Source organism: Amaranthus tricolor, chromosome 17, assembly GCF_026212465.1.
Source record: "Amaranthus tricolor cultivar Red isolate AtriRed21 chromosome 17, ASM2621246v1, whole genome shotgun sequence".
NCBI classification, from domain to species: Eukaryota; Viridiplantae; Streptophyta; class Magnoliopsida; order Caryophyllales; family Amaranthaceae; genus Amaranthus; species Amaranthus tricolor.
In genome coordinates, this window is record NC_080063.1 from 14,184,718 (window position 1) to 14,328,896 (window position 144,179).

General features: G+C 33.0%; 9 protein-coding genes and 1 non-coding gene across 21 annotated transcripts; 7 read left to right on the top strand and 3 right to left on the bottom strand.

The window, feature by feature from the left end:
* Nucleotides 1–9,870: 9,870 nt before the first annotated feature.
* On the bottom strand, nt 9,871–32,529 carry LOC130804878 (uncharacterized). 3 transcript variants are annotated; one of them, XM_057669514.1, is made up of 28 exons: nt 32,282–32,529; nt 31,816–32,052; nt 31,642–31,737; nt 29,901–30,076; nt 28,584–28,857; nt 28,439–28,506; nt 27,188–27,257; nt 26,751–27,098; nt 24,765–24,844; nt 24,488–24,539; nt 24,142–24,295; nt 23,926–24,013; nt 23,034–23,136; nt 22,834–22,924; nt 21,262–21,359; nt 20,823–20,999; nt 20,393–20,632; nt 19,630–19,725; nt 19,459–19,550; nt 19,282–19,345; nt 19,123–19,198; nt 18,639–18,712; nt 16,530–16,772; nt 16,125–16,198; nt 15,025–15,131; nt 13,767–13,882; nt 13,186–13,263; nt 9,871–10,594 (listed from the first exon to the last, which is right to left on the bottom strand). In XM_057669514.1, exons 2-28 carry the CDS (start codon nt 32,005–32,007, stop codon nt 10,388–10,390), a joined length of 3,534 nt encoding a protein of 1,177 aa, XP_057525497.1. In that variant the 5' UTR covers nt 32,008–32,052; nt 32,282–32,529; the 3' UTR covers nt 9,871–10,387. The 3 variants fall into 3 exon arrangements, 2 of the variants coding, with proteins under 2 accessions (XP_057525497.1, XP_057525498.1); XM_057669515.1 differs by lacking the exons at nt 31,642–31,737; nt 31,816–32,052; nt 32,282–32,529 and having other exon boundaries at nt 28,584–28,688; nt 29,901–30,033; XR_009040069.1 differs by lacking the exons at nt 9,871–10,594; nt 13,186–13,263; nt 13,767–13,882; nt 15,025–15,131 and having other exon boundaries at nt 16,181–16,198; nt 16,530–16,638; nt 16,745–16,772.
* An 877-nt stretch (nt 32,530–33,406) lies between these two features.
* Nucleotides 33,407–43,521, bottom strand: LOC130804046 (protein root UVB sensitive 1, chloroplastic). Of its 5 annotated transcripts, none has more exons than XM_057668347.1 (8): nt 43,343–43,514; nt 41,581–42,501; nt 41,180–41,455; nt 39,288–39,344; nt 38,989–39,187; nt 38,636–38,751; nt 35,215–35,391; nt 33,419–34,342 (listed from the first exon to the last, which is right to left on the bottom strand). In XM_057668347.1, exons 2-8 carry the CDS (start codon nt 42,436–42,438, stop codon nt 34,058–34,060), a joined length of 1,968 nt encoding a protein of 655 aa, XP_057524330.1. In that variant the 5' UTR covers nt 42,439–42,501; nt 43,343–43,514; the 3' UTR covers nt 33,419–34,057. The 5 variants fall into 5 exon arrangements, with proteins under 5 accessions (XP_057524332.1, XP_057524331.1, XP_057524330.1 ...); XM_057668346.1 differs by having other exon boundaries at nt 33,420–34,342; nt 41,581–42,492; nt 43,343–43,521; XM_057668345.1 differs by having other exon boundaries at nt 33,420–34,342; nt 41,581–42,581; nt 43,343–43,521.
* Nucleotides 43,522–45,494: 1,973 nt separating this feature from the next.
* LOC130804216 (probable beta-1,3-galactosyltransferase 12) lies at nt 45,495–56,734 on the top strand. The gene is made up of 7 exons (XM_057668581.1): nt 45,495–46,084; nt 47,441–47,593; nt 47,682–47,764; nt 50,584–50,683; nt 50,772–50,885; nt 53,657–53,799; nt 56,210–56,734. The coding sequence occupies exons 1-7, from the start codon at nt 45,672–45,674 to the stop codon at nt 56,305–56,307; spliced, it is 1,104 nt and encodes a 367-aa protein (XP_057524564.1). The 5' UTR covers nt 45,495–45,671; the 3' UTR covers nt 56,308–56,734.
* A 14,019-nt stretch (nt 56,735–70,753) lies between these two features.
* LOC130804004 (glycine dehydrogenase (decarboxylating), mitochondrial) lies at nt 70,754–78,612 on the top strand. The gene is made up of 15 exons (XM_057668286.1): nt 70,754–72,125; nt 73,322–73,567; nt 73,644–73,721; nt 73,824–73,924; nt 74,004–74,199; nt 74,291–74,416; nt 75,364–75,549; nt 75,818–75,931; nt 76,483–76,635; nt 76,758–76,946; nt 77,350–77,427; nt 77,513–77,638; nt 77,744–77,842; nt 78,138–78,255; nt 78,339–78,612. Exons 1-15 carry the CDS (start codon nt 70,914–70,916, stop codon nt 78,428–78,430), a joined length of 3,114 nt encoding a protein of 1,037 aa, XP_057524269.1. The 5' UTR covers nt 70,754–70,913; the 3' UTR covers nt 78,431–78,612.
* A 2,656-nt stretch (nt 78,613–81,268) lies between these two features.
* LOC130803499 (serine/threonine-protein kinase EDR1) lies at nt 81,269–96,804 on the top strand. The gene is made up of 14 exons (XM_057667615.1): nt 81,269–81,900; nt 83,133–83,573; nt 84,602–84,705; nt 84,900–85,633; nt 85,718–85,951; nt 86,262–86,302; nt 88,714–88,782; nt 88,868–88,968; nt 90,776–90,854; nt 90,946–91,044; nt 91,813–91,881; nt 95,811–95,860; nt 95,940–96,116; nt 96,200–96,804. Exons 1-14 carry the CDS (start codon nt 81,412–81,414, stop codon nt 96,279–96,281), a joined length of 2,769 nt encoding a protein of 922 aa, XP_057523598.1. The 5' UTR covers nt 81,269–81,411; the 3' UTR covers nt 96,282–96,804.
* Nucleotides 96,805–101,407: 4,603 nt separating this feature from the next.
* LOC130804093 (uncharacterized protein ycf36) lies at nt 101,408–114,946 on the top strand. Its single transcript, XM_057668421.1, has 4 exons — nt 101,408–102,064; nt 102,146–102,174; nt 114,018–114,074; nt 114,418–114,946. Exons 1-4 carry the CDS (start codon nt 101,557–101,559, stop codon nt 114,640–114,642), a joined length of 819 nt encoding a protein of 272 aa, XP_057524404.1. The 5' UTR covers nt 101,408–101,556; the 3' UTR covers nt 114,643–114,946.
* On the top strand, nt 106,319–106,434 carry LOC130804902 (U5 spliceosomal RNA). The gene has a single exon (XR_009040083.1). It is a non-coding gene; the product is annotated as a U5 spliceosomal RNA (small nuclear RNA).
* A 3,279-nt stretch (nt 114,947–118,225) lies between the features above and the next one.
* Nucleotides 118,226–123,251, top strand: LOC130804012 (protein REVERSION-TO-ETHYLENE SENSITIVITY1). Its single transcript, XM_057668299.1, has 3 exons — nt 118,226–118,454; nt 121,556–121,965; nt 122,537–123,251. The coding sequence occupies exons 2-3, from the start codon at nt 121,669–121,671 to the stop codon at nt 122,957–122,959; spliced, it is 720 nt and encodes a 239-aa protein (XP_057524282.1). The 5' UTR covers nt 118,226–118,454; nt 121,556–121,668; the 3' UTR covers nt 122,960–123,251.
* A 1,036-nt stretch (nt 123,252–124,287) lies between these two features.
* Nucleotides 124,288–127,760, bottom strand: LOC130804011 (uncharacterized). 5 transcript variants are annotated; one of them, XM_057668296.1, is made up of 5 exons: nt 127,403–127,760; nt 125,974–126,070; nt 125,427–125,879; nt 124,772–124,862; nt 124,288–124,665 (listed from the first exon to the last, which is right to left on the bottom strand). In XM_057668296.1, the coding sequence occupies exons 1-5, from the start codon at nt 127,545–127,547 to the stop codon at nt 124,579–124,581; spliced, it is 873 nt and encodes a 290-aa protein (XP_057524279.1). In that variant the 5' UTR covers nt 127,548–127,760; the 3' UTR covers nt 124,288–124,578. The 5 variants fall into 5 exon arrangements, with proteins under 5 accessions (XP_057524279.1, XP_057524276.1, XP_057524278.1 ...); XM_057668293.1 differs by having other exon boundaries at nt 125,427–125,882; nt 125,974–126,073; nt 127,403–127,732; XM_057668295.1 differs by having other exon boundaries at nt 125,427–125,882; nt 127,403–127,730.
* A 5,418-nt stretch (nt 127,761–133,178) lies between these two features.
* Nucleotides 133,179–135,447, top strand: LOC130804391 (uncharacterized). Of its 2 annotated transcripts, none has more exons than XM_057668809.1 (2): nt 133,179–133,529; nt 134,050–135,447. In XM_057668809.1, the coding sequence occupies exons 1-2, from the start codon at nt 133,479–133,481 to the stop codon at nt 134,728–134,730; spliced, it is 732 nt and encodes a 243-aa protein (XP_057524792.1). In that variant the 5' UTR covers nt 133,179–133,478; the 3' UTR covers nt 134,731–135,447. The 2 variants fall into 2 exon arrangements, with proteins under 2 accessions (XP_057524792.1, XP_057524793.1); XM_057668810.1 differs by lacking the exon at nt 133,179–133,529 and adding an exon at nt 133,536–133,755.
* Nucleotides 135,448–144,179: the final 8,732 nt, after the last annotated feature.

The window sequence follows — 144,179 nt, forward strand, 5'->3', positions numbered from 1 at the left end:
GATTAGATAAATAATAAATTAAAGGAAAAATTACCTAAAATAATCGTACTATTTACTGATTTTCTTATAATAATCTTAACTTTTAATTAATCATAAATAATATCAGCTTTAGGGAGTGTTTGTCAAAAGTGCTCTAGAATGACCTTTAACTTGTTGAACATGTTTTTTAGTAAAACAAAATAAAAAAATAAATTAAAATTGTCAAAAACAATTTGGAAAAAAACAGCACTTTCCCACCACCACCAACGTATTCCTCGTCAGCCCAATCCCCCTTCCCCATCACCACTACTACACCTTCACCACTATTACCGGTTCTTCAACATTACGAGTATTATTTGCTTCATTATAATACTTCTCATCAGTATCTACTGCCCACAAAAATTGCTCATGAAACTGTAAAAAAAAAAAAATCCGTGTATTTGGCCTAACTTGGGGTTCTAATACAAACCCATCTCAATCCTGTCTTCATGAAACTTCAAAAAAAAAAAAAAAAAATTGTGCAAGTGTTTGCTGCCATGGAAAAGGTCCATTCTATGCTGCCATTGGAAGCCCTTTAATGATCATGTTACTTTGATTAATCTTTTATGATTTGATAAATGATACTAATCTGTTTTTCAGATATATATTGGGAAAACCAAAGTTCATGTGGGTTAGTTTTGTTGGAACAGGGAGTCATGAAAGAAACATTGAAATTCTTTTTTTGCATGTCATGGATAGGAATGTGATGGCCTGTTAGAAGGTACAGTAAGAGTAGGGTGAGAGACGGATGGAAGACAGTATAGATGGGGTGGCAGTAGTAAAGGGGGAAGGGGAGGGGTTGTTTTTCTTTTAATTTTTATTTTACTTTTGATTTTTAGTATTTTTATTTTTATTTGTATTTTTTTTCTTTATTTTTTTAAAGGTTAACCTATAATAGCAAGTTAATATTTGTGAAACAACATTTTTGATTAAGTGATTCATAATTTGAAATTATTCAAAATTAATTAAAAGTTTGAATTATTATAAAAAAAAAAAATTAAATTATTCGTAGTAATTTTTACTAAATTAAATTGATTTGAATGCACAAGGCAAGTCTTAAAGAAAAAAATAATCCAAAATGAGTGATGGATTGTTTGTAAATAGTCGAAAGCCACAAGGTAGAATAGATAAAGGAGTAATTGTTTTGAGATGAGGGAGTTGGGGGACAAGGTGGGGCATGTAAAATATAAAACTTTGAATAGAAAAAAGAAAAGTGTGTCCCAAATGTATTCTGATAATGGGGTGTACACTGCACATACACCAGGTTTTGGGTGAGCTGTTTCCATATTTTAAACTGTGCAATGGACCCAGATACTCCAATCAGGCTATCACCTCCTTGCTTGAATATGATAGCTAAACCAAACATCATTGTCGGAGACTGACACCAAAATAGTAGTCCTCCCCTACTCGTTTTGCCTTTTTTTTACTTTCCATACATAGATTATAAAGTTAACTTTTAAGTAATTTGCGAAATTATTGTTTTAAAGTTTAATTTTTTTTGAGTTATAATTTAAATGTTTATTTTGCAAATTACAGTAAAGTATCAAAGTTTACAGGTTTATGTCAAAACATAGAATTTTAATTATTTTAGTAGTTGGAATTTTAGGCTAAGTGGTCGAATCTTTGTGTTTTTGGCGTGAAAATGTAAACTTTAATACTTTGATAGCTGTAATTCACAAAAAATAAACATTGAGGCTGTAATTTGCAAAAGTGCTAAACTTTAATGTTGTAATTCGCAAATTATTCTTTTAGATCATTGGTTAATAAAATAGTAGCGTATTTAAAAAAGGAGAAAATATTGAGAATAAAAAATAATAAAGTCATATTCAAAAATAGAACTGAGACAAACTATGAGACAAAAATTATAGTTATGAGACAAAATATGAAACACACTAAAAAGAAAAATATAGCCAAATCGATGTTTTAAATTTTGTAAAATAGAGAGAATATACTTTATCATATTCACTCTAATTGTCTCATTTAGTTTTACATTCTATTAAATGTATTTTTCAATCTTAAAAATCTATATTTATAAATAATTAAAATTTTAAAAATAAAATATTAATAAAATTTAGATTGACATTCATTCTAAAATTTTTATGCTAAGAGTAGTGGGAAGTGGTGATCAACTTGATTTAAGCATCATGATTTAATCGCTATCTTGTGTTTTAGTGAGTTTCCGATTGATATGTTGACAAGAATTAGTCTATAAATAGATAGGGGCTTGCCAAGTGTTTCCAAGAGCTAGACATTTGATTTGATGTTGTAGTAATACCATTTTTACCTTTTAAACAAGTGGAGTTACTCTATACAATGCTTACTAGTTGTGTTAGTGCCTCATTTGGTTTATTAGGGTCGTTTTATAAATTTTAGGCCTCTCTTCCAGTTTTATCTTTAAAAACTTTTAAAATTTAAGAGCAATAAAATTTCTTTATTTGTTATAATATTAATATTTGACTCTCTATTATTTGGTTATTCTTGTGTAAAATAGTATATGATTTGTGGTAATTAAAACAATAAATCAAATAAGTATAAAAATTGATTTTGATGCCTCTCCGATAACGGGGCCCTGTACTGTAGATGCTTTGCAGATGATTTATTATAAAGTTACTCCTATTTATTGTCAACTATTAGTTGTATAGTGTAATAGGAACTAGATAATCCCTAAGTTGCACTAAAACGGACACAGACACTGACACGGACACGACATGGGTACGGGAAAACGCCAACTTAAAAATGGCGGACAGGGGGACACGGGGACACGAAAATGGTAATATAATAAATATATCAAATTAAAGATAATTTTACAATCTTTCATTTGATATATGTAAATAAACACTTTAAAAACATAAAACTCACATAAAATGCAAATAAGTACCAAATAAACAACATGAGTATTTAAAAATAATCATACAAACCAAATCAAAGAAAACCAAATAAATAGGTAAATTTTAATTTGATCATCACACATCATCCATATGACATCCATCATCATCCTCTACTACAAAAGTAGTTTCATCCACAAAAGTTGTGAGCCTTGTGACTAACTAAAATTCACTTGGCTCGTATTTGATCAATATCAATAAATAAATACGATTTTGCATCTGCCTGTAATATTCAATTTCATGAAATATGTAATACAATTAACTTATATTCAGTGATCAACTGATTATTCAACTTCAATGTGATGAGTCCCCATCCCAATCCCAATCCCAATCCCCATCCCCAATAAAAATGGGCATCTTGATTCCCAATCTCATTCTCTTTCAACCACCATTTCTGTCTTCTCTCTTTAAATTAAATTTCCTCATCTCCCTAAGCGAAAAAAATAGAACACAGATTATTTAACCAAAAAATAAGTACCTCCATCAAGGCTTCACTTTCTCGTAAAACAGAATGTAAGCTTCACACTAAGATTAAGAATTTAAGATTAACACTAAGATTAAAGATTAGAACAAGATTAAGAGAGAATTCGAGTGTTCTCATGTTCTGTACTCTGTTTTCAATTTTATTATTTTTTTTATTTTTTTTTAAAAAACATGTCCTTGCGGTGTCCCTTGTCGTGTCCCTTCCGTGTCCGCGTGTCCGGAAAAATATTAAAATATTAAACACTTTATTTGGCGTGTCGGACACGGATTTTCGCGTGTCCGTGTTCGACACGTGTCCGACACGCGACACGTGTGTCAAGTGGCGTGTCCGTGCTTTACTGGATAATCCTCGTGCGATGCACTATTTTTTTCATTTTATTGTTTTTGATTATTTAAAAGAATGAATTGTAAATTATTGATTATTGATTTTCAATAAATTAATAATGACATATAATAGCTAATATTTGATTTACTTTTAATTTTAAAAAACATATATTACAATATTAAATCAACTAAAATAGTTTAAATGATGATAATATTTAAATATATAAAATAATTTAAATAATAACACAAATATAAAATTAAAAATAGCTTGTGTTGTAAGAGACTATCAGATTGTTGAGACGGATTCATGTAATTACCGCAATTATCTTATTGATCATTATAAAATTGTAATTGGCACTTTAAGAATTAAAAAAAAACATTTAAAGTAATTGTATCTATTTAAATAAATAAATAATAAAAGAAATTTAGAGTATAAACTAAATGTAAATGTCAGATGATTGGGAAAATGAAGTTGTTTGCTTTACAAATGCAAATGTTCATTTTCATCTTTGTCTGAGCTTCAATCATTATTCACCATTTTATCTCTCCTCTTATCTCTAGGCACATTAGTTAGACTATTAAAGGGTTGATTGCATTAATCAATTTCAATAGTGCAATTACATATTTTGTTTAAATAAACAAATTTCAATGCATTTAGGCATTGTTGAGAAAATGAACTAATTTCAATGTATTAATTATGATAATATTTATTAGGATAATCAATATTAATCAATGTTAATGAAAAATTCAATTCTATTATATAATAGGATGACATCATCATTCTATATTGGAGAGAAAAATTTACTCCACAAGGTGACACCTCATAAGTTTGGGAGTATGATAATGTCAGCGTTTTTTGTTTTAGTTATAGGTATGGATAGATATAGTCTAATAAAATTATTGTACAAATTAAAGATGGTGATTTTCATTAGGTAAAAGGGTTTGAATATTTTGAGACTCAAATCTCAATTTTGCTACCACATTAGATTTAACTAACTTTTATCCATTTTATTATCACTTATTAACTCCATTTACTTTTACATATTATTTCAAAAGCCCACTTCAATTCTAAAGATATTATTTCAAAAACATTAGTTTTTTTAAGGGTACAAATTAAAGATATGTAGATTAGTAATTGATTTATAAAAAGCTTATAAGAGTCTTAAAATGAGTATTGGACTTCAAAGACTCTATCTAAGACTCTTGTTAATATGATACATATTATTGGTTAGTCTTGTTTCAAGACACTTTCTTAGACTCTATTTGAGACTAGGGATTAACATACACTAAAAATTCGCTTCCAATTTTTTTTAGAGAAAATAATTTGATTTAATTTGAGGAAAAATATTTGACTCTAAAATTGATTATATAGTTTAACTTCAAACTAGAGTAGGATATTAATAAAAATTTGACTTGATTTGACCACGATTTCAACCTCCATTTATAAATACCAACTTTATCCAAATGATTATCTAAGATTGATTTAAACACATTTCAACCGTTGTTTCAGAGCTCAACATTAATGGTAAAATTTGAGTCATGAGAATTTGAGTTGAATCACAGTCGTTGTGTATTACTCCCTCTATTCCAAACCATTTGCTACAAGTACATATTGTGGAAATACCAATGAAAAAAAAGGATGTTTTATGTGTAAGTGTGAGAAATATATGGATGAGATAAAATGTTTAATTAAATATATATGTGGATGATGAAAATTAAAGAAAGATGTGCAGGCCATTGCAAAAAAATCTCTCATCAAGTGGTGCTACTCGATAATGTCTATCTATCAGACTCCCGGCTATAACTCGAGAAAATAATCAAATATGTACTATATCAATTCATGAAGGTACTGCTAATGGGTAAAAGATCATATCAGCGTGTCTTTCATCTTGCAAAATAAGGCATATAATCTTCTCTGGGCAAAATTTCGGAAATGATACCCTTATTTTCATGCTTTTTGGCTACTTTATCACCTATTTTGATTTCATGTTTCTATAAAATATATGTATAAATCATTTCTGAATTATAACTAGAACCCCTTTTTCTGAATATATCTCACATCAATAACTCTTTCCAACCCCTTCAGGCAGTTCTAGGCAAGTTTCCTTTGATTTGGATATATGAACGCTAAGTATACCAAGTTTCCTTTGGAGCATACGAAGAATATTATCAAGTGTAGAAAATAGTATGGAAGTCACCAAATGAAAAATATAGCAAACCCGTAAAACAGAGAAAGTAAATCGAAGTTAAAGTTAAAGTAAAATTAATATGTGTCTTTTAAAATCCGATCGAGTTGGACTAGTGTCATCTGCCTAAATCAAATATACTAGTATCTTTCTAGGATTGCTAATTTACTATCCCTCTCATTTTCATTAAATGTTCTTATTTGCTTTTTTGCACAATTTTAAAAACACATGTTCGAGGATCTATCATAATAATTTTATAAAAAAATTATAAATTATATAATAAAATTCTATACGTCGAAAAGAAGCAAACAAGATCTCATATGAATATATTTGAACTTGTAGGTGTCCATGAAAAATCACATACAAGTTTCACTCCTCTAAAATATAATATTCCTTGTAAGAACATCAAATAGGAATGGAGCGAGTACATCATAAGCTTTTTGTCCTTATATATAACTAATATATGTTCCTGTGAATGCAATATTGCGTTAATTTGTAGATTTAAATAAATTTAATCGGAGAAATTAACAAATATATTCACAATTTTTTAATATATCACGTGATATTTGATCAAAAAAATAACCACGTATTTTAATTTTAAATGGATACTTGCTGCTGATAAATATTACAGTACATTTATATCATTTACAATATTGTATGATCTTCAGATTAGCACTTGCGAGTTGTGCCAGTCTTGTGCTCCATATTTATTTGTCTTGATAAGTAAAATCTAAATGGATGATCCAACAAAAAAAATAAGGCTCAAACACAATTATGGACATAGGTGTAATTTGAAATGTAAGTTATTGATTGTCTCATTATTAGGTGTTACACTTAGTTGCATGCTTTTCTAAACTATAAATGAGTTTAAGATAAATTAATTGAACTAAATTAAATCAAAATGTAATAAAACTATAACAATAACAACAATAATAAATTTATCAAAAGCTTTAATCTAAAAAATTTGGGATTGGTTGCTTGAGCGATATATAATATGTTTAAATGATCGTCCACATGGACTCTTCACCATTTAATTCTGTTTTTCTACTATCTCAATTTGTAAGTCTACATCCATCATATTAATTTTCGCTCCTACCCTCCAAGTCATCTTTGGTCTTCCTCGTTCTCTTCTTACGTCCCCTGAGCTTCAACTTTCTAACTTCCAAACTGGTTCGTTAAACCTCGTCTTTCCACATGCCCAAATCAACTTAGATGATTTTCTTCTATTTTTTCTTCAATATATATATTTGCAACTCTCAAACCTTTCTTATATCTTTGTTTCGAACTACCTCTCAAGGCACACCCCCACTCGTCCATCGAAGCATTTACATTTTTGTTACTTCCATCTTCCTACAATGATCCTTTCTAAAAGTCTAACATTTTAATTCTTATAGTAGTGCTTGTCAATAATAGTTTGATAAAACTTGCCCTTTAACTTTAAGGTACACCTCAATTATTCAAATTCAAGTAGCCGCTCTTTATTTTTTTCCACTCATAATCAATTTTATGGGTCATAATAATTAATTTTATCATCAATTATCCTAGTTCTTATACATTAGCCAATGAAGACAAAGAACAAAGAAACCCTTTTTTTTAATAGATAATATAAAGAAAAATAGGCTATGAATCCTTAAATTGGATAGAGTAGGGTTATACAAGACAAAGGAAGTGTTAGGAGTTTTGATCTTACATAGATATTAGATACGAGGTGGCAAGCTAGTGGATGGTCATAGCACTACCAAATTGACCAAACAAGAGCACAACTGTACACATACTTAGGAGTTAGAACACTAAAATACACAAATTCTCAAAACGAGGCTGGTTCCACGGTGACATTATTTTTCTTGAACTGATTTAATATATATTTTTAATTTTAAATTAATCACTTATAATTTTAATGTAATTAATTATAACCTTAAAGTAATTACTTGTAATTTTAAAGTAATCAATTACAGAAAGAAACTAATTGCATGGGTCCTTCTCATAATAACATGATCTCATACAAGACGCACCGTAAAAAAAATACATCGAAACAAGTACTTTTTTTTAAAATTAAAATTGACATTTTTTTAATTAGGAACCATGCAAAAATTCTCAACTATAGACCATTTCCAAAAGTTTCAAAAATCTTAGTACTGTTAAGGAATCAACTGAATCAAAAACTTAACATGATGGTTGAGACTCCATGATAAGTTATATATTCTAACATGTCTACTCACATGAGAGCCCTTTGGGCTAGAAGTGTGGATGTCACATAGGCCCTCAGCATACCTGGTGCTGAATATTCTACTTTAATTGAGGGGGTTGAGATTCGAATCTATGAACGATTTCTTATCACGTTGGCTTTTAATACCATATTAAGAAATCAACTCAACTAAAAATTTAAGCTGATGATTGAGGCACCAAAATATATTATATTCTAACATTTTCATGTTCTCTCATTTAAGTTACTCCTACCCTTATAAGAAAAAAGAGTCTAACACTACTCTAGTCGTATATCTTCTCATTTTTTTTAGTTTATCTTACGAATTTTGCTTTATTGATATTTTTTTTAATTTTTATTTATACATCTAACTTATTTTTTTATTTTATCCATATGTTTTTTTTCATTTCATTTATATATTTAATATATTTTTATCAATTTTTCTCTTTTTGTAATTTATACAAGATTTGTACTTGTCAGATTACCGGTGAGATAGTGATTTTATGATTTATATATTCTTAAGGCGGAAATGAACTTTTTGACAAGGATAGAGGAGCTGATTAGCCGATGAACATGGCACGGTTTTTGATAAAATGATGAATAGATTAGGTATGTTGGTAGCTATTATTAACACTATGATTAGTTTAGTAGGACAAGCATTAAGCCCCTTTCTTGTCTTTTTATATTTTAAGACACAATTGTGGGGCATCACTCATCCACCATTAACCATGCCTATCAATTTTAACCTTATCTTCTACTATTTTGACTTGGATTAATGACAATTAATCAGTGCAAAATCATCATCTTATATGATAGTTTGCACATGATAAGGGCACAAGTCCAAAACTTTTGGCTAAATTTCTAGAGGATTTAGTGCTCATTTGATCAAATATTATACTTTTTGAGTTGTATTACTTTGGGGAAAGTTACTGTTTTCTTTATGTTACGAAGGTGATAGTCATGTTTGATTACATACTAACTCATTTTTTAAAAAATGACGTGATACATACTTAAATTTTCTAATGTACTTTTTTTGTTTCTTAAATATAGAATAGACATCATTTTTATAAATCAAATGTGAGTATTTCTCCATGCTTTCTCTTTAAAGGAGACACAGATATATTTTTGTTCTTTGTCTGTTATTCTTTTCCCCACGAATCCTAACTTGTGTGGAATACTGAATTTTTGACTATGACTATTTATAAGACCACTAAGGTTAATCATTATTTTGAAAAGATTAACTCTACATATTATTAATATTTTAAAAATCACGCATTGTATGTGTATTTTTCTAGTATTGTTTGATAAAATGAATAATTTTTGTGAATATGGCAAATGTAATAAATAGAAAACATAAGTGCTTTTATCTATATACGTACCAAACAACGCATAATAATAGCAGTTAATTTACCCTTGCCCTCTCTATCTATTTTCTTTTCGTAACATTTCTCTTCGTCGTACCAAACAACCACAAAATGAAAATTACTAAATGTATAATACTCCTTCCTCCTTCCTCCTTCCTCCTTCCTCCTTCCTCCTTTTCGTAAATTGGTGTTTTGTTGTACTCCTTCCTTTCAATTTTTTCTGTTTATCCAAACATATTGTTTGTAACTGTGTTATCTATTTATGTCAAAGACTGTTGAGAATTTATTTATAAAGGAGTGATTGCGCTTCGAGATAACAAGAGCAAAACCCAAGCAAGAGATCAAAATGATGGCAAAAATTGTCATCAAAGAGAGAAAGAAAAGATGGCAAAAGTACATCAAAATTAGCTGCCAACATAATACTTTGTATAATTTGTAGGTAGAGTTGCAACGTACATGTGTATAATTAGAGGAAATAAACACTTAATGGATAAACTATCACTTATATTGCCTTACATATCCTACATTCCTACCCCAGCTATCACCTAAATTTGCCAAAAATTAGAGAAGCATATTCATAATCAAAGAAGGATAAATATACCATAAACAAACAAAACGAGTACTTCTATACCCAGAAAAAACAAACAATGAACTCTAAAAATCCATGCTCTAGGAAGCCGTTCTTGCTAGATAAACATGATTTAAAACTCATTTCCAGATATCTTCGTGCTTGCTCTATTACGGGTACACTCCACATCATCACACGCTTCGGCGATGATTGCATCAAACACATATGGCCTCCACGGCAAGTGCGATGTCCAGCTTTTAGGGCAATCATATTGTATGCAATAACGGACAGACAGAGAACAGGTAGAAGAATGCATTTCTCAAATCGCAGTGCAAGAACTTGATAAGTCGAAAAATTCAACTGCAAATTGCCAGTAATTTTCCAAGTTTTTCGGCTGAAGAAGACTGGTTTTTGCTTTCATACACTTCAATCAGTGAATGTATTGCCTTGTTCACTATCTCTCTTTTTTGAATCCTAAATGAGTCCGCTTCATCATCTTTTTGAGCTCTTACTTCAAGTGATGAGCATAAACCTTTAAGCCAACTTTCAATAAAGGATGCTTTCTGAATGAAACCAATGAACAAGGCAAGCCGATTTCAGTAAATTTGCAATAAAGTTATTAGGAACATAAGCAACATTTTATCTAATTACTTTAGCAGCAAAAGATACTGATGCAAAAACCCAAATGAGACAAAGCTAAGAATATACTCCTTTGGTTCTTTGGTAATCTTCCTATTTGATTTATTGCGAGTGCATTTGATGGAAAAGGCATAAAAACAGTAAACAGCCTCAGCTTGGTTGTCTAGAAGCTGAGTCTTGATTCTTAAACAGTACAAATATTAGCAACTCTCTCCCAATAAAAGGAACCCACACCCCTAATCCGAGTCTAATAAAAACATAAATGAGTCTGCATATTAAGGACACAGAAAATTTCAAACTGGAAAAAAAAAGTCAATTAGCAATGCGCTATTTTTCTATTCAAAAAAATTACAAGGACAAACCTCAGAATAATCATCAATTTACGTAAAACTTTAGGTTTTGTGGCCCATGGGTCACGGTGGAAAATGTTGAAGCGTCAACGTTGAAGCTAATTTCTTCAGGTGTACTTGTATACAATTCCTTCCCACCAATTTCCAAATTTCATAAATGAGCTCCCATTTCATGCACACAAGAACCTAAATGATTCAGATCACTGATCATTTATTGTGAGTGCTTTTGATGGAGTACTGTTATTTTCTGGTATATAATCTTTTTTCATTATTATTTGTTGAATATTGTTATTTTCTTGAATCAATTAATCAATAAGTTGGATTAGTCAAACTATGTTTCTTAAGGCAAATCGCAGCCAATTCAAAAAAAATTATAATCGGACTGCAGCGGAGGTTTCGAGAGTACAAGTACGAGAAAATGATAAAATTCAAGTCCATGTCGGAATTGAAGATGAAAAGTTTCACTTTTATGGAGCAAAGACGGAAAATGTGTACAAATCATTACCAACTAAACTGAAGATGTTGAAACAAGTTCAGAAATTTTTGTTGAACAAGTGGAAGCTGCAATTGTGGTTAAAGAGGTTGTGTATTATGTTAATACTAATTAACCCAGACTTTGTCATATATGTTTGACATGTATGTGCGAATAAGTTGTTCAAGTTTCTCAAATTGTAAGAGCTCATCCACAAGTGATGTGTTTTGATACTCTTTCCGATCCTCCGAAATTGTTTCAAGTGTATACTTATTTTGAAAAGCACAATAGCCACAAGAATAAGAGGTGATAACAAAGTTTCAGCTTGTGTGTGAAGGATCTACTATCTAGCTTCACTCAGCATGTATATTTGGTTCAAGTGTATACTATCTTTTCATTGGGGTTTCCCATTTCAAAATTCGATGCCAAAGTTTTTGCGAGGTGCGTAAAGGAATGCAGTTGGATTGGTTACACAGTCTCTATAATGTATATTTGGTTAATTTAACAACTTTTAAAGGTCGTTGTGCGTATGTGTTCATGGCCAAGTTGACATGCATGCATGGACAAGTGCGTGGATAAACATGGATGTGTGCATGGACAGACGCATGCACAGTAGCCTAAGCTAATTAAGATTTTTATTAGCGTTATACAGTAAACACAATAAGCTTTTCCAATGGGTCTTTCACTTTGTGTTAGCTTAACAAGAATTACTGTTGTCTTTTAGTTCTAGTATGTTTAGGAATTTTTGTTGCAGAGAATTGTATATTATTTCTTATTTATGATTGTATTAGAAGTGTTTAATTATTAGTACAAACAGGATTGTTACAGTTCGAAAAAACAGTGAGTTTATGGAGTTTTTAGTGAGAAATTTTTCATGAATTCAAAATCGAGAGATTCTGATTTTCAAATGATTCAAAGGTAGGAGAATTTCCAATTTCAAACAAACCTTTGAGGATTAGGCTATTGATAACAAACAAAGCTAAGTGGTTTAGTTGGAGAACTAAAGGAGCTTAAAATACACTAATTTTCAACAGCTTGGTGTATCTGAAGACGCTGAATCCATATCCTCCCGTTTGATATGTTGATTCGAACAATACAGCTGCGTAATCTATGGTGGTAACTTGGAATCTGCAGTCCACCATTTCGATCGACCTACTGCCTATGCATACAAAAGATATATATCCTTGCTTCTGTGCAGGATAAGAAGAGAGCGAGGTACAGAAGGACTAACTTTTCTGGAACACCACATAAAAAGTTCACATTTTGTCAACCCTTGAGTTTTGAGCTTTGTTTTACATATGTAACATTCACGTCCGCAATCAAGAATCAGCAATCTTGCTATAAGGTATATCAAGACTAGGGGGCATAAAACAATATTTTAAATGCCCTCAGAAAAGCAGACCCACAGAAGGAACTAAAACAGATACCCAGCTCCTAAAATATATTCAAGTCAATTGAGCATGGGGCTAATTTAAAAGATTGTTCTGCACAGTTGTTGAGAATTGAGATCAATCATGGAGTCAGTGAACAGAATGTGACGGACATCTTATAATAATTAAAATGAAAACACAACTATCAAATGCATGGGTATGACACACAATGAAATTCATGAACATGAGTGCATAGAACGTAAACAAAGCTGTGAAAAAACAATAATCTTCATCATAACACTATAATAAAAGGAATCTCTTACTTTGAGGAGAAATTCTTTCAGAGGTTCATGAGTGCTGCTCGAACAAAGACCAAGTACGTGAAGCATGCTTGCAGTCAGCTGCAGCATCAGGAAAAAATCTTGTTGGAATTAAATAATAAATAAACTATAGCTGTTAGGAACACACACTCTAACAAGAAAAATCCAACATAAAATGAACTATATATCTAAACCTATATACAAAATCCACATATTCTAAAACCACATAAGAATTAACTATTTCTTATTAATATCAAAAGATATTCAACAATAAACATTGTTCCACTTAATACTGTTTGGTAATGGTATTCCTTAAAGTTGACTTGCTAGCTTAAACATCATATATCACTTCAGTATTTGAACATTAAAATTAAAAATTGAAATAGGGCAAATGCAAATAGACTACTAAGTGAACAAACCTAGTTTATTGTCTACCAATATGATCTTCTATTAGAAAATAGATACATCATATTATTGAAACATATTACAAAAAGGTTGAAGAGCCTGATCACCAAATCAATATGCTTTTTACATGATTCAAGTAATGCAAAGTTTGGTTGTAAAAAACACTTGACAATCCTGACCTGGTTCTCCAGAGCAATTCTATACTTAAAACTAGGAGTTGAATGTTGGTCTGTTGTCACATTTTCAAGAATGTGTTGAATTCCTCGAACAACATCTGAGAATGAGCTTCCATAATCTGAAGAAAGCATGAACCATTATACAATAAGATTCAAAAAAATTTAAATTCTGATATCTGGAGAAAAACTAAATACCATCTTAACTTTAATTTTTTTATTGGGATAAACGTGAGAACCATAGGTAGAAGTACATAAAAAGCCATCTTAATTTTAAGTAGTTTTTTCACAGCACTAGATAACAAATTACATTCATACTAGTTCCCTCCACATACCCAAATAATGCCTACTAGGAAATTTAAATATAAGATAATTGATTTGAAAAAATGATTGAAAGAAGTTGAAACAAATACTTGGAGCATGTCCAACGATAAACTCTAATGTTCTATTCAATCTCTCTCATCAAATCTTTCAAAAACCCTTTCTAATTTCCCAACCTCGGAATAACCAAACGACCCAAAAGTACAAGTCTTGAATTGAGCTAGGGCCTAGGGAGCCATTCTGTTGAAAAAACCTCCATTTCCTGTGCTTTTCTGTGCTTTAACATATGTGATCACAAAAAATTGGAGTGTCATTGCATGTGTCACATGGCAGCATACCCAGCGGCAAGCAAAGAGCCTTTTTGGGGGATATCATTCTCTAGTCTCTCAAAAGAAAAGGAAAAAAAATTAAAAAAAGGAAGTATCCAATTATCATGGTGGAAATGGATAGCAAGTTCCTCTCTCCGGGGAGAGTTGGTTGGTAGTGTCCTTGGAAAGCACCATTTCTCGCCCTCTTGAGTACATTCTTGATCTCTCATATTGTTTTGGTTGATGTAGCCGACCCCATTGGGATTAAAGCTCTGGCATTGTTGTTGTATCACACGTACGTCATAATGTACGAGCACGACTCCTTTTCCTCAGCATTTATTCAGTTATCGAACTATATTTTATTCCACATTGTCTACCACTTAAAGTACCAATACATATTACTCGTCATTTAATAACACAAACACAGCATCACTTGATACTTCTTAGATTGAAAAAATTAAAGCATTAAGCCAATAATCAACAAAATTTTGATGTTTGCTTATGAGTTTAAAAAAGCATCTGCTACTAAAACCAGTCCTTAAAACCTACAATTAATAACAGTATAAAGTATAGTAAATATAAATGATGCTTTTAAATTTGAAATTACAATATTTCTAGATAATCTTGACACTCACCTAGCATTGTTGATGGCACAGCCAAAGCAGCGGCAGCTTGTATCCGGATTTTGAAGTTGGAAGAATCACGAAGCAACAGCAGAAGTATACTATAAATTGATGATGCCCTGTAATTACACAAGGTCCAAGAGTATTGTATTCCATAAATAAAGAAAATAAAATATAAACAAAACAGAAAAACAGACTACCCCACATAATTCAAATATCCATCACAGGATGGGAAATATTCACAAGAAGCACGTGTGAAAAACATCATTCTTTACCATCCTTTTGCACTTGACCAAGTCAGCCCAAAAGGCTGTAGAATATTAAAAGAGGAAAACCTAATTCAATATTTCAAAATGACTGACACTCGAGTTATCCAGAGAGCTTGATCAAAGTGGTTAATCGGACTGCAAAATTTTTTTAACTAGATCCAACAGTCAGTACTTTGCAATTACGCATAAAATTAACTTCCAGTAACATATTGAACATGGGAGCAGCACAAGCATTAGATATTGGATCAAACGGCATATAAAAATTCCAATCCTTTTATGAAAGTCATGGAGAGATTAGAGGCAATTACTCAAAAAAAGGAGTTTAAATGAGTTCAATATATGATAAATGGTAAATTTGGAGACAAACTATACCCTGGAAGATACATGTATATATTTTATGTCTTATAGTCATGGGGACTAGTGGTAGCTGAATATGTTGAGAATGTGCATGTACAACTTCCCTATGCTACTTTGTAGGGGAAGTGGGAAACAGATAAAAACCAACAAAGGGTATCGTAAGGCTAGTCAAGTAAAGCGCATTCTGATTAAAATGAAATTGCAGAAATCTTTTCAAGTATGGTGTGATGATACTTTGTCTAGATCTCTTGAATAGTGTAGTCTTTTTAGTCTCAATATGCTATCTGACCTTCCTGGTTTTTGCAGCTTTATACTCATTGGTGTCTGATGTCTGGTATGACTGAAACCCCAATGTGTAACAGAAAGTGGAAAACTGTTAAAATCTCATTTTGAGGGCTACTGGTCCTTTCACAGTAAAAAGATAATAATAATAAAAAAAAAAGAACAGAGCACAAGTGGGGAAAAACAAATGAAAGGAATTCTTACCAATCCATTTGCTGCATTCGCAGTGATTCATTCAGGAATAAGTTGCTTAACGCATGACAAACATTCCACTGGACCTACCAAAAAGGTTCCATAGCAGTCAGGATGATAGAAAGAAAATAACTACTCCCTCTGTCCCTCTCTTTGTGCACCTAGTACGAAATGGGTGAATTTACCGGAAAAAGATTGCGTAGGAGAATGAGACAAAAAACAATTGGAGGTTAGAAATAAGTGGTTAAGATGAAGAGATAGTATAAGTTTGTGGATGAGATTAAAAGGAGAGTGACACCATTGCCAAAAAAGAAAATGGTGCAAATCGGTGGGACAAATTAAAATGGAAAATGGTGCAAAATGAGAGGGACTAAGGGAGTATATAGTAAAAATAGGTAATAACATAGAGACACTTACCTTCACATTTCCTGTTGTAATACATGAAAGAAAAGCTTGCACAATATTCTCCAACAAATGAAAACATCCCGTGGAATTTGAAGAGCAATTAGTATCCTTCTGAGTTAAACTGCACTTCCAAGAAAAGATTCCCATTTTGCTGGTTAACGGGCTTGAGAATGCACATTTTCCTTGTTCAAGGGGATTTACAAAAGGGATCACTCTTGACAGATTACCTAGAGCTCTGACAGCATTTGACTTTATCTGAGGGTTAAAACGGTCCCTTGGTCAGCAGTAGCAGAAACGAGAGAAGTGCACAATGCATTAGTGTATATAAATATCCTAGCAGCACTATGTGCAGCTGAAGGACTGACACAAATTAAAAGAAGATAGCGGGATCCAACACCTAGCAGTATCATAAAGTTGCAGATGTCATGAATGTGACGAATATTTTTCAGAACTGCTATGCAACTTACAGCTAATGCCATGAAAAAGTAGGGTTAGCACTTTCAGATAAAAAGTAGTCATGTGAGCAAACCCTGAACAACATGACAACTTGCCTTGGGATTTTACTAGATAGAAGGTGAGAACATGCTTGCTAAGGATTTACAATCTCACAAATCCTCAAACTGTTCTGGGGCTTGTACATCATAACCTCAGTGATACAAACAGCTTGTAACAAGATACATATATTGAAAAGAAATAGTTAAGATTAAATAAAGGTTGTTTGTGTAGGCATTATAGAAAAGGAAAGAAAAATTGGGCATGGATTCTCTTTATGTAGGTTTGATTGATAAAGTTTGCATTCTCTTTTTTCAATCTGGAGAATGAATACATCCCAAAGTCTTCCACACCAATACCCTAGATGGACACCACAATAATAACAATGTCAAAGCCTTGATCCCAAAAGATATATCAATTTCAATAGTCATTCACATGAATTCTCTTTCTCCATTCATTTCGGTTTTCTAATTTCTACCAACCCAAAATCTAAATCGAAAATTTTCATATCATTTTCCACTCATACCCTCCAAGTCATATTCGGCCATCCTCATTCTTGTTTAAAGTCTCTCAAGTTCCAACTTTCTATTTTCATTATCGGTTCTCCATTACTCTGTCCACGCACAAGCACAAACAATCTTAGACGGTTTTTCTTTATCTTATCCTCAATAGTTGGGACATCTAAACCTAATCTTATGTCTTCGTTTCTAATTCTATCCCTCAAAGTATGTTCACTTATCCATCAAAGAATTCACATTTCCGCTACTCTTATCTTCCTATAATAATCCTTTCAAAAAGCCCAATTGGGTCTAAGCGATATAGTAGCTCTGATAAAACTATTCCTTTCAGCTTTAATGGCATGCCTCGATCACATAATACTCCAAGTGGACACTCTCCATTTTTGCCACCCGCAATTAATCCTATGGGTCTTATTATATCATAGTTGAAAACAAAGTCGCATCATATCAATCGTGTTGTAAAAGTTTTCGAAAAACAAACTGATATTTCCCACAAATGTGTAAATAATAACGTCTTGGGCCATATCAAGGGATGTCTCATGGTTTTAACCGATATTTAAGTTTTGCAATAACCACATCAATCTCATTACCGTATCACCGTTCCATTACCGTTATCGCACCACCACAATTTTGCACTATGAATCCTGTTGAACATGCCTACTACTTTGAAATATGGACCAAGGGAATTTGAAGCATCCACTTGGAGCGATTTCTTAAAACCAAAAACATTTCCAACCCAAAAGAAATTCTTTAACATTAGGATAAGACTCTAGCTGGAGTACTGGACTACTAGCATCAGAACCAACCAACAAAGACAATACCAGAGGCAATTTTACCTCTAAAAAAAAGATTTGAAAGATAGAAAGAAAGAAGGTTGAAGAGAAAAGAGTACTCTGCCTTGCATCTGAAAGCCAATGTTCAAACTTGGCCAATAATGAGAAACAGAAATTATACAACAAAGTTATGCATAAAAAGAAAAAGAAAGAACCCCCTTCTCTTTTTTACTTTTTCTCTAATAATGAAGATCATTGCCATGGCCTCACAGAAATCAAGACATAACGACTATCTGCAGCAAAATACAAATAGAAACTGAAATCGTCTAAATAACTACCTTGTCTCCATCTGTTGTTAGCTTTAACGAACATTCTAACAAAAACATCAACAGCCGGAAATTTGCTTCAGATGCTGCATTGAAAATACACATTATAGTTTGCGATAGAAATTGTTTATACAGAAAGCTTTACACAAATAACAATTAGCTGAAAATTATTCACATGAAATTGTACAAACGTCCAATCTTAACTTCAAACTATAATGTTCCATTACACCAAATCCATTATGTGGCTCCCGTGGAGGGGTGTCAAATCAAGCAACCTTGCCCTTGTTAGTTATAACAAAGCGGTTATTTCCTATTGACCCTTGGTGGTAACAAACATCATCTAGAACTTCACATAAATAAGAATTACATATAATTAAATGAGCATTTTAATATGTTGCATTAAAATCCCACCAAAGAACTATGAATCTTTCACCCCATCAATACATAACACATCAATCTTAGGTCTCCACTTTAAACTGAAAAAATGCTCACCTACCTAAATCAGTACCAGAAAAAGAGTGCCGGAAAGAGTCGCATATATTTGCCACGGCCCAAGATGCAGTGACTCGCACCTGAAGCAGAATATAATATTATAGACTGAATCGCTAGAACAAGAAACTTTTCAATGCAAAAATGACACGAATTGAGATGCTACCGGGACAGGTTGATCACGTGTATTGACCTCAACGGCAACAATAAACTTGTTAATGATATCTGCACTATATTACAGTTTGCACCATTGCAGTCAGAAAATTATTGAACTTGCTTCGTGTACAATTCACTACAGAAAAAAGAAAAAAGGAAAAAAAAAAAAAAGGAATCATCAAATTACCTCCTTAGAATATCTGGAAAACATGCAATAACACCAATGGCTCGGCATGCAGCAGCCCTAACTGAAGGGATTGAATCATTTGCAGCATGTATCTGAAAAGAATTTGGAGTAACAAATAAATAGCATTATACAGCTAATAATGACCGAGATGAGAAACATATATGTACTCACACAGGAAGAAAGAATGAACTGTTGCTGCTGCTTCTTGAGAGAAAAAAAGACCATGCAGGTGATGCCAGCAAAACAAGTGATCGACGCAGCTCTTACCTTCCAAACAGTGAGAATAAATCGTTAAAAGGCTTAGCTGAATTACTTACCATAGCAATCCTCGATTTATATTGTAAATAAACACCTCAAACGAAATTGATTCATAGGGAGAGAGCATGCACATAAGATAGAAAGATGAACAAGTAGAGGAAAAAACAACCCTAAATTTGATCCACCTTGCCAAAGAAAATATATATATACAAAACATAAAGACAACAATATCTATCTAGCACCAGCCCTTTGATTTTCATCCTCAACGGCACCGTTCCACAAGGCTTAAGAGATTAATTTTTACAAAAAAATAAACAGGTTGTTTGTAAAGCCTCCTTCCTTCCTCCTGACTATATGAAGAACAGTTGGGCCTCAACTAATATCAATCGTCAGTTTTATTTCTTTTGCGAAACAATGTATTGAAGTTAAAATTAAAGATCTTCCAAGAGTCCCATTAAGAGAATGAATACGAGAATTATGTGATTGGATTATGCTATAAACTGAGTAAATCAAGCAATTCATAGGTTGAGTGTTTATCAAAGGGAGAGCAATTCCACTTTTTCTGTAAATTTGTTTGGCTGTTGTGTCAAACAATCCATCAAAAACATGACATCATTTTACAAGTTTCTTTCCAGATAAAAATAAACAAGAGATAAGATCAAAGTGATAAACACACCATTCCAGATGCATGGCATATAGATATGGCTATGTGCTTCTCAATGGACTCAGACCACTCTAAGCTTCCCGATTGGTTATCTTCAGAAATTTCAGAAGTCTCCAAAACATATGAAGGAGCAGAAGAGACTTTCTTGTCACGCACAAAGTCTGACACAAAGGGACCCTCGACAACTCTATCACCAAATAGATCCTCAGTTCCTTTAAATCCAGAAACAGCACGAAGACATTCATCTAAAACCTGGATGATAAAGGAGTCTAATTAACAGAAAGAAAACCCCATTATAACTCTAAATCACAATTCACAAATCAATGTCGGTAATTGAACTTCGGATACGGAATTTAGATTAGCAATCTTGGGCGAAACAATCTGTCATATGATGATGCGAATTTCTTCATTCCCTTGAATGAAAAGAGAGAGAACATTGTACCTTGACAGAAGCAGACACAACCTTTTCCATAGTTGATCCAGTGTCAAGTCCATAAACTCCCTTTCGATATGGTATCCCTGAAGTCTCTGGCTTCAAAATTTGATACACAATAGTTGAAATTTGTTTCCAACACGCAGCCATTATGTTAGGATAGTTGTGGCATACAGCTTTGAGAGCCTGGAACAAACTTGGAATAAGTAGAAGGAAATTATCATACTATACAACCACAAATTTGGATGCAGGCGGGCAGCAGATCCATCAAACTGATAATCAGTGTTCAAGTAGGGTAAGTTCTTAATGACCACATTAAATGATTGCATCAAGTGAAATTATAACGGAAAACAGAAAGATTCTCAGTGGTCAAATCTTCTCTTACCAAGTAAAATAAACGTCTTGACAGGTATCCAGATTCCAAAGCATAATAAAAGTCAGTCATTACCTGGAGAGCTTCCAAACATATTGCAGGATTTGTAACTTGCTCAGCGTGCTGAAATAGAGTAACCAAGAAACCCGATCTTTCTTTTCCCAACAATAAACCTGGAAGCAAGCCTCATTTAATCACATTCAAAGATGACATATTAGCAATGTATATCCTTATTAATTAACACAAAAAATAGAACCAACAAGATAAGTTTGAACAAGAAAAAGGATATCTGGTGAATGATACAAGTGTACAACCCTTACCCTTTTAGCTAAATCTCGTTACCTCAGGGAGGCAAGAATGGGATTCTTTTAGCTAGCTCATGAAAAAGAGAGAAACAACAGAGGAAGAGACAGAAAGAAAGGAATTACAAGTGTAAAAGGAATCCCACTAGAGAGCCACATCTTTGAGCAATGCCCAAAAGAATCCCTGAGATATAAACGTTAATAATAAGCCCAGCCAAAGAAGTCAAAATGTAGAAGCTATCAGTAAATATACGATAACCTTGTATTGCATTATATAAAGGACTAACTCATAGCCAACTAATTTGCTTTTGGAATTCACAATTAAACCAAAATAGGCAAAAGAAAAAGGTCAACCAAAACATATCATATTTTGCTTGTCTCAATTTCTAATTTTCAGGGGATTAGTAAATTAAGTGACACAGGACTAATCCATTGAAACAATTCATCAAATATTCACCAAACACTTAGAGGCTAGAAGGCAAGATTCCAGCTTCATTAGAACAAAGGGCTTTGTCTAGCAAGAAACATTAAACAATGTGGGCTCGATTCATTAACTCAACATGTTTTGACATTATCAGATAGTCTATATACAGCACAATAATTGATAGTTAAGAGTTTGTAAATAAACTTGGTGCATGCGAACTAATTTAACTGATGATGATCTAAACAGAAGGGGTCAAGGGAGGAGGCCTGGCCATGGCTAAAGTTCAGGTCGTTCAGGTCTACAGCGGGCCTGCTGTCCAAAAAGCCGTTCAGGCTCCGGTAAGGAAGAGGACTACAGGCATCCCCAAAGTAGAAGCTGCTGCTGGTCTTTTTCTTTTAGTTTATGTTATCAACACCTGTCATTTGATAATGCATGAAGGCCCTAACAAACTTAGGCTTCATGAAATGGTCATCTTCATTGATCTAAGGAAGTGAAGCGTGGAGATTTGATTTGAGATACTTGAGGAGATAGTCCTGACAGGCTGACATGTACTCAAATCTTATTAAACAAATGATGGTTGATGAACATATGCAGACATTCAAGAAGATAAGAAAGAAAATTAGGTTTTATGGACTGTTCAACTTGCAATGTTGCAAACCCACTCATAGGAGATGCAGTCTTTTAATCATTTGGAGATTAGGCAAAAACTGCTCACATTTCTTGTTCTTTTGTTTAAAAGTCAGTCGTTCCTGAGTAAAGCAAACTCAAAACCTGGCTATTCAAGCCGGGAATAATATGGTTTGTTAATTTCTACTTGTTCTTCTATTGCAAAAAAGGCCAAATTAAAATAAAACAAAATAAAGAAAAGGTGTCATAACTAACAAAAGTACCACCAGTTAATTGGAGAAGGTATATGCCAACCTGCTGATATTTCAGCTTCAAACATTTCATTCACATTCGACGATGAAGGTGATGTGGATAAGGCTGCTGTCAGGCAACTGATAGCAACGGCCTGTTATAGAAATCAAATTAGTCTATTCCAATTTCAACCGTTCATTGGATAGAAAATCAAAATATTCCATTTCAAAGTTTAATTGAACAAGAAAAACCAGCAACCTAACCTGCAAACTGGTCTGATCACTTTTGAACGGAATTCCTCCCTCTATCCTCAATCTAAGAGATGAAAGAACTCTGGGTAACAACTCTCCAGGCATCCTCGAATACCTAAGGCAGACTTCAAATGATTAAAAGATCCTCACAAAGGTTTACCTTTACAAAGCTACTAGCTTTTAATAACTCGGCCAGAGGACAAAGGCCTATTTTTCCAGTGTTCATATAATTGAAAAAAATAATAATAATAATAAAATTGAAGTCGAACTCATTGAGTGGTGTGCTAAGGTGAAGGATAGACCTGTAAACACCGCTATACCGTAAAATCACCCATCTCTTGATCCCACAAACTCTTAAAATAAAAAACACAAAGGAAAATCACCTCTTCAACGACAAAATCAATGACTGCAGCAAGAAGAACAAACATTTTTTTGCCCCTAGCACTGAAGTGGATCCCCCTAATAAGAGGGGATCGAAAGTACACAACTTCGCTTTAGAAATTACAAAGAGACTATTTCCAGCAGACCCATGATTGCAAACACCATCTGCTGCAATTGTGATTGCGGTAACAACACTCAAATTCGCAATTTTTGGCTCATATCTAATCTCTTCTCTCTACAGCATGCAAAATGCACCTCACGCACCAATCAGAACGATAAGAAAATTCAAAAGAGCATAAGAATAAAGATAATAAGCACTTCAGGCACCAAAAAAAATTTGATGCTTTTCCTTAACTGACAAGCTCAGGATTCTAGAATGTAGAGAAGCAATGTGGCAAATGATAAACAAAAGAACAAAATAGAAAAAAGAAATTCAAGGAATCATCAAATTTAACAGCAAAAATCAGACTGTATACTATTACACATGAACATAGCACATAATTGCCTAAGAAAGAAAAGTTACGGTGTGGATGATATCAAGAGCATGAGAATCTTGAACAAGGAAGTCAACAATCCAGTATGCCTCTCATGCTGAATCAAGTACAACACACCTGCACCATTGAAAGACATTTTACCCAATTAAAAAGGACGTGGAAAAGGAAGAAAAATCATTCATGACAAAGTATTAATTGTTAGCAAACTAAAGCAGAGTAGCAGACCAAAAATGTCCCTGACATACCAGCATGAAGTTGCATAAGTATCTGACCCAGAGAGCTTGAAAGTGCTGTGAACGATCCACATTTAGTTGATTCCCTGTATTCTGCAACTTGAAGAGCAATAGAGGCCGGCTCCTCCAACATGGCTGCAATTGTTGAAGCAGATGCCAGGCGAACCTGGCAAACACATGAAAACCATAGTTCAATATACAGTGGAAATAGTGTAAGGTTCCAGTAAGCAATATGAGGCATGAGCTGGAAAACTGGTTTAAAGACATCCAAAAACAAGATTCTATAAATGGCTCTTAAGGCCCCTATTGACCAAAAATGATACAAAATACAGTTGATATTAGATTGACAAAGCAATACCTTCAAGAATGGATCATATAACAAGCAAGTCATCAAAGTCACCTCATACTTCCTATAATGAGCAAGCAATCAAAAGTATCAAAGTTACTTCATACTTCATTATCTCTGCTACAAACAAGAGGCAGTCAAGAGGAATAAAAAAGCAAAATTTTCAAGTATATAAAACAATGGAACAGCAAGATGTGCAACTACATATCAAAATATAAATAAACATTGGTAATCATGATAGCAAAGCTGACAAGCGGAAGAAAATTACAAGGATTAATGGTATCTTCACCTTGGTTGAAGTATATCATTAGTTGGTAAAAGCATTGACCACTGAGAAACAAATGCCTTTGGATCAGCTTCACAAAGATCCTATATCCCAAAAGAATAAACGGAGGAAAATCAATCTCTAAAAGTAAAAGCTAATAAATCTTAGGTCAAGAATTAAGATTAAAAAATATACTAGCAAGATACGAATCTTCTCACAAATAGAATTCTAAGTTCCACTGCTCATTGTAAGTTGTTCATTTAATCAAGTTCTGCTCAACAATGTCAAAACTTTCCTTCACCTAATACTATAAAGCTGGGCAAGTTGTATGATTGTTTTCAGAAAATTAGCAGCGCAAAACAGCTTTGATGTGATAAAGCAATTTGAAGAAATGTAATAAACAATTTCACATTAGATCTATTATAAATTGGCCATGATAAAGCAACCACTTCTATTGGTTAAACTAGTTCTTATTTTAACTTGAATCTCAAAGCTATGATTTGATGTGTTGGTTGAAATGCAAGGTACTATGCATCAATTATATGTGAATCAATAACCAAAAATGAATCCTCAAAGATTTGATGTACTCATCTCGTTAATCGACAAAAAAGACATTACTTTTTTTCATTTTTGAAGATGCATACCCATTACTTTGTGCTATCTGCAATTATTTTTTATAATCATCCATAGAAGATCAGATAGTACTACACTTGAATTTTTCTACAACATCAGCAGGATCAAAGGCTACATAGTTTGCCTTTATGCAAACCGATCTAAGATTAGCCTTAGGCACCTCAACTAAGCTACTTGTAAAGATAAAAACAGCAAGCCTATTTCTCAAGGCGTGAAACAGAATTATACTATTCCTGTACAAAGGCTAAAGCTAATCCATATCAGAAGGATGAACTGCCCTTGTTATATATTTAGTGGCATCTTCCTGGTGCTCGCCTCATCTGTGAAAGAATGTAATCTGCTCACTAAGCTTCAAATTCTAAGCATCAACTTAGACAATACTACTACGAAACCATTCTAAGTAACTGATCAAAGCCGAATGTCAATGAATTTAACTTTTAAGGTCCTTATAAGTTTTTAGATTTTATTTTCTAAAAACAGAACTCTAATTTCACTTTAGTTTTCTAAACCTTTAACACTGAAACAAAACCAATTTACTCCTCTATCCCACTCATTTCGTATTATTTGAATGAAAAAGCTCTCATATCATAATCCGAAATGATGCAAATTGACCAAGACTGAGTAGTACAACACTAGCATGTTAATACATTATAATGAGCTTAAATGAGACATACATCAAAAACATAGACATGTCTACAAATTATTTATTGTTCAAAATTGTACAGCGAAAATCAATGTTTATAAGTTGAGGGTTAAATAAAAGGTACATTCTGGCTCAGCAATGAAGCCTGATTTTTCAATTAAAAGGGGTGAGGACTGAAAAGAGAAAAAAGTCCCAGACCAACTGTAGTGATCACATTTCCAATTTCTTTAAATAATAAATTAGTAGCAAAAGCGGGGATGAAGAAAAAATAAGTGACCTAGTTGACAAAGAAATAAATTAGTACCCAGTGGCTCCTTAATAAGTTGAAGAGAGCAAGGTTTAATATAAAATACATTGATGTCAATTCAATGATCTGGATCACCAAAAGGGTCAAAAACTCTAAACCACTACAACACTTCCAGATGACAAAACAGAGTACTTCTCACATCTTTGTTCAAAGATATTGAATTGTCTTATAATTACATATACGCAAAACAGCTATGTTATATTATATAGCCAGAAAAGAGAACTTTCAGTAATGAATACTGGAATACATCAAGTTTTCAGAAAGTGACGTAATTTTGAATAAAGAGCCAAGTCATACGATGACATCCATATAAAATTAAAGTGCCAAGAAACAGATTTTGATTTCAAAATCTGATTTTCCAACAAGGGCATACAAATTGCAATACAAAAAGAATGGTTAAGAAAAATCAAATATCTCAACTTTTCACCTGTATACAATTTATTGCCGATACTCTTGCCTTATTGCTGCGAACATTATCAAAATCTTTCAGTACACCGTCGCTATCACTAAAGTCAGAATCAGATGATGATAATTCATGAGAAGAGTCATGATCTGATAATGTTTGAGAAGTCCTCGTCAATTTCTGCTGCAAAGAATATGTCTTCCTACGCAAATGTGGAGGCCTGTAGGCACCAATATCTTTTTTAAAGGTTTCCTTCGAAGTAATTTTATTGTTTGAAGGGCCTGGATCCTTATCTCCACGACAGGATAGCATGTTTGAATTATTCAGGCCATAAGCTAGAAATATTCTTAACGCTGCAACAAAAGCTGTCAACTGGAAGATCATTTCATGTCAAAACGTAGACCAAGAGTAAGAGAATCAAGAGAAATCATAATCCCTCCAGAAGAAAACCAACAACTCACGTGATCTGAAAGAGAGCCTTTCCGATTTATAAGTACAAGATGAAGGCAATGCAAGACAGAGGAGTAAAACCTGCAAAAAATATAACCCCTCAACCAAATTTAGGACTTCCAAATAACATGCATCATAAGATTATCCTACCCCACTGAATTCTCCAACTTCACTGATGGGAATCCATCCTCAGCTCTTGCCGTTCTCCAAAACATTTCATCCAAAGCCACTTAACAGGGCTCTTGTTAATATTTCACATCATGCAATTGTTTCCTATCCCTATCGTTTTGGAATATCTTTCCTATAATATCAGATCTCAGCTGTATAGAGATAAAGCCACAGGAAAATGAGCCTAGACAGGATAGACACATGAACAAAAGATTCATATGCACCCTACATTCCATTTCCCTTGAGGACATCCCAAAAGAACATGTTTAGAAATAAGACAAACTTGTTCAAGGTAAATGTTAATACAACACCAACACAAAACAGAGACTGGAAAACCACCCAGCTAGCTTAAAATACATCAAACTACACCAGGTTCTTAGACTAAGATCACAATTAAGCAATCTTCCACAAAGATACAATTGCCACAATATTACAAGTAGATTGATATAAGATAGGGCTAATCAGAGAAAATTTTGTTAGCAACAATTTTCCACATTGTTTTGTTTTGGTTGTTTAGTTGACACCACATTATTGCGATTAAGGCTTTGGCATTGTAGATATTGTAAGCATCTATAGCAGCTCTTCACCAACATACTTTAGTATTCACACACCATTATTGGAAAAAATTAACTATAAAAATCAAAACGAAAAGATAAAAATTAGGGGAATTCCAAGTGGTGACCCTGATTTTTTGGCTTTTCCACGTGGTATACAATAAATCCATGTGGTGAACCCGAGCTTCCAACTTTTCCATGTGGTAGAAAAAATGTTAAATTTTTGATTAAATTAAGTACTCATTTCAATTGGATGTTAAATTTTTGATTAAATTAAGTACTCATTTCAATTGGATTACGAAATGTATGGCCGATTATGGTGATCGCAACGTCTATTTTTGTTTTAAAAAAAAGTCATTATGTACGGGAAAAATAGTGTAAAGTCAACAAAAACATTTCCATTTTGTCTAGCATGTGGAAAATTTGGAACCTTTGAAGTCACCACGTGTTCAAAAAAAGTTTGCCTTCCACGTGGAAAATTCAATAATTCAGGGTTACCACGTGGAATGTCCCTAAAAATTATTATGTTAAAGATAGTACCTAGACAGGACACCATCCTCTATAGGAAGCATATTGGTTGCAAGTCCATCCATCACTTTCCTCAAAACCTAAAAAATAGTGTAAGCAATCTAAGTTCTCCACTCAGAAATACATTAAAAGAACTCAAAAATAAAGCACAACCCACCTCAACAACTGACTGCCAAGTGTCTACAGGGAAAGAAGCTCCTAGTCTTGTAAATGATTCGCCAATCATAGAGAAGGCATTTGTTTGAACTTTCCACAAGCCAGCCTGTTGAGGTAATTTCTTCCCATGGTCACCCACACACCTCAAATCATCATTAGAATGACAGTATCTACTCATCTCAGAATGACAGCATACAACAATATGAAGTAGAAATTCCACAAGCCGAATGTTTTCAGATATTGAGGACTTGCGAGCATCCATGCTAATTAAATGCCTAAATGATAGAAATGATAAAGAAAATTTTGAAATAACACATGGGAAATTTCATAGAATGTACGAACGTAGTCTTTTGACTGTGATGATACAACTATACAATAAAATTGCATCTCACAAATAAAAGATCATGATTAAGAATACCAAAATATAAAAAATGTCTTGCCAAGTACGATAGTAAATAATTAGATATAAATTAGAAGAAAAAAAGAAATAAACGATACATTCCTACCATTTTATCTTCAAAACATACAGTCCTACTATCTTTGTTTTATGGCAGATATATTTGTACAATCAAGGTACAAAATTTGAACGACCGAATACAATACCAATATCACTCTTTCTTTTAAAGGAAGCCTATGGCATGCTCAAGCAAAAAAAAGTTTATATACTTCCTCTGGATTTTATTAGTTGCTACAGGAACTGTAGCAACTACTGTTCATCAACTAATCTTATTTGGTATATATTTCTCCATGTATAATGTAAAACATAGTTAAGTGGGATCTTGTTTGATTCGTCTTAATGCATATTTTCATAATATTAACTTTTTATAATTTTTTATCATATGAAATTGTTAAAGATTAAAATTGTGCATTGGATAGCGTGAAAAACAAAAGTATAATAACTATTAAAAACCAGAGGAAGTATGACTGTTGGAATTACTTCATATTTGAGGAAGATCCCACATCACTAAATAGCGCGTTGTAGACTTGCAAATAATATTTGGTGGGTAATCCTCCTAATACCATATGGTTTTAGGAAAGAGTGAACCTCATCAAGTATGTATGCAAGTCAATGCTCATTACCCGTGGGTTTGTGGGCCAAAGCCCACGAGTGTGTCCACACGAGTGGATTTGTGACAAAATTTCATGGCCTAACAATGACATATACAGCCTTATCTCCTAAGGTTACCAACATGATTAGCCATTATTAGTAGATAGAAACAACCAACATGAAGGAGAAAAACACATCAACTCTTATTTTTTCATGACCACTAAAAGCCAATAGATTGCACAACAAAAAACAAACAGGACGAAAAAGAACCTTATAGTCTCTAGACAATCCCTTGCAGCTATCATGCTAGCAGAATTTTCAGAAAAGATTCTTCTTCTAGTGGCATTTTCAATGAAAAAATTTGTTATCTTGGTGAAAGATCCAAGCATCTCCGACCAAGCAGAAAAACTCAATTCAAGGGGCATACGAAGAGTAATTTTCTGAACCTGCAACACATAAAAGTTTCATATAATTTAGGCTAAACTCAATAAGAGAAATTGTTGTAAGAAATATGATAGCCGCATCACTCACGCTACTGTACCACTATTCTATTACATCATTTTTACACTATGCTTAAAACACCTACTTTGGATTTTATAATACCTGGTTTACACATTATAATGCATACTTTATAACTTAAAATGTCTACTTTTTTATATTAAAACAATTACTTTTGTGACTTATAACACCTACTTTTGGGACTTATAATTATAAACCTTTGGGTCTTATACTTTGCATACTATAAACACTTACTGTAAGCATTATAAACACCTACTTTGAATACTATAAACACCTACTTTGAATACTATAAACACCTACTTTGAATACTATAAGACCTACTTCAAATACCATAAACCCCTATTTTAAATACTATAAGCAACTACTTTAAATACTTGGAACTATATTTTTCAATTTTTAAAAGGAAATAATTTAACCTGAAAAGCATTTCTTGTTAGGTCGTGACAAATAATCACCCCGTGAGCCCACTCGTGTGGATACACTCACGGGGCACCCATGGGCTCGGGCCCACAAACCCACGTGTCATGAGTGTTAGACTTGCATATAATACAGGATGAGTTTCACCCTTTCCCAAAACCATATGGTATTAGGAGGATTACACACCAAGCATTATATACAAGTCTACAACCACTATTTTAGTGATGTAGGATCTTCCTCACATGTGAAGTATTTCCAACATTTCTTAGTGCATTATCCTTTTGTGAAGCATAAGTTTCCGTTGATCTATCATTTATTGCATGAAATCATCTCATTCTATGATGTTTATTTCATAACAAACTACACACCTAGTTACAACTTTAAAAAAACAACGATTACACAAACAGAATAGACGGTGCACCATATCTAACAAACCTAGTTACACAAGTATGCCCTAAAACAAACTTCATCACCATGCATAGCGGAACTTTCCAACATTAATATGGATGCAAGTCATCCTATTCAATAAAACTCTATGCTTGTAATGTAAGGCAAAAGCCCTCATTCAGCATGCCGGATTTCAAATATTAGAATTGGATCCTCAAACACGGAAAAAGCTTTTTGGACAAACAACCATCTTTGTGAGATGACATAAACTATATGATTGATTTGTGCTTACAACATAGTTAAAGTAGTTACCCTAGTTGTCTCATCCATTTCACATAATTCAAACTTCCCAAACCCTTTAGTGTCTTTAATTCAAGTTGGCACAGAAGGCTTGTGGATTTTCCCATTACAACTTTGATGGAGCATTTCACCAAAAACAAGCAACATTCTCTACTTATGCTTATGAAGCTTAATCGTTAAAATGTTACATTCTTACAGACAACACTGAAATCCATGTCCCTATTTATCTTGGCAGCAAACCTTTTCCTCAAACGGAGCCCTAATCTACCATATAGACTTTCAAAACTGAGAAAAACTGAACCCATTTTCTAAAATCCTTACTTATCCGAGGTTGATATAAATATTAGTCGTAGAATTTGGCCAAATAAAGAAGTTACAATGACAATACCAGATGACAAATGAGAGATAAAGCATGCTCTGTATCTTCATTCATGCAATGACTTGAGGCCGCCATATTAAGTAAATACATCAAATCAGACGTGACCTGAGACAAAACATTAAGATCAGCATCCCAAGCAATCTGACTCAAGTCGAAAAACCACAATTAGAGAGCAAGTTATACCTCATGAGGTGGAAGGGAATGCGCAGCAGCGACAAAGGAATGAAAGTTCGCCAAAATGAGTTCATCAATCAAAGGAAGAACAGTACTAAAAGTGTTTGTAGCATGACTTTGTGTTTCATCCCTTAAAGTCAAGAATGCGGTCCTCCATGATCTCACCAACACAACCGAATTAGATTCGACTTCTCCCGACATTCTACCAAATTTATTTACGGATCATCCACAAAAGCTGTCAAGTTCCTGACATTTCGCAATCAAAAAACCATCAAAGTGATAAAATTTCTTCATTTAATAATTTATATTTACAATTAACAGTAGCAGTTGCAAATTTCAAAAGCAATTGTTGAATGTGATTGCAACATTTAAGTAATAGGATGATTGAACTTAGTTCCAATTAATTACTGCATAAATCCAGACGAAATAGAGGGCTGTAAACCTAAATTCATCAAAAAAAAATCACAAAATTTACCGTTGATCGTAGAAGATTCGTCTAAGCTATTGTTGATAGATAAATGAAACAGCTTGTACGGTTTGTATCAATGAAATATGGTAAATTTTGGAGGGAAATGGATGTTAGGGTTCTTTTTGGTAAGCAACGTTCACCAGTTTAGCAGGATTCGCTTCCTTGCGTTTTGGTCTCTACTCTAGAGTCTAGTGTACATGTAGCTCCCTTTTTGGCGTTTTTCTTGCTCAGAATGCTTGCCATTAATGAACCAAATTCCAATCCAAACATAATACCATCTACGTAGGCCTTGATGGACTTAAACCGTCTCACGGTTGACCTCAAAATAAAACACAAATTGTCGTGAGAGACGATTTTTTTTAAAAGATCAGTTTTAATTGGGCCAGCTTATTATATATTTTATAAAATATTGTAAGTAGGCATTAATAATGATGTAAGTTGATATTTAAGATATTATAAATAGGCATTAAGAATACAGTAAATAAGCATTAAGGATAGCATAAGTAGGCATAAAGAATACGATAAGTAGTCATTAATCTTTAATAGGTTGGGCTTGAGATATATCTCTCAAAGAGACAGTCTCAAAGAGTCTCTCAAGAGAATAGCTGAAAACAAAAAGCTCATGAGCTAAAAATTTCTATTATTGGATTATTTAACTCAAGTATGAGACATGTCACACGGTGAGACCGTCTCATGCAAGAATTTGATCGGTAGAGTTTTTGACATTAGCATTGATACTATAAAAAAATATTTGAAATTTCAACAGTTATTATTTCAATAACCCGCCGACATTGTGATGAAATTCTTTTTGAAATACAATTTTCCACTTTAAATGTTTTCCAGATTCAAACATGTATAATAAGCAATGTATAACATGCAAATAATATTACATAAATACAAATGTTGAAAAATAACATGATAAATGTTTATTGCTGAAGTTGTGTAGTGCACGGTTTAATGGGCTTGGTTCGTGAATTAGTATGTGTAAAGGTAAGATGGGTTGAAAGATTATGCTCAAGCGAAGGTGTATAGGCAGGCAAAATACGAAGGAAGAGAATAGAATCTCTAGAATGCATCTTGCTTTGGCGAGCAACATTACGCTCAAGCTAGCACTTTTACAAAGAAATTCTATCTTATCTCCTATTTTTGGTATCATAACTTGATCATATTTGTTTAGAGGACAACGATTAGTATAAATACATTCCATTAATTTTCAGATTATTTACCACAAAAATAATTCATAGCAACACATTCAAATTAATAAAGCAATCTCATAGAGATGGACGGAGTATTTGCAATAAACCCAGTGCAGAAGATTAAAATGTGCATCAACCCAAGGACCGAAGGCTATATAAATCATTGAATAATGAACGTTTGCAAATAAATGAAGTTGTAGAATTGATCTAATGGCATGCCTTTTTGGCACTTGGAGTCCCAAACATTAGCTTCTTCTGCTCTTTTTCCAAGGAAAGCAACACCAAATTAGTACAAAGACTAAACTTTGATGTTTAGTCGCCCATTTCTTTCTAAAATAAAAACATCAAATTGAACTACTTATGCATCCGACAATTCAATCATCTTCTTCTCCTACAACAATGCCAAAGCCTTAAATACAAAAGATTGGTGCATCCTCTTCTACTAGAATAATCAAAATCATGTGCCGACATCAGTTACTAGACGCAGCCGAAACAATGTTGTCTGGATAAATATTTGGTATCTGACGATTGCACCATCAATATATCATTTTCACTTTTCGTATATTGTCCAGGAATTGTTGAGATCTTATGTGCTATCAGCTACTAAAACATTGTTGACACGAATCCTGTGAGGCATAGGCCTAGCAATAAGACCATCAATGACCCAACCTGCTATTTCACTATCATGCTTCACATGCTCAAACTCCCTTTGCGTATAATCAAGAGATATCTGTAACTTGCCGCCCAGTTTACAGTCATCAAAAGCCGTTTTCGATTTTATTCCAGCATTTGTCTCCAGCCAATATAGAAAGTTGATCTGGTACAAAGACTGAAGCATGTCTTGTGGTGAAGCACTTTCTTTAAGTATAACCTGCAATAGTAGAGTCCACATCAACGAATCATATGAAGTAAGACGGACTTGAGATAAGATTAAAAAAAAAAACACTCGAGGTATAAACCTTTATCCAATATTTCTTCAGCATTATGATTGAAGCACCAGGAAATGCAATAAGAAAACAAATAAAGTATGCAAGTGGAGTTGCTCAGTTATCATCATATTGACTAACGGTCAGCAACAACCATCAAGAGCAACTCATATTGACCAATATTTTGAATGAGTAGAAAAGATAAGATCCCTTCCTCTATTTTCACCCTCATTCTTTTCAGCTTAATGCCGTTGTCAATCATGAGTCTGACTAATAATAAAGCTTGAATGAGAAAGTACTCTACTTTCAATAGCCCATCATCTTGTCACTGGGAAAAGGCTTATATTCGAACACTTGATTCCTCTCCTCACATCACCATAAGTCAACTGAACCATAAATTTTTTGCTCCATTTCTCCCGATGGATCATTTCTACGCAATCACATTCAGGAAAGCAGAATATGTCTGGTAAGGGAGTATGCAATACTACTAATTGCTAGTTGCTAATGACACAGCACCCATAGAGTATGTAGAGAAAATTGCAGCACTCAATTTTAGAACAGGTCTTCATAGTGTCTACAGGCTATTATATAGAAGGTGCTGTAAGAATGAACAAACCAAAGGCTGAAAGCTCAGAAGCCCTAGATTCAATATAATACATCAGCATAATCCAAATTTGCTGTCAGGAATCCAGGTGTAACAAGAATATAGAGTTTATCTAGTGATCAATAAACAGGCAATACTTGGTTAAGCATGAAGCAATGACTACTACAGCAAATGGAGAACCCAGCTTCAAGTAAAATATGCAGAATTGCTTACACAAAATTTTCCATTGTACTCGGTTAAAATGTAGTTATCATTTCTATAGAGATTGATAAGGGCATCCACATCCTCCCTTCTCTCAATCACATCACTGAGTGCAGATCCTAGCTCCAGCCGCCTCTCAATTTCAGCAGCTGCATTCTTGGCTTTAATAGAAAGATTTGAAGAATCTGGCTGGAAACAGATAGGTGTGTTTGAACAAATTAGTGATAAACATCATGAGGCACAATGTCATGTATATTACACAACATGAAAGCTGATAGAAAGTGTAATTAGCTAGCGAATTATGGTCAATTTTGGACTATTCTTGGGTAAATTTGAGCGAATCACAAACTCAAAAAGCGAATGAGCTAGCGAATTATGTTACACTGGTAGAAAGTGTAGATCGTTAGTTGTTTCAGCAAGTCTAGTATGAGGCTATGAGGCCGTCTCACCGTGAGACGAGCCCATACAATTAGTCTAGTTCTCTAATTGATCATTTAAGATTGTAAGTGATCACTTCAGGCTTATAAGTGAACACTTTAAAACTATAAAATGTGATCACTTTAAGATTGTAAGTAACCACCATTTGAGGTCGTATATAGAGTTGATCCATATGTACTAGTAGAAAACTTGAAAAACTACCTAAGGGTAGCCAAGAAGGGAGTAAAAGCATATTGAAAATCCATAAACAAGTGCAGCACAATATTGAGAAAGCTAAAGAATTGGGCAAAAGGCATGTAAAAAAGTGTGGGCATAATTAAACAATGCGAGTTTGATGTTGTTGATCTTGTTCGGGTGCATTTACATGAGAGATTCACAGGCATACGCGCATAAACTGATGCATATAGCAATGATCCATTTTTCATCTTCCTTTTAAAGGAGGGTGCACAACATTCAAGTGCAAACACTGGGAGTCTCGGACACTCAACTTCAGGGCATGGACAAAGGAAGTGTTATTAAATTGCAACTATGGAGGATATGAGTTATATGGTCCTAGGCAAGATGATTATAATCATCTACAGTAAAATTTATGAGCATGACAGATGGTCGTTCGTTGCTAGAACCGTTGAATGACTTCGCAAGCAGTGCAAGGGCAGAGTCGACACAAATATATAAGACGAATCGTTGCTGGGTCTATCTTCTAGTAACATGATAGACTTCGAAGCAATAAATAGACAGCGAGTCGACGACAAGTCGGTGCACCATGGAGACTAATTAGTCTCAATTCTTTGCAGTAATAAAATGAGACAAAAGCCTTACATGATCAAGCAAATGAGACTCCTAATTTGTCTAGGATTAAAGAATTGGGTAATTTGAGCAGTTTGTACTTTGTAGTTTACAGTAGTTTAAGCAATGTAAACTAGGTATAGTCTAAACTAAAGCTGTAAATACATAGCCAAACTATTGTCACGTATATGGGTTCAAAAAATGGATAAAATGAATATAATTCTGAAATTTTGTTCTAAGTTGTTCTTTTAATGAGTGCAAACCAATTGTAAAAAAACCCAATTAACCTTAGTCGAGTGAAGCATTAAAAGTAACTGTCCAATTGCTAGGTGCTGGAATTGAAGAGACATCGTGAGTTAAAGAAAGAGCCTATTCAAACGACGACTTAAATATGCTTTATGGTTTGAGTCGAGAATCCTAGTGAGTGGAGCAGTTTTAGCCAAGCTATGGTTTGAGTCGGGTAATCATGAGGCAAATTTTCCGCTGATCAAGAATCCTAGTGGATGGTACAGTTTTACCTAAGCAATTGTTCAACCCCCTTGATAATAAAACAGAGTTACGAATACTACGACACTTCATTCAGGACTTCATTAACTTCATAAAAAGCCGAAACTAAGATGTCAAACCCTTGACTCCAAGCAAACTACATTTACATCATATTCATTTCTCCAATATATTCATTATTCCTCGAATAGCTAGTAATATGCAAAAGCAACCAACTTGTCACTTTAAGCTTAGAAGTAAAAGAGAAGGGAACACAACTGTCATGACTCGGGTCAAAAAGTCTAAAAGCTATTATCGACATTTCATATTAATTAGTGTTTGTACTTTGTAATTAGAATAGTTATCTTTTAGTTGTTTTTTGGGGGCTTAGGCTATATATATAGAGCCACCCTTGTAATAATTGAGGAGTTTTGGGAAATAATAAGAATAAGAAAAGTTCTTTTAGGAGTTAGTGGGCAGACTCGAAGTGTCCATACTATCGGTTTCAGTAACGGGTCTTGGCCGATCTATTACAAATGGTATCATAACGGTACGATTTTGGTGACCGGAATATCGCCGGTGACAGGCAAAAGTTTAAAAAATAATCAAGAAGATCATTTTGATGAATTTCTTGAAGGTTTTGGGGCTGAAATCTCTCCTTTAGACATGTTTCAAAGGACTGTCCAAAATGTTTTGATCCAATTGTTCAAACCCACATACACTAATGAAATTTATGAGAAGTTGAAAAAAGGGATTTGTGAGATTTGTGATGAACAATTTGATTCGGAACATGAATGCAGTCACAAAGGATATTCACTCCTCATCCTACATCATATAATAAAGAAAGAAATCAACCAAGGAAAGAGAAAGTGGATTGTAGGGTTCTGCTGCATCAGCAATGATGTCATCCAAAATGTAATTATGTTTTTTATTTTGAGGGTAGATCAAGTTCTTTTAAGCCCAAGTCTCTTTTCAAAGGGGGATATTTTCAGCCCTCAAAAAAATATTTTTACTCCTTTTTCATGCTTTGACCCATTTATTTCCCAAGTTCACTCACCATTTTTTGTGAATCCAAAACTTATTTTTCGGACAGAATAGAATACTTTTTCTCCATCATTTATCTTTCTTATTTTTCTTGTTGACAGTGGAAGACAAAGCTAATTTTTATCCATTTTGACGGCAAGGTGGAACTTCAGGCGGTCGGTAATATCATGACTCGGGTCAAAAGGTCTAAGGGCATTATCGACATTTCATATTAATTAGTCTTTGTACTTTGTAATTAGAATAGTTGTTATCTTAGTTGTCTTTTGGGGGTTTAGGCTATATATAGAGTCACCTTGTAATAATTGATGAGTTTTAGGAAATAATAAGAATAAGAAAAGTTCTTTTAGGAGTTAGTGGGCAGACTCGAAGTCCATACTACCAGTTTCGGTAACGGGTCTTGGCCGATCTATTACAACAACATACGATACTGGCCATGTAGCTTACAACATATCAAAATGAGGCAACAACATTACAATAACATTCCATTGTTCTAATGCCAAAAAAGGTTCCCAATTAGGAGAAGTTTAGGGTTGGATGTACATAATTTATACAAGTAATAACTACAAGGTCATTTTACTTCTCATAGATAAGAAGCAGACATGTTTTAAAGTCATTTCACTTTTGTGCAATATATTTTAGGCTCCAAGAAAACAGAATGGGGAAGAAAAAACATGAAACTCACTTTATATGACGGCCTCAAATTCAAAAAAGGTAACACAGGAAAAAGAGGTTCCTCATTATTGACATCTTTAACCGAAGGCACCTGACCACTCAAAAGATATTCACTAAACACTAAACCTGCAAAAAAAAAAAGTTCCAGAAAATTAACTATTAACAATATTTAAATGAAGTTGTGGACAACCATATACTACATATTGCCCAAATACCACTGAATAAAGTTATGTCCAACTATATTCAATTCAAATTTATTGATAACTGGCCCCTTGTTTTCCTTCTAAACATAAGAATCAGTATGAAATGCAATTTTTAAGACAAAAGAATTGATGAGAAAATGCTAGCAGAGAAAAAAAATACTTGCTCGATAGGGATTCAAAGTCCTCAGTTGAATAGATTGATAAGACTTCAGATTGCAGTACATGTGGACCCAAGTTATTATACCAAAAGAAGCCAAGGCGAGTGGTGTTGAGGAGCCTACTTTATTAGCTAATGCAATCCCAAGCAAGATACCAATAGACTTGCTCACCATTCCTTGAGCTTCACCCTTTGCGATAACCTGGCACAATCCATTTCATGAAGTCATACAATATACTACAGCTCCCCAAAAGATCAAGAAAAGAAAAATCCTTCCACAACTAGATCAAGAATCTATCTACCTCTGCAAAATTCCTCTTTGCAGCAAAGCCCGCATAAAAACAACTTCTAGTGGCAGCCTGCAAAACCACATCATTAAACTTTAGTACATATTGAACCCTAAACTGCTTTAAAAGAATTCTTTAAGAGAGAAACTGAGTTTACTATCAATCCAAACTCATTGCAAAGATCAAAAAATTGAAATACCGTAATGCATGTATCAGCAGGAAATGTTCGGAAAATAATTATAAAAACAGAACACGAGCCAAAATTATAAGTGCATGAATGTTCAGAAATCAAGGCATGAAATATAAAACATATAGAATGAAATCAGAAAGGTAAATTAGTAAGAATTATAACAGGTTATTTATCTGAAGTACCAAGATAGTATGCTGGAGAAAGCAAACAGAAAATCCAAGAGATCGTTTGGTTGCCTCTTAATTCCCTTGTAATTTCTAATTCCTAGAATCACTAAATTGTATAGTTGTTCAGTTGATTTTTCTGGGCAAGTATAGGAAATTAGAAATTCCCTTGAAAGTGAAAATTCCCACAAAGTGTAGGAATTTAATTACAAAGGGTGGTGTTGGTAACTCTATATTTTTGTGTCAACTATTCAACCAAACAAGAAAAACAATTTCCTTGAAATTTGACAAAAGTAACTTCAAAGGAATTACATATTCCCAGTAATATTAAACCAGACAAGTTCTAAGAGATATGTCCTTGTCTCGGAACATATTCAAAAACATATGCAGCCTTTGAGAAGATGAATTTTAAAAAATACCAAAAGAAAAAATGTGAACACAGAATTTTCAAAGATAGGAGTAATATGCAGTAGAGAGAGAGACTTGCAGTAGGGAAAAAGAGAGAGAGAGAGAGAGAGAGAGAGAGAGAGAGAGAGAGAGAGAGTGGTGCCAATTAAAACATACTCCTGCAATCATCATTCAACATCAATGCAAACTCAACTGACCAGTTTTAATACATAAAAATCTCATCCTTTTGTCTTAGTCTTGCCTGCGTATTTTGAGCGGAAAACTTCAAGATGAAAAATGGCAAAGACCCGATGAAAGACTTTGGGACAGGGTAACAACACACAGATGATGAACAAGATTTCATTTTCCAACAGAGATGACATAATCAGTACACTCAATGAAACAGAAAGTCAGGGACAAACATTCATTTGAAAAGCTATGGTCTAAACTAAATAACTACAGTAGTTCCCTTACTACTGGGTCAGATAATTTCTAGTGACATGTGCGTGATGTATAAGAGATTATCAACTTTAAGACAATAGTCAAAGCATTTGAGAGACATCATCAGAGTAATGAGACTTTAGAGCTCATAAATGTCAAATATAGTATTTCAGTTGTGTGCAATGGGATTTTTGGGAGTCGAGCGGCTTGAAACATTCAAGCTCACTAAAACCATAGCGTGATAAGGGTATAAATGCTACAGCATAGTTTTACATTAGCAAGCTTCAACAATGTTTTGAAACTGAAGCCTAGATTCTAAGAACTCATCAATGCATGTTTACTAGAATCCTGAGTTTCACTTTTCTTAGATCTAAAGCATACACTGCAGCCAATAACAGGAACTGAAAAACTTACATTGAAGTTGTTATCATACCATAGAAAAAAATCGAGAATGTCATCAAGATTGCGATAACGATCCCAATGTCACAAACGCGACACGTCCCAAAAACAATGTATTTACATCAAAGCTTATAATAGAACTTTTAGAACTTAACACACTATAAAAAAAAAGGGATAATAATGGGTAATATGTAAGAATAAGACTTGTAATGGCAGTTACTCCATGATTTTAAATCACAGTTTACGTGTGGAGTTTTGTGGTCCGGTAAGTTAAATATCCATTCATTATGTAAAGTAATTGCCTCATTTTTATTCCATGATCATACCTGGATCAATGTAGCAGCAGATCGCCCAGCCCCTGCAGCAGCACCAATGAAGACAAAAAGATGAGGAAAAGCAGGTGTTAGCATCTCCAATCCAAATGCAGTGTTCTCCAAAAGATCAGCAAACAACCTCCATCCTTTGGGATGCACATCAAAATGTCGCCCAAATTTTGATAACGTGATCTTGCTAAGATATCCAATTCCATCCTTAAGAACCCAGTTTATTGCTGCTGCAGTTGGAATTGCCCCCTTTCCCAGCCCAACAGCAAAAAGCAAAGACTACAAGGATGAGCAACCAAAAACTAATTATGAAGAGGACAAATGGAAAGGAACATTAAGTTTAGTTTGAAACCATTAACAAATACATTTTCCATAGATTTAGAAAAAAACATATTCACACCAACCTGTGTGGCAAGTACTCCGCTAATCTGGCTGGCAATACCTTGAACCCCTCTCCACAAAGAATAATCCAAATAATCACTGGTCACACTTTCTGGAAAGCCATCAGGTAGCATCAAACGAAAAACTAAATCTTTACAAACCAACCATAAACGAGGAAGTCGTACCGAGAGATTAGGATTTCCATCATCCATATCCCCCTTAGCTGATGTTGATGAAGGCATTCGAGATGACGATGGAACCACCAAAAATTCATCGTTTGAAGGATTGGGGATAAGCTTTTTTCTTTGACTTCCCTTGATCTCCCATACAACCTCCTCATTTGTAGTCCTCCCAACCAGATCATTTCCACTTATTGCACTAGCGGAATCCAAATGGAAAAGGCGGAAAAAACCCAAAACTGACAGCAAGCATAGCAAAAGCTGTCGAGCAGAAAATGTCCCCTCTCCGAATTTGAGGTAATTTACCCGAGCTTGGTCACCAAAAAAAGAAGTCACGTGATAGGTCCAAAACACTGCAAAGGCAGACAGATACGCACCATGACTTTCCTCATGGCCATTGTCACCATCATCATCATTCTTATCATTGTTATTTCCATTGCCATTGTTATTGTTGTTGCCATTATTCCCATAATTGCCTCTATCCAACAAGAGTTCAGGTTTAAATGAAGGAAAGGCATGTCTCAAATCAAATGCTTTAGTAACAACTGTATGCTGCAACCGATTCACTTTAGCAATGAAAGTAAACTCATGAGCCTCCAAGTGAGCCTTGATGTTTTTATGAGGTAAAACAGTTTTCACTCGAGATGTGGATTGTCTCCGACTATCCAAAAAAAGTGCAGTAGAAGCACAAGTGCAGGCCATGTGTAACTAGTTTAGCTTCTATCAATCGAAATCAATGAATTCAATCCTAGATACCTACACAAGCTTGAGTTGCAGACTCTTTAGTAGAAATCGCAGCCCTCCTAATCAACATTATGACAACATAACACGGCCTGACAAGGAAACTAGGGGGAAAAACTCAAATCACATTTCTTCTCTTGAAAGACTACTCATGTAATTCACTAACTAATACATGGAACACTATAACAAATTGGCATTATAAACCAATAAACAGAGGCAAATCTTAGTCTACGCCTAATGGAGCCCGGCCCACTGAAATTTTTTGGGGCATCATATTTAACCAAATAATGTATGGTTTTCAAATTAAAGTATTGAAAGTTTAAATTTCGGCCCCTCCTAGAATTTTGTTTGGATAATAATTAGAAAAGTTTCAAAAATCAACGAACTTCGGTCCATAAGCAGAAAACGGGTGGGAAGGGTATGCCATGGCCCTCCCTCAAAATTTTAAGACTTCTACATTGTTAAATGTTTGTTAAATTTTAAAGAACAACCACATAATAGTATCTTTTAGGCAGTATATTGGAACAAGTTTTATACTGAATTATACATATTCTGAATTAAATAAATAAAAATCATAACTAAAAGAAAAGTCATTGTTGCAAACTTATATGCAAGCAAACAACTATCCGACATTGATTTGTACAAACAAAAGGAGTACCTAAAATTCAAGACTAGTCATGAAACTTCACAATTTGGCAATACTAGTTCATCAACATAATTGAACATTAAGCAACTTCTGAATACATGAATCTTTAATAAGACAAAATAGGTTTAATTACCGAACACAACAGCAAAAACTCAACGAAATATCCATATCATAAGCAACATTGACAGATTAGATTATAGAAAAACATCAAAATGGCACCTCTAAAGCGGAAGGAAAAACTTGGCGTCGGCGGAGGATGAGGAATAGTGGCGGCGACAGACTGACAATTCGCCGGCGGCTGGTGAGATCTTACAATTTTGTGCTTGGATATGAGATAATCATGGATATAGTGGGTAAACACAAGACAACGGGACTTTTGGGTTCGAGTAGTTTTTGCCTTTTTTGGTGAGTTTATTAGAGGAGGGTTTAGGTTTTGTCAAAAATTAACCAGCTATTTTTGTGAGAGGTTGTTTCTTACGAAGATGACCTTAAAATAAAAAAACTCACATTTTTATTTTATCTTCTCTCACAATAAATTTAAGTATTGATTATTTATAATAAATTCATTTTTTAGGTATAATTGTTGAAAATAAACTTAGTTGTTGTTTATTTTAAATTGTTTGATCATAAAGAAGTTTTAAAAATGATTGTAAATAATAGGTAGATTTATTTTTATTTTATATATCTAAAACACATATTTTTTAAATAAACAATAAATAGATGTATTTTTAACGGATCAAATAAAAATTGATAGTTATTATTATTTTTTATTAGAGATTTACAAATTACACTAATTGATTAGGAATTTTTATCTTTTGGTGTTTTGCCAATTCCCCGACCTTTTTTCTCCTTTATTGATGAATATTTCATGTGGGGCAAGGGTTACACGATATACTCATTTGTCTCTAGAGTTTACACCTCAAGGGATGGCATGGTTTTTAAGAAGTGGCCAAGTCGTCGTGTTGGGGAAAGGTGATGCCGTGATGGTGATTTAGGGCCGAACAAAAATTTGGTTTTAATCATAAATTAAATTGGACAAAATTGAAATTTTAGTATTTGGTCTGATTTACGGTATAAATAGTTTGGTTTATTTTTTTTTCAAATTAAATTATGGTCTGATATTGGTTTTTTTATTTTTCAAACCAGACCGAACCGCAAATCGTATCATGGTCGAAAATCATAAATTTTTATTTAAAAAATTAAGTTGCTACCTAGATATTTCAAGATGTAGTTATTTTTATGTAGTAATATATATTTGAATAATGTTGATGTTATCAACTAATTACAAATTATTATATTTATTGATTGTAAGTGTGAAATATTTGCATAAATACATGTATTAATTTAGATAAAAATATAAAAAATAAAAATCGTAGACCTCAGACCAAATCATTGTAAAACGGTTTGGTCCGGTCTGATGATTTAAACAGTCTGGTCTGATCTGGAAAATTTTCAAACCGGAATTTTTTGTTTGGTTTGATTTTAGTGTTAGACTGGACTAAATCGGACCGTGTTCACCTCTAATGGTGAAGAGGGTGGTGAGAGTTCTCTAATTCACTTTACAAAATTTTTGTTTAATTTTGTTTTATATTATAGAAATAAGAATAAAAATGTAGTAACAAAACTAAAAATTTGTCATTGAATGTGGAGTTTAGAGTTTGAATCATTGGTCTTCTCAAATTCTTCCAATTAATTGTCATCGGTAATTAATACTTTCCTCAAACTCATATTCCATGTCATCAGTGCCATGTCATCGGGGGAGTCTATCCATCCAGTATGCAAAAATTTTCCCATGGAGGAAATGAGGTTAGTAGCGAAAACAAGGAGAGAGACAGATGTAATAAAAATCGTGTGAGTATATCAGGTAGAAATTGAGTAGATCAAATACGATAATTTATAAAGTATAGAGATGTTTAAGACACATTATAAGCCAAACTTTTGACTTAGATCCATTATATGCCCCGTTCTAGATAAGACCCTACGTCTGACAAGTTTGGGTCTATGTCCAATTTTTAATGACTTATTAAGTTTGCATTCGAGTATGAGTAATGGATCTCTTACTTGTCAGTTATTACTCGATTGTGGTGACTAAGTATAAATAGAATCTTAATTATCATAAATAACCGAGCTGTTTCTAGATTAGTTTAATTTCTTAATTCAATTATGTGTTACCATATCCTATTTTGGTCAAATGTTCCACTTATTTTTTTAAAACTATTCACCATTCACTTTTTTCTATAATTTTATTATTGACCTAAAAGTTAAAAATTTAAAGTGATAATATTATTTGATACGAGCAACATAAATTTTATTAATATCAATTTAAATCGAGCTTTTCCCTTCACTTCAATCTTTGTGTTGTCGAAGAAATATAGCAACATTAGAGAGACGGAGCGAGTATTTTTTCTTTTTTCTTAAGTTCCCACTTCCCACTTCCCACTTCCCGCACTCTCATGGCTTGACTGACATTGACACTTCCTAGTTCTTATTTCCGCCATTGCTAGATCTTCGTTTCTCTCAGATCCATCCATCCATTCTCCATCCCAAAATGCCAAGATCATCATCTCCTCTTCTACCATCTTCCGACAATCAACCATACTCCAAATCCGAAAAAATCAAAAAACCCTCCACTTCATCTCCTCACTCTTCCCGCCTTCCTTTACCCTTTGTCGTCTTTTCCATTTTCTCTCTTTTTGTCGGAATTTCCGGCACCATTTTCTCTCTCATCTCTCTTTCCCGCAATCAATCTCCTCCTGTCTTCCGATGTGGTCGTGTCCAGGATTCATTTCGTGGGCATTACTTATCTAAGGTTCAGAATTATAAGATCACAAATGGCGGGAATTCTCTTGATCGACCTAAGTTTTTAGGGTTTGTTGGGATTTTGACTGGGTTTGATTCTGTTGATCGAAGAAATGCTTTGAGAAGTACTTGGTTTCCTTCTGATCCTGAAGGTCTTTTAAGGTTTTAATTTGATTTCTTTTTGTTATTGAATTATAACTATGTGATTATAATTGTTTTTTTTGCTTTGAATTTTCGAATTATAAAAGCAGTAAATTAATCGCATTGGGGTTATTTATACAGAATGGACATATGAACAATGCTTGTAATTATGTATTATGTGCAAGATTAGGGAGTTTATTTATCACTATCATGATTGGTTTTACTTTGTAATTTCAGATGTTTATTGGTTTGAGAATTATTATGTGTTTTTAAAAATAAAAAATTGAAAATTTGGAAAAAAAATTGTTTTTTTTTTTTCTGATGTAGTTGTATAATTGTAGAGATAATTAGTAGATGGGGAATCGTTGTTGGATCTACGATGAGTAGAAATTCAGATCGATGTAACCTAATTTGTTGTATGCATTAGTACTCTGCTACCTAGTTATATTAAATTAGTCCAAAATGGCCTAAAATTTGCATGTACTATATCTACTTCTTAGTTTGCATTCTGTTAGGGGATTATGAATTGAGCAATGCCGGAATCTGGATAGATAATGGAGTGATGCTTCTTATTGGTTGTGTTTTGTCATTACTCATTTTAATGAGCACCGATGGCTTGCGTTATTGTCTTTGAGTCGTTATATATTCTACAGATCAAGTGTGTAACAGGTCACTAAAGTAGGTTTGACGTGCTTTTATTTGAAAGACCCCATCACCCGTCCTTGAATTGCTATTGTCATATTCTGTTAGCGTGTCTATTACTGGGAGTCTGGAATTATTCATGTCAGCCAGTTAATTGTGATCTTCATATTATGTAGTTTGTAAAAGTTCTTCACAACTCACAGCTTTTTAAACATGATCATCATCTGAATTTTTCAGGTGGTTAGGTGTTGGACTGGTAGTAATGTTGTGAATTCAGTTGTGCTAAATGTAGCCTAAATCTGTTGGTAGAATCCAGAAAAAGATGAGGAAAGAAAAGCTTTAAAAATAAGGTTGCAATAAAATATTTTATTTTTTTTAACAAATGTTTATGGAAGACAAAAGGGTAGAACGTAAAATATGCAGGAATTTATTATGCAATTAGAGACATCATCTTGCAAGGGAACATGAAAACTATGATATATAAGTTAAGAAATTTTGTGCAATTAGGAAGAAATGAGTAGACTATGTGTATAATTTGTAGTAAAATTGGAAGTTAAAACTCATAAAGTGCTTTGTGAGCCGTGTTAGAGTTTTTGTCTCCCCAACTGTCATAAGGACAAATATTGGAAAAGCTGATGCAAGTTTTGATTGTTTGAGACGCTGAGATCTGCAGTTCTACATTTATATAGTAAATGAGCATTTGTAATAATCATTTTGATATTTTTCCTTTTCTAGGTTGGAGCAAGCTACTGGTTTGGCCTTTAGGTTTGTGATTGGGCGATCAATAGATGCTAAAAAGATGGCTGAACTCAACCAAGAGGTCGACAAGTATAAAGATTTTATGCGTATAGACGTGGATGAAGAAAATGCTAGTCCTCCATACAAAACGTAGTGATTATATGCTTTGTGTTTTGATTATATTATATATGTCATAGGAGAAACACATTAAATCTTGTCCTTTTCTCTCTCTATGCAGTCTGGCATATTTAATTGCAGCATTTGAACTTTTTGAAGCAGACTATTTTGTTAAAGCTGGTGACGACATATATTTACGTCCAGGTACGCGATATTGTATCTTCACGCTCTAAAGACTCGTTATGAACTTCATCTAAGCACAAACTCGATCAATATATTTGAGGCTCCAATTTTTGTTCCAAATAACTTTAAACTTTTATGAAGGCCAGTCCAATCTGAATATAAAGTCATAAGTTTTTTTATCCTTATAGAATTCAATAACATTAATTACTTGCCTTCATAATTCAAGAACGATAGATAGTGTATTAAGTTCTATAGATATGTGTAGCACCCCTAATTTTTATAGTAATGAAAATGAAGTATTATATTACAACACATAAATATTGTTAAATGACAGTGAAAGATATAAATGGGGTGTTCGCCATACTCGAAGAGTGTAAGGCGCCAAAAACACATCCAACACTAATGTAATCTTAATGGGGTGTTCTTTAGATACATGACCCACTCTACATAGCCCGAGGCAAAACATTTACAAATATTAGTAGGTAGCACATTTTCAAAATCATACCATAAATATTACTCAACTTTCACTCTTTGTAAATCATTGTTTCTGAAGCACAGAATATAATTTAAATTGAGAATGTATCTCAAACTAAAATAAGTAATTAGGTAGCAACAAAACTTTTAACAACAATTAGATTTCATAAAGATGATAATCATGATTCATGATCATCATGATATCGTGCTTCTACAAAAATGCGAGTTCAATCATTAGTTAACTATTCCATCAACATTATTTAGAAAAAACTCATTCCAATGCAAGGTTTATATCTAGCTACAGAAAAAAAGATTAACGTTTGATAAAACAAAATAAAGGAATAATGGTAAAGGTGTAATGTAGTCAAAGCTGAAAAATCTCATTTTAATTATTATTTAAATAAAACACACCTATATAAATAGTTAAAAGCTAGGAAGTCCATTCTATGATTCTAAATTAATCATCACTGATCACAATATAACTATGCATCTATGTGTGTAATTTCACGATTTCTTACCAAATGATAATTATGAATCACAGTACATGATATTTATTACTTAATTAAATAAATTTGATAAACAAACTAGTATATAGATTTTTGCTATAAACCATTACCAATGTAAAATACGAGAGTACTTTGCTATTCAATTAATTTAGTCTTTTAGAATGTTTAACTAAATCAGACACAAACATGAGATATAACCATTTAAAAAGGTAATGAAGATCATTGTTCACGTAATGAAAATGTCAAAAACTTGAAACAATAAGACATTTATGAAGTTTAAATTTACAAAAGTTTAGATATAACTACTCACATTGTATTAGGGACTATAAATAAAAGAAATGAGGTGTAACATTACTAACTTCTAGCTCTAGAACTACTATTGTAATGGGGAAGATAAGTCATAGCTCATAAGTGTGGAGTGTGGTGTTGATGAGTCAATGACTTACTGGTACATTTAACAAGAAATGAGGGAAGTGAATAGGCAGTTCTCATAGCTCATAAGTGTGGTGTTTGATGAGTCAATGACTTACATGGCAATGGTACATTTAACAAGAAATGAGGGAAGTGAATAGGCAGTTCTCATAGCTCATAAGTGTGGTGTTTTGATGAGTCAATGACTTACATGGCAATGGTACATTTAACAAGAAATGAGGGAAGTGAATAGGCAGTTCCATGACCTAAATGTTTGGTGAACATGAAGAGTTACTAAAATGACGAAAGAAGATGAAAGTTGAAGACATCTTCACATTAATGGAGTATTAATATTATCTTCTTAGTTACTGTACTTGATAAACATTTAGCTTTCAACGTAAACAACGAGGCTCAAGTGACTAAAATGACGAGAAGAAAGGTGAATAGACATCTTCATATTGATGGAGTATTAATATTATCTTGTACTTGATAAACATTTAGCTTTCAACGTAAACAACGGGGTTCAAGTGGTTTGATTTTTTCTAAAAACAAACTAATTATAGTGAACAATTATCAGTATTATATATATATTAAATTATTAACTAACAAATAATATGACCTTTGACATTGTCACTTATTACACGTTAATAACTATAGTCGACATGTAATTTAGTCTACGTTTAGTATTACGTATTCAAATAGCTATAAGGCATAATATATTATAACAAAAACAACAATAATAATAAATAAAAAATAGTAACAGCTAGACACTGAGGATTCCATCCATCTGCTGTTGAGTAGTTAGGGTCGTTTGTTTGGTGTTTTATTTTTGTTGGTTGTTTTGGCTTTTGTGAGTTGTTGGCTGGGCCTTCCTTTTTTGTTGTTTGGCTGTGGTGCCTTGTGTTTTGGGCACCTTGCTTGTGGGTCGTTGACCTCGCGGTTTGTAGTTGCTTTTTGGAGAAATAAAATCTCTTTTTTCCAAAAAGTAAAAATAATAATAATAATAATTGACTACAAAATAGCGGGGTATTACATATGAATGTTGGTGCCTTGATATTTTGTAAAAATGTACTGAAGTCTGTGGGGTCTAAGATGTAAAAGTACGAGCAACTTATGATCATTTAGCATACTATAACTCCAACATCTTTGCATAAACACGTTAGGCTATTAGTTCTTAACAATTATTGCTGAAACGTTATTCAAGCATTTGTGAGTATAATATAGTGCTATTATTTTGGACTTTATTTCGATAATCTGCTCTGCATCCCTATTAATATGCTTTATTTTTCTGTATATGAAATTCATTACACTCTGGTTAGTCCAATTTGATCAAAATTTTTAATATTCCTCTTGAAAGTCAATTTTTTGGAATTTTTGTGTCTATCTATTTTTTAGATTTTAATTCTGACATGTGGAGCAAGCTTTGAAACTTTATCTTAATTCTGCCAGACAGGCTTGCTACACTTTTAGCTAAAGAGAGAACTCAATCTATGACATATATTGGCTGCATGAAGAAAGGACCTGTTATAACTGACCCTAAAATGAAGTGGTAAGTGAAATTCAAGTTGCTATTTACATTGAGATCAGGACTGAATAACTCAACTGCTACTTCTGTCTGTAACGCATTTATATTTTAGGTATGAAAGTCAAGGACACCTTATTGGAAATGAATACTTCTTGCATGCTTATGCTCCATTATATGTTCTGTCCGCTGAGGTTGTTGCTTCGTTGGCTGCTTCCAGAAATAACAGGTCTTGCTCCTCTGTTTTTCATTTCTGCATCTCTTTATAATACATAAAAATAGTGGCTAGTTGTTAAAATTGGATATTATTAATTTTTAAGACTTTACTAGTGTCAAGTGGTAAAGCTTACTACGGTTCAGGGATTCTGTGGAAGGCTTTATAGCGGTTAACTTGTTTACTGGTGAAAATTGACACCAATTGTTGGGATCTTAGATATAGTAAGAATACGACAACGCCAAACCCTTAACTCCTACAATATGGGGTTGGCTAATGAACCAAAACAAATCAATATAGGAAATCGTTGTAACAAAGAATTACACTTTATTCAATCCTGTCTAATAATAAGCTATAACCAAAAAAATGAATTCCAATGGTCATCTAGATACATGAAGGACATAATATGGTATTCCCACGGAATACATTTTGAGAGACGTGAAAACCTTGTATTGCTAATAAAAACTCTGAAGAAAATAGAGATATTGACTGATTGATCTATATTTGGGTGTTAGACAGCTAAGAGAAGCATGCCAACAATATGCCTTGATGAAAAAACCCGTAGATGAAGATCCTAGTTTTTGAATGATAAGAGTAGCTTATGAACGCATTAGAAAACTATAATTAACATTTAACAATGGTTAGTCTTGTTTTGTCATGAATTGGAAATTCACTCGCAAAAGAAAAGAGGGCAATATTGGCAATTGAGAAATAAGTCTTTAGAAGCAATATTTAACTTTTATTATTATTACTATGTTATTTCTTGTAAAGGAAGCCAACCCGTTTCATGTATATATAAGAAAGGGGAGGGAAAGAATAGGATTATGCTTTTGGTATTAACAAGAATGTGCGTACACATTAGGGAGTGTTGAGCTCACTCGAATAACTCACCATCTGGGTTCTTTGCTCATTTCACCTAATATAATATTATTACAATCTTCTTGCTTAGTTTTCTTAGTTACATTCTTGTTTTTACATGGCTATTCTTACAGCTCATCCATTGCCATTACCCCAAACCCACATCCAACACCTACAATTACAAATACCCATAAACTACCATCCCACCACCACGATCAACACCTCAGGCATGACAGGATGTATAATCAATATGAGAACTTCGGATCATAGTGCAAAATATCGTTCATATCACTATATTTAAGTTGTATTGTAAAGGTTTTTTGAGCAAAGCGTATGCGAAAATTGCGAAACCATCTGCATCGAGTGCGAAATTCGTTTTGAGACCATTACCTTGACCATATTTTTGCACTATGCTTCAGATTGAGGCAATATTTAGAACGACAGATTAGAGATATCTCTTTAGGTTTCTCAGACTCTTCCGCGGTTAATCGGAAAGTCATAGTGAGTCTATAATTCCATATTGATGATCCTGTGTCAAGACCTGAAGTCTTGTTGTCATGAATTCGTTGTGTATTGTACTTGTGTATCATGTATTGTGGTGTTGTGAGTTTAATGTCGGCAAAGCTCAAATCTGAGTTCCAGAATCTTAATGCTGCTTGTTCGTAATATATTGTATATTGTTGTTTACTAAGGGTTGATCCTGTTAATGCTGAGCAAGTGAGCATGCCCTTGTTTAGGTTAAAAAAAGAGAAACCGCCTTTTTTGTTCTTATGGAGGGTTAATCTTTAAGGGGTTTTCCGTTTAAACTATACCTAAAGCTTGAATCTATGACCTAGTTCTTTTATTTGGATATCAAGTCCATTAATTAATAAGTAATTATGTACTCCTTTTCAATTTCTTCGATTCTTCACTGGTGTTCCCTGTATTATCATCTTTGTTTTAGAGACTTCTGTCCAATTATTTTGTTTTTTAATTTTATGTGTTTATTTAAAAGTCACCACATGTCAATATTTTAGATTGATGGATGATGACATTTTATGTCTGCGTCTTCCTTTAAAGAAGTTGATTGTTTGCTTTGATGATGTCATATCTACTGCTCCATGAGTTTGGTATTGGTATTGTGGGATTTGTTCTGAGAGGTTTATGGTCCATGTCTCATTAAATGGCTTGATATTTGTATATTGTCTCTCAATTATGCTCCAGCCTTTGTTGATTTTGTGGCTTTTATTGGCTTAGCTCAACTTTCCTAGTCCAAATCAATCTTTTATTGTTGTGACAATTGTAAACAGAATGAAAAGTTCGACCATCCCTTCCATTATATATTATTTTGTAAAGCTCTAGAGGAATTTTATGTACTTGTTTGTTGAAGTCACTACGCATCAATATTTTGGATTGATGGATGATGGCAATTTTACTTCTGTATTTTCCTTTGAATAAAATGACTTGCTTTTAGGATGTCATATATATTGCTCCATGAGTTTGGTATTGGTATCGTGGGAGTTGTTTTGAGAGGTTAATGATCCATGTGATGAAATCAGTTAATCTTTTCTTTGTTAATTATGTGCCGGCCTTTGTGTATAGTATACTGTTGTTTTTTATTATCTAAGCTCAACTTTTCTGGTCGAAACCATTTTTTTTAAATCGTGATGAGTATGACTATCAAAATTGTAAACAGAACTTTCTAGTTTCCGCCATTTCTATGAAAACCTCTGGAAAGTTCGTTGGTTGTACTTAACAAATTACTAGAAGTAATAAAAAAATCAAAGAATAAAATCTACTCTTATTCTCCGTACAAGTTTTTCCAGGATACTTCGAATTGTGGAGCTTAGTGTAGTTTTGTATTTGAAATTCACTTTGGCTACTCAATCCTAGTCTTTTGCGATAAGCTCTGGTGTTATCATCATTGAAACAAAGTTTTTCCTGTGCAGTTTGAGAATATTTAGCAATGAGGATGTAACCATCGGCTCGTGGATGCTTGCCATGAATGTTCATCATGAAGATAATCGAGCTATATGTGATTCTCATTGTAAACCAACATCAATTGGAGTGTGGGATATTCCAAAATGTTCTGGTGAGTATAATCCTTCCTCCTTCATTTTGCCTTGTTAAGTCGGATCAAATACGATGTATAAAAATCCTAAAGCTATTTTTAATTGTTTGATTGTCTTTTCGTTTCAAACCATTACTCCATAGCTTGTAAGAACTAGAGCTACTTCCAAAATTTTCGAGTTGCTGTAGTTTTGTGGTTGTATGCTTATCATTTAAAACCTTGATGCATTCTAGAATTATTTAGGATTCTGAATTCTGAAGCAACTGTAGAATTATGACACGAGGAAGCTTAAGTCTGCATTTTGGCCATGAACTCTCTGATAGTATATGAGCAATGACTTGCTGCATCATAGAGAACTATACTTCTTGGATTTGTGTACCCATATCTAGGAGGATAGTCCCACATGGTTATCTATGACAAAATTTCATGATTTTGGCTATGACATATATCGAAGTGCCAGTCATGTCTGAGTGTAGAGAATCCAACACAGGTGATTGAGGTATTATAAAGTGTTCAATGTCTTCTCATTTCATACTTTCTCTTGAAACTTCAGTCTTCTTGTCTCCTCCAGTTTATTGCATGTGAGTGCTCTTGCATCCATTGCTGGTCCCAAGTCCAGATAAAAGAGGGGATTCTGGTGGGAGTATAAAGTTGAGGAAGAATCAATGGTGGAACCTAACAAAGGAACACTAAAGTTTTTTCTGATAGAGTCATTGTGGAAGATTAGAAAGGCGAGCAGGATCAGCTTGGACCAAGATGGAGTATATCATTTGTGCGGCTAAGGACATTCTAAAAGAAGCAAAAAGTGGTATGGTAGTGAAAAGGGACACCATATGGTGAAATGAGGAAGTAAATGTCTCAATAAAAAAAACAATGCTATATAGCTTTAGAAATATGTAGGAGTGAGAAGAACCTTGTGAAATATACGGAAGCCAAAACCAAGACTAAGCAAGTGATACATGAGGCAAAGGTTAAAGTGTATGAAGATGTATACAATTAGTTGGACTCGAGAGAAGGGGAGGAAGTTTTTTATTGTATGTTCAAAAGGAGATGAGTGGTTAGAAATGCTCTTAGCAAGGTGAATTTTGTCAAGGATAAACAAGACATTTTTGTCCAAACATTAACAGATAAAGGATAGACGGAAGGAGTAAATTTTCTGGATACCTAATAAAAGTGAACTGGATCATTGAGAAGTTTACTACTATTGAACAAATGGATTCCAAGTATTTTAAGTTAGTATGCTCTTGGGTAAGTGGGCCCAGGTATATGTTGTCCTCTAGTTATGCTTCTTACAGGTAGGGGACCTTTGAAGTATTTCATGCTTGTTTGTATGAAAGAAAATGAAGGAAAAGGAAGAGGAGGAAAATGGAAGGATATGTTTTCCCATTAGATAGCAAAAGAGGAGAGGAGGGAGATGTAGGGAAAGAAATTGGAGAGAAGAATTGTTTAATATTTTTTGTAAAGTAAATTCTTCCAACAATGTAATGATTTTGAAGGAAAATACTCCACCACTTCTTTCCCCTTGCCTTCCCTCCTTTCCTTCTCCTTCTCTCCCTCCAAAAATGCTATCCAAACATACCATTAGCCATGAAATTTAGTTTGAAAAGTCAATCCGCGAAGCTTGCTTATTTGGGCATAAAAAGCCTCCTTCGTTCAACATTATTTAGTCACTTCTGGATTGTTGTGAATACTTGAGATCTTGTGAATTTGAGGCTCTATTATATAAGCTTCACGATGTGCTCTTCCCATGATACTAATTTTTTTTTCAAGATTGGGTGTATTGTGTACACCATATAGGGCAGAAAATTTACAGAATCAACACTTTTTGACCGAAGTTTGTTATATCGTTAATCTCGAATGAGTGTTTGGCAATGGCATCCATCAATAGGGATAGCTGGTCCGAACCAATCTTTCTGTCCTTTTTAGAGATTTTTATTTGTAGCATTAAGATGATCAAGGAAGTCCACCAATGATTCATACTGTGAGGTAAAACTCTATTCTGCAAAGTCCTACATCATCTAAAAATGGAAATAAGGGTATATAGGTAGCTATTGTAATGGGGACTCGAAGTGCATCTCTTTTCTTCAAATTTACTTTTATAATTTGCAGATACGTTGAAGTAGTTTCTACCGGAAATGATGAGCTCCCTGAACTATTTCATACTACTATTATTTCTGTTTATTTAATTTTGTACAAATCTGTTTGTTACTTCCATGTTGGAATTGTTATTATTCCATTACGAATATGCCTTACAAGACAGGTAAATTGCTGTTTTAGTTTTCATCATAATAACAGAAACCGTAGGATTTTCTGCTGATTATGCAATGTTCGAAAAGCTCATTAACGATGTTGTTGTATGTTCGAAGAGCACTTGCTATATCTATGCCTCTTTTATGATGCCAATGACAGAGTCCCGCGGTTTCTTTTTCAGGTCTATGCAATCCAGCTGCAAGACTAAAAGAGCTTCATGAAATTAGTTTGTGTTCTAAGAGCCCAACACTTCCACCCGAGGAAGATGATGATAGATAAGTGTTTCTTGGAATCACATCTTTGCTTTTAACCTTTTCAGTATAAATACACCCTTACCGTATTACTCGAAATTGCGATAACTGTCTAAGGGCGAGTTACTTTCCAGATAAAAACACCCTTAAAGTCCTCAAGTTCTGTTTATGTACACTAGCCATTCTTTTCCCATATGATCAGTGTATTTAGGGTATAGTCAAATTATCACCAAGATGTAGAATTACCGTTGAATTTATTAGAGGATATTATTCTGGTGTTGTATGTAATATTCAATTGTAGCATGAGCTCTTCCTGAAAACTAAGAGGATAACTTCCAGTTTACTAGAACTAGAAATAGAACTAGAACTATTTCCCCATCATCATCTTTTTGTTTGATATACTGAAACTCAATTCTTGGGTTCAATCCCTTTATGTATCTCCATTTTCATGCCAACACTCACGGTTGTATATTGTACAGAGATTAAGAAATGATGGGACCATTTCAATTATGTAGATTATATTAAAGGAGAGTTAAAATGCTCAAGGAGAATACAAGAATATGATTGGAATATTTTTATAAAAGGAAATTATAATAAAGTAAAAAGGATAGATTAAAACAAAATACAATAATCTCTTACGGATAGAATTAGTATTGTGTACCTCTATAGGCCCTATTCAAGAACTCACAAGTTGAAACAGTAATGAATGGCCAGGATGCTTTGTTATTTGTCCATATTTTTGAGTGATGGAAACCAACTTATATTGATCAAAAGTGTTATTATTATTATTATTATTATTATTATTATTATTATTATTATTATTATTATTATTATTATTGTTATTATTATTATTATTATTATTATTATTATTATTATTATTATTATTTTAAATGATAATTCATTTCATAAAGAAAAACCCTACAAGTTGGTAGGGAGTCGAGTGACAAGCTGAGCACCTATACCCTTTTGAATACAAAAAACTAGCCTATATTAATGGGCTTAGATTTGGTAGCACTGGAGTTACTTGAAGAAAATGACGAAATCCTTGATAGCAAGTCGTCTTCACCTAATTTAATGATGATGATGCTGAAGTTCCAATGCCAAATACTCCTGAACCTGAGGTTGTTCCATCTCCTCCTAACTCTGGGAAGAAGATAGAGCAGTCTAATTAGGGGTCATCTAGTCAATCTGACACTATTCTTGAGAAACCTAGACGAGTTATCAAGAAGCCTGTTAGATTGATTGAAGAGATAGAAGGAAGAAATTGCTTTGTTGAGAATTTGACAGGTTATGTGTAATAACCCAGATTTAGCTTGAAAAAGGATTAGACTACTCATATCAATAAGGTACATCTTTTTTTCTAGGGAGCCCATTTGCTAAGAACTCCACAGTTAAGCGTGCTTGGTGGGGAGCAATCTTAGGATGGGTAACCTCCTGAGAAGTGTTCCCGGGTGCGCACGAGTGAGGCCAAAGTGCGCTGGAAAGACTTGTGTTGGTTTGTGGGGCCAGTCTACAGTCTCCATGAGTAGTCACCAGCGGTCCGAGGGGCCGGGGTGTTACATTATGCATTGAGTGTAGCTGATGATGTAGAGTCATATGAACTTGCCACGTATAAACAAGCAATTAGTTGTAGTAAATCAGCGCAATGGCTTGCTGCAATGGGTGAAGAGATGCAGTCTTTTTACAAGAACAGAGTGTGGGAACTTGTAAAGGTACCAGAGGGGAGAAAGCTTGTAGGGTGCAAGTGGATTTTTAAGAAAAAAAAAGGATCATCTAAATTTGAGAAAGTTCGTTTTAAGGCTAGGCTAGTTGCAAAGGGGTTCAGTCAGGTAGAAGGGGTTGACTTTGTGGAGATATTCTCACCAATGGTTCGACATACTTCTATTCGTGTGCTATTGTCGATTGTAGCACATTTTGACCTTGAGGTGGAGCAGCTGGATGTTAAGACGGCTTTCCTTCATGGCGATTTGGAGGAGGAGATTTTGATGAAGCAGCCCAAGGGATTCGAGATCCCAGGGAAAGAGCACTATGCATGCAGATTGCTAAAGTCGTTGTATAGACTTAAGCAATCCCCTCGGCAGTGGTACAAGAGGTTTGATTCTTTTATGGTTTTGCATGTTTTTGATAGGAACTCGTATGATTGCTGTGTGTATCATAGTAAGTTGGATGACGGTTCCATGATTTATTTGTTGTTATATGTTGATGACATGCTTGTTGCGACAAAGAATAAATCGGATGCTGCTAGACTTAAAGAGTTGCTTAGCTCGGAATTTGACATGAAAGATTTGAGTCCAGCTAAGAAGATTTTGGGTATGGAGATTTATAGGGATCAGGCTAGAGGTAAGCTTTTCTTGACTCAGAAAAGTTACATCGAAAAGATTTTATCTCATTTTGGGATGGAGAAGTCGAAGCCTATAAGTACACCAACATCTATGAGCTGCAAATTGTCTTTGTCTATGTCACCTCAAACTGAGGAAAAGTTGGCGTATATGTCTAGTGTCCCTTATGCCAACGTTGTTGGTTGTTTGATGTATGCTATGGTCTGTACTAGGCCAGATATTGCGCACGCTGTTAGTGTTATGAGTAGGTTCATGGATCGACCTAGGAGAGAGCACTGACAGGGGGTGAAAAGGATTTTTCGTTATTTAAGAGGGACAGCTGATATTGGTCTTGTGTATGGGAATAGTAAGGAGTGTTTGGTAACTGGATATAGTGATTCTGATTATGCAGCTGATATGGAAATCAGGAGGTCGATGGTCGGGTATGTGTTTACTTTGGGTGGTTCTGTGGTTAGTTGGAAGTCTATATTGTAGTCTTCGGTTACGTTGTCTACTACTGAAGCTGAGTACATGGCTTTAACTTCTGCAACTAAGGAGTCTATATGGCTCAAAGGCCTTGTAGGTGAACTGGGTATTGCACAGGATTTTGCTACGGTGTATTGTGATAGTCTAAGTGCCACTTGCTTAGCTAAAGACCAAGTACACCATGATCGGACAAGCACATTGATGTCAGTATCATTTCTTGCGTACTGACAAGAGGGTCAAGGTAAAGAAGATCGGGGCCGCTGACAACCCAGCTGTGCTGATTTCTTTACTAAGTCTGTTCCATTTCGTAAGTTTAAACATTGCTTAGACTTGCTAAATATTGATTACTATGTGATGTAATAGGCCCTTAGGGGTAGTGTTTGGGAGCTTCCGTTGTAGGCATGTTGGCCTTAAGGTGGAGCTTGCCCGGGGCTTGTGATGCAGGTGGAATATTATGAGTTGTTATACTTGGTGACAAGTATGTGATAGGTCTTGATTGGAGACTTGTCGGGATGAGTCTTGGTTGAAGACTTATCGGGATGTACGGCTTATGCATGAGCTTTACATCGGGTTTTGGCTTGAGACATGTTCACTTTGTGTTGATGAGATCATTTGCTGAATACGAGTTTTCGTCAAGGTGGAGATTGTTGTTAATGGTGACTCAAACTAGCAAGCACAATTGAAGAAGATGAGTATGGGTCAAAGGTCCGCGGGGCGCAGAGAAGCTGCTGCCTCAGTCCGCGGGGCGCAGAGTGCGTTCTGTCTCCATTTCGCGGCTCGCGAAATGGCGATTTCTTTTCACAGGAGGTGTCTTTTGGGATGGTTACTTTGTGTTTATTATGTAACAATTTCCTTTTATTGGGCATTAGTATATAAACTCCCATTTTAGGATAATACACAATAATTCACAAATTGAGAGAGATCACAAGAGAGCCATTAATTTGTTAGTGTGATTGAGATTCATCTTGTAAATTCTTTGCGATCATAGTGAAAATATTTGATCTCGGTGCCGATGGACGTAGCTATCACATCGATAGTGAACCACTTTAAATCTCTTGTATTATTTTCTTATTGTTTGCATTGAATTTCTTATTGTTTAATTATTATTCATCGAACTTGCTTCCGCTGTCGCTCGACATATATATATATATATATATATATATATATATATATATATATATATATATATATATATAGTCGCGTTCAGGTGCAAACCACGGGTATATGCGAACTGTGAAAACCAAAAAATGTGTTACCTTTTTACAGAAAAGGTGTTACTTTTGCACAAAAACTGTGTTACTTTTATTTTTAAAAAAATCTGGTACTTTTTACCCAAAAAGTGTAACTGTTAGGAAAAAAAATATAAATGCAAAGTAACACGTTTTTTTGGAAAAGTAACACCTTTTTATATTAAAAGTAACATTTTTTTATAGTTTTCACGGTTCTTATATAAGGATGATTTTCACTTGAACTTCTCCATATATATGGATGGTTCTTATAAATTTATAGTATAAGAAGTTGGAACATGCAAGACACAAATGTGGCAAAGGACAACTTTCTCTTTCATAAATGAATATTCACACCTGCATGATTAATGTGCTGGTGTAATGTGTTGCACCTAATTAGGAGCAGACAATGGAGTTCCAAGCAGTCTTTGCAACAACATCGACAACGTCTATATTTTAAAATATAAAATGGAGTAGTATAATTCAAGTAGTGTAAGAAATTAATTTTGTTTCAATCATTTTTGGGCAAAATTAAACTAGTTATAAATTTATAAGATTGTAAATTTATTTTAGAGTTTCATGATTCATGATGTTTATGTTTTAAGACTTTAAGGGCCATATAAATATGTAATTAAGACAACTCTCCATAGAAAGAATGCTTAAAAAGTTTATAAAGTTTGGACAAAAATAGAGGAGGAGATGAGCTAACCAAGGGTATACCATTGGGATAAGTTTTACCAATAATTTTTCCATTAGATGGTCTTAACCTTATGTTATAATGGGTAACACATTTAGCAAAATAAAAGAAAAAAATGCTTTTTTAATTCTTCCTCATCACACCAATCCTCCTTTCTTTTCAATTGTCTTCTTCGTTTGTCTTCTTTCATATATCGTCTATATATGTGTATTTTTATTTGCTTGATTATACAAGAATGAATTTCCTTTTATAATATCAAAGTTTTATTTTTTGGATGTGGATGGAATAGCTATGATTTGGTACTAACGACATAATGATGATAATGATAATAAAGAGTATGGTGATGAAGATGACGAAATGTCTTCAATTGATGTATTTACTTTTGCCTCCATCTCCATGTATCACTAAGTCCTCTTAGTTTACCTTTTAGTGTCCTTAACCTCTTGCTTTTATCGTTTCCTTTCTTTTAGTTCTTTGTTTTCTTTTGTAGTGGTTCTACTTTTTTATAGGCCTTTAAGTTTTCTTTCACGTGTAATTACGTCTCTTTATCTTCCTCGAGCCGGGGGACTCCTTTGGCCGCGCTCTCCTTTATGGATATGAGTTGCCACCGTGTTTCCCTCCCCAAACCTTGTCCTTAGTTTCTATGAGTAGGATATATTGGATAGGATGATGATGATGACGATGACTTTTGTCTCCATCTCCATGTATCACTACAACTTCCAACTTGTTTTTCATGACATTTGCAACTATGTCATTTAAATTGGATACATTTTAATTATCTAAATGCAGCAGTTATACAAGTATTGGATTATGCAATTTAAGCTTTGAGATTGGCATTTTAAGATTTGGAATTGGCTATTTAAAGCTTAGAGTTGATATTATAAGGTTTGGAGTATGATATTAAACTTAAGTATTGGAGTAGGCAATTTAAGCTATGGAATTGATATTTTGAGGATTATTGACAATCTAAGGCTTGGTTTTGGCATATTAAGTTTGAGAGTAGACACTGTAATTCTTAAATTAGGCATTTTAAGACTTAAAAAGGCATTTAAAACTTTGTTGTAGTAATTTTAACTTAATTCTTTGGAAAATAAAGGTTGAGACTAGGAATTATCATTTTAAGCCTTGAAATTAACATTTTATTCCTTAGAATAAACGTTGAAAACTTTAAAATAGGATGTTAAATTCCAATCTTTATAAAAAAAGGAAGGTTAAGGCTTTAAATGAGGGATGGGTGGGCTTGGGCGAATAGCGGATCGGGTAACGTCCTAAAAGTCTACCCGCAAGCTTAAATATTCAAAATCTCATAATAATGTTCCTTGCATTAGTTGAGTGATGTCTCTAGCCGAATGACTATGTTAATTGGCCATAGCCCATTTTGAATCTCATATCTATTATTTATACAAATTGTTATATGATGTGATTTTACTATAAGACGTGCCTAACATATGAGTTTAATAGTCTAATTAATACATATAATCATATGAGGTATTTGTTTTGAGATTATTTTACCAAAAATATACTTCCTCCGTTCTTTTTTGATCTTCCACTTTGGGTTTTTCACACATATTAAGGAAGATAGAATCTTTGGGTTATAGTGGGAATTGTTTTAATTAAATAGTAGTGTGAAATAATGATTGTATTGGAAGTATGAGGTTGTAGTGGGTATTATTTTAATTAAATAGTAGTGTGAAGTAATGATTGTATTGGAAGTATGAGGTTGTAGTGGGTATTATTTTAATTAAATAGTAGTGTGAAGTAATGATTGTATTGGGAGTATGAGAGAGAAAATAATTATAAATAAAAGAAAAAGGGTACATTAAAAGAAAAGGGGGATTTTAAGGGGTAAAAGTGGGATAAAAACTTTCTAAAAATAGAAAGTATTCTAAAGTGGAAGAACTTTTGAAACTACCCGTTATAGTAATGTGGAAGATTAAAAAAAACGGAGGGAGTATCTCTTACAAGAGTATATTTATATTATTTAAGATGAATCACCACATGTATCAATTTTAACTCCAAAATACATAGAACTCAAACTAAGGTTTACAAATTACTACAACTGCTTAACCATACAAGACGTGCATAAACCATTTGAAATCATCATCAAAAACCCTTGTGAATAATCTTTTTTTTTTTTGATAATAAACATTGATCTAACAAAATTTAATTTAAGGACAATGGTAATATAGAAAAGAGTGTGACACTTAGAAAACTCATTATCTACGCCCTAAAATAATATTTACTATTTTTTTCCTTCCTTAAAGTTATTCCCATAAGAAATGATTACAGGGATTAAGAAAAATAGAATAATTTACTTGATGGATATATTATTTTATTGAATAATAAGTTTAATAGAGAAAAAGTGAGAATCATAAACATAATAAAAATATTAAAATAAAATTAGTGAAAAAATATGGGAACCATAATTATTAAAAAGTTTAAATAAAGTTAGAGGATAATATGTAGGGAGCATAAGCAATATAAAAATGTTAGAATGTAGTTAGTGGAAAGCACATAGAAACCTAAACATTAATAAAATATTAAAAGGAGGATGAACAATGCTAAATAAGTCCAAAATTTATGATATAAATGGAAAGATTTTTTAGGGAAATAACAAATGAAGCGACTTAAAATGTCAAATGTCAAATAGTCTTGCTCACTTTGCAACTTTGTTTTCCACATATTTCTCTTTCAATCTCATTCACAAGTTCATTTTCTTTTTATTTCATACACTTATTTCCTTACTTTGCTTATTATTTTTCTTATTCTTTAATTACAATTTAATATTTACACTAATATGTATGATCAATAAACCAATTCAACAAAAAAACTTAAACTAATAATTAAGGCTTTAATTTACCTTATGTCTCTTACTTTAAATATTATACATAACCTTACCACTTTTACTCTATATAATAATCTTTTTTTATTTTTAAATATTTTACAACTTTAATCTACTGTACTCTAACTTCTTATTTCCAGCATCCCATCAAACAATGTCCATATTGATTGGAGACAATATATGAGGAGGAAAATAGTGATGACACAAATGTGAAATAGAATCTGCCAACACATAATTCCATTAACAATCCTTAAAAAAAATAGTCTAAGTAAATAACAGTGATTTATAATATTGACAAATTACTCTTAGAATGAGCTTTTAGAATTTTAATTCATCTTTTTTCTTTTGTTTAATTTATTAATATTTATTTTTTCTTTTTATTATGATTTACAAATTATAGTAATTAATTGGAAATTTCTGTTAAAAAAAGCATTTCACAAAATATCCAACACTAACTGTACTTTATACACCTCATCTAAAAATTCATCCACATATATTATGAAAATTAGCAAAAAGAAAAATTATTAATAGTAGTTGTAAAAAGCTAAGGTGCTCCTCTCTTTACCACTCAAACAACAATATGATCCACTTATATTCAATCTTTCTTTTCTAGAAGTACAAATGAGCAATGACAAATTAAGTTTCACTATTGCACCTGAAGGTTTTCATTCGGGTAATCAGGTCGGTTTCGGATGGTTGTCATTCGATTCGGTTATATTTCGGATGCGTGTTGCGACGGGTCATACTCGGGTCGGGTCGGCTAATCACGGTTCGGTTGAAGATCAGTTATTCGAGCTATCGGGTTACCATCAGTTCGGTGTCGGTTGAAGTACGTGTCGAGTTTCAATCGGTCTCGGGTTGTCATCGGTTAATAATTGGTTCGGTTTTACCGGATACAGATCGGATTCGGGTATTTTTCAAGTAGAATTCGGCTACAAATTGCGAATTACTAATTACTATTGATCGAGTCAATATCAGATTAAGTTGTTAGTCATTTTTTAATTGATGATAAGGTTCCTTTACTTAAAGCAAAACAGTGAAAATGCAAATCAATTAGCGATCATTATTATATTGTTACTTTTACTTGTTCGACCGGAAATTAAAATTATAAAGTTCTATCAATTTTCATATAGTTGGATTAAAATTAGTTAAATAAATATTGACAATTGATTATTAACTCTAAATATATGAAACCATGTATTTATAAAATTTATTTTATTAAAATATTTATGACTTTATTAGAATAACTAATAAGATGATTGAATATAAGTCAATCATACTTCTATGTAAAAATTGGTTCAGGTTTACAGCAATTCGATCTAAACTTCGTTCGGGTTAAGTCAATTTTAGCCGGATTGAGTTGGGTTTTGAGCATGATTCGGGTCGGTTATTATTAAGTTCGGGTAATTTCGGTTAACAGTTATGTGTCTGTTAGAATAATCGGTTACAACTCGAGTTCAGTTTTTTCATTTTCGGTTGTCAACCGGTTCGGGCATAACTTCGAGTCGGGTAATTTCGGTTCGATAAACCTAAAAAATGAACACATTTTCGGATCGATTTACTTTCAGTTTCGGATCGAATTTTCGGGTCGAGTCACTTTTGAAAAGCTCTAATTGCACCCCATTTTGACTAATTTCCCTTTTCAATTTTTTGGTTTGTTTTCTTTCTTTTACCAATTTTTTACCCAAAAAAAATAATACATTTTTATGACACGTCGGATCTCAAGTACTGGTACTGTCCTTATCGCATTAGTAGGTGAATCCCATGATTTTTTTAATAACGCCGAAGAATCCCAAGCGGGGAAATAGAAAAATTAATTATTTTTGCTGTAAATGATGAGAATTGAACTATTTTATAAGAATGAGAATGGAAGCTTTTAGCCACGAAGTGGTTTTGCAAGATGTCATTCTATCGTGAGATTAGTAGTCCAATTAGTTTAAATATAATTTTTTACTATATATTTGATTAATTTAAAGTTATATTTAATATCTTTATGGTCAAATGGATTTCTTTTAAAATATATAATTAATCATTTAGAGTTTATAATTTGAAGGTTATAATTGACTATTTTAAGATTATAATTTATCACTTTAAGATTATAATTAAATCTTTTATTTTTATTAATTGATCCAATTAAGATTACTTTAAGTTGAAACTGTTCACATTTATGTCAAAATTAATACTATTAAGATCAAAATTGTTTTTTTTTGAGTTTGGATCAGCCTATTGGTATCCGCCTGAGGCGGTCTCTTGTGAGTTTTCCATTATTTACTCCTTGTTCTCTTAGTTAGATTTATGGACAGTTTCATTCAAGGAGTATGACCGCTTAAGGTGTAACCTCCTGCCCCATTAGACAATCGGTGACTATTCATGGAGGTTGTAGACTGATCTCACAAACCAAAACAAGTCTTTATAGCGCATCTGGACACACCTGAGAAAACTTACTAGGAAGTCATCAATCTTAAGATTGTTTCTCACCAGAATATTTAGCCAATGAGCTCCCTCAAAAAAATGTACCTTGTTGATATGGATGGTCTATCAATCCTTTTTAAAACTCAACCAGGGGTATCACATAGGGCATATCAGGAAGCAGGAGCCTCTTACATCAACAAACTCCTTATAATTCATTGATTAAGTGTAGTTCAGTTGGTAACGTGTCTTGTGATAGTGTTGGTTAGAGGTTTGAAATTTACAGATGTTAAGTTTTTTCAAAAATTGTTGAAGAAAGGTCTTAATTTTCTAAAAATCAAATAGTAAATAGGACTCCTATATTAACAAACTTCTTACTCCTTCTGTTTTTTTTGTTCTTTTCGTTACTTTTTGCACAGTTTTAAAAATAAATTTGAGCTTTAATATCTCTAATTATGCATTATAAAAAATATAAATAATATATAATAAAAAAGTATACATTAAGACAAATCTAATGAGATCTCAAATAAATATATTTATTATCATTTATATATGCCTTAAAACTTTTAATCAAATTTCTACTCTAAAATAAAATATTGTAAATAGAGAGTATAATTTTTGGGTTAAGCGCAGTTCATTAATTTCCCCTTTTCAATTTTATGTTTTTTCTTTCTTTTACCAATTATTTACCCAAATTTGGACAAAATTTTATCAAATACAAGATTTTTACGACACGTTGGACGTCAACTACAGTACCGTCCTTATCGCATTAGTAGAACTCCCATGATTTTTTAACAAGGCCAAAGAATTCCTTTCAAGCAAGGAAATACAAAAATTAATTATTTTACATAGACGATCAGAATTAAATTATTTTTACAAGAATGAGAATAAAAGCTTTTAGTCATGAGGTTAACTCATTTTCTTTTTGCAAAAGTTGTTGATGAAATACTCTATGTTTTTAAAATATAAAAAAGTAAATAGGATTCGTATAATATTTATCCACCTCTAATTAGATAGGTCTCAGATTAGATAGGGTCGTCTGGACTAGAGTTGAGACAGAAGAGTTTTTACCTCGGGACTTAACATAATAAAAAGCAAATTTATGTTACGTGAAAATAATAAGTTTTAGTATGATAATATATACATTATTGATATTAATTTTTGTGTATGTATTTGTTAATAAAATTATTGGTTGATCTAAGTCATCAATCTAGCATTGATATAAATATAAGGCGTTTAATGACATTTATAGTATTAATCATATAAAAATTTGATACTTTCTAAAGTTTAAAGCTCGTATATTTGTGTATAATAAAAAGAATAATCTACAATTGTCAAACTTTTACAAGTTCAATCTTGTATTTATATTAAATAAAAATTATTAATTTTGATCTAAAAGTAATTAATTGTGACATTAAAATGATCAACTTCAACTTATAAGTTTATAACTTTAAATGATTTAATTTTTTAAAGTCTTTAATTTCGACATTAAAGTGATCAATTTAAACCTTAAAGTAATTATTTATATATAAAATGATCAATTAAACAATTAGTTATAACTTATAAAAGAAATTAATTCGACGTTGAAGGTATCAATTATGATCGCATATTAGAAAAAACTATAATTAAGCCGCTTGAGCTGTTAGTCTCATAGAAAAATCAATTATTTTCTTAGGTGATAAGAATTGGATCAGTCTTATAAGAATGAGAATAAAAGCTTTTAACCATAAAGTTAAATCATTATCTCTTCTTGTTGTCTTAGTTAGATACATGAGCGATTCTACGCTTATTTAAGGTGTTCGACCGCCTAAGATCTTCAAGAAGCAGAGACCTCATATATTAACAAACTCCTTATAATTCACCAATTAAGTGTAGTTCGTTTGATAATGCATTCTTTTGTAATATTGTTGGTTAAGGGTTTGAAACTTAGCAGTGTTAAATATCTGCAAAATGAAAAGTCTTACTTTTCTTAACATCAAAAAGCACACCTAGAATCTTTGCTCCACCCCTTGTTAGATAAGCCCCTAGTTAGATAGGGTCGTCTGGGGCTGAAGTTGAGATAGAATAGTTTTACTTCGGGCCTCAATATAATAGAAAATGAATTTATGTTACACGGAAAGAACATGTTTTAGTCTATTAATATTAGACCTGGGAAAACGGTCGGTCGGTCGGGTTTTGGGTCGGATCAATTTCGGTCGGGTCATTTTCGGGTCGGGTCAGTTTCGGATCAGGTCAGTTTCAGGTCGGATCACTCTGGGTTTCGGGTAGGTTCGGATTGACCCAACGGGTTACCATAAAACATTAGAATATCCAATCGACTAATTCAACATAAAAAAAAATCATTAAAATGTCTAAAAAAATCATTAGAGAAATTACATGTACGATTTTCAAAAAATAGTTGGTATGTCAGGTTCATTTAAGTGCAAGAAAAATAGGGGAATTAATACTTATTTTGAAAGACTTGTAAGATACGCGCTTTATAAAAGTTATTTTGTTTATTATAATTGTAACGTTAGATAAAAATGACGTTAAAATTATCTTCACAATTTTCATGTTGGAAAGATATACAACTAACTAAGTACTTATTTCGTCTTATAAGATACGCGTTTTATAATTTAGGGTAGCGACATTCGTTTTTTGAAAAGCTCATTCAAACATGCGAAACGTTCGTATAAATTATATTGATTTGCTTACTGAAATGTAGAAGAATTAAAAACTCATTTGACTGATTTAACAAGATACATGTATTCAATTAAGATGATAGAAAAATAATTACGATGGCTAAAAAGATGTTCAATACGTGTTAATTGAGATCTATTGATGAGTTTTAGGGTTCAAGTGATATACTCAATATGTTGAGATACTTTGAAAACTAAAATTTTATTTGAAATGAATTCTAACATTGAAATTACTCTAAAAATTGATATTAAATCGGTCAAAACGGGTCGGTTTCCGGTCGGGTAATTATCGGGTCGGTCATGTTTCGGATTAAGTCGCTTTCGGGTCGGTCGGGTCCCGGGTTCATTTTCGGGTCGGATCAAATTTTCCCAGGTCTAATTAATATATACGTTATTGATAAATTTTGTGTATGTGTTTGTTAATAATTTTTATGGGCCGAATACACTGAATATCATATAAATCATGATATTTGTTAATAAAATTATTTGTTGATCTGAGTCACCCAACTGGCTTGTTATAAATATTAAGCGTTTAATAATATTTATAATATAAATCATATGAAATTTGATACTTTCTAAAATTAAAAAGCTCGTATGTTTGTGTATAACAAAAGGAATAATCAACAATTGTGAAACTTCTACGTGTTCTTAAGATTCTACTCCCTCCGATCTTTTAATTTAGTCCAATTTCCTTATTTGGCAAAACCTTTGAATTAGTCCCAATTCTATTTTTGGCAATCCTTTTTTACTTAAATACCCTTAGTTCACACACGTAATTACGAATTTACCCCCGTAAACCCTTAAATACCCTTACTTAAAAATACCCAACTACCACCTTTTACATGGACCCCACACAATCCTTAATATGCGTGCCCAAGAAAATAGGACTAAATTAAAGGATCGGAGGGAGTATTATTTTAAGACTATATTTTTATTTGTTACCTAGAATCCTAAATTATCAGACACCATATAATTAGAAAAACTCATTAATATTAAAATAATAGAAAGTAAAACAAAAATGTATATTCATATTTTTTAAATGGTTAACATTTCATAGTGGGTCACAGCGCCATCTAAGATTACCTTTTACACACTTAAGATTTTTATCAATTTTATTATGATTTCTAAATTTGATTTTCTTTTCATGTGGGTCTTTTTAGGCTTACAACCTTGCAATAATTATCAATTAAATATAAAACTAAATTTTTTGGCGGCTCATCTTGTACGAGACCATGTCATTGTAAGATTGCCTCGACCATTTTACGGTGAGACGATTTCAAAATAAGAAACCCATTAGCTAAAAGTTTTTATTATTAGGCTAGTGAACCCAACTATGAGATATGTCTCACGACTCACGGTAAGACCGTCTCATACAAGAATTTGTGATAATCACTTTAAATTGTAAATTACAATAATATGCTAAAATAAATATAGGTCAGCCCAATAAAGATGATATCATTAAAAAATAAGTTAGTCTCTTGAGAGACCGTCTCTTGGAGAGACGTATTTCAAGCCCTAGCCATTAAAGATTAATGTCTACTTGCCGTATTCCTAATGCCTATTTACATTATCCTTAATGTTTACTTACTGCATCCTTAATGCTTACTTACTGCATCCTTAATACTTATTTTAATATCTTAAATGTCTACTTATATTATTCTTAATGTCCACTTATAATATTTTAAAAATATATAATAGACCGACCTAATTAGAAATAATCTACGAAAGAGAGGTCTCTTACGTGAATTTGTGTTAAAAAATTTGTATTCTTTTGAAAGTTTTACATATAAATAAACGTAAAGCACCCAAGATACTACTGCCACAATCCCGTAAGACGTAAGTAGCCTTTATAGTTGTATATTCTATTTTATGTCGATGGAATCCATAAATTTCTAATTTTTCATAACAAACAACTGCCCATTTCTCCTTTTGGCCTAAAGATTTCATCTTTTTTTGCAGAAAGATCAAATCTTTAGAAATGGAGCGTGCAAGAAAGGTTGCTCACAAAGCAATATTGAGGAAATTGCACCATCACTACCGCCCAAACACCAACAACAATGGCGGCAATATTATTTCTTCTAGGTATGTCTCATCCATGGCATCATCTTCTTCTAGATTTTCATGGATAAATGAATCAGGGATTGTGGGTTTTGAGAGACTACCCCAAACTCGATCCATTTCTATTGAGGCATTAAAACCAAGTGATACTTTTCCTAGAAGACATAACTCTTTAACTAATGAAGAACAAGTAAAAATGGCACAGTTTTGTGGGTTTGATAATCTCGATTCATTAATCGATGCAACTGTACCTAAATCTATACGGATCAAATCTATGAAGTTTTCAAAATTTGATGAGGGTTTAACTGAATCTCAAATGATGGATCATATGAAGGATTTGGCTTCCAAAAATAAGGTTTTTAAGTCATTTATTGGGATGGGATACTATGATACTTATGTACCCCCTGTGATTTTAAGGAACATAATGGAAAACCCAGCTTGGTATACTCAGTATACTCCATATCAGGCTGAAATTTCTCAGGGTCGTTTAGAATCTTTGTTGAATTATCAAACTATGGTTACTGATCTTACTGGTTTACCCATGTCAAATGCTTCTTTACTTGATGAGGGAACTGCTGCTGCTGAGGCAATGGCTATGTGTAACAATATCTTGAAAGGGAAGAGGAAAACTTTCATTATAGCTAATAATTGTCACCCACAAACCATTGATGTGTGTAAGACTAGGGCTGAGGGATTCAATCTTAAGGTCGTGACATGTGATCTTAAGGATATCGATTACTCGTGTGGTGACATTTGTGGTGTGTTAGTTCAGTATCCTGGTACTGAGGGTGAAGTTTTGGACTATGGGGAGTTTATAAAGAAGGCACATGCTAGTGGGGTTAAGGTGGTTATGGCTACTGATCTTTTGGCATTGACAATGTTGAAGCCACCAGGTGAATTAGGGGCAGATATTGTGGTGGGGTCAGCTCAAAGATTCGGGGTTCCAATGGGTTATGGAGGTCCTCATGCTGCTTTCCTGGCCACATCTCAGGAGTATAAGAGGTTGATGCCAGGAAGAGTTATTGGTGTTAGTGTTGATTCTTCTGGCAAGGCGGCGCTTCGTATGGCTATGCAGACTAGGGAGCAGCATATTAGGAGGGATAAGGCTACTAGCAACATCTGCACTGCTCAGGTATAGAGCTTGTCTTACATGTTTGTGACAGATTATGTTGTCTATTCATGAATTTTGAAGAATTTGATTCATTTGTGCTCTATGCGTCATTGATTTTACTAGCACTATCTATGTGCTTGTGTTATATCATGTCTTGTTCCGCGATTCAGCTGTGTTTATTCGGTGTGTCCTATCATCCTTGCTGAGATTTAGCCTTTTGCTTCCTCTTTATGGATGAGGTTGAAGTTCGTTTCGAGATGGTTTGATTGCACTATGTTTCTACGTTTGTTTTGATCGGGTGTTTTTATTTAAGTGATCTTGACGTTTTTATGACATATTTTGTTGCATATATATGTAAAATAAGAAGCACTCTTAGGGTATAAAGATTCAATCTTTATCCCTACAACACCCAAGAACAATGGTAGGGGTGTTCAATGTAAAGAAACAAGTATCTTGCACGAACTAGGATGAAAAACATAAGAAATACAACAATAAACAAGACAAAAGATTTATGAGGTTCACCCAACGTGGGATACATCCTCGGTGATGGTTAGCTTGATTTTATTAGAGAGAATAACAATGGAAGTCTTCAAGAACTCTTACAGTGGAGATATTACACTTAGAGAAGAAAAGAAGAGAAAGAAGAGGATTTTTTGTTTGGCTTACGGTTAGAATGATTCATATTATGTGTGTAAAGACTTCTATTTATACTAGAAGTGCATTGTTAATGATAGGGAAAAAGCCCATAACAACTCAGCCCCGCAATAGAATACCTGGGAACAAAACAGAGGGTTGTGTTGCTTCTCGCTGGACCTACTCGAGCGAAATAGGGCCTGGTCGAGCAACCCAAACATAAAGCCATTGATCTCTAGGATCCTGCTGCTTTGTGCTATATCTTAGAGCCTTCTTATGCCTATTCAAGCACATACAACGTACACCATACACTCACACGCACATTCATAGTACGATAATCTTTGGTTTCGAATTGAATGGTTCATTAAACATGTGAACTTATTTTTGTGAATTTACTGATGATGATTGCTACCAAGGGTCAATCAGAAACAACCTCTTTGCTATCACTAACAAGGGTAAGGTTGCATACATCCGACCCCTCAAACAACACCTTGTGGGAGCCACTCAATGGCATTGACGTAATGGAATGTTGTTGTAGATTTTGTTTTACTATGGTTAAATGAGTTGTGTGTCCTGTTTTGAAGGCTTTGCTGGCCAACATGGCTGCTATGTATTGTGTCTATCATGGACCTGAAGGTCTTAAAACCATTGCCCAAAGAGTGCATGGTCTTGCTGGCACATTTGCTGCTGGACTGAAGAAGCTGGAGATAGTGGAAGTGCAACAGCTACCATTTTTTGACACTGTGAAAATCAAATGTGCTGATGCTAAAGCTATTGCTGATAAGGCTTACAAACATGAGATGAATTTGCGTGTAGTGGATCCGAACACTGTGAGTTAGTTTGCTTTTAAAAATTGGCGATGTTTGTTTGTTGGGTTGCTTGTATAACAATATACTTGATTTTTAGATCACTGTTTCATTTGACGAAACAACTACTTTGGAAGATGTAGATAAGCTTTTCAAGGTTTTTGCTGGTGGCAAGGCCGTAAGTTTCTCAAATCCTACCATTTTAAATGACAATCATGATTGCACACAATACATACATGTTTGCTGATAGTTTTTCCACACAAATTTTGTTAACTTTCAGGTACCATTTACTGCAACATCCATTGCTTCCGAAGTTGAGAACGCTATCCCTAGTTCACTTGTGAGGGAGAGCTCATATTTGACACACCAAGTTTTCAACTCGTATGATGTTCTTCAGTAAATTCATCAAGAAAAAGTTACTTGTTTATTGTTAAATTCTAAATGCAAATTTCTCTATTAGATACCACACGGAGCATGAGCTGCTGAGATACCTTTATAAATTACAGTCGAGGGATCTTTCCCTCTGCCACAGTATGATTCCACTGGGATCTTGTACAATGAAGTTGAATGCCACAACTGAAATGATGCCAGTTACATGGCCTGAATTCGCAAGCATTCATCCTTTTGCCCCAGAAGAACAGGCACGGGGTTACCAGGTATAAGAAACAAATTGCATTTAATTTCTTCATAATTTTGTCACGCCGACATAGTCTTATGAATCTAACATATACATTCTTGTGGTGTTAGGAAATTTTCCATAATTTAGGTGACTTGTTGTGTACCATTACTGGATTTGACTCTTTCTCTCTACAACCAAATGCGGGTGCTTCTGGGGAGTATGCAGGATTGATGGTTATTCGAGCATACCATAAGGTATGCCTATTTGAATCTATACAATTTGAAATTTCACTAGTATTACAGACAGGGTAATATCTTGGATGCTGGATGCCGATACCATAAAAAATTAAAATTCGATCCGTTGCATGTTCTTAGAAGGTGCTCTTAAAAGGTGCACATTTATACTTGATTGTTAGGCCTTGCAGGACTACCAAATACCAATTATCTCACCTTTAAAATAAGTTAGGGCTTGATGATAATTACAACATTCCATCACCCCAATGTCATTAATTGCTCCCAAGTCCCATGTGGAGTGGGATTTGGGAGGGTCAGATGTATGTAACCTTACCATGTAAATGATAAAACTAACAAAGAAGTTGTTTTTGATTGACTTTTGGTAGCAAACTATATATTTATGATGATTACTAATTGAACTAAATAATTAAATAAATATTTATGAACATATCTTAGGTACTATGTATTTTCTTTAAATAACAGGAAAGAAAAAGGTTTAGTTCTTTGTTTTCCAAAAATCCAGGATCTTAATCTTGACTTTTCCTTTTTCCTTATTATCACCCGTAGCTCACTTAAACTATACTCGTACTTTTCAGAAATCCAATACAGAATTTGAGCTTCTAGACTTCTGAAGTCTGCCTTTTTTGGTTATTGAATCAGAATAATAAAATTGTCAATATGTGTAGGCTTTCCATTGTTTAAGATCTTAAAGGCATCAGTTTTTCTTTCTTTTTTTTGTTATCATTAAAACAATTAATTTTGATTTGCATCATAGAATTCGCTTTGAGTCGGATTTCAAAGGCATCAATATGTTCCCTTTTGACTTAAGCATATAAATTTGATTTATTAGCATATCATGAAAGATAATAATAGTTTCGATCGCTGGTAGCAACCTTACGTTTTGTCAATCATACACACTTTCGTTTTTGCAAGCCTTGAGATTAATATGAAATATGTTCTAAATGCAGTCTCGAGGGGATCATCATCGCAATGTGTGCATTATTCCCGTCTCAGCTCATGGAACAAATCCTGCTAGTGCAGCTATGTGTGGTATGAAGATTGTCTCTGTTGGAACAGATGCTAAGGGAAATATTAACATTGAAGAAGTGAGACAGGCTGCTGAAGCACACAAGGATAACTTGGCTTCACTTATGGTATGATATAATTTGATTTAAAATAACTACCAAATCATGAGAATCATGATATGACGGACCTAGTGGTTGGAAGCTTTTCCTTATACCCTTGTGACAAGGGTTCGACTCTCACCACCTACGGAAAGTATAAATGCCCTCTTTCCACTTGCAGTAGGGGATTCTCCAGCCTTACCCTGCCGATCATTAAAAAATAAAAAAAGAAAACTACCAACCCATTGAAATATTCTAGAATAAGTTATGTGCCAATGCTTGATCATTTTTCTTACAGGTTACATATCCTTCAACTCATGGTGTCTATGAAGAAGGAATTGATGAGATTTGCAAGATAATTCATGACAATGGCGGTCAAGTATACATGGATGGTGCCAACATGAATGCACAGGTTCGTTGATTTGATTTTTCCTTGAGACTAGTTGCTAAGTTGATGATCATTGAGGATTGCATATTTTTATTCCATATATTCCGCTTTTTATTGCATTTATAAATATGGTATCACATCAGCCTTCTTGTTTATGTATTTTTCTTCCCTCGGTATTGTTAAAAGATTTGAATTAGTTTAAGTTGGATGAAGGTATGATCATTGGTAAATTGGATAAGTCCTAAGCTCTACTTCAAGCTCTATGTCAACAAACTACATTGTTAAATTGTACATTATGGACTGAATGTTCCAATGAAAATAGTTTCTCGAGCCGAGGGTCTACCTGATCGCCATGTCATTATCTCATTTAATAAGGGTATGGTTTGCCTTCTTCCAACCCTCCAAAATGCTACTATGAATGAGATATATTGGTGTGATGATGATTCTCTATTGAAAATAATGGTGGTTTCACGTTTGCTTTCTTGGATTTGATTGTGTAGGAGTACATAATTCCTGCTGCCCTTCTGATATAAAATGCAATTACTAATATTACACATATTTACCATGTTCTCTAGGTCGGTCTTACAAGTCCAGGATTCATTGGAGCAGATGTTTGTCATCTTAACCTGCACAAAACATTCTGCATTCCTCATGGTGGAGGTGGTCCTGGTATGGGTCCTATTGGTGTGAAGAAACATTTAGCACCATTTTTGCCATCGCACCCCGTGGTATGCACTTTCGTCTTTCCATTGCATAGTATTAAAATTTGTTCTTATAATGTATAGTTAAAGAAAATAAGCTTATAACCGGACTTGAAGCACAACTTTTGATCTCATTTACTCTGTTAAAGGTGTCAACTGGAGGAATTCCTGCCCCGGAGAAATTACAGCCCTTAGGTACCATTTCTGCAGCACCTTGGGGATCTGCTTTAATTCTACCAATTTCATACACATACATTGCTATGATGGGCTCTAATGGCCTTACTGAGGCATCAAAACAAGCTATCTTGAATGCAAACTACATGGCTAAGCGTTTGGAGGTATGTCGCTTTGGAGCCTTTTGTTCACCTTTGAGTTCTCACGGAAGGATAATCTCCACTTCATTGCACTCAAATCATACAGTGAATCATCAAATTTTACATGAACAGAATGATGTCTTAATGTTTTCATCATCAATGCTGCAATGCTGTAGAATACTCATGTACTGTCTTGCTAATGTTCAGTTCTAAATCTCAATTCGTATTGTAAAATTCATTGATTAGAGTGAATCTAGAATATTATTATAGGGTTGGGCGAACACTCATCTTTACATGTGTGCTGAACCAATTTGGTTGTTCTTTTTAAATCAAATGATCGGGGCCATAGCCTAGGCATGCTCTCCCTAGGTTAGACTATGGTGATCTTGAGTTTTTCTTAAGCCTCTATATACATTGGTCTTTGCAGAACCACTATCCAGTTCTTTTCCGTGGTGTCAATGGAACCTGCGCTCACGAATTTATTGTTGATTTGAGAGGTTTCAAGGTAATTATAATGATGAAACTCCTTCAATGTTTCCGCTATGATTTATTTTCATGTCCGTAAAGCTAACAGTTACTTCCTATTGCAGAACACTGCTGGCATTGAGGCTGAGGATGTTGCCAAGCGTCTTATGGACTATGGATTCCATGGTCCAACAATGTCATGGCCAGTTCCTGGCACACTCATGATCGAACCAACTGAAAGTGAAAGCAAGGTATTTCTTCTTAACTGATTATATTTCATCCTGGTTGTTGCTCTTTCTTTGGAGTTTGAAGTTCACTTACTTGAGAATTGATCTTTGATGTTATCTCTTTAACAGGCAGAGTTAGACAGGTTTTGTGATGCACTAATTTCCATTAGAGAAGAAATTTCCGAGATTGAGAATGGGAAAGCCGATATCAACAACAATGTCCTTAAGGTAAAAATTTAGATACTAACTTTGTACACTTTGTACATGTGTCTCGATTGTGCTTAGTTCAAATGTTTTTCATGATTTTCGGAAAATAAAATTGTTCCTTTCACTCCGAATTCATTGTCATGTTGGTCTTAAATAGATTTTCTTTCGTCATTATTCAATTTAGATAGGCTATATCGAAAGCATCGATTGCAAGATATTGCTAATATGGGCAGTTTTGATTAACACAATCGATTTAAAAGCTATATTTGGTTCATCTTGTCTATGTAAGAGAGTGAAATGGCAGTTGTTTGTGTAGGGAGCACCCCATCCACCTTCACTGCTCATGGCGAACTCATGGAGCAAGCCTTACACCCGGGAATATGCTGCATACCCTGCTTCCTGGCTGCGTGCTGCCAAGTTTTGGCCAACTACAGGTTTGTTTTTTCAGACTTAATATCCTACTTTATGTGCTGTTTTCGAATGCATTTGACTCCAACTTTTTCATGGTTGGTTTCAGGACGTGTCGACAATGTGTATGGTGACCGAAACTTGATCTGCACCCTTCTCCCGGCAAATCACTATGAGGAAGAGAAGGCAGCCACTGCTTAAAACACTCTTCAACCATTTGGCTTAGTTGCCAAGAAATTTGTTTCTTAAAGTCTTCTTGTATATAAAATGCATTTGTGTCATTGGAATTATAATCTCCTATGTTCATCACTTAAGGGATACATGCTCTTCCTCTTCCTCTCTTCCTCAAAGAAATAGAAATGTCATTTATATATTCTTCTTTATACTTCAGCAAGTAGTTTTGTTTATTTTCTCTTTTGCCTTCCTCTCAGGGTTATAAATTCAAAACTTATATAAGGATATGTTTCAATAATATTTTAGGAAGAAAATGTAAGAAATATAGGGAATCGAACGGGATAAAATGAAAGACTAATATGTTTTCCTTTTAAATTCTGTCAATGTTGAAAGAATTTGTTTCATATAAAGTGTAAATAAATTCTCTCTATCAGATTCCTCCCTTTATTTTTCACCCTTTTCCTTTAGTTGTCCATCATCATCATAATATTGAGTGTATTCTTACCATAGAAATTTTAATTAGGATCTAAAAAGGGATGAAAATAGACTAATCATAAACCATTTATGAGGATGTTGCTAAAGAATCCTTATATTTCCCTTCTCCTTCCTTCAGCTGTCCAAATGAAAAAAATATCTACATTTTTTTTTCCCTTTCTTTACATTGACTTTCCTCCATCCAAAAATTAGCATAAATGTTTCTCTAAAGGAAATTGGAGAAGAGGGGAGACCAGTAGATGAAAATGGATGATTTATTTTCAATGCCATGAATTTTACACTTAAGAATCGATCGTAATGTATCTTTTTTTTTTTTCTGAGGATCTTTTTCGAATCGAGAGACTCTTTGTTCGCATCCTTTTTTATGAGTATGAGTTACCGTCTTCCTTCCAATCCATGCCTTGATCATAGTTGCCCATGAGCAAGATACACTGGAACACTGGTACAATGATTATGATGAGGAGGAATTAATCTTGATGTAGTTTTGTGTAAAACATTATCATAGTGATCAACTTAAGAGCATCTAATTAAGGTAAATTAATTAATAAAGTGTTAAATAAATACAATAATATCAAAATCTTAATCTCAACAATACAAACTCAGCTACATGCAAAATAAATCAACATGAGAGATATTTGCTAATAAAGATTAAATTATATTTGACTTTGTATAATAGAAGTACTAATCTGCGACTAAGACAATCAATTTTGATAATTATTCACACGGAATCTCTTTCTTAGACCGAAAAAAGGATAATCGAGTCGATTTCGACCGTGTAATTTTTTAATAGTTATTTTCTAATTTAATAGGGTTTATATTTTTTATTTTTTTTCTCTTATCATAAAAGGTTTTTTTTTTTTTAAAAAAAAAAAGCGCGTATATTGATTTTATTTCAAAAAACTATTGCATATACAACCTCTATCTCTCTAATGAGGAAATATTAACTAAAAATGATAAAATTGACTAGAAACCTAAAGGAGATGTCAATTAAAAAAATGTTGACGTAGAACTCTAAATTGACTTATTTTTCTATTTTTTTTCGAATGAGCCACTATAAATAAGAGTACTATTTTTGGATTTTCGTTCTTTTTAGGTTTAAGTTCGATTTCATGTTTCATTGAATTATACTTATATATATTTTCAAGTTTTGGAGTTATTATGTATGTTCTTCCATTTCTAAGCTCTTTAAAACCCTAAGCTTCCATGTTTTGGACTAGTATATTTAAAAAACACAAACATAAACAACATCCATAAAAAACAAATCAAATACACTAAAGCAATAATACTTAAACAAATCCTAAACTTATTTGAGGTACCCTAAATCCCTACTTGAGGTACCTTAAACAACTACTTAACGTAGCTGTAACCCCTACTTTATGTAGAATAAACCTTTGCTTGAAGTAACCTTAAACCCTACTTGAGGTACCTTAAACACCTACTTAATATAAACCTTAACCCCTACTTGATGTTTATTAAAGAGATTTCCTAAAAATTAACTTGGTATACTCTAGACCTCAATTTAGCATATTGTAAACCCTACTGAACATGTTGTAAAATCATCCATGACACTCTTAACCACTGCTTAAGGTACATTAAACCACTATTTGAGGTAATCTTAACCCCTACTTGATGTAGTCTAAACCCCTACTTGACACTCTCTAAACCCTTAATTTGGTTATATTATATCCCTATTTGATGTTCCCTATACATCAACTTGGTATATTCTCAACCCCAACTTATCATGGTGTAAGAACATATTGGACATGCTATGAAACCCTTCTAGACATACTCATAATCCTTATCTCATATACTCTAAATAACAACTTGATATACTCTAAAATTCTACTTGATATACAATACAAAAATATTCAACACAAATTAAATAAAAAACAAAACCCTAAATATGCGAAATTCAACAAAAGAATGACCAAATAAGCCTTAAAAAATTTTTAAATAAAGAAAAATAAATTAATGAAACAAAGAGAATGCATATTGCCTATAGAAATTACCAAAATCAAAGAGAAATTACTATGTATTCGAAAATTTTTGAAGATGAGAGAAAAATAAAAAATAAAGGATTTTGCAACGAAAATGAATGAGAAAATTATAAAAAATTGAGTAAAGGTGCAATTTGTTAATTTTTTCTTTTTATTGGTTTTAAAAATTCTAATAATTGTTATTTGGGTGATCATAATTAAAAGATAAATTCTGTATTAAGACCGTGAACCAATTATGCATCAAAGAAAGGATGAAAGAGTCAAAGACCAATGAAGGGCTTCAGCTATAACGTGAGAAAGTGATGAAGAAACATTATCTAATTTAAAATTAACTACTCCCTATTATAATTCTTTTTTACATTTTACTGATCCTACTCAGAAAATCAAAAAATAAAAAAAGAACATCAACTCAAAAGTGGAACAGCAAAAACCTTTCGATTTCTCAATTCTCCAAATTTCTTCCCTTTCTCTCTCTTAAATCGCCATTGATGTAAAGCTTTAGCAACTAACAACACCATGTCGAAGATGAAACATCTATTGCGGAAACTTCACATCGGCAACGACCATCACAATCGCCATCATACTGCTCGTCGAATACCTAATAATCGAACGCAGTCTACGGAGAGTTCTTCTTCAGCGACGACTCCGCCTTCTTCGTCAAATTCCTCATCGCCGCCTTCAGTTTCGTCGTCTACTGATCGAACTTCAATTGCTAGAGAATCGCAATCGCAGCCGCCGGCAACAACGATGACGACAACGGAAAGTGTTGGTGCCAATGTGATTAGTAGAAATAATAATAATAATAATGATCCCTCCGATTTCAATTTGATTGAAGAAGATTTTCAGCTTCAATTAGCAATGGCAATCAGTGCTTCGGATCCTGAAACTCGAAATGACGATGAATCCGATCATCAGATCATGGCCGCTAAACAATTGAGTCTTGCTTGTTCTCCTTCCGTGCCCGATAATGAAAAACTTAGTGAATTTTTGTCGCTTAAATATTGGGTGAGTGTTTCTTTTTTTGATTTTAGGGTTCTTGAAGTAGAGATACATGATAAATTGATTGATTGATTTTGGAATGAATTACCCTGGAATGATGATGACTTTTTCGTTATTAAGGTTTAAATTGCATGAATCATTGGTATGTTTTTTGTTTTATGTATAGGAGTATCTACATAATAATTATGTCTGGCTTAAAAACGGATTCAAATCTTTGCTTTACATGAGCTTCTTTTGCAATGTTAATGGTAGGCTTAAATCGTAGTTAATTAACAAGAGATATTGCCTTACAAATCCATAACAAAACATGCAAAAAGTGAAAACATCAATGTTCGCATTTTGTCTCTAGCAGTTTAGGAGTACTTATTCTTATTATTTATCGGTAAAAAGAAAAATTTCATGAAAGAAGCATACCTCGGATTACAAACCTAAAGGCGAAGGAAGTTAATTATCTCTAATGCCCTAAAGGCTAAGAAAATCTATCTTTCAACACCAACAAGAGGCAAAAAACAACTAAAATGGTGCGCAACACCATAGAAAACAAACACCCTATAGAAGGGCTAATGGAGTACTATTTAGTTTTTTTGTCATCAATTTACAAATTCAAAAGATGATTTTTTCGACTATATACATGCATAGGGTTAGATTCATAAAAATGATGTTTGTGGCTTTATAATGGGTGAAGTCTTTAACTTTATGATTATCATAGGTGTATCTCTTTCTATATCAATGTTAGGTTTTGTTAAGTGGAAATATTGAGGTTAATTACAAATATTGATATGCAAATTCATTAGTAGGGCATGAGAACAGTGAAATAGTTAAAAATGTTGGTAATTTATCTTTGTAGTTTAGTGTATATATATATATATATGAGAGGGATCCAATGAGAAGGGTAAGAAGGACTCTACACCCTTGATTTCACTAAAATAAAAAAACCTATGGTCACGATTGAGCCGAAAACACATAATTATAAAAATAACTATGTTACAAAGAGAAGTAACTATGACATAAATTTTTAAAATATTCTAAAATAACATAGTATTATTTTTTGTATATACAGTAACAAAACAAAATCAAATAAAAATCCTTCTCATCCTTCTTATTTGATCCTACATCTATATATATATATATGTAGATATATATATATGTGTGAGTGTGTGTGTGTGTGGGGGGGGGGGGGGGGGTTATGAGTTATTTTCATGGCATTTTTGTTGGTGCTCACCTTTTGCTATTTGTAGAACTACAATGTCATTCAATATGATGAGAAGGTAGTGGATGGATTTTATGATGTTTATGCAATTGCTTCGCACCCAACTGCACAAGGGGAAATGCCGTTGCTTGTAGATCTTCAAGCTATTTCCATTTTCAGCAATGTGGAGTATGAAGTTGTCTTAGTGAATAGGTCAATTGATACTCAATTACAGCAGCTTGAAAACAAAGTGTATGCTATATCAGTGGAATGTAAAGTTCTGGGACTTGAGATGTATTTGAATAATTTAATTCAAAGATTAGCTGATCTTGTTGTCGATAGACTGGGTGGTCCTGTTGCTAATGCTGAAGAAATAACAACTAGGTGGCGAGTGAGAAGTAATCAGTTGAAGGCTTCTTACAACACCATTGTTCTTCCTCTTGGTTGTCTCAATGTTGGGCTTTCTCGCCATCGTGCATTGCTATTTAAGGTTTGTGCTCTTCATAATTTTTTATGATTTTCTTATGATATTCTGATATCTTGTTGCAGAATTGTTTTCCAATTTTGTTTTTAAAAACAGCTGAGATATATGATGCCAATATTGATGGTGTAATTGCTTTGCAGTTCATGATTCGCAAATCGCTTTTTTTTTTTCCTATTTTTTTGTCAAATTCTTTGTAGATGATTAAATGGTCCTTTTTTGAAGATGTATCTGCGCATGCAGTAGATTCTAGATACCCAGTGGTGCTGGTACTGTATTATTTCTGGTTTGTAGATGTTGATGTGAATGTGAGTCTTTTTTAAGTTTTATGTGACTTATGACTTCTATACTCGACTAACGTTTTCATGTATAATCTAAGAGCATAAAGTAAGAAATTGTTTATTTAGCTTTCATCCTTAATTGTTTCATGATTATATGTATGTTTTAATTCCTATGTGAAACTTCTATCGTATTGTGACTGGGATTGAGAGGTGAATATTTGGATAAAGAAATGTTTTTAGTTATGGGAATTTACATATCCAGGGATCGTGGTTATGTTTATAATAGCCTATGAGCCTACTATGTATCAAAAGCTTCATCATTGCTTGTATGATGTGGTTTGGGTTGATTTAAACAGCCGGTTTTTAAAAATAATTTTTGATTCATAGGATGACATTTCTATTAAAAAAATGTATGCTTTTTTCCTCACTTGTTTTGCTTGGCATTTTGGAGAATGGTGTCAGTATGGTAGTATTTCCAGTGCTGGCTAAAGATTTCAGATTAGCTTTTGAGGATGATAAGTCTTAGGTTTTTCCTTTGGTGTTATGAGAGGGTGGGCAGCAATGTCTTTATTAACCTTTCCTGTTCATTTAAATTGTTTTCATGGTTTTATCTGGATTTTTGTGATCGTAATGAACTCATTTTTAAGTGTTTCTCTCGCATTCTTTTGTATCTTTTTGTATCAGGCTGTGATCTAGTGATTAATTTATTTAGACTTGTATAAAATATTCTGAAAAGTTTTCTAACTTTTGTGCCAGGTACTTGCTGATAGGATTAATCTTCCATGTATGCTTGTGAAAGGGAGTCTGTACACCGGGACTGATGAGGGAGCTGTGAACTTGATTAAATTTGATGATGGAAGGTAAGGGCTGTTGGTTGTCATTAGAGTTTTCATATGGTAGGATTAGTTTTGATTCACTTGCAGGCTTGAAGTATCGTTTTACATCCCCTTGACACCAGAAGATTAGTCCTATTTTCTTCTGTATGCAATCATTTTTGCTTGGGAAGGAGTGCCACCACTTCTTTTGTATTTTATAATGTTTGTTTATTTTGCAGTGAGTACATAATCGATTTGATGGGTGCTCCCGGGACACTAATTCCTTCTGAGGTGCCTAGTAGTCTTCTTCTGGACACTGCACTGGAAGCAAGAGGCTTGTCCAATTGTACTGCTGTCAACAACTTAAGTTTGGCTTTTGACAATGTGATTGGGTTTGATGGAAATATACGTGATATTGTTGTGGTTCCTGAAGCTTTTGGCTCCAATTTGGAAGGATCAGCCTTGGATGCAGAAGCAAAACAAGTAAATGAGATTAATGTTAAATCAGATTTGTGTGACATATCCGATTATGCCTTTGTAAAGCCTGTGAGATCAGAATATAGTTTGTCTGAGTTCTCTTCAAGTTCTGTTGAAGAAGCTTCCCTTGCACAAGAAAAGAAAGTCCAGGATGTTTCAAAATATGTAATAAGTGCTGCAAAAGATCCTGAATTTGCACAGAAACTACATGCAGTTTTGTTAGAAAGTGGAGCTTCGCCTCCTGCTGATTTATTTGTGGATATGAGTCCTAGCATTTTACGTGAAAAGAGACTGATTGAAGTAGTCCAACCAACAAGACAAGAAACTCTCTGCTATGGAGATTCTTACAACTGTGATATGCCTGATCATAGCGCAGACTATGTGACAAGGCAGTGTTTGCAACTGGGTCCAAATCTTCCTTGTTTTCCTCGACCTAATGCTGAGAGTGTTCTTGCTGTTACTGAATCTGACAAAATGACCACTAATGGTGGTGCAGGTGTTCTTTTGTTTTCCGAATTTTCGTTGTAAACAATAAATCTCATATGAGGGTATTGCTCATGAATGTTTTTTTTTTCTGCAGGTCACGAGGGAAAAGTTTCTCGAGATTCCGGAGGAAAGATTTCAAACCGAACTGAATCAGGTGAAGAATCCGGTGTTCAGTTAGAGATTACTAAAGGAATGCACTATCCTAATGATGGCCTCAATGAGTACCTTAGCCCTGTTTCTAGTGAGGGAATCTGCCCTGTGCTTGGTGAGTTTGCAGAATGGGAGATACCATGGGAGGATCTCCAGATTGGAGAAAGAATCGGTATAGGTCAGTTATTCTATTCTTTTTCGTACATTCAGAAGTTATTACTGCCAATATATTGTTGAATGGTTGGGCATTATTTTTTGGAACATGGTTCTTTCATGTTTGTAAACTGAATGCTAGTGGTTTACGGAAACATGCTATTGTTTTCAGGGTTTGTGAAGTACTCTTTTTTTTTTTTAAGTCAAGCTGACTGTTACCATTCTTTTACATCTTATTTTTCTGCCAATAGAATAATGTATGATATTATAGTTATATTTATATGTGATATATGTCTTATAGTAATATGAGGCTCGTGTGATATTATTTTTCTCAGGTTCCTATGGTGAAGTTTACCGTGCTGATTGGAACGGCACCGTAAGTTCTTTCTTTTCACATACGAGAATAGTTAGTAACAATATCCTGCTTAAAATTGCACAACTTCTTTGGACTTTTCTATTGGCCTACTTCTTGAAATCTATGCCTTGTTGCTGTGATATGATGTTTATATTTTTTTTCATGTCAGAGGGCTTGTAAACTGTAGTTAATTGGAGGCATCTGACTACTGTTCTAAGCCTGTGATTCTTGAATGCTGACTTATTATCATTAAAATTTTATGGAAGGAAGCAAAGCAAGTATCAAGCTAGTAAGAACAGAGGGCTCAATGAACTTTTTCTCAAAAGCATTATGGAAACTTAAATGTGAAATGGACACATAAGTACATCATAAATTCTTGGGTTGGTTGTTTGTCCACTATGTTATGTTGCGAGACTCTAATTTGAAGCATTCTTGAATGTGTTTGCTAACTAACTAATTATGTGTTTCCTGAAGCGTCAATCTTATTTATTGGAGGATATCTTGTGTTCATAACTCCAAGACGCGTGATATATACTGATTAACTAGCATTTCTCTCTCCCATTTTACTTACTCTATCATCAATTCACGTTGTTACTTTAACCTAGCCAAAAATCTTGTGGCGACCAATTTGTTTGTATCTTGTCCATACCACCCTCTCGTGCTTTTTCTCATACTCTTCTCTGGGTCATGCAGTTAACGTTCTGTTCTTGGTTCTAAATGCTCAACTTTTACTCTATCTTTTCATTTTGCACCACTTGGGGCTTGTTTACTTTTTAAGAATGCAAAGAAAATAGAAGAAAGAAAAGAAAAGGGAGGAGAGAGTAAATGCGGAAATTTGTGGAACAAGGAAATGAGGAAAATTGATGTGGACGTTTTAATATTGAACGTGGGGCAAAATGAGATGGACAGAGGGAGTAATTTCTTGCCGTTTTAATCTCCCTTTGATACATTACAGCCTATCTTTTTTCATTCTATGTGCCATGCATTCTTTATTTTTGTAGAACTAGGAGTTGTGCTCAATTTTTGGGCTTGTTGACCAGTTGGTGTTCTGTTTGTGGCAAACCCAAATTAGGAAGGTCAGAGATGCTTGTCATCCTAACAAACAAAAGTGAGATATACCAGAAAGGGCTTATGGGTTTTTTTGAGTGGGTGGTGGTGTTTTCTTTGTATGTTACATAAATAAGGGTTCAAATCTGTACCAATAAAAAATGATATTTAAAAATTAAACAGTTGATGAACGTTTTGCTTTCTGATTGCTGTTTCTTGTTACCTTACTATTTCTGGACAGTGCCATCGCCTCTTCCCGTTTTACTATTTTTGTTCCGTGGTCATTTTTATTTCTACTGTTCTTTAATCTAACACCTTGGTAATAAGTACTGAACTTGGTGATCTTGTCCCAAAAAAAGAGGTTGGTGGAATACAATAAGCACATGGTTGTCATCTATTGTCATTTCATTTTTTATGAATGATTTCATAGCAAGCAAGTTTGTTTTGATAAGTTAGTTCACCTTTTTAATTTGACCAGGAAAGTTAACCTCAATTTCTAACTCTCCATTGTCTTGCGGTATACTTGGGTAAAGGGTTTAGTCAAGTCATCAGCTGTCTTTCTCTGGAAATGATGTGAATACCTTTTTGACAGGTTGTTTGAGATTCTGACAACTGAATGGGTTCTTGCTACTCTGTCTGAATTCTTGCGCCTTCAATAAATTCTTTCCATTCTGTGTCCTTTTAGGTTATGAGGTCACAACAATTCCCTGTGTAATCATTTTTTGCATTAACATAGTCAACAGGAATCCTGTGAGGGGCCATGTGGAATTTTGATGACAAGCTATTGCCTATGTTACTTGGACTTGGGTACTAATGCCGGATACTAGTACGTGTCCAAGTGTCGGATACGTCTAAGTATTCAATTTTATGCCTAAAATGAAGTGTCTAAGTGCCATACCAATGTCCGAGTATCAAGGATCGAACACGGGTACATGAAGCCAAATGAAAGCGTCCAAGTAACATAGGTTATTGCATTGGTTTCACTTTCAATTATTGCTTATTTTTAGTTCTCATTTATTTGTCCGATTTATAAATATGTAGAGGGTCTTGCCGAAATTAAAATAGTGAGTGGACAGAGGGAGTGATATGTTATGGGATTTGATGTCTCCTCTTCACATCTGAATTCTTCCCACACAATTTCCCTAATGTGAGCGACATTGATCATATAAGAATTCAATTTCGGGTAGAAGAAAAACATTATTCTTGCCTACTTTCTGCTATATTTGTGTGCTTTAGTTACACCCAATGGCTGCTGGTTTATGTGTCCTCGTTGATTTTTATTTACAACCCTTTCTTGTTTGTGCTCATATAATGATTTGCATGATTGTGGTGTTTGGTGGCCTTGTCATGTTTATGAATTTAGCTAATACGTGTACCGTATGCAGGAGGTTGCTGTAAAAAAGTTCTTGGTACAAGATTTGACTGGTGATGTACTTGTTCAGTTTAAATGTGAAGTAAGCATTAATTGCTGTTAGTCTTGTTAACCTTATAATCATTTGGATTTGTGTACTCATTTTGTTTGTACTGGCTGTTCTGTAGGCTGAAATGATGATAAGGTTAAGACATCCCAATGTTGTTCTCTTTATGGGTGCTGTTACTCGCCCTCCAAATCTCTCCATCCTTACAGAGTTCCTTCCCCGGTTAGAACACTTATCCTCGAAAGATTTATGATAGATGTCACATCCGGTCCATGTATCCAGATGCAGTTTATGGATCTATGGTCGGTCAAAGGATCCATTGATCCAATTCATAGATCCACGGATCTCTTTCATGGATCTATGGATCCGGTCAAAGGATCCATGGATTCGGTCAAAGGATTCATGTATCCAGTTCATGAATCTATGGTTTCGTTTCATGGATCCATGGATCTGGGCAAAGGATTCATGGGTTCGATCTATGGATCCATGGATCAAGTTGAAGGATCCTTGGGTTCGGTCTATGGACCCATGGATCCATTCAAAGGATCTATGGATCCAATTCAGGATCCCGTCAAAGATTTCATGGGTTCAGTCTTGGATCAATGGATTTTTGTCAAAGGATCCATTGATCCAGTTCATGGATCTATGGATCTTGTGGAAGGATCTATAGGTCCAGTCTATGGATCCATGGATCCGATCAAAGGATCTATGGTTCAAGTTCATGGATCCGATCAAAGGTCCTATGGATCTGGTCAAAAGATCCATGGGTCCGGTCTATGGATCCATGGATTAGGTCAAAGGATCAATGGACCCAATTCATGGATCTATGGATCCGGTACATGGATCCATGGATTTGATCAGGATCAATGAGCTAATCAAGACTTTATGTAGATGTGAATTATCTCATTCTTTGCTTATGAAGCATAAATTAACTTTACTTAAATCAAAGAATCTCCTTTTCCATTGTCATACGCCTTTTTTTTTATACTAGCCACATGCCTGATGTATATGATGGAAAGTCTCATTTTTTTATAGTTCAAGTTTGTCTAATGGTAGTGAATGGAAAATTTCCTTTGTGTGTTGTGATTTGGATGTCTTGTGTTAGACTGTGCCTGTTGTGCCATTTTTTGGGAGCTTTACTAACTAGCTTTTGAAGTAAACATAAAGTAATTGCATTAATGAGGCATGCTTTCATAAGAGTCTCAGAGAAAATAATTATGTATCAAGTATCAAATGGTAATGATTTTATTTGGGTTTTCGGGTCGGATGTCGGGTACTTGGGTATGAGATTTTAGGTCAAATAATTTTCGGGTTTGTTTGTGCTTAAGTAAGATGTCAATAATGTTTGATTTTCATGTTTGAGTCAATTAGGTCCAATTTGAACAACTCAATTAAACAAAGCTCGGGCAAAGAAGGCAAGTCTGAGCACCCAAAAAGAAACCTTAGATCTCAAAATTGTCATATATAATATTGAATCATAGGCAAGCAAACTCACGAAAACTAGCATTAACATAGAGTAGAAAGGGAGGCAAAAGGGGTTGCGTGTGCTGTCTTTTTAGCTATCTTATAGACTTTCTCATCATAGCCTTTTAGTCTCATGGAATATTTTAAAAAGTTATTTCCTTCTGGAGCATACTGCAAAAAGGCTGCATTGCTTCACATAGGTCGTGGTGTAAAGGTTTTCATAAAAATTAAACCGATATTTTCTTTGTTGTAAAGGTGTAAAAAACCGCGTTTTTTTTTCCTTTTTGAGGGATATCTCATGCTTTCTGATATTTGGCGTGTCGATAACCGCATCACATTGTATTACTACGATCACGACTGCTGCCACATTTTTGAACTTCCTCTGCTGTCAACTAATCATCCAAGTATAACTTGAATCCATTACATGCATGTATTTTGTATGTTATTTCAGAATAATCAAGTAGAAAGATAGTGCTGTACAATAAATAATTAGTATTGGCCTCAGTTTTACATTTTCACCTTTTCGTTTCACCTTTGATGTGCTTCTGAATGTCATGTTATGCAGAGGGAGTTTGTACAGGTTGTTGCATCGATCTGGCTCTCAAATTGATGAAAAGAAAAGAATGAAAATGGCTCTGGATGTGGTATCATTTTATAAATCTACTTTGTGAATATCTTTCTTCATCACACAACTTAATATATTAAATTCTGAAGGCATTGTGCTTTATTTTGTAGGCTAGGGGAATGAATTACTTGCACACAAGTCATCCAACTGTTGTCCATCGAGATTTGAAGTCCCCAAATCTTCTTGTTGACAAAAATTGGGTTGTTAAGGTTAGTTCTTACAGCTTCTAGTTTATGTTTGACTTGTGCTTATCGTATGATTATATGTCCTGTAGAAACCATTCTAGCTGAATATGCTTTCCTTGTATTGGGTTTAAGAATGAAAGTCAAGGTAAAAATAAGATAGAGTGGTGAAGAAGATGAGGTGGTGATACATGGGATAAGGTGGTCTTGTTGAAAAAGAGGGAGGGTTGGTGGAAGTTTTACGCTATTCTGGTAATAATAAGTACCCAGTCATCGCCTAGGGTAATTATTACCTTGCTTTTTATATATCTAATTCTTTAAATAAGAAAAATTAAATCAAGTGAATTCTTTTAAGTCCGGAATGATAATATAGTGATGCATCAATATTAGCAATCATATTAGTCTAAATTCTAATACACATTATTGTGAACTCTTCATAATTTATAATCTCATATAATATCATCTCTAATGGACATATTTACTACAAATTTTAGTGAGCATCACCTGTCACCACAAATGCAAAATCTAAAATAAGGGGAGGCTAGTGAGGGTAATATTTTCCCGTTAAGCTCCCTCCTTTCCATATCCTCTTTACCAGAACCTTTACTTCCATTCTTTATTTTGAATTGTTTTGCTCCCTTGACCCAAACTCCCAATCCAAACATGTTCTTGAGGTGATATATTTCCAATTAAGACATTTTCAGGATATAAATCCATGCTCTTATCTATATCTCTTTGATTAAAGCTCTTTAGTTAATATTTAGAATTAACATGATTAATTAATGTTGTCTGTAGGTCTGTGATTTCGGTTTATCACGCTTGAAGCACCACACCTTTTTGTCTTCCAACTCTACTGCTGGAACGGTATGCTTCTTTCTTTTTTGGCTATATATTAAATGTGATATGTGAAGTACAGTCTCTTCTTCAGCCTACTTGCAGTGTTTGTCACTGTTCTTTTATTAATATTCTTCCTTCTATTTTGGATGTATGCCATGCTGGAAGTTGTATTGTTCAACAACAATGCCAAAACCTTGCTCCCACAATTGGATCGGCTATATGAACCAAAACAAATCAATGTGAGAAAGCATTGTTAGCAAAGATTGAACTCTATTTGGCCTTGAGGGGAACATGTATGGTTTGTCCGCATCTTTTAGGAAAAAAAAACTCACCCGGACCCTGTCTTGTGCGGGATACTGGGAGTGTGCTTTACCTTTATCTTTATCTAATACTATCTACAACTAGGAAAAAATCAAATTCCAATTATCTGTATTTATTCTTCTTTTTCATTTGATCTTTTGTTATATATATATATATATATATATATATATATATATATATATATATATATATATATCCCCATTTTTCACTCTACTTTTTTACTCATGTCATCCAAGTTATCTTTGGTTTATATGTTCCTCTTCTAAGCTTTTCATAGTTCTAATCTTTCACTTTTTTAGTTAATGTACTTTTTGGCCTTCGTGCATGTGATCAAACCAGCTTAAACAATTTTCTCTCATTTTGTTTTTGATATTCAAGACTCCAAGACTCAAGTCTTCATTCTGAATTCTACTTTTTTGGGTTATGTTTGTCCTCCATCTTAACATATGTATCTTAGCAATCCCCACCTCAAGTACCCTCATTTTTTCCATTAATCTCTTTAAAGTTCCAACATCTTAACTCATATAGTAGGGTTTGTCTAATGGCTATAATCATCCACATAGAATTATATTTTTTGAGCAGTAAATAAGAGAATGTGGTTTTCTTGACTTTATCAAATATTGGACATATGAGATGACCTTATTGATGTGCAATTTATTTTTTACAAGTACACAGTTTATGTGTAGCTCATGGGTCGAATGCTAGGAAACTAGTTTATTGATTTTTACTTGCTCTAGGCGTCACACAGAGAGGAAATAAATAATATGTGGATTTTTGTATCTAAACTATTGAAAACAGGAATGGAAATGAATATAAAGATATATGATTAAAAAGTTTAGGATAATGGAAATCACCCAATTCTCATATGAACATCAATTATTGCTTAGTATCTATAAAGTATAAACTATGGATCAAAACTTAATCGAAAGTAGTCTATGTTAATTTCAAATTCCCGGTATATTAATTAACTAATCAAATTAAGACCCTATTAGTTTATATCTCAAACTCCCACTATATTGACAAAGCTAATAAGAATTTAACTTAAATTTGTTTTAAAACTAAGTTACTCCTAGACTCAAATCTCATTATATTGATAGGCTTAATTAAGCAATTTTAATCCAAGACTAATAAGCAATTTAATCACAAATCCATAATGTATACACTTTCACAATAAAGTCTGGGATCAATCTCTCTATCTTAGATGCTAATTCTACTAACTATTCATATTAAAAGACTTGAAATTTGCAATTAAAACCCTAAATATGCTTCTATACATGCTTTAATAAATGAATAACGACACAGATGAAATAAGTGATAATACCTAAAATTAAACTACTAAAGATAATAAGTCAATGAAGGAATGAACAAGAATTATCTGGAAAATGAACTTCAATTAAAATTATATCTAAGAATTGAAAACAACAATGTCAAAAATTTAAAACTTGAATCTAGTGTATCTAAATTAGGTTAAACCAAGTCCTTAAATAGAAATTGTAAACATGTTAACAGTAACCTACTTAACCCCAGAACAATTTAAAGGAAAATAAAAAAATTAATTAAAACTATGAAATCCGACCAACATTGTGCTTTCAGAACATAATGTGGACTCGACGTTTCTCTAAAGCAGTAGGAATTTGAGTCCGCTTTTTTACGCGCGTCCAAAATATCAATTCCAGTCGCCGAGTTGGCTTTGATAAAAATCCACCTGTGTGACTCGACTCGACTTTCTTCGTTGGCCAAACTCTTCATCCCAGAAAGTAACATCGCAGTCGGCATTATGTAGTCATTTGTGCGTGCCTATCTCCTTCGCTTTGAGTGAACGCATACTTGCCTTTTTGTTCATGACTTCCAAAAGCAAAGTAGGCTTTATCTTCTGGAGAATACTACTTGGTGAGTTTTCTAACTTCTTTGTTTTGGGACATTTTGAGCCTTTTCTTTTTGCAACCATTTTGATAGTGTCATTGCATAAGTAATCAACCAAAACTTGCACCAAAAATACCTTGATAATTCAAAAATACTCAAATTACCCATAAACCATCATAACTTTACAAATACTGCAACCTAAGCTATATTTTCCTAAAATACACCATCAATCACCCAAAAAAGGAATGTCAAAGTATATGCTATTAAGTATAAATATTTGCACTTATCACTTATTATTAATGTAAAAAAATCAATTTTTTTTGTTGAAAATTTTGAACTTTGAAATCCCAATTAGAAGCCATCACTTTGGTTGTCCTAGCTTGGGAGATTGTGCTTCATACTAAGATGCCCATAATGAATGTAATTAAATAAAATCTTCAATAGAAAATTTATATTATAAAATCGAAAGTTTAATTGAAGGAAATAAAGTCATTTATAGTTGCCTAGCAAGAGAGATTGTCCAAATGCACATAGCCTCAGTGTACTTGATGCCTTTTCAATCTAGTATCTTTGTGATTAGTAGTTCAGAGTTCAGAGTTCCCTTTGTTCAGTGAGTTTCTCTATGATATGAAACATATCCAACATTAATGTCATTTGTAATTTTCGACCTACAGACTGTTACTATGAATATAAAGCTTGTGATTAGTCAATAATCCATTGTGCCTGTGCAACTGAATGATGTCATTTCCTGGAAATATTTAGACAATAGAGCTAAAGCTCTTATTGTGGTTGTTTTAACTTCTTTCATGTGCTTCTACTCTTTCATTAGATTTTAATATAAGCTAATCTTCTGCTGATAGTCTGAATGGTGATGCTTTCTGTACAATAGTGACAGAGGAAAAATGATGTTTGTTGAGAATATCTCCATGAGGGTACATGGTAGTTTAGTAAATTCAGATTGGAGCAGTTAAATCTGGTGGAATTGAGAATTTTGGTTTCCAGATATTGAAGTATTGTCTGAGACTTCAAGAAGACTGATGCTCCCCACTGGAGTTTAATTAGATTTAGTTTGAAGTTGAAAACTTATCTCTGACTTCAGCAAAGGTTCATTGGAAATATGATTTTGAGTTGCAAACTTGCAGTGACGTAGAGGATTTTACCTAGAAGATGATGTTCCTGTTCTCTACCTTGTTTTTGCTGAAATGAAAATATTTCAACTAAAGTGATTTTGTTTTTTTCTGAATTGAACTTGTTTTTACTAAATGAATGGCATTTACTCATTCCTTATTGTTTTTGTACTTTGCAATGGCTCTTTGGTTAAGCTAGTTTTCTTCAGTTTATAGATTAACATTATAGCAAGAACACCCCCCTGTGGAAAGAAAAATATTAGTTTGACTTGGTTCTAAATTTGTGCTGCCTCTTTTATCTTTTTGCCAGATTGAAAGAAAGGCTAGTGTGAAGGTTTTGAATGCATGGAGTTGTTTTGCTAGTTTTAGAAAAGAGGATTTGCTATTCATTCTAGACTTTTTTGTTTATTGCTTCCTTTTTTAACTTCTGGATGATACTTGTTAGTTAAGTGGGAATATAAATAAACTATTTGTATTCACTTCCTGTCTAAATTTTAGGCCTTTTTTATTTGAAGATGTTTTGACAAGGGTACATTTTGCCGTCACTCAACCCTCCCTAGACCCTAATCATGGCTTATATAAGTGGGATATAATGGGTAAGGAATAATGATGATGATGAACTAACTATCTGCTATTTGATTGCAGCCTGAATGGATGGCACCTGAAGTTCTAAGAAATGAGCCATCCAACGAAAAGTAAGTTCAGACAAGCCAGCTTGACATATTGATAACCAACTACCTCATGAAATATTCCTTATGGAATTGCTTTGTTTAGGTGCGACATTTACAGCTTTGGCGTGATATTGTGGGAATTGGCTACATTATGTGTACCATGGACTGGGTTAAACCCAATGCAAGTTGTTGGAGCTGTTGGATTTCAGAACAGACGCCTCACAATCCCCGAAGAAGTAGATCCAATGGTTGCTCAGATCATACGGGAATGTTGGGAGAAGTAAGTTTAAAGTTTTCAATGTTTTTTATTCCGTTAGGCGGAAATCTGTTCTGTTGCTAACATGTTCTTTTTCCTTCACCCAGCGATCCTCGTTTGAGGCCCTCTTTCTCACAGCTTATCTTCCGCCTTAAGGGTCTTCATCGCCTAATTGTACAGAATGATTAAACAAGTGTGATATATCCATTGTGTTCATAGTTAGAATTTTTTGCTTGGCTCGAAGAGCTAGAGTAACAGTAGCAGCTGAAGCATGGCTGCGTAAACCGATTTTTTTTGTTGTGAAGAAACACACAGAACGCTGAGTTGTTAGATGAGTTCATTCGAAGCGGGAACTCAGCGCTACCAGTTCAGAAGTTCAAGAGAACCGTGGACGTCCTCAAAAAATTGTTTCGGCTGTGCGAAGCGCAGTAGAGGCTGCCATGGGGATTAGCTGTTGTAGGATTGCAAGTGTTAATATTAATTATATGTGCAAGGAAAATCTGACAAAAGAAAAATCCAAAGTGTACAAGTTTGATTGGGAAAAAAAAAAAAGAAAAATAAAGTGAATAAAACCACAGTTTTGTGTCTTTTTTTTGTATAATATTGTTCTCAACATGCAATTGGAATGGTAAATACTTGGTTTATGAATTTATTTTGAAATGTAAAGGAAAGAAAGGGTAAAGCACAAAATTATTCCCTTAATTTGTTTGCATCTCCCCGTTTCTTTATTTTCCCATTTTTAATTGTTTTCTTGGTTTATGAATTTTAATTGTTTACTTTTTGTTATTTCTTCTCTGCACGTGGAAATTTATGACATTTAACTGTTGTTTTATGCTGTATAAAAATTTGGTTTATTGAAGCATTATTTGAGAACATATTTAGAATAAAAGTAGTACTTCCTAATTTTTCCCATTGTACATAATTAAAAAAATTAAAAAAATTGGTTATTAATCATACATTATGCTAAAAAACTTAAAAATTTTCAAGTGTCACAACTAGAGAGTTTGCAAATGAAACTTATTTATTGGCTAAAGAAATATGACATGAAATTTGATCTTAACCAATATCTCTACCATTAAAATATCTTTGACTAACATTTATTTATAGTTAAATTGAGTAAATTAGAAAATATAATATATTGCATATATTGTTGAGAGTTTCCAAAAATAAAAAATTAATGTATACATATGATTGTCAAAATTAAATGTTTTAACTGCATAATATATCTGTCTTTATTTTTTAATATCATATGGTTATATATGTCGATGCTAAAAAAATCGTGCATTACACGGGTTTCTACACTAGTAAGTTTATATTGAGATGAATCACTTAAGATTTTAATTAGCATGTTTTAACTTATAAATTATGAATAAAATATAAATTTTAAATAAGACATTTAGCAAATAAGAGGAAGTATATTAAACACGTAGACAACTAAAATTATAGAGTAAATTTGACAAATACATGAAACGAAATACTCTTTTATTTCATTTAATTTTAATTTATCTCATTTTTATTTTGGAATGTATCATTTACTTGGCATTCTTTTCTTTTCTTTCAATCGTATCTACAAATTTATTTATTCTTTTAATTTCATTCATTTATAACATAACCGCACTTATATACCAACTAAAAATTAATCCCACTTTTGATTTGTTGTTATATTTTTCATTATATCTCTGCCTTTTTTATAAACATTTTAGGTTTACCTCTCAACTCACTAGAAATTTCACTCTCAATCCCCATTTCATGCGATCGGAGATTCATGGTACAAGAATTTGACTACCTAAATTATATCTACATGTAATATATAAGGGAATGTTTGATTTCATTCACATAGATGAGAAATGGTTTTACCCAACCAAAAAAACTCAACGAGTTTACCTTGCACACAAAGAGAAGATCTTGTACTGAGCAGCAAAGTCATATAAGTTCATACCGAAGGCCATATTCCTAGGGGGAGTTGCTAGGCCAAGAAAGAGTCCACATGGTCAATGCACTTTTGATGGAAAAATAGGTATTTTCCCCTTCATTAACAGGGTGGCCGTCGTGAGGAACTCAAAGAATAGACCCAAGGGGTCAATTGAAATTAAGCCAACAGAATCAGTCACTCAAGATGTTTATAGGAACATGGTCATGCAAAATCTCATTCCAGCAATATTAAGAAAGTGGCCAAGTGAAGGGCCTTCAATCATTTTCATTCTACAAGACAATGCAAGAGTGCACATTACAAATGATGATCCAATATGGCAACAACACAACAAGCAAGGGGGATTAACCTTCATTCTTACACAACAACCCCATAATAGTCTAGATTGTAACATTTTGAATTTGGGATTCTTTAGAAGCATTCAATCATGATGCATAAGAAAATGCCAAAGAATATGTCAGAGTTGATAAGTGCAGTTGAAGATGCATATGCGGAACTTCATCTAAAGATATAAACAAATGTTTGGATTTCATTGCAACACCATTTGAATGAGTTATTGAAGGTTAAGGGATGTAATGGCTACGTTCAACCACATTTTGGTAAAAAGGTTGAAGAAGATAATGGGAGGCTCAAAATTCAAGTAAAAATTCCGACTCAGCAAGCATCATTGTGTGAAGAAGCCTATGATCAAGCATCACAAACATTGGTAGTGAATGAAGATGTGGCACAAACATCTAATGCAATGCAAGAAGCCTATGATCAAGCAATTGAGGAGACATAAGGATGAATCATTGTGTGAAGAAAGCCCCTCAGCTGTATTATGATTAATCATCATTAAAAATGTTTCTTCAAGAATCTTAGGAGCAACAATTTTGCATAAACATTCTGAAACTAATGGTCAATGTACATGTTTGTTAGTGGTTTCATTTAATTAGTGTTATCAGTAATAAAAAAAAGCCCCTTGTTTCATCATAGAGGTTGTTAAAGCTCTCAGATTATAAACAATCATCACACAGGAATGAATGCCACTGAACATGCATATAACACAGTGAATTTAGAAGTTTAACAAAAGCTACTCAACCAAGAATTTAAAGTCACTTTTTCAGATTATGAAATTTACGGGAACTCATGAACAAATATTATCATGAACAAAAGCTACTTATGAACAACAAACAGAAAATAGAAACAAAGATCAACAGTATACAAAAATCAAGACCATAAGTCTTTTCCTTCCAACATCGAACGAAAAACAGAAACAAAGATCAACAACAAACAATAGCAAGTCATAAATCAGAAATCCCAAAGTCATACAACAGCAAATAATTTTCAGAATTCTCCCAAAGTTCAAATGACATCCTACAGCCCAAATATCCGATTGTTTTCAGCTATGAAATAAAAAAGCATGAACATAAATGTCTTACAATCATCAAGAGCATTTTTTAGGGTTTTTTTTGCCCTTGTAGCAAGTACTTCTTCAAGAGTATCGGGAACCACCAAATTTCGGTGTTCTTCAACAGGAGGACTTGAAGGACTCATTTTAGTAGGAGAATCATACACCCACTTAACAATCTTCAAAGGGGGTTCTTTTTCATTAAGGCATGAATAAGAAGGAGGAGAAGAACTAGTCTCACAATACATTGAAGAGGCGTCATCTTCAATAGATTTTTGATAGGCCTCAAGTTATTTCTTAGACCACCTCAAAATCTCATTTGAGTATGAGTGTGGCCTGCCATGCAAGGAATACGAACATAAATCTTCATAATCACAAAGCCCATCATAAAGAGAACTAGGAATTGTTGAAGAACTAGTAGATCTCTTGTTTTCCATACTCAAAATTCAAACCACGTATTAGTTCAGGGTTTTTTTTGTTTAAACCCGAAAAATGAAGGAAGTAAGATCAAAAAACACAGAGCTTTGAACAAATGTTAATGGCGGATGAAGAACAAGGGGGTGATTTTGCAGTATTGGGCTAAAAAATACGAAGCTTACCTCAAAATGTAGAGAAAACACCGATCTTTATTTTAGTTCAACAAAAATGAACTAAAGGTAGACCAAGAACAGGGGGCAAAGGTTTAAAGAAGACATGAAAGTGTAGTATTTTAAGAGAGAGAGAGAGAGAGAGTGAGGAAAATAGAGATCAGAAAAACACGAAAATTGCAGGACCAATTATGAGGGCGCATTTCATACGAGACAATTAAGGGAGAGAGAGATAGAGAGAGAGAGAGAGAGAGAGAGAGAGTATATTTTGGGTAGATTGGGGAAAATGAGATGGATTATGAGGGTATATTAGGGAAAAAAAAATTTCAAAAATGGAAAGTATTTTAAAGTGGACAAACATTTGAACTAGCCATTATAGTAAGGTGGACAAACATAAAATAACGGAGGGAGTATATTATTGTTTTGTTTAATTATATGACTCCCTCCTTCCTAATAATTTGAAAAAATGGGATCTTGCATAAAGATTGTGTGGATAATATTAAAGAAGAGTTGAAATATGTGGATGAGAATAACAAAACATGGTAAGAATTTTTCCATAAAAAAAATAATAGCAAAGTAAAAAGGACGAACTTTAATGAAAAGTATAATAGTCTTACGGACATAAGGAGTATCATTATACAATGAGCACAAGAATGGTCAAGGTGCATACATCACATATTTAGAGAGCCGCACCAGTCACCAAGGTGAGCCAATGACACTCGAGGATATCAAGAGGTGTACAACAACATGGATCTCGTTAGAGAACTATTGGCCCAAGGAAAACTCTCTACAGGCCTTAAGGACCCTTGGGTGCCCCTCCTCCCCCACGGATTGTATTATATCGACATACTATCTAATATTTGTATTTATGTACTACTTTATCAAAACATTTTTTTAGCATTTGTATTACATATGCATAGTTAAATTGATATTTCAATTTAGTTATCATTTTCATTTAACTCTAATGTTTGTTCACTATATTGAAACCAATAGAAGGAGTATAGCTTAAATCAAAGTAATTAATATTTATTTTTCACTATAATATTCATTTAACGATATCGATAAATAATAACAATAAATATTAAATAAAACTAATTGATAATTACTAGTATTACATAAAACTAATTATAAAAAATGTTCAACAACAAAATTGTCAAAAATAGGTAACGACACAATGAAAAAAAAGTAACGACAAATAGTAAAAAATGTAGACATATTTTTTATTAAAATCATCTCATCGTGAGACTGTTATGTGCTAGGCTAATATTAACTTAAAAAAGACCGCACAAAAAAACTATTTTAAACTTATTTAATTAGTTGTTTTTTTAAAAAAAAAAAAAAAACTCATCTCAGGATAAGACACTTATCTAATCTTGCTCATATTTGTAACCCTTTGACATAGTTTCAAAACAAAAGGGACAGACATGCATATGGCAATTACTTGTTGCAACTTTTGGAAGTGTCAGAGTCATTAATATTACCAAAATAAAGAAGTGTGAATATGTTCTTGCAGCAATGAAGCTACAATTTTGGGTTTGGATAAGGGCCCTTTAAGCAATGGCAGAAACCATTCTCTCTACAAAACGATTCCTTCTTCTTTCATCCCCAACACTCGTCTCCTTCTCAACTCCTTTCCCATCTTTCACTTTTACACCTTCATCAAAAATCCTCCATTACAATCCCTACCCAAAAAGATTCAATCTTTCCTCAAAACCCACCAATTTCTCCAGAAATTTTAGCACCTCACCAGGAACTGAGTGCCCTGTTCCCTTAGATCAACAACCCATTAATGAATACCAAAATCTCTCCACTTCCTTTCCTTTTTCTTGGGCTTCAGGTGATTTTGTTGAATACTCTTGCAGATTGTTAGCTACTGGCCTTGCTTTTGCCCTTCTTGTGGGATTACCAGTTTCATGGTTCGGGTCTATTGGGTCGGATCATGACCCGTTTAATCTCTTTTTGGGTTCTGTTTCTAGTGGCCTATTTGTGGTTACTTTATCTGTTTTGAGGATGTATTTGGGTTGGGCTTATGTGGGCAACAGATTGCTCAGTGCCACTGTTGAATGTAATTTGCTCTTCCCATGTTCCTTTTTTTGTTTTATGATTTCTTTTGTGTGGTTGTTTGATGGCTTTGTAATTGTTTCAGATGAAGAAACTGGATGGTATGACGGTCAGGTAATTTCTTTCCTTAATGAATTATAATCATATTAGTCACTTCCTTGTTGCATTTGAGTTGATTATACTTGTCAAATATAATATTAGCTTCTTAGGGAGATAAATTTGAAGCACCTTAGACCCTAACATGGATTAGAATAGTGTAAAAATACTCCGCGATAACAGAACATTGATGCGGTAACGATACTGATGCGGTTATTATAACGCCTAAATGTCGGTCGACACTATAAGATATCTCTCGATTTGGCCCAAAACGAGGTTTTTTTACACCTTTACCGGAAATATCAGTTCGTTTATTTTGAAAACCTTTATAACGTGGTCGATGCCGATGCAGCCTTTACACTATTTATTTAGAAATGTGACAATGGAATTGATCAATTGAAGACACTAGAAGTTTGCTTTCGGTCACATTTTGGGATAAATTTAGAGTATTGTACTAAATGGATTTGGTGTTATTTTTTTCCATGTATGATCATGGTTTGCATAAGTTTATAGGGAATTTGCATTGTATGTGTGATCATGTGCTGTTGTAAGCTGCTCTATATTTTGAACTATACATGAGAATTACTGGGAAATTTTGAAAAATAAGGTACATTTATTAGTGGACTTTAAGTTATAAATGGTGATTATGAGCTATTGTCTTTTTGGCTCCAGCAAGGGAAATTGAGGAGATTAAGGTGTGTGAGGTATCAAAGGAGATTTCAAAGTGGAAGAGATTTAATAGAAATGTGATAGTGAAGAAAAACAGTGAAGACTTATACGATTAGCTATATAAGTCGATGAGTTTTTGTAGTCCACCCTTAGTTAGCTTCTATTATGCATTCATGGATAGATCACAAGCAAAGTTCTATAGGATTTAAACATGTTTTCTTTTAGTGTTGGTTATAATCGTATAATATCTTTGTTGAGTTTACGATTAGCCTACATAATTTTCTATTTCTGGGAAGTTTCTGTATTATTGGTAGAAAATATCACAAAAATGTAACTCTAAACTAGTTAATACTTCCTACTATTCAAGCTAGTAGTCTCATTTGGTTTTTGGTTACTATGTATATGTTAAAACATAATCATGTAGGATTTTGTTTGTGTAGAATTGTTTAGAGATAACAAGAGGGGGTGAATTGTTGATTGATAAGTTTAAGCCTTTTTTTCCCTATTTTTGCGGAATTAAAACTTGAACTTCATGTGCAAACTTAGAAAGAGACAAAACAATTTTTACGTGGAAACCTTCGAGTTTTAAATGGAAGGAAAAACTACGACAACCCGAAATTTCAAATTCTCCACTATGTTTTAGGCAATTCGTTACAATTACATAAAAACAAACAAACCTAGGCCAACTTGAGTTTCTCACTAAACTCAATTCTCTTTCTCTCGCTTCCCACGAAGCTCGCTTCCTCTATGAAGCTCTCTTTCTCCCCTAGATTTCCCCAAATCTAGTTACAACAATTATCTCAAAAACCCTTTTACATAGGCCGAAATTTAAGGATAAAATTAATGAGTTGCACAAGAAATATTTCTAAGTTAATTGGCAATTAACGAGCAAAGAATATTTCTCGTTATTTTTCTTCATTAATAATCGGTTAAAATTATTTCCTTTTATATAGGAAAATCACATAGCCTTTAAAATAAAACAACTATCCACTTCACTCCTTAATCCTAAAATTAAGGAGGAATAGGTAAAACGTGTTTTGCAAGTAATAGAAAAAGCTACGGTTTCTTTTCTAATTAAGGGCAATGAATTTTTCTTAAATAAAACCTAATAAATCTTGCTTATTAGAGTGGAGAAATTTTCTCCACCACTCTAGAAAGTGTGACAGTTATTTAAATCATATAATTAAAATTCATTTGCCAACTAACTCATTAATATGATTATGCAACAAATTAATCTTACCCATACATCAACTAAGAAAAACTAGAAAATACTTTTTTCAGAACTTTTCCGTTGACGTTGATTCTTCCAAACTTGAATCTTGGGAACAATGCGTTGTTTCCATTCATCAACAAGTATCCTCTGATTATCAACTTAGGAACAATAGACCTCCTGTCTATATTTGACATCCTACAGCGATCTTCCTATCTAACTTTCTTGGATATCTTAGACACATACAAAATCCATAGACCAAGTCTGAGGTACTATCAACGATCCTTATCAAGATCGGATATCGACCTGTACACAATCTCTAAAATACAGTTGTTTATATTTATGTTTAGTCATCATCAAAACCTAAAAGGGCCAACAAATTCCTCAATTTTGATGATGACAAACTTATCAACAAACTTGCAAAATAGAGTAAAACTAATGTCATAGAGTAAACCAGAGATTAAAGCTACTCTACATAACTTAACAATTTATGTCGTTACAATATAGAATTTACTAAGCACTTAAAAAAAACAGATTACTCTAATAAACACAAATAAACAAACAGGAAAAACATAATACTTAATATTTTTAACTTAAATGAACATAAATAAACATAAGTTACTAAGTTTTATATTATGCTGTTCACAGGTGCAAAGTGTTCACAAGTGCTAACAAAACAAATAGGAACAATAGCATTAACAGGTAGCATTCACCAGAGCAAACAAAACAAACAGGAATAATAGCATTAACCAGAGCATATAAGTAACTAAAGCAACCTATAATCATATCAGAGTAATCAGAGCATAGCGATTATTAACTACTCTGCTTAGGAAAAACTGTAATGGACTGTTGTTTTTGCTTGAGTATCAGGACGTGATTTACTAACACTTTTGCTTGAGTGTTAGACGTGAAATCTGATTACTTTTTTAATGAATGCAATACATATGATCTTTGTTTGATATATGTAAGAGCCTGTTAGGGTGAGGTAAACCAAAGCCCTTAACTTAGTGGGAGTCGTCACTCCTCCAATACAATGTTGCTCGAGCCACAGGTCAGGTTAAATAACCTTACTGTGTTCGCCATATTTTACTTGCCGGAAAACACGTCCCACGTTTTTTATAGAGCTGTTCAAAACAAACCCGACCCGAAAATCCGACCCGAAATCGAAAATTATCCGACCCGAAAAAATGTAAGTTTTTTAGGTTTACCAAACCGCAATTACCCGAACCGATACTTCACTCGAACCGTTTGATAACCGAAAAGGGCAAAACCGAACTCGAACTGCAACCGAATTTTATAACCGACATATAAACCTTAACCGATGTTACCCGAACTGAACAGTGATCGACCCGAGTCAAATCTGACCCGAATTATGCACGTAACCGAATGTAACCTGACTAAAACCGATTAAGATCGAACTGCTTTTAACCCGAACTGATACAAACCCGATCGATTATTAATCGAACTGTTTTTAACCCGAACTGATACAAACCCCAAACCGATTGTAAATCGAACTGTTATAAATCCGAATCAAATTTTCACCTAATTTTAGCAAATTAAGTCCAATTTTAGTTTTCTAATAATACGGAAAAAGGAAGAACACAAGTTCTATACAGAAGAGATTGCATACAGAATATATATACATATATATATATATATATGTATATATATATATATATATATGTATATATATATATATGTATATATATGTATATATATGTATATATATGTATATATATATATATATATATATATATATATATATATATATATATATATATATATATATATATATATATATATATATATATATATATAAACTAATTGAAATAAATTGATCTGCCTACTAAGGCTGGCAAAAGCTGACCCGCCCTACTAACCTGATCTGAAACCGCCTCGAAATTAGCGGGTTTGGGTTTAGATTTTTGACCCAATTAATTAAATGGGTCAACCCGACCTGATCTGTTTATTAAATGGGTTAGGTTCAGGTTGAATATTTAAACCCGAAAAAAACCTGTTTAACCCATTTATTAAATTTAAGACGGATCAACATTTGCCAAATACTTCGTAAAACTAAGATAATACCAATTACCATGTATTGAGGGATTTGTCAGCTGAAGATGACTTTCAATAAGAAAGGAAGTTGTCCCACATCGGCTAAGGGATTTGTCAGCTGAAGATGAATTTCAATAACAAAGGAAGTTGTCCCACATCAGCTATGAAAGATACTAATAAAAGAAAAATCCTTTAAATCACTTCCAAATATCTCATACTAACTTACGCAGCCACGCCGTGAGCACAAAGCGAACTATTCTTTCGCCTTTTACTAAAGAATACAGTGTGCTCGCTGCATTAAGTGGCATACGTTTATTTTTGGAGGAGGCCTTTAATTAAGGTTAAATGGGTCAAATGACCTGAAATATATGAATTTAATGACCTAAAAAAAAAAGTAGGTTAAATGGGTCATTAGCAGGTTGATCCGATCTGCTACAGATCAGGTTGGGGTTTTAATTTTTGACCCATTAATTAAATGGGTCAGGTTCAGGTTAAGGGTTTATTGACCCATTTATATATGATCCGAACCTGAAAATGACCCAACCCGACCTGTTTGACACCCCTATCTGCAATATCTGATAAAACAATCGGTAATTGTTTTTTGTAAGTAAATGAGCATACATCAATTAAAAACCTGACTATTAACTTATTTCGATATTGACCCGATCAATAGTTATCCGTAACCGATAACTACTCGAAAAATAAAGCTCGAACCCGATCTGTACCCGAAAAAACCGAACCAATTAGTAATCGATGACAACCCGAGACCGATTGACACTCGACACGAACTTCAACCGACACCGAACTGATGCTAACCCGATAGCTTGAATAACCGATCTCTAATCGAACCGTGACTAACCGACTCGACCCGAGTGTGACCCGTTGTAACACACAGCCGAAAAATAACCGATCCGAAATGCAATCGAACCGAATAACACCCGTCCGAAACCGACCCGATCAACCGAATGAACACCTGTAGTTTTTTACTTGCCGGAAGCATGGTTCGGCATTTTCTTACAATCAAGCCTTTTTTCATGTTACTGTTTTCATATAAATGCAACATTACATTAACATATAATAGAAATAGATTTATAACAATTTACATATAAATAATCATTTATTATTAAACTAAATCAAAACTTAAATGAGTCTTTATTATTTATTTATAGATTAATTTTCAATTAACTTTATTAATTTCTTAATAATCAATTTCTTAAATGTCTATCTATTATAAATGATAAAATAAATAGTTTCATCATATATAAATACTAAAAATGTCTTAAAAAGAACATATTGGGTTTATTATAGATCCTAACCCATTTATCCAAATTTTTAGAAAATAAATTTTATTTTATTTAATTAATTTCTTAATAGTTTAGTTTTAGATTTAGTACATGAATAATTAATTTCCTTAAGATTGAAATCTAAAGAAAATATTTTAAAAATTAAATTATTATTAAATGAGTTGGTGTATATTTTTATTCACCAAAATAAAATAGTTTTAATTATTTTTTTCACTTTTCTTTCTTTTCGCCTATTATAACAATTTAGATTATTAATTTATTTCTTTAAAATTTAAATATCACAAAATTTCACAAAAATTATTTAAATGAAAAAAAAATGCAGTAACAATAAAATAAATTATTCTTCCAGAATTATATATTTTTAACCCAATTTATGAATTTCCTTATTTTATGCGTTTTTTTAGCAAAAATTAATAATAATATTTATACTCAACTATAATTCACGAAATTAATACACAATTTATATGTCATATATATATATATATATGTACAGAAAAATTTTCGTTTAAAAATATTAATATTTACTATTTTAATTAAAATTATTTTAGATTATGCGGTTTTTGAAAATTAAAATGAATAAATCATATACATTAAATTACAACGAATTAATTCACCAAAATTTACAGAAAATTTAATTTATATATTATAAACACATATAAAATTTATGGGCATAATTTTATGTAAATAAATATATGTAAGAATTTATACTTTTAATAATTTCACTATTAATCGGTTTCCTTATTTGTAGAATTTCTAGCCACAAAATTAGCTTCCTCCCCTTGAATTTCTATAATTAATACTAAATACTATTATTAGGGAATTTTTGAGGATTTTAGGAATTTTTCTAAGTTTTTAGAGATTTTTAAGGGATTAGTTTTTAATTTTTTTTTTTTGATTTCTTCCTCTCTCTTTTTTTTTTTCTTTTCCTACAGTTGTTCTATTGTATATTTATAGAGTTTAATTAATCATCATCATTTTTTTTTCTTAATATAGAAGCAAAAATTTAGAGATAAGGCAATGAATAATAAAAAAATGAAAATTCCTAATATTATGCCACCTAATTGAAGTCTTCCACCAACTCATAAGGTTTTAAGATATTTTCTTTTTTTTATATATATTTTTTTAATTTTTTTATTATTTTTATTATATATTCTTTTTTTTAATCAAAAATTAATATAGGAAATAAAAAGATTAAGTTATTGTAGGTAATTTAGCTAGACTTAATATTTAAAATACAATATAATTATTCAACCGAAGGAGAGAAAAAAATGAAATTACAAAAAATAAAAAAAACTTATAATATAAACCTAATATTTTATTTTAAGAGAAAGAAATTATATAAAAAATAATCAAGAACTTAAGAACGATTGGAATAAAATTCGAAACGGCATTAAAAATAATAAAACGAAACGATTATTGAATTTGTCAACATATTTAAGATTAAGAGAAAAAAAAAGGTCTGTTACAAAAATAGTCAAGAAGAATATAGAACAAAGAAATAAACAAGCCCACCTTTTAAGTTTGTGCCAATTCTTCCCCTTTTGACATCATTCAAAAAGGATGGGTGCATTCAAACCATAACACTATCAATATATGAATAGCAAAAGAAGGTAAGTAAGGAATAGCAGCTACTAAAAGTAATACTAACAGATGCAGTCATAAAATGCAAGGATTAAATATTACAGACCAAATTGTTTGAAACGAGCAGCATTGTTCAAAGACAAACATACAGTACCCAGCATGGTACATTAAAACCAAAATAAAAGATTGTTTGTTTGTTATTCAATCACAAGAAAAAGATAATAAGTAAGCGGATCAGGCAGCAACAGGATTGTCTTTTTCATCCATATATTCTGTCTGGATCTCAATTGTATCCAGCTTTGCAACCAGACGGGCTTCCATTTGTGTTAGCTGGTCAGTGATAGAGGCCAAGGTGACTCGAACTTCATCTTGGAATGAGTAAAACTGAGACTGAAGATCCTTAAGCTTGGTGAGGATAAGGTTCAAAGCAGAAACAGGAACGAGGAACGATTAGAGAAAGCTACAAAACCAAGGCCAGGTGAGGTGTGTGGGTGTGGTGAAGGTGGTGTTGCAGTTGTTGGTGGAGGTGTGAAGGAAATAGGTGAAGGTGGAGTTGATGGAATATGATGGACAGGTGGTGTGGCCGGTTTTGGAGAAGAGTGATGTGCATCAGTTTGTGGCGCTGGGGTAGTGTGAGAGGAAGAATCATCAACCAAACCTACCACTACTGGACGTTTACCCTTAGATGCTAGCTTGGTACTCTTCTTGGGAGTTCCCACGCACTTCTTCTTAATGGGCATCATTACCTCCTCATCACTGGAGGAATCATCATCATCATCAAGCTCCTCGTCCTCTTCTTCCTTAGAAGATTCCCCCTCACTCATAGTTTCCTCCTGTTCCCTCTTTCCCTGGACCTCCTCCCGTTCCCCTTTTGAACAAACTTCTGCCTCCTCATTAACAGCAGTGGAAACAGCCTCTTGGTCCCTCTCATCCTCTTTCTTATTCTCCTTTTCTTTTTCTTCTTCCTTCTCTTGGTCTCCTTCTACAAACCCTTCTTCCTCTTCATCACCAGTCGAAGCTGCCTCTAATATCCCCTTGTCAGATAATTTTAGGTTTAAGTTTGTGAGACACTTAGTAGCTATTTTATTGTTGGAGCTCATTGGAAAATGTAGCCCTTTCACAGGTACGCCAAACTTCTTAAAAATCCATGTTAAAAGACCACCATATCCAACCATATACTTCTTTTCAATGCAATCAAATAAATGTGAAATCATAAGAGAAGGAAAATTGATTTTAATGTGATTAGCCAAATAGTAAATCAATGTGGCATCCCTCAAATTCACTTCACTACGTTTGGAATTACGTGGTAAAATGAATCTGGGCAATATTGTAAAGTAATTTGTGCAGTGGGACAGTATGTTGTGACTGATGCTCCCCTTCTTCTCATGGATCCCTAAAATCTTCAAAACATTCTTCTCATTTATCCCAGAAAAAACGATTTCTAAACCAACATAGTAAGTATTAAAACCAACAACGGGTACTCCAAACCATTCTCCTAACATCAAACAATTGAACTCAATCTTAATGTCCTTAACCACACTTAAACAAACGTCATTTTCAATTGAAAAATTTGAGATAAATTCTTGCATTAAATTAGGGTAAATCGAATTGCAATAGTAATCAGACATGAGTATTTCCCAATTTTGATTTTTCAAAATGGCATGTAGTTGTGGAAACGGATGAGAGTCATACCAATATCCATCAAGGCCAAAACCAACCGACATCTCCTTTGCCATTTTGTTAAGCTTGTCAGGATCAATGTGCTTGCTTTTCTTTGAAGGTCTAGATGATTTTGATATGGTTGAATTTTTTGGAGTTTTCACGGTGAAGGTAAGGAGGTAGATAGATTAAGGAGTGTTTATGGAGTGTAAATGTGAGTGACGGTTTTTGGAGTAGTAGTGATGAGTAGTTTAGGGAGTAGTAATGTGATGAGATGTTTTGGTGTGTGATTGAGTAATGGTGACGTGAGTTAGTGGGAGTGAGAAGTTATTTTATAAGGCTGTATGTACGGTTCGAGGGTAGTTACTAAATGGGATTAATTTGTTCACTTCCTTATTAGGAAGTTTGAACAAAAATGGAGAATGAAAAGCACATCAGGTATGGTACAATTCCTTGGCTCTTGTTCAGTGTCTTGGTGTTCCAAGAAGCAAAACACCGTTGCATTAATTTGTTGACTTGATAAGGATCGTTGATGGTACCTAAAACTTGGTCTATGGACTTTGTACGTGTCTAAGATATCCAAGGAAGTTAGATAGGATGATTGATGTAGGATATTAAATGTAGACAGGAGATCTACTGTTCCTAAGTTGATAGTCTGATGATACTTGTTGATGAGTGGAGACAGTGCCCTGTTCCCAAGATTCAAGTCCTAGAAGAATCAGCGTCAACGGAAAAATTCTCAAGAAAGTATTTTTTGGTTTTTCTTAGTTAATGTATGGGTAAGATTAATTAGTTGCATAATTATATTAATAAGTTAGTTGTCAAAGAAATTTTAAGATTTTTAAAATAACCGTCCCATTTTCTTAAGTGGTGGAGAAAATTTCTATTTTTTCTCCACTTTAATAGGCATCTTTTATTAGGTTTTATTTAAGAAAAAATAATTTGCCTTAATTAGAAAGAACTGTATCTTTTTCTATTACTTGCAAAACATGTTTTACCTATTCCTCCTTAATTTTACGATTAAGGAGTGAAATGGGTAGTTGTTTTATTTTAAAGGCTACGTGATTTTCCTATATAAAAGGAAATAATTTTAACCGGTTATTAGTGAAGAAAAATAATGAGAAATATTCTTTGCTCCTTAATTGCCAATTAACTTAGAAATATTTTTTTTTCGGCCTATGTAAAAGGGTTTTTGAGAGAATTGTTGTAACTAGATTTGGGGAAGTCTAGGGGAGAAAGAGAGCTTCATAGAGGAAGCTTGAGCTCCGTGGGAAGCGAGAGAAAGAGAATTGAGTTTAGTGAGAAACTCAAGTTGGCCTAGGTTTGTTTGTTTTATGTAATTTTAACGAATTGCCTAAAACATAGTGGAAAATTTGAAATCCCAGGGGTCGTGGTTTTTCCTTCTATTTAGGTCTAGAAAGTTTCCACGTAAAAATTGTTTTGTCTTTTTCTAAGCTTGCGCATCAAGTTCAAGTTTTCAATTCTACAAAAACAAGGCAAAAACGCTTAAACTTATCAAACAACAATTCAACCCCCCTCCCCCCCTCTTGTTATCTCTAAACGTTTCTACAATTTGATTCATTTCAAAGTAAGGATTGTTAATATCAATTTTTTACGATTTTTAATTAAGAATAATTAGAGATATTAAATGTTAAAATGTTGCCTCAGCAAGGATGAAAAACTAAATGAGAATATTGTCATGCAAATATGTGCAGATTTTTTTCCATTAACAATTAACATCACATTTCCCCATCACCTTACATTTCTAATGGAAAATGCTTTCCCTTTCAATTAGATTTTCAGCATGCAATGCCATTCTCGTTATATGCTATGCTAATCAGCCTTTTTATTTTGCTTCACGTATCCTTCTCCGATTCTTGATGTTCGGACATTGGTATAACACTTAAACCATTCATTTTAGGCATAAAATTAAATATACCAGTATCCGACATAAGTATCCGAGTCCAAGTAACATAGGTTATATGAATTAGATGGTTTCTTTAGTTGTCACCCCAACTCCTTCCTCATGATGTTCTTCATTGAGCAACTTTTAGTACTCTCTTTATTTATTACAAGCTTCAGAGGATCCTCATGATGTTCTTCATTGAGCAACAATGGTCTTGCATAAACCTTATGTAGTTGCATCAATGTTGATGCGAGTGAATTGGGGTATTCATGAGCATAATGACCATTAACATTGCAACGATGATGCCTTTGAGGGGTTTTGGTTCTAGTTTCTTGGCTATATTAGGTTGCTCTCCTCTTCATCTTCGAATTATGCCCACCTTCTCCCTCACTCCTGCTCATATGTGCACTAAATTGTCTATCCTCTTTGATACCAAATGCACTTATTTGAATTTGCTAAACCCAAAAATTTGTGTTACAATCTTCACATCAAACAACTCACTAAAAATAAGTCAATAAGATATGAAACCTTTATCATATAAAAGTAAGTTTCTTCCTTTTTTCTTTCGGTTTTAGAATTTTTGGTAAAATGTTTTTCTAAATTATGTGCACTTTTTATTTATGTAAAATTAAAAATGATGTTTGCTACCAAATGTCAATTGAAAACAAACCTATTTGTTATCACTATTAGGAGTAAGGTTGCACCCTATCTAGAGCCAATAATAGTATTTACGATCCGTTTGGTAGGTGGTAATGAGAATGAAAACTAGTATAATTTTAGTTGAAAATCTCTTGGCTACCTTGATGGTCATGCTTGTTCAACTTAAATCATCTGATTTTTTTTATAAAATTTATTCCAATGCATTACCATTAGGAGAGGTGGTATTAGGTGTAATGAAAATTTGTAAACAAAAAACTTTTTTATGATCAAAGTTTCATCTCTATGGGAATGAGATGGAACGTTTGATGAAATTTTACATTATGAATCATTTCCATTACCACCATTTAGTACCATTAATCAAACGGGCCATTAGGGTAATGAAATGTTGTTCATGAACAACAAATATCGTAAATATGCATTATATTCTAATACATATGGTAATTGTCTAGTACTCAGGGATTGTTCTTGGAAGAATTTCCCTTTAGTTTCCTTAAAAAGTCTTTCTATATTAGAAAATGTCCTAATGATGTCTTTCTTGTGTATTGAGCTTCATCATCTTTCTACTTTGTATATTCCTTTTCTCCTCCCCCCCTACATTAGGAAATGTCCCAATTAGTTTTTTTTTTTCAAGTAAACTTCAGCTTCCTTCATTCAACTTGTTTTATTCACCAAGTGTTATTTTTCGAAATTTCATTTCCATTCAAACGGAGTTAAACTTTTAAATGCATCAGAAGCGCAAATCTTTGTTGTATGAGAACTCACCTTGTTATCAATAATCCTGTATTTTGTTCTAAACAACTTTTTTCGGTTTTTGCAGATTTGGGTCAAGACAGCAGAAGTTTTGGCTCGAGATCGTCTTTTAGGCTCGTTTCAGGTTAGTGTATTTTCTAAATATTCCTTCTGTTCTCCTTACCTTTTTTTTGGATCAAAGAGAAGCCCATTCACTCGAGCAATAACTGGTATCGACAACTGGCTTGTCGTTATAAATTTATGTCGTAACCAAAAAAGGAAACTATAAAATAAAATAATAAAGCTACACAAGTTTTTTGCTTTCTTGTTGAATATGATTCTCAACCAAATATCTATTCCTTATTTAGTCGGAAAGGCATAACAAAAAATCGATATGAACAAGATCTTCAAGTTAAGGTAGGCTTGTATAATCGTCGTGGTAGTGGTGTTCTACTATATTTACCCGAAATTGTCCCAATTTTTTCCAGGTAAAGCCAGTTCTAAGTAGGTTGAAAAACTCCCTGGTTATACTTGCAATATCTTTATTCGTGTGTGTCGCCCTTCTAATAAATTATGAAGGGAGCCAAAAGGAAATCCGGAAATCGTACATTGGAACTGGGGATCGCGTTGTACCTGGAGTTTACAATGACGATTCTGCTCGATCGTTTGAGCCTGATGCATTCTACGGTGAACCTAATCTGGTTCCTGAATGACTGTAAACTTGTAACATATTTGTCCGAAATTTGTTGTGTACATGCCCAATATTCCTTATATATTCTTGTAAATCAACTGTCGAGACTTCTGTATAGCAAGTTATGACATCGGCTTTTAGGTTAAACGTGCCTTGCCCTTCTCTGTTGTACTACGATCCTGTCTAAATATAGCTTATATGGTTCAATTGGTTCTCGTTATGTAAATTTTTTAGTGCAAAAATGTGATATTAATTGTATAATTGAAAGTGTCCGAAAAATTACTGATCGAATGAAAGTATTGAATGATACGACAATTGTTGCTGTGGTTGTGGATTCGACTTCTTTATAGCAATTATCAATTAATGATTTGTTTTCGTGGAATTTACTGGCTATGATATGATTAATTATGATCGGCTTACACTTGAGTGCACCATGAGAAAATTGTTTAACGTCACAACAAGACAGTCGTGGGAATAAACGTCACTAAGTGAGCCTGCCAGCAAGTGGGCAAATTAAAATTACTTGTAAGTTGTAATTAGACCTGGGAAAATTTGATCCGACCCGAAAATGAATCTGGGACCCGACCCGACAAAACCCGAACCCGACCGACCCGAAAGCGACTTAATCCGAAACATGACCGACCCGATAATTACCCGACCGAAAACCGACCCGTTTTGACAGATTTAATATCAATTTTTAGAGTAATTTCAATGTTAGAATTCATTTCAAATAAAATTTTAGTTTTCAAAGTATCTCAACATATTGAGTATATCACTTGAACCCTAAAACTCATCACTCAAAAACACGTATTTAACGTCTTTTTAGCGATCGTAATTATTTTTCTTTAAAAACAGGACGTTATAATCATCTTAATTGAATACATGTATCTTGTTAATTCAGTAAGCAAATCAATATAATTTATACGAACGTTTCGCACGTTTGAATGAGCTTTTCAAAAAACGAATGTCGCTACCCTAAATTATAAAACGCGTATCTTATAAAACGAAATAAGTACTTAGTTAGTTGTATATCTTTCCAACATGAAAATTGTGAAGATAATTTTAACGTCATTTTTATCTAACGTTACAATTATAATAAACAAAATAACTTTTATAAAGCGCGTATCTTACAAGTCTTTCAAAATAAGTATTAATTCCCCTATTTTTCTTGTACTTAAATGAACCTGACATACCAACTATTTTTTGAAAATCGTACATGTAATTTCTCTAATGATTTTTTTTAGACATTTTAATGATTTTTTTTTATGTTGAATTAGTCGATTGGATATTCTAATGTTTTATGGTAACCCGTTGGATCAATCCGAACCTACCCGAAACCCAGAGTGATCCAACCTGAAACTGACCTGATCCGAAACTGACCCGACCCGAAAATGACCCGACCGAAATTGATCCGACCCAAAACCCGACCGACCGACCGTTTTCCCAGGTCTAGTTGTAATGTAGACTTGTTAAAACGGTTGGCTGGATGGACGGGTTTTGAGTCATTTTCAATTGGGTCGGTCGGATAGAAAGATTTTAACAATTTTTTTATTATCACATTTTTAAATATATACAGAAATGTTGAATCAAGGTTTTAAAAAATATAACGATCCCGATTAAAAATGATGATGTCGAATTGTAAACAAGTCAAAATGATCGGGTTAAGGTTTTAGTCGGGCTTAACCCAATTTTTCCCCGTTTTTTTGGGTCAGATTTGAAAATTTTGAGTTAGAATTGACTAATTATAATTTTACATTTGGTATGTTAAAGTGATTATTATAATTTGAAGTGGTTAATTATAAAAATTGATTAATTATACATAGGGGTGCACACGGTCTGGTCTGGTTTGACACTAAAATCAGACCAGACCAGACCAGAATTTCCGGTCTAGAATTTTTTCAGACCAGACCAGTTAAAACACCAGATTGGACCAGACTATTCTGGAACGGTCTGGTCTGATTTGGTCTACGTTTTTTTTCTTTATAAAGCATTTTAAAATTACTAACACATACCCATTATTAATTAGAACTCGTCTTGTATGAGACCGACTCACCATTTCTTCAATTGATTATATTAATATTATAAGTAATCGTTTTAAGGTTATGTGTAATCACTCTAAGACTATAAAAAATGATTATAATAAAATTATAAGTGATCATTTTAAGAAAAAAAATGTATATTGGGTCAGGCCAGCCCAACAGAGATGGTCTCACCGTGAGACCGTCTCATTTAAGTTAGTGTATTAATTAAAAGAAAATTATTGAACTACTAAACTCACAATTAACAAATTATTCAATAGAAAAACCTTAATGCTATGTTTATAAGAATGATTTTATTTAGAAATTTGAAATTTGAGCAAATTTATTGTTTGGTAAATTAAAAGTAGTTAAAGTTGAGAATTTGAGAATGATTACCCAAATCTTATCATTTTCAAATACTTCATTTATGATTTTATAATTGAAATCCATAATTTAAAATGAAATACTTATTCCCAAACAAAATTACTGAAATTTTTGTCAACAAATTCGAAATAATGAAAGTTTAGAGAAGAAAATGTCTATGCATTGAACTAATCAAATGAAAGTTAAAGAAAATTAAAGTTTAGAAAATTAAATCAATGTTTAGAAAATGATAAAAATTGATTATGGGGCATACCAGATTACCAGCGGCAGCAACATACTTTCTAAACTTATTTTAAAAGTTACTTCAGCCTTTTATTACTATGGTTTATGGTGTTTGGTTTAGAGTTTACACTGGACCGAAAAATATTACCATTTTTTATTTGGTTTGGTCTAAAAATTTAATAAACCTAGATCAACTCAAAAACTGTAATTTTAAAAATAAAAAAATTAAACCAGATCATTTAGATTGTATATCAGACCAAATATTTAAATTATGGTTTGGTCTGATTTGTTTTGCGATTTTGTTTATCTCATGATAAGACGATTTCATACAAGAAAACTAATAATCCATTATATTATTGGATAAACAAATCCATATTTGGATAATCCATTACTAACTGTACTCCAGTCAGCCAATTAGCCACCTTTGGTCAATTTAATATTCCAAGTCTTGTCCTAGTTGTAAACAAGTACTAGATATTTTCCACTACGTCACAGTTACAGAAACTGACTTGGATTCTAAAATACTTCATCCTTTTAAAATACTTCTTAGAGTATAATTAGTGACACTATATATATATTTTAAGTTTGTTTTATATATTACGATTAATGTGTTAGGAAAAAAAATACAATCAAGAGAAGTCATATTTAATTCATCTAATCAAAACAATATATTAAATTGCGTAAAAAGTCAATAATAAATATAGCCTAAAAAGTAGATTGACATTGATTGTAGGCACTCAACATTAAAAACTCTCTTACGACTAACCACACATTTAATCTCCTATTATTAATCACTAACCCTTCATCTACAAAACTTTGACACGTGCAAAAGATCTATAGAACATTCCACCTACTGCAGTACACTCTACCTCACATGATCCATCACCCTTCAAAAAAAAGTAAAAAAGTTAAAGTGGGACCCACTTTGAAGGGTGGGCATTGTGAAGAAAGAGAAGCAGGTTCATGCACCTTTCCTGTTTTCTGACTTTCAATCTATTTTCTTGAAGAAAATAAAAACCCATCTATTTTTTTTTGTTTTTTTTTTTTGCTTTTTTTTAAGGGGGGAAATTTGTTGGCTGATGAACAAATCTGGGGATATAAAAAGAGGCAGGTGGTTTTTGCAACATGAAAAAAAGAAGCAAAGAAAACTACATCTACCAGAAAACAGACCAGTTTTTGATGTGTTCTTCCTTATTCGCTCTTCTGCCTGGTAAATTTTCTTTTTTGCCGCATTTTTCAATTCATCTTTTTAATTTTAATTATTAATTTTATAGCTCTAATGCTTTTTTTTTTTTTCATGCTTTGGGTTTTGATTGAAGTTGAGATTAGTTGATTATTTGTAGGGTTTTGAATAAATTTAAATTATTTTGTGTGTAAATTAATGTTCTTTTGTGGGTTTATGAGTAAATTTGAAATTCTTTTGTGGATTTGTAAGTAAATTTGAATTCTTTTGTGGGTTTGCTAAAAATAGGTGCAATTCTGCTTAATTTATTGTTTTTTAAAATTTGAATTATTTTGGTAAATTTGGTATTTATTTGTGAGTTTGAAATTAAAGGAAGAGTTTTTCATTGTGTGCTAGTTTGAGGGATGTAGGTGATTGGGTGGGTTAAGGGATGAGGGATTGAATTTCAAAATGTAAATGTTTGTTTGGTGGTTTAAATGTTATTTTTTCCCTTTGTTTCTGAATTCATTTGCACTGTCTAAAATTTCTTTTATTCTGGTGCTTTAAATATAGATGGTTTTAGTCCTAAGAGGGCGAAAAAGATCGAAAATGAACGGAAAATCAAGAGTGGACATGGATGGATATAGGCTTCCGGATTAAGATTGTAGAAAATGGAAATTAATAGAGAAGAAAAAATTTATGTGGACACTAGAAATGATCTTAACTTTAATATTTTGGGATTAATATTTTAGCATTGTGGTGTTGTAAATTTGTATAAATATAAGGAAAATTAAAATTTTAAAAATCCCACCCCTACCCTCTTAGATAATAAAATGATTAAAATCCCACCTTTTGATTTGATATATAAAAATTCCACTTTTATCTTATTCATTCATTTAAAGTAATCGAAAGTGCTTTAGACGAATAAATGATATAAATGTAGAATTTTTTATATATTAATCAAAATGTAAGATTTTAATTATCCGATAGAGTAATGTGAGGTTTTTGAAATTTTAATTTTCTTAAATATAATGGCTAAAAAGTCTACCCTTTTTTTAGTCATGATCTCTCACATTGTCACTGATTTATTTTGGTTCATATAGCTAGCCCTATAATTGGTATCAAGGCTTTGGCATTGAAATTGTTGTTGGTAGTGCTTTTAGATATGTAAATTCATACTTAATTAGTTAATTTATACTTGAACGCCCAAATATTGGGGATATGTGGCAATTATATTTTTTATTGGCTTTTTGATTGGTCAAATAACAAAAAGTGTTTGGTAAAAGATTTTTAAGCTAGCCGTTAGCTTTAAACCAAAAAGCTTACTCATAATAGCTTTTTTTATTGGTTGTTAGCCTATTTTTATCTAATTAACATCTCCTTAACAACTTGTTTGAACAGCTAACTCAAAACAACTAACAATTGCGGTCAACAACTCTAGATAAATGTTAGAACTTAGAATCTTTGTGTTCTTCACTTTTTAAGACCAATAGCTAAATGATGTTCCTTACAAAGTTTCTTAATAATGGTTCCTTTCTATTTTGTGCGACCCAATTAAAAATGATGAGTATAAACATTTATCACTTTAATGTTGGCCAATAATTAGATATTAGTATAGACTGGCAATGACATTATATGGAGGTAAAGAGATACCTTATGGTTCGACAATACACAAGCATTACTACGTTTAAGTGGCCATTGACATAAAACTTCCTTACATGTCTCGTGTCCATGATAAATGGGATATTGAATCTTTGCTATGTACTTCAGCCTTCCCCCAAATGATGGTTTTTACACTTTTCATGTTGAATTTGTCCCTTCCATGTGCCGTGTGCACAGCCTAGGGATACAAACACCCATTGGTCTCTTGCATCTTCAGCATTCTTATCTATGCAATTGGTGTGGACTGTGGCTGTGGCCTTACATATTGAGTACGTACATTGCACCAATGAGTCTATACACGTCTTTATTCGTAGGACTTCAATCAATACAAATCTATATCGACTAGGAATAGAAAGATAATGAGGATCTCGATCATTCTTACACTTGTATTGTTCAAATATCTATCTCTATCAAATTGCTTAGTGCCTCTTTTTAAATAGTTATAATCCACTCCATGAACTCCTTGTTTTATATCTTGATCTATTTTCCTACTTTCCCAGCCCATTTTCTAGTACTGGTGTTGCGCATATCTATAAAGATTGCCGTAACTGCAAGGCGATCCTTTTGAAAGGGAATAAGAGCTAGAAAAACATGTAGCCCAAGATTAACGCTTTTTTCTCTCTCCCGCTTCAGTAACTTGGAAATACTCGAATACTCTATTGGGAAAACCCACCAAAATCACCCTGCCTTCTGTTGAAATTTTAATAATTATCTTTGTTGTCGCTTTGCAATGTGAAAATGGATGACTATCTAGTCTTAACAGCTCTATTCTTTGAAGATTTAACCTTTATGCACAACTCTTGAACCTTAGCTTTAATTTATAGGAAAAATTAATATTAATAATCCAACTTTTTATCCATCCGTTATGAATAATCCCAACTTTAAATTATTTTTTAATAATTCAACATTTGCCTTTAATTTGGTATCAGCATACTAACTTGGTATGTTGATACTAATAGGGTATGCTGATAGCAAACTAAGGGCAAAGGTTGAATTATTATAAAATAAAAGGTTATGCTGATAGCAAACTAAGGGCAAAGGTTGAATTATTATAAAATAAAAGGTTATGTTGATAGCAAACTAAGTGCAAAGATTGGATTATTAAAAAATAATATGAATGTGAGATTATTCACAGTGGACGGGTAAAAAGGTTGGATTAATATCAATTTTTTCTAATTTATATCAATTAGAATTGGTTGATGTTAAGATCATTGGGGGTTAAAGAGGTCTAACATACCGTAAAAATGTGGTAACGGACAATTCATACCACTATCAGCCGAAACCATGAGATATCCCTTGAACCAACTTAATATACGGTTTTTTACAACACATGTAATATCGGTTCAGTAGATTTGAGAACCTTTACAACGTGGTTAATATGATAAGATGTTGCCTTGTTTTCAGAGTGTGTTCTCAAATAAAGCAGTTAAGCAGATATACTTTTATCTCTCTCATAGTTTCTTTTGCTTTTATTTCTTTCTTTTCAGGATTCTGTACTGCAATGTGCATGTGGTAATGCTGAACAAAACTGGGAGCAACGGAATATGTCTAAAATCAATATTTGATATGTTATACATCTCGAAACATCTAAGAACGCATAATGATACCTGCAACGATTTCAGTAATGAATTTAGAAGCAGGTAGCATTGCTGAAACTGCGAGCATGCTCGACGAGCTGTGGCCTCTCGGTGATATTGATCCGAAAAAGTCTAAGTTCCCATGTTGCTTAGTTTGGACTCCGCTTCCAGTCGTCTCATGGCTAGCACCTTTTATTGGACATGTCGGCATATGTAGAGAGGATGGTTCGATTTTGGATTTTTCTGGCTCTAATCTAGTTAATGTTGATCATTTTGCATTTGGTGCAGCAGCCAAATACTACCAACTCGACAGAAAACAGGTATTTATTAAACGACACTTTAAATTATGGAATGTTGTATTGAACCGCACTTGTCCACCAAAAGTGTCGAATGATGGAGGCGGTAATTTATTCGTACCAAGTTTATCGAGGATTTGCTTTCGGTCATTTGATATGGTTGCTTGTAATGTTGTCGATTTAAGTAAAACGCACCTACTGAGTTTTGATCTCTAGTTACCGGAAGACAATACACTAACCAACTCATCTGGGGTATATGTACATGTAATATTTGATGTTATTTTGGATTTTAGTGATGTCAACTGACCTCAGTGGCATCACGCCGGATCTGCCACTGCTTCCAAGATATTACGACAGGTTATAGCTAAAGGTGGACGTAATTGCTTATATAACTTTTCATATGATCATACATAATTCACAAATTCTTGTGAGAGACGGTTTCTTTGAGAGACAATCCCTAATTGCGTCAGCCTATTATCATACTTTTTTGTTTAATTAAGCTTTAATGGGTTGTGCTTCAGACATGTCTCTCTGAGAGACGGTCTCTCAGGAGACGAGTTGTACATAATTTGACTATCGATATTGTATTTCGCAGTGCTGCTTTCCTCCGAACCTTTCAGGGCACGTATGCAAGCATCGCTACAAGCATCACGAGTTTGGAACCGCTATAACTTGGGACGACGCTCTAGACTTGAGTAAGCACCACTATGAGAACAAATCGTACAATCTCTTCACATGCAACTGTCACTCGTATGCTGCAAACTGTCTGAATCGCCTCTGCTATGGCGGGTCAATGAACTGGAACATGATTGACATCGCTGCTATGGTACTATGGAAAGGACAATGGGTCGATGGGAAATCAGTCTTGAGATCTTTTCTGCCGTTTTTAGCAGTGCTGTGCCTCGGCATTTACATGGTTGGTTGGCCGTTCTTGGTCGCAATGCTATCATTCTCTCTATTGCTTGTCGTGTGGTTTGTGTTAACTACCTATTTTGTCAAGGGCGTACTAGAGTGCTAAAACGCATGGCGATTTTAACTTCTTCGTTTTAAGAGAGAATGGAATAATTTCATAGTATTAGCCTTGATTTTGTTGTCATCATATGACGGTTTCTTTGTGGTGTGTTTAGGCATAAGGCATTATTGTCGAGCCCTCTGCAGTAACCAGAAAATGCAAATAGTGATATGAGCTTGGGTGCTCCCTGAAAATTATCTCATGGAATTTTTACTTCTATATTAATTTCTATGCAAAGAAACCTAAATTTTATTTTTACTACTATAATACAAATATCTCCTAGAGGGGTATTACTCCATCCTTTGTTTTTACCCCATTTAACCAAAATTTCTTGCATTTTCCAATCGATTGGGGCATGTTATGGGCAAAGAGACTAGAGAAAATAGCTTCTAAACCTACTTTAGACTTACCCAAAAATCTTAGCAAAGTTTATCAAAAATTTTGAAAATGTGAACTCACATAGTTGATATAGAAAAAACACTCCAAAGCCAAACAAAGGAAATCGCCTATCTAGTTAGGCCGAGTTTAGTTTACCTGATTATAATTGATTCAACTAAGTTTTACTAATTAATATTCTTTATTAATTGTAATTGTAATTAATTTCATTGAAATTGATTTTTATTGATTGAAAACTAATTTATACTAATTATGATTTTTTTGTTGATTAAAATTGCTTTTTTACTTATTCAAATTGATTTTTACTAATTACGTATTTTTTTTAAGGTGAACTAATAGACACTTAATCAATTCATGGAAAAAAAAATCACATTATTTGTCAAATTGGCTATATCATACTCTCCTTGAGTTTGATACATACCTCTTAAAAAGCTCATATGAAATCAAAATATTACGACGTCAATGGAACAGAGCTTAAAGTGCATAGTTAGCTTTTGTCTCCGGATTGGGTCAAGACGTTAAATTTATTCATTCTCGTATCAAAACTTCTTAGAAATCAAAATACATAATGGTTTGCTTCCATGTTACTAGTATAACTTATGTACTACGTAATTCCTGCACAAGTATGCAGCTCCTACAATGAGCAAATAGTAGACTCCTCCACAATTTGAACAATATGGATCTATATTTGCCCACGATGCCGTTTCTCCTCTATAAAGCCACCTAAACCGGAATCTGACTTCTGTCGAACCGTTCACGTGCAGGAGCTTAATCTTGGAATGTAAGGGAGAATACATGAAAGAGTCAAATTAGGGCTGTCGACTTTTTGACTCTACACAGCAAAACAAGACTATTTGTAAGAAGAAAGAAAATTATATACATAACCTAGCCCAGAAATCGACATCAATGTCCTAGATATGCATAACTCTTCTTTGTCCTTCACATAAATTTCTCATTTTGTTTCATTGATTGTCGTCTTACATATGCAAGAAAACTTGAACCTTCTACAACATTTCAGTCACTGAATCGAGTGCGATTCAAACACAAAATCATTTAAAACTCCTACAGTTATTACAACCGATCCTTTAGTTAATTAAAGGATTCTAGCTTCCCGTCTATCTAAAGGTGTTGTTAAACAACGATACAAGGCAAAAGGCAGAGGCAAATTAAAGGTGTATAGCTCGAGAGTTTCGTATCATAAGCAGTTGAGTTGAGCTCCACCTCACATTTTATGCTCCATACTTGGGTGCCTTCCATAACTTAAAGGCTATTTCATAGAAAAATCTATCAGCTGCTATTGCAAGGTTTCCACAATTCTGAAATCAAGTCATATCATGTTAGGAATGTTCTTTCTTGTGAAGAACGAAAAAGAAATTACATGTATTATAGACCCTTCATACATATCTCGTAATATAGATCTACCTTTTTGAATTCACTGAAAGAAAACTCTTGCGCCATATCCTTACGAGTTACAGCATCCTGCCACTGTGCTATCAAAATTGGGCAGTGGTGCCTGTTAACAATAAAATATGAATCCATGAAGTAGTTCAATATGTAAACTGCTTCATCTTTCACATCCTCTCTTTACAAGCCCCTGAACAAATGACTGGGGGTTATGAAACTACACGCAGTGACAAAACACGAGCCAAATCAGACCATTGTGTGAACCTATGCTACTCGGACTTTTTCCTTTCATTTAAGTGCCCATGTCAAATCCTCAACAAACCAACATCAAAATGATATTTGACACTTCATTTTTAGACCAAAAACGTATTCAGCTCCTCTTGTATGAGACAGTCTCACCATAAGACGAACCAATTTAATCAGCCCATTTTTCTAATTGATCACTTTATAAATGTAAGTGATCACTTTAACCCAATAAATAATCATGGGCTAGTCTAATTGAGATGGTCTCACCATGAGACCGTCTCATTTAAGAATTTGTGAAACGTATTTTTTATGAATAGCATAATATGACACTTAAAATTGTACCTGTGTCCGACATTAATATGTGAGTCCGAGTAGCAGAGGTATCAACAACACAGCTATCTTAAACAATAACCAACACTTTTAATACCTAATGCCATTTCTTGGAACTACTCCTTTCAGGGTATAGCTTTGCCGTGGGAAGATCGACTGGAGGTTAGTGTTGTTTCCACCATACAAGGAAAAAAGTGATTGATTTGGATTGTCCGCTACAACAGCTCCATAACTCATAATTAGCGTTAAGTGCAAACGGGATGCAATTTCTGACCCTGGTTGGGCCACTTCCAATATCTTCCCAACCACAATGTTTGCATAGTCGAGATCATTTTGCGAACTTTCTTTCACATGTGCACCGATATGTGCAAAGACTAAATCAAAATAATCAGTATCAACTGCCTTCCCATATTGAAATCCTAGCAGTTTCAGCAACTCATCTGCAGCAACATCAGCAGATTGAATATCCAATACAGTGAAACCAAGTTTCTCCCCAAAGCATTTGACAGTAGGACTATGAGTGACTAGAGCAGCTTTCATTCCCATGAACCTGCTAGAACAATCAATTAGGTTTATACATAGCTATATACTCGAAAATAGGAGTATTTTCCTTATAAATGCTCATGAACAGAAGTCATTTGTACCTTTCTTTCATGGTGGAAACTTGCATCGAAGATTCGGATGCTTCATTTGCATCCAGAAGCTGCTGCAGTTCTCTTATAATCTTCTCATCTTCTATGTCTACTAGAAAAGGGGAGTAATCTGATAAGCCCCTCAACATAAAGACACAATGTTCCCACTCTCACTTGCTTTACTCCCAATCAGAATTTCGCACAAACAAGTAAAAAGATAAATGGCGGTGTAACCTAATTCGCTATTATCCCACAAACTGCGGTCCAAAATTTGTGAAGGGGTGCAGGTGGTACTCTTAGACTAATTTGGTGTTAATTTCTATCCCATATTGCATACCAAAGAAAAACATAAACTAGGTGACTCTGCTCCATCCATTTAGAATTAGTTCACAACAACCCAATCCCACCCCTCCATATTCATGGATATGACATTATTATGGTTAAGAGATTCTTTATCATCTTCCCGTCATTAATTCAACCATGTAAGTATCACAAATTCTTAGTGACACGGTCTCAACCATTTAAGTATCACAAATTCTCAAGTGACAAGGTTTCATGGTGAGACGATCTCTATTAAGCTAACCAGTGTCACATGATTTGCTAATCACTCTGCAAATCGCGAATCAAAAAAAAGCAAATTTTGGTCGTTTTTGGGCTATTTTGATCCATTTTGAGCGAATTTCAAATCGAGACATGCGAATTAACTAGCTAAATATGTGAAGCTGGGGCTAACTCATGTATATTTAGTTTATTAAAGTGATCAATTAGAGAAATAGGCTAATTATATGGGTCCGTCTCATTGTGAGACAGTTTGGTTCAAAATGAGTTGTTTCATTATTGGCATATTAGGAGATATAAATTTAATTACTGCATCAAAAACGGTGACAACTTTTACACATCTTAAGAGTTTTTAGACTTTTGCTGAGGATATAGAACATAACTATGTCTTCCTTGATTATATATAGCAGGATAGAAACCCTAACAAATAGTGTATGCACACAACATTTATTGTCAAGAGAATGAAATTAAAGGTATTAAACCTGAAATCAATCTCATAGTTATTTTCAATTTTTCATCCACTTATCAAATATGAACCATAAACAGAATTGGTGATGAATCATGATCATTTTGATAAATGGACCTAATTGAGCTTAATCAATACAAATAGTGAATAATAACAGCTATTACCACATTTAAGACATTGCAAAATCACTAGAATATAGCAATTAATAATACAACTATTGACCATAATACCTACTTTTAAAATCAAATCCAAAAATATAATACCAAATCTCAGTTATTTAACATTTTCGATAATACACAGTATATTAATCACATAAACGATCGAAAATTAAATTTTGATTCAGGGTATTTAAGAAATCGAAGCGAAAATTGGAAAATTGAAAAATTGAAATAAGAAAGTGAAAATAAGAAAAGTAACCTGGAGTAGGAGAGGAATCATCAAGGGCTAAGAAGCCGCATGAACCTTTGGAGGCAACAGCGTGAATATGATGATGAGAAGGTGTAATTAGAGGTGCTAAGCCATAACCATAAAGCACCAGAGCTCTGCTTGGTTTGTCCGCCATTAATACCTTTCTTTCTTACAAACGCACTTACACAGATGATGAGAGTAATCGACAACGAATAAGAAATATGATTTGGTGTAAATTTAAATTTGATTTAAATTTGAATTAAAAATAGATAATCGAAATAATTAGGTTTGAATTCATTTTAGTTAGAGAAAAATCAAAAATTGAATTATTTAGGGTATACAAGTTTTTTTAATAAAAAACTGAAAAATAAGTTTAATTTTAAAGTAATTTTCAAAATAATTGCTTTTGCATTCGAGTCTAGAGTCAGATTTATTCGACATTGGTAACAACGAACAAGAAAATAATAAAATAAAATTATTATAATTTTGTTCATTGTTAATACTAATTAACACAGAATACAAGAAAGACAAAATTATAATTTTTGACAGAAAATAATAAAATAAATAAGGGGTAGGTCGCCATTAAGCAAACCAAGCTATGCAAAGTGTATTTTTTTTTTTTTGAATTAAAAATTATGATTTTGTCCTTTTTTTAGTTTTAATATGTTTTTCTCTTTTTCGTTCTACTTAACACTGAACAAACCTTGACTTTAGGCTCGAACATAATAACGCTTATATTGGAAATTACTTTATTTTTTTTTAACTTTTATCAAAAAAAATTATTTCAAATATGCTATCTTTATATATTAGTGAGACTATTTTAATTGGGTTGATCTAAAGTGATAACATAAAATTCTAAAGTGATCACTTTTTATAGTCTTAAAGTAATCAATTATAATCTTAAATTGATCACATACAATCTTAAATTGATTAATTAGAAAAATAGACAAATTATATATACTCGTCTCATGGTGAGAAAGATTCTACAATCCTTGGTGATCACATAAAATTTTTAGTTTTATTACTCAAATATCGGGTTCGAGTGACAGAGGCGAGTTGCTCGAGTGCGTGGCTCAATTTAGTGACCAAGCAACCTTTTGCGTTGTTCAATTGTTCATGGCTCAATAGACAATAGCTAAGTACCATGCGTTCGTCTAGCCAACATCATTTTTTGGGTACTTTGATTTTCTATTTGAATAACAAGGATTTTGACGCAACCATCCAACTTTCCTGAAAACAAAATTTATGGAAATCTAAAGTCTAAAGATACACCAAGATACATGTCAAAATTAACGGGATGAATCGCGCATAAGATCCCCAATAAGCTAGTCAGACAGGTAGAAATGAAAATTCTCGAGATTTTTCAATAATTTTTTTTTCTCGTTTACTTGAGAACCTCATTCTTACTCTTAACTTGAGTAAATATTAAAAGAAGAAAATGGTAATACCTTGGGAGGCGTAGTAGTCTCCTCATCATGCTAACAAATACCAAAGACTTATCATTATATATTTCTTCAAGAACAAATTTTTCATCTAACACCAAGTCTTTATCAATCAATATTTTTTCAAATCAAGCAAGTACAACAAGAAGCCAACTACTAGCTAAAGATCATTCGTTACAGAATCTGATTTATCATGATATTCAACTTTTATCAAAGAACATATGCAAATTTTAAAACAGATGTTACACGATTTGATATATATTTAAGAAAATTTTTAATTCTAATCAATGAGTTTCTTAATCGACTAACAGGAGAATAACTCCTTGATTTCATTCATTATTTAAGATGGGTATATATACACAATAAACCCTATAGCTACACATACATAATTACACCATTATCCCTAATACACAATATAAATACATATTCACTAATACACCCTCTCCCTAATACACAATATAAATACATATTCACTAATAAACCCTCTTAATCAAAGCGGAAGGAGAACATACACTAAAATTGTAGCGAAATTTATCAAAAAGAATACGAAGAATCCCTTTGGTGAAGATATCAACAATATTAAACTGGTAGAAACATGAATAATGCGGACTTGACCACGGTAGACTTCGAACAAACAAAATGAATATCTAACTCAATATATTTAGTGTGTTGATGTTAGACAGGATTACCGGATAAATAAATTACACTAACGCTCACGATATCTTAACCACGATCATTTGACTCATCAATTTCAAATAGCACTTAAAATTTACACTGATTAACGAACCATAATCAACTTAAACCCAAAAATAACTAAATCCACAATATTTTTGTTTATTATAAAAGAAAATAAAGTAGAGTGAAATTTGATCATTAAAGAATAATCATTGTCCTTGAAAGAATATGATGGAAGTGGCCATCCATGGAACCAAAGATTGTCCACATGGACGTGAACGATTTGTAGTGAACATGAGGGTCCATTTATGCCCCACCTTACTTTAGACCCACCAAAATGCATTTCTTATCTTTAAACGCGTTTCGGTGCCAACTGCTAAGTCCTTTCACAACTTGACAAGCATATACCTTGCCAATGGTAAAAGTAAACAGTAAAAAAGTTGTCTTGCCAGTTGTAAGGAGTAACACACCGGGTGGGTCTTGATTTTTTAGCTGACTTTTTAGTTGACTTGTTTTACCAGCTAAAAGTCTTAATAGATTTTATTAGCTTTTAAGCTAATTGGATAAATTAACTGTTTATTTAGTTATTGATTGTTACGCGGTCTTATATGAAGTCCTTTCAACCTTTTTATTTGTATTCTGTATTCAACTCTCTTTCCACGTATTAAAAAAAATTGTTCTCTTTTTCTGTTTGCGTAGCTAACATATCATTAGTGTACCACGTAACATTTATGTCTAATATTTTATTTGGTCCAACTCTCATCCTTGTAAGGTAATGTTACGCACATATTCTAGCTAAGGGACCGTCTAATTAAGCATGCATGGCTGGATAATGCTTCTTTATCAAGCCAAACATGCTTCTTTAATACTTCTATGTTGTCCAAAACACACCTATAAGGTAGAAGTCTATGATCATTCTACGGCTCAAGTCCGATATTTCAAACTTATGTTCGCTCTCCATCTAAAATAATCAGAACTCTAATACCAATTCACCCAAAGAAACCTACAGGCTACGGGTAAAAAAAGAGAAAATAATTAATCCTTATTCATATAAATAGTGAGAATCAAACCTCTATTACAAAGATGAAATATAAAAACTCAATCACCCGACTAACCCGAAAATCTCTTATAATTATCCGAGATTGAAAAATGGATGTTTGCTTTTGAATGGTGTAATTAAACAATGATTTAATTTCTCCCTCCAATGGAAACTAGCATTAGCTATAGCCATAATAGCCAAACCGTATAAACCAGAAAAAACTGTCCCTGTTACTTTCCCATGTCCAAACTGCACGTGCACGTAACTACGGCGGCTTTTTTACTACTAAATTCATACTTAGCGGCTATTTGCATTTAGTAAAACTCCTACTATCCCACTCCATTAGAATATAGAGTATTCTCTTTTAATTAGATTTAATATAAATAGAATTAAACTAATATATATAAATATTGAGAATATAACATAGAAAATGATAAATATATGAACAAAACTAAAAACTATTAAACTCATTCAACACTTTTTTTTCTTTTATAATTTGATTAGTTTTCATACTCAGAGTTTAAGTCTAAGCTCCAACTTCAAATAAAACCTGTTCTTTCAATTTATAGTATTTATATTTAGCTATCCATTATATTAGAATATACGATATCATCATCATCATCCAACATACGATATCATCATCATCATCCAATTCAGTATATCCCGCTCATAGAAAACTATGGACAGAGTCTATAGAGGGAAAGACGGCGGCAACTCATACCCTTGGAGGAGAGCGCGGCCAAAGGAGTCCCCCGACTTGAGAAAGATACGAAGACGTAGCTACATGAGAGAAAAGACCTATAAAAGAAAATAAGTAGACCCACCTACGGAATAAAAGGGGACAAGAAAACTAATAAAAAAACGGGAGGAGCGGGATGACAGGAACCTAAAAGGGCATCAGTAATCTTAAACATTGATATGACGCCTCCAACTACCCCTATCCCTAGTCAGGCCCTTGGAGAGGTTTAACTCCCGCAAGTCGATTTTTTTCTGTTCGTCTCAAGTTTTTCTGGGTTTTCCTCGACTCCTCTTACCCTCTACTATAATACTTTCTACTCTCCTCATAGGGGCGGCGAGAGTCTTTCTCTGCACATGTCCAAACCATCTCAATCTATTTTCGCGCATTTTTTCCGAAAAAGGGGCTACTCCTAGTTTGTCTCTAAACTCTTAGTTCCTAATTCTATCCATTAATGTGTGTCCACACATCCACCTCAGCATACACATCTTTGTAACTTCCATCTTATGTTCAAAAGACTTCTTAACAGTCCAGCATTCGGTCTCATATAGCAGAACAGGTCTGATAGCCGCCCGGTAGAATTTTCCTTTTAACCTGCTTGGAAATTTCCTATCACATAGTACCGCGGTGGCTGCACGCCACTTGATCCAACCCGCCTGTACGCGATGGTTTACATCTCTGTCAATTTCTCCATCCCTTTGAATGATCGATCCCAAATACTTGTATTTGGTCATACATTTAACAACTGCCTCTCCAATGGAGACCTCTGGTTCCCCTACCGGTGCTGTCCCACTAAAGTCACATCGCAGATACTTAGTCTTTGTATGACTAATGCGCAACCTTTTACCTTCTAAAACTTCCCTCCGCTCATCTAATTTATTACTAACCTTTTCACTAGTTTCTACTACTAGCAATATGTCGTCCGCGAAAAGCATGCACCACGGTACCGTCTCCCAAATAGATTGTGAAATCTCTTCCATAATGATAATAAAAATGAACGGGCTTAGAGCCAATCCGTGATGTAGCCCAACTTTAACCGTGAAAGGCTTTGTTATCCCCACCGGTATTTGGATGTTGGTCGACACTCTGTCATACATATCCCGTATTGCCTCAATGCACACTGAAGAAATACCTCTAGCCTTGAGGCTATCCCAGATGACGCCTCGTGCTATGCTACTATACGCTTTCTCCAAGTCAATAAACACCATATGTAAATCCTTCTTTCGCTCCCTATACTTCTCCATCAGTCTCCTCAAACACATGAATTACCTCCATTGTTGACCTTCCTGGCATAAAACCAAATTGGTTCTCCCTAATCACCGTTTCATGTCTAATTCTCCTCTCTATCACTCTTTCCCACAATTTCATTGTGTGGCTTAAAAGTTTAATACCTCTATAGTTCCCACAAAGTTCACAATTCTCTTTTATGATGCATGGTCTGCGTCCAACTATATTAATATAAACATCAATTTTCATAATTAAAGCTAAGTATTTATTTATTAAATCATTTAGATGCTAATATTAACACTTTAGAAATTAAAATACTTGCTCTATTTAGTAGAGGTATTCAAAATAAATCTGATGACTCAAAATTTATCCGATTGTATAACTGAACCCAATTTGACCCGACTTTAAAAAAGATTTACAATTATTTAAAAAACATTGTAGACATAAAACCCGATTTCACACCAATCTAAAACACTATATTCAATTCAAAATCAACCCAATAAGCCGAATGAATACCTCTACTACTTAATTACTTAAAAGAGTTAATTTAGATTTATCATCCGTCTTACTATAAAACGGTCTCACATTGCTCAAAAAGTTAGTTGTTGAATAAAGCAATTAGGTCAAGTAGGGATGAGATTGATGATAAATAAATTAGTACAAAAAGCTGGAGCAAAGAGGAAAGTCACATTTGTGTCTTTGCATGCTTTAGGCTTTTGAGTCTTTCTCCAACCAAATGTCCCATGAATCCTAAAAAGCAATCAACCCAAATATACCAAAAGCAAATAAAGCAAATAGTGGCTGCTACTCTATAATCTATACTTGTAAGGAGACAAACAAACCACCCCCACAAATATTTCTTCATTCTATACTCTTTATACTTCACTTCCACTTCTAAAGCAGAGCAAACCAGAAACTTCCTCTGCATTCACTTGCTAAACTTACTAACCACTAATCAACATTAAAATGGAGCAATGCATTCCTCCTTTTGGCTTGTTTTACTACAATGAAGATGAGGTGAGAATAAAATATAGTTGTTTATTTTATATTGTTGTTAGAGTACTAGTATATAATATATTCTGAAACTCAACCATTATTTTAAGCTTTTGGCTGAGTTGGTTGCTTGACATGATATCAGTAGTCAACGTGACATTAGTCTACCCCTCATTTAAAGCATTGCTAGGTGTAAGAAGGGCTTGTGTTGTATCCATACTTTGAGCCCAAAGGGTTCAAGTGTGAGCAGGTGTGTTAGAGTATATAATATATCCTGGTATTAAGTGGGTCTCAACAACCATCAACTTAAATTTTTTTCAGTTATTGATAATAATATTGTTTTCTTTAGCTTGCATTTATTGCTTGCATATTTTAAATTGGGTAAGGCTTGAAAATTCTCAAATGCAAGGGGAAGGAATATAAATAATTTCGAACCTTTAGAGTAAAAGAGAAAGTCTTTTAACTAATAGACTCACTCATAATTTAACTTGTTTGAACATTTTTAGCTACAAGTGACTAGTATCTTACTTGAATTGTTTAACAGGGAATGATGGCTGAAATGAGACAATACATATTGCAATCAAGAATGGAGTTAGAGGCAACTATTATTGCTGCTCAAGGAGAGATGATGAAGAAAGAGGAGGAAATAATTCACATCAAAGATCTTTTGATGATGACTATCAAGGAAAGAGATGAAGCTCAGTCTAAATCTGATAAGTTAATGGTTGAAAAGCTGCTTTTGCAGCAGAAATTGCAGCAAAAGCAACAACAACCGCTTTCAGAAATCTCACAGCAACGGCAACAAAAAGCTGCCGCTGCTGCTACTTTATCCAACACAAACACTACAACTAACTGTTTTTCCTCATCCTCTTCAGAGTGCGAGGAAAGCAGTATAATCTCTTCACCCCAAGGTGGTGGTGCTAATTCACCTTCTAGCTTACAACCATTAAGTTTGCCACCACAAATGGTGGCACAATTGGCAAGTAACCACCACCCATTGCCGGAAAAAGGGAAGCTCTTGAAGGCGGTGATGGAGGCAGGCCCACTTCTCCAAACACTCCTCTTAGCAGGCCCGCTTCCTCAATGGCAACACCCACCACCGCGGCTAAACTCCGTTGACATTCCACCCGTGACTATTACTACTTCTAACTCTCCTAGGAAAAGGGGGTTAGATAATTTTGATCGCTCTATAATGTATTCTCCCAAGTACCAAAGGGTTGTTTAGAAGTATGTTTTCAATGGGTTAAGGATGGAAAATCCCCTACAATAAGGGGAATTACACTAGATAGAGAGAATCAAAATCTTGTTACAAGGATAAAAGGATAAGTCATTAATTACCAGACTAACCTATGATTCTATTTTTAGTAGTATTGACTTTACTATTATTAGTAGGTAGATATAGTAATGCTTGTCAAAGTTTGACGTTAATTTTACCATGAAAATCTAGCTATCTTTTTTCATACTAGTGAACATGTAAACAAAAACTAGTGATGGAAATAGATGGTTACCCTTTACCTTACTAACCTATCATTTAGTTGGGTTGGTTTTGGTTCTTGTAAAATATAGTTTGTCTTAGGCAAAATTAGGAGAAACAAATCCTAACTTCTCCCTTGAAAGGGAATGAAAGGGAGATTAAGAGATCAAACAAAGACTATTTTCAAAGTCATACATTGTTTAATGGTGAAGGTGGTGACTTTTACCCTTTTTTTTTAATTATTATTAATTTTTTTTCTAATTTTTGATGGTAATGTAATATGGTTGATAGTGATACTCCCATACAAAGGAGATATGGGTGGGTCCAACTTGGATTTATAACCAAGATATGGCTTTTGGCTTTTTTTCATTTTTTAATTTTATGTATGTCATTTAAACACATAGTGATGTAAATTATGATTTGATGTTTTAATGAGAAAAATTAGCAAAAAAGATATTCATATAATTATATAATTAAGGTAATTGCAACTTTTTCATATTGGTTGTTGCTTTTTATTGCATAGAAATGATGGGTTTTAAAGTAACCCTAATGATTTATTAAGAAAAACTAAGACTGACCAACAACAATCATGGGATACCCTCCAACACCCTGGTGATCCCTTTAGTTATTTATGAAGTATCTTATGTTATGTGTGTGTCTCCCATAAAGTTGAATCTAATTAGCCCCCTATTATTATGTATTTTTATGCAAGAATAATATAAGCATGCTAAACAACCAATGATTTTGCATGTTTACTTATGTCAAGTGTGCTATTGTAGGATTTTCTTGTCTAGTTTGTTTAATTAATTAATAAGAGGATTATTTTAAATGTCTTTTATTTCATAATAATTACCCCTCCATTTTATTTATTCTTTCAATTTAGAATATGTTAACCAATGAGAATAGTTATGAGTGATAAGATTTTATTAACGGTCTGTTTAGTTATTACTTATTAGCAGTAAATTATGGCAATGAAAATGTATAAACTTTTGTGAAATAAATCATGTCATTTTCATAATAATAGAAAGTTGATCATAAAAAAGTTTTATTCACAAATTTTCATTACCATTAATATCTTAAATTGTTAAAGAGTAGCTCTTGATACAAATTATGTGATACTCCCTCCATCGTCTATTTAAGTTTGTACCATATAATTTGAAAAGCTGAATGTAAGTTAGCATGTCACAAAGAAACAGATGGGAGAAAAAGTTGCTTATGATTGTTGATTGTTGTTATCTTTAGAATTAATACCTTATTAACACTTAATTAGGTATAACATCATAATTCTAAATTTGCAAACATTAGATGAGACAAGAAAGAGATCAAATTAAGCAAGTAACTTTGGGTGGGGGAATCAAATTTGGATTACGATGATTCGAGCAAGGTTGGTCCATACACTTTCACTATGGAGTTAAAAGAGTCTCTAAAGACTTTAAGTAATTAGTAGATATTGAGTATATATTACTCTTTCTATCTTAAATAATTGTCCAATTTTATATGGAATATAAAAAAATTTGATAAATGACCTATTGATTAACATTTGTTGATGAAAAAAAAATGAGACACACATCTCATATTTTTTAATTAAATATTTTTGAAGTTAAAGTTTTCGGGCATGTGTCATTTTCTTATTTGTTAAAATATTTAAAATTTCTTAGTCATATTAAATGGCAGTGACATCTTATTATTTGTGGTACATAATTCTTTAGTGATATGAAATTACTATTTATAATTTTGTTTAGTCATATGAAATTGCAATTTGTAAAACTTCTAGATGTGTCCTATGTGTCATTTTCTTATTTGTTAAAATGATACCCTTTATTCCTTTGATGTTCCTACAAATATAATTAAATTTAAGGGGGCAGAAATTTGTGGTTAAATTATATTCATGTGAGATCATGTTAAATTTATCTGTATATATGTTATAATTTTTTATAAAATGTATTTATAAATATTAACCATAAACACATACTTTAAAGACTATAGAAAAGCAAATTAAATATATAAAAAAAAAATGAGTATGAACTTGCTTGGTCATAAGAAATTACTATTTTATATAAATAGAATTACATTTGAGTCAAAAAGCTTAGATTGTAATCTCTCTTTTAGTTTTTAGTTTCTGATATAACTATAGTTAAACTTCTACATATTTTTCAAGTCAAATAACAAAACAAAAATAAAAATATACTATATACTTTTATTGTAGTTGGTACTTGTATGTCTAATAGAGATTGCTATATTTGACTTAAAAAACTCTCACATTTACATATTTAATATCTCTTTGAAACAGAATAGAATAAAATATATGAATGCCTATAATTTGTGTGTTATATTTGCATACAAAAAGCCACATGAATTTATTTTTTTTTCCAATTAAAACCAAACATATTATGACTTATGGGTCCATTAGAGGTAAATATTGGCGCCAAATTGACCCTTTAATTTTTATGATTTATTATACTCATGAAAATGACCTTATAAATTTGTCAAAAATTAATAATAATGAGTGAGAATAGAGATCCAATCTTGTTTATTAAGAGTTGCTTTCATTGAACGGTGTGGCATATGTATAGTATTATATAATGCATTGCACATGCAAAAGAGAAAAAGAATACTTACACCTAAAACTAAACCAAAATCAAATGTCCCACAGAAATAACAAAAGTACATAATTTAAAAATGACCCTACAAGTGAGAAACTCAAACTATCACTATTCACATGATCACTTCTATTAGGTATTGTTAGGGCTTTGTTGAATAATGTACCGAAAAGTAACAACTAACAAGTGACTACTATTCTTGTTCTCATCTTTGGACAAAATCTTGCTCAATATCTTTCACAAGTCATAACCCACATTAGGTTGGTGTTCAAAATGGTTTCTAGCTAGCTCTTTATCATGGAATTATTCTCATTCTAACTATGATTTTAGATTATTTGATAAATGATTAATGGTTGTTCATTATTGACTATTTTTGGTTGATTTATTTTATCAGCTAAGTGGGTTTGTGGTTTTGTTGGTTTTTAATTAATTAGATAAAGTAATTATTTAGGAAAATATTAGGTAAAATTAAATGTTGGATGTAACTGCTTATTAGAGTAAAGGACAATTAAAAAGATGATAAAATGTCAATCTAATTATCTTTTCATTTTGGCTTAAAAACCTATTTGACTAAAAAAAATATCAACTAAATATTTTTTAACCTTTTGACCAATCTTCTAGTTAAAATTCTAAATCACCCAAAAAAACCCAAGACGAAACTCTATATTAAGTACCCTGATTATCATTTCCTTATTCTAGTAACTATCGTGGAGCACATGTTAATAACAATAGATTTTGGATTAGGCGGGTTTACAATTTATTTATTTATTTTTGACATAAATGGATTTGGTGAAAAAACAAAAAAAAAAACATTAAAGTAGGACTAAAATGATCCTACATTGGGTGAAGTAGTTTTTTTTTTTAACTAAATTATATTAAATTTTCATCACCTATTTTTCTTGTGAGAGATTGTCTCTCAATGAGCTTTAAAAACAAAGTGCTCATATTTTCATAGTTTATCTTTGTTGGGTTACGCACTTACGTAACCCATATATAGATTAGGGCAATGAGACTGTCCACATAACAATTTATAAATTTTCATTGTCATTCCTACAATTTAGCACCAATAATTATACGAGTTGTTAATGTCCTTTTATTGAATTTTTTTAAAACTTCAAACTAAAAAAATTATAATATTTTGAAGTTAGACCGTCTCATCATGAGACTTTTTTATATGGGTTGACCTAATTAATAACATTGATAAAAACATTAAAAAAACAGTTTGTTTTGTATGAGACCATCTCACAATGAGACAACTTCAAAACAAGAAACACATAAGCTAAAAGTTTTTATTATTGTGCTATTTAACTCATATATGAGACATGTCTTACGGTGAAACCGACTTATACAAGAATTTGTGAATTATTTATGCAACCTATCTTTCCGTCAAGCCACTTCAGCATAAAAGCCCATATTTTTATAATAGGTATTAGTGGCACTAATTTTTTATTGAGTCCATCTCACTATGAGACGAATTCAATTGAGTCAGTCCAAACTATTTAAAAAAAGTACTTCTTGTACAAGTATAAATTCAAATTTATTATTTTTGTAAATGTTTTTACTAATGGGCTGTATATATGAGTCCGTCTCACGATGATACGGTCTTATATTACAAGACTTGTTAGAAATAGTTGAACAATTTGGGCGATCCACACGTGAAACCCAACAAAGGCCTTTCATTAAAGTAATTTACGACAACATGATCATATTAATGGCTCGCGTTCAGAAAGGTTAGAAGAAGCCCAGCCAGAAAGTAAGGTTCGTTCTTGGGCTCGTCTGACCTTTTTTCTCTCTATTTATAAATTCACAAATTCACATATGACTTAGTTTTATCATGAGACGCGCTTCTTATAAAAGTCGAACAATTGTTTAATACTTATTAGCATATAAACTTTTTGCGGCTTGTTTTGTTAATGAAGACTCAATTTTCTTAAATGATGATAATTCAAAATACATATTAAACCAAACAATAAATATAGTGATTATAATTAGTTGTTTAAGTAAGTCCAAAATCATATTAAATATTAATTGATTAATTGTCAAATTATTTAAGTCCGAAATATATTTAATTGAGATTAAATTAAATGACTTAATACAATTTAGATAAAGTTATATTTAAATTTTGAATTTAAATTTAAGCTTTTGGATAAGATTATATTTGAATTTTGAATTAAATAAAATTATGTTCAAGACGTTGAAATACTTGAATTATATTTGTATTTAAATTTGAGTTTTAAAATAAACGTGTGCTCAAGATATTTATATGTTTGAATACATTACACATTGAATATATTATTACACAGTTTATATTTGAATATTTGAATTTAAGTTAGTTGTTTTGAAATTAAGCTATACAATTTAAATTGATGCTAAAAATAGGAATTAAATTTGAATAAAGTTTTACACGTTGTATTATCTGGTTTTGCTGAAGTTTCAATATCTTGTATGAGTTCTAACGTGGCAGCACAACAATGATTGTTAATAACAAAATACAGCACACAATAACGTAATTATATGAGCTGTCAGTACAACGTCAGTTTGAGTTAAAGCTCAAGGTCTTGAAGACTGGCACAGACTAAGTAGATCAACGAAATTGACGAATGAAGCTTTCTTGCTCTACAAGGATATGTTGAGGCGTAACATATATAAATTTAAAGCTTCATTCAAGGATTAAGATTGCAGCATTTTCTTACAATTTTCTCTCTTATTGAATTAAGATCTAGTATTCATTAAAGGTTCAAAAAGTGTTGTAATTCTTAGTTTATCTAACTCTTACCTTTTTAATAAGATTCAGTGTTAAAAAAGAGTTAGGATTTTCATTGATTGATACGCCTAACCTTGTAATACTTTTTAAAGTGTTCAACTTGTAATCTCTTTTTTGAGATTGGGATTTGTGCTTTTATTAAGGGAACTTGTAAAACGTTCTTCAAGGGGAAGAGCGTGGTGAGAGAAGATAGAAAGATTTTCTAAGTTGTCTTAAAGTTCATTAATAAAAGACGTTGAATCCTACGGGTTGGAAGAGAACCCATAGGCGAGGAGTAGGTTGTTTAGAGCCGAACCTTGTTAACATATCGTGTGTTAATGTTTAAGTTCATTTTCGCACATACGTTTTAGATTTATCAATCGAACTAAAACTATTCCAGAAAATAGTTTTGAAAGGTCACCCAAGCTCTTGAGCTAACCTTCCAGACAAAAATTTTAAACGGGCATACTCTCTATTCACCTTCCCCCAGAGAATATTCGATCTCCTATCAACTTTCAGTTAACGGTACTAATTGGTGGTAATGAAAACAATTTGTAGTGTAAATTTTCATTATATATATATATATATATATATATATATATATATATATATATATATATCCCCCAGAGAATATTCGATCTCCTATCAACTTTCAGTTAACGGTACTAATTGGTGGTAATGAAAACAATTTGTAGTGTAAATTTTCATTATATATATATATATATATATATATATATATATATATATATATATATATATATATATATATCATTCCCATTTCAATGAAAGTTTGATTATAAAAATATTTTTCTACTTACAATTTTCGATTACCGCATATTCAAATGGTGATGCGTTGTAATGAGTTTTGTGAAAAAAATAAGATTCTTGAAACAGAATAACCATGACCATTAAATTTATCAAGAAACATTCCTATTAAAATTAAATAATTTTCCATTAGCATTTCAAACATTTAATATCAATTACTAAACGAGCCATTATATAATTGCACCGATGGACAACCTTTTACGAAAATAACTCCTATAAATTTTGTACTATACAGGACTAAGGACAACTTGAGCTTGGAAACGCAATCTAAAACACCAAGCCAAGTGAAATTCGTAGAAAATAGTATATACCATAACCAGCAAACTTCATTGTTGCTTGTAAGTCTATTACCTCCTCTAACTGTGCAATTTTAATATGGTATTAGTGCCCGATTTATTATTAAGTCTTTATAACTGTGCAATTCTAATGATACTCACATGTAGAACAGTGGAAGGGAGTGCTGAATGTACCCATGATTGTCCGCTACTTGTGGGTTGTATCACATCAGAGAAATAAAAGAGTATATATCGTTTAATCTTACTTAAGAATGATTGTATTTGATTGCAGTTAAATTGATTTTTTAAATTAATAAAGATTTGACAACCTATTAAGAAGAATTCTGTTTAATTACTTTCCCCTGTGGAGAACCGAATCCGAACATGAATCGACTCAAATCGACAAACGACCATGTCTAGCTTGATAGAACATCTAACTCGTAACAATAATAACATTCTCATCAACTAACTTTTAAGAAGTTTATATGTCAAAGATTTTTATATCAAAACAATTATTTGTTATTTTTAACTCTTTTTGATCAATTAAGTTTATATATTATACAAAGTCAATATAAAAGTCTAAATATTACAATATACTCCCTCCGATTTATTTGAGTTGTCTCATTTAGTTTTTTGACACTATTCATCGACCACTCTTAATTTGTATTTTATTCTTAATCTAGACATCAAAATATAGTCATGTTGAATCTTGTTTGATTCGTCTCAATTTAAATTTTATTAATATTAAATTTTTATAATTTTTAATTATGCACAATTAGAGATATTTAGAATTAAGTTAGTGCATTGGATAGTGTGCCAAAACTAAATGGAACAATTCAAATGAATTGGAGGGAGTATGTAAGAAAATAAAAATAATACACTAAACCCATTATTATACCCTAAATTATCTTTTTGGGGAGAGGTTTAATTTTTTTTAGACCTTACAATTTGGATTTGTTGTTAAATCCATGAAAAAATTAAAACTTGCATCTAAATCTTATGATATTTGATCCAAATTCGAGACATGATCATTTCTATATGTATGTTCGATGGGACACAAAAATAGCCGCTATTATTTTGTGTGCAATTTCCATTTAATGTTTTCACCCTAATTTAGGTAACCAATTTGCAAAAAAATTGTCAATTGCATTGTGAAAACCATTTGGATAATTCATTTTTTGCCAATTGCTCATGCTCTTAAACAAAATAGTGCACAAAAGGACCCAATATAACGCATAGAGTGAACATAAAATGGTTATGCAACTAGCTAGGTTGTCACATGTAAACCAAAACAAACTTGAACCCAAAAGCCAAACAATAAGGTGTGGTAGGAAGTATGGGAGTTTGTTAAGCTTCTCACAAGATGCATGCATTTACCAACCCTTTTCTCATATGCCCTTACTTTTGTTTTGGTGATGAAACAATATGTTTCTTTCTGTTTCGAGTTAAATCGTTAGGTCATACGCTCTCTGCCTCTAATGTTATATTTATTATTATTGTTCGTTTGTTTAACTTTGCAACATTTTTTTTATGAAAACGTCTCGTATATACGCATTTTTTCTCCTTTAAATAGTATCCAAACAATTTTCAATTAGGTTCTAAGAGAGTAATGTGGAAGTTTTCGAATCATGTAATCCAAAATTAATAAGTAGGTATGTAATTGATTTAATTGTTGGAAAAATAGATTTATAATAAAGGATAGAGTAGAAAACTTTATTTATTTCTTTTTTAGAAAGGATCAAATCTAAAATCCATAAGGACTTGTTATAAAAAATGTCAACCCTCCAAAGTCTAACTACTCGTTCATAACACCTTATTAGGTGCCAAGAGTATTATAGATTCATCAATCCAACATGCTATTTTAAGTTTGACTATTGTGAATTAGTTGTTGGGCTTGTTTAATTTAGTAACTGAAAATATTTTATTTTTTTTTTAGTTTTAAAGTCAAATGTACAAAATAATTGCTTTGAAGATATGGTTGACGTCTAAATGTTAGCTATTTTATAGAAAAAAGTGGGTATAAAAGAAAAAATAATGAAGCAATTTTTTAATTTTGGTTTAAAGTCTAATTTTTCATCTTGTTTTAAAGTAACTTATCAAAACTTGATCTTTGACTATTTAACTGATAAAAAAAAATTAAAAAAAGTATTTTTAGCAATTGTAAATGGCCAAAAGTTGGTCGTGAAACACATTCATTAGCAAAATAGGACACATTTGATCTTTACTTCATTACTTGATAATTTGAGCAAAATGAGTCGAAAGTAAGGCTTAAGCTCGAGTTCAAAATATGTCATTCCAATTTTGACCACTTTATATCTAGGCTCGATAAAAGTATTTCTAAAACTCAATTTTTAAATATCGTCATCCTTTTCATTTTATCGTCATCTCCTAATAAAATTACGAATTTGCCCCTGGACTTTAAAAAATTACGATTTGCCACTGGACTTAAAATTTCCTATATATACTCTAATCTCACTAAACAACTCCTTTATCACACTCAAAAAACAAAATTACAACATAAAATTTTTGGAGCAGAAACTAAGAAATTCAATCCACAAACAATTAATCGAGGCAATTTTTATTCGAATCCTATTATTTTAAAATTTTTTTTAAAAAAAAATATATGCAGTCGCAGGAAAACCGCGGTTGGCTCGCGATTTTCCTGCGACTTTCCTATTTTTTTAAAAAAAAATTAATTTTTTTTTCCGTTTTTTTAATGAATAATTATTATTAATTTTATTTATACTATTAATGTTA

What these genes read in the sequence shown, in the direction of transcription:
- LOC130804878 (XM_057669514.1), bottom strand. Translation starts at nt 32,007, where the DNA reads ATGTCGGGAGAAGTCGAATCTAATTCGGTTGTGTTGGTGAGATCATGG. An exon ending in TGAAGCTGAAATATCAGCAG is followed by an intron (nt 21,360 to 22,833) that starts GTTGGCATATAC and finishes GCTTGCTTCCAG; the next exon opens with GTTTATTGTTGGGAAAAGAA. An exon ending in CACGTGATCAACCTGTCCCG is followed by an intron (nt 19,199 to 19,281) that starts GTAGCATCTCAA and finishes ATTCTGCTTCAG; the next exon opens with GTGCGAGTCACTGCATCTTG.
- LOC130804046 (XM_057668347.1), bottom strand. Translation starts at nt 42,438, where the DNA reads ATGGCCTGCACTTGTGCTTCTACTGCACTTTTTTTGGATAGTCGGAGA. An exon ending in CAAAGAGGAATTTTGCAGAG is followed by an intron (nt 39,188 to 39,287) that starts GTAGATAGATTC and finishes GGATTGTGCCAG; the next exon opens with GTTATCGCAAAGGGTGAAGC. An exon ending in ATTTGAGGCCGTCATATAAA is followed by an intron (nt 35,392 to 38,635) that starts GTGAGTTTCATG and finishes ATCTGTTTCCAG; the next exon opens with CCAGATTCTTCAAATCTTTC.
- LOC130804216 (XM_057668581.1), top strand. Translation starts at nt 45,672, where the DNA reads ATGCCAAGATCATCATCTCCTCTTCTACCATCTTCCGACAATCAACCA. An exon ending in GATCCTGAAGGTCTTTTAAG is followed by an intron (nt 46,085 to 47,440) that starts GTTTTAATTTGA and finishes TTCCTTTTCTAG; the next exon opens with GTTGGAGCAAGCTACTGGTT. An exon ending in ACTGACCCTAAAATGAAGTG is followed by an intron (nt 50,684 to 50,771) that starts GTAAGTGAAATT and finishes TTTATATTTTAG; the next exon opens with GTATGAAAGTCAAGGACACC.
- LOC130804004 (XM_057668286.1), top strand. Translation starts at nt 70,914, where the DNA reads ATGGAGCGTGCAAGAAAGGTTGCTCACAAAGCAATATTGAGGAAATTG. An exon ending in ACACACCAAGTTTTCAACTC is followed by an intron (nt 73,925 to 74,003) that starts GTATGATGTTCT and finishes TTTCTCTATTAG; the next exon opens with ATACCACACGGAGCATGAGC. An exon ending in AACAGGCACGGGGTTACCAG is followed by an intron (nt 74,200 to 74,290) that starts GTATAAGAAACA and finishes TTGTGGTGTTAG; the next exon opens with GAAATTTTCCATAATTTAGG.
- LOC130803499 (XM_057667615.1), top strand. Translation starts at nt 81,412, where the DNA reads ATGTCGAAGATGAAACATCTATTGCGGAAACTTCACATCGGCAACGAC. An exon ending in TGAAAATGGCTCTGGATGTG is followed by an intron (nt 90,855 to 90,945) that starts GTATCATTTTAT and finishes TTTATTTTGTAG; the next exon opens with GCTAGGGGAATGAATTACTT. An exon ending in ATACGGGAATGTTGGGAGAA is followed by an intron (nt 96,117 to 96,199) that starts GTAAGTTTAAAG and finishes TCCTTCACCCAG; the next exon opens with CGATCCTCGTTTGAGGCCCT.
- LOC130804093 (XM_057668421.1), top strand. Translation starts at nt 101,557, where the DNA reads ATGGCAGAAACCATTCTCTCTACAAAACGATTCCTTCTTCTTTCATCC. An exon ending in GCTCAGTGCCACTGTTGAAT is followed by an intron (nt 102,065 to 102,145) that starts GTAATTTGCTCT and finishes TAATTGTTTCAG; the next exon opens with ATGAAGAAACTGGATGGTAT. An exon ending in CTGGATGGTATGACGGTCAG is followed by an intron (nt 102,175 to 114,017) that starts GTAATTTCTTTC and finishes CGGTTTTTGCAG; the next exon opens with ATTTGGGTCAAGACAGCAGA.
- LOC130804012 (XM_057668299.1), top strand. Translation starts at nt 121,669, where the DNA reads ATGATACCTGCAACGATTTCAGTAATGAATTTAGAAGCAGGTAGCATT. An exon ending in ACCAACTCGACAGAAAACAG is followed by an intron (nt 121,966 to 122,536) that starts GTATTTATTAAA and finishes TGTATTTCGCAG; the next exon opens with TGCTGCTTTCCTCCGAACCT.
- LOC130804011 (XM_057668293.1), bottom strand. Translation starts at nt 127,547, where the DNA reads ATGGCGGACAAACCAAGCAGAGCTCTGGTGCTTTATGGTTATGGCTTA. An exon ending in GTTCCAAGAAATGGCATTAG is followed by an intron (nt 124,863 to 125,426) that starts GTATTAAAAGTG and finishes TATTGTTAACAG; the next exon opens with GCACCACTGCCCAATTTTGA. An exon ending in CTTTCAGTGAATTCAAAAAG is followed by an intron (nt 124,666 to 124,771) that starts GTAGATCTATAT and finishes ACTTGATTTCAG; the next exon opens with AATTGTGGAAACCTTGCAAT.
- LOC130804391 (XM_057668809.1), top strand. Translation starts at nt 133,479, where the DNA reads ATGGAGCAATGCATTCCTCCTTTTGGCTTGTTTTACTACAATGAAGAT. An exon ending in TTTACTACAATGAAGATGAG is followed by an intron (nt 133,530 to 134,049) that starts GTGAGAATAAAA and finishes ATTGTTTAACAG; the next exon opens with GGAATGATGGCTGAAATGAG.